This window comes from Arachis hypogaea, chromosome 15, assembly GCF_003086295.3.
Source record: "Arachis hypogaea cultivar Tifrunner chromosome 15, arahy.Tifrunner.gnm2.J5K5, whole genome shotgun sequence".
In the NCBI taxonomy this organism is placed as follows: Eukaryota; Viridiplantae; Streptophyta; class Magnoliopsida; order Fabales; family Fabaceae; genus Arachis; species Arachis hypogaea.
Genome location: NC_092050.1, coordinates 139,982,065 through 140,126,243, shown reverse-complemented (window position 1 = coordinate 140,126,243; position 144,179 = coordinate 139,982,065). Strand labels below are relative to the sequence as shown.

Below are 144,179 nucleotides of genomic sequence, written 5' to 3'. Positions count from 1 at the left end.
ACACATCTAAGATTAAAATACTTAGAATGTAAATATATTCATTGTACTTCTCTTGCGATGGTACTATAATGTATATATATAACAAAAATATTATTCGCGCATTAAGATTAATTACTAATATATTTATATATAAAATATGTGTAGTTTAATTTATTTTTAATATGTATTTATATTTTAATATATATTTTATACTGTGGCTAATTTTGATAACTAATTTTAGTGTATACATAATATAATCATATATAATTATAATTTCATTAGTAAAAATGAATCTTTTAATTTTTTTCTTTTATATAATATTATAAAATGTAGTTTCTTATTATACATATTTTAAATAAGAAAATATATATAATATATAATAAAAAGAGTTTAAATAATCTAATAAGATTTATATATTTAGATCATTTTAAAATAAATAAATTTTAAAATTAATTATTTTTATTAATATAACAATTCTAACAAAAAAATCACACTTAATACTATCACTTAAAAAATGAGGAGATTTAATTCTTAAATAACGACAACCTAAAACCAAAAGTATAGACTTAGCTATTCAAATATTTTCTCTCAATCATGGTTTCTTGTATGGTCCCAATGAATCATTTCAAAGCTAGAGAAAAGTTTGACGTTGACACAACTGATTTATATGATTCTCTGATTCTGCGATTCTGACTTTGTGATTATGTGATTTTGAATTGATTTTTAGTTTTCTGTATTTATTTTGCTTATTTTGAAATTTTGTTAATAATACTGATGAGTTACTGTGCTTGTTTACTGATTTTGTTAATTTGAGTTATTTGTTTTGAGTTGATTTTATGATTTAATTTATTAATAATTTTGATTCTGTGATTCTGAGCTGCTGGGTTTAATTTATTTTTGTTTATTTTTAGTTAATTTTGTGATTTATTTGTATTCAATTTCTATTTAATCTATTTGTTTATTATTGCTGATTGTTGTTCATTGTTGTTCATTATTTGTTCATTGTTGTTGATTGTTATTCATTGTTCATTGTTGCTGAATGCTAGTAATTTTATTTTGTTGTGTTTCTGCTTCTGTTTTTTTAATTATTTGTTCATTGTTCATTGTTGTTGATTCCTAGTATTTGTGAGAAAATACTATGAAAGATGTCTTCAACATTCTAAATATACTGATATAATGGTATTCAAAATAGAAAGGAAGAGTTTTATTATTTGTAATATACTTTTAGATGTGTTATTTTCTTGCATAAATTATGTTAGTCTTGTGTTATTTTGTGTCATTTAATAGAGTTAGTTCATTTGTTTTACTATAATAAATAAGAAGTGATGGATAGATTATGTGGAGAATAGCATTCTACTCCAAGTTATATGTGTTGTTCAGTTAAATATATAAATCATATATCTTGTCGCTACAATAGATTGAAAATGCTGGACTTTATAAAAATTGGAACTCTTAACTCAACCCTTTCCATTTATTGTTAGAGTTTTTCTAATAATATATCTATTTTTTCAACCTGGTGATGAGCAAGCTTTCCATGAATCAAGTCATGTTGTTGCAGGTTGGTTCTTAAAATATTTTATATAAGTGTGTGTTTTATACAGGGTAAAAAGTCAATGCAGATGTTAAGATTTACATGTGTATATGAGAGATTTGATTCTTTATTTGTGCATGTCCTTAATGTGATCTTTGATTTACACCAGCAATGTCAACTTTGATTTATGTAGTTTATTATTAATTCTGACAATATTGTAGCTTCAGATGCTTGTGGATCTTAAGGAGGAAGGTCCCGACACAGTTGACAGAGTGAAGAAATAACTAATAAGCACCTTGATTTCATTGCCATGTCTTATGTATGTTAAGTAATTTCTTTTACAACAGCACTAGGTATTGAAGTTAAAGTAGAAGCCAGGTATATTTGTTCTACAATTGTCTGTGTACTAGCGTCGTTACTTTTAGAACAATAACAATTCCCTAATCCAGTCTTATTTTCTCATTTGGGGTCCTATCCTACAAATCGTTTTTCCATTGAAGCAATGAAATTGGACCAACGCTGTAACGCATAGTTATATAATTTAAGGAAACTGGTAAATTTTTTTTTTTTTTGAATTGATTGAAAAACCGAACAAACCGAATCAAACCAAACCGAATTTAATTGGTTTGGTTTGGTTCGGATGGTCTCGGTAAAAAATCGAACCAAACCGAACCGCAGTTTAATTAAACGATTGGATCGGATGATTTTTTTCTAAAAAACCGAACCAAACCGCACCGCAAACACCCCTAACTAATGCTATGGAATGTCAAATATAATATAATATAAAAAAATCAGATATTTTAAAAATATTGATATTTTATTAATTTTAATCGTTAATTTTAATTATATATAAAAAAATTATATAATATATTAATTAAAATAATTAATAATCAAAATTATTAAAATATTAATATTTTTAGTATATTACATTTATTTATTTATTATTATTTATAATATTTACCATGATAAGACTCGTAATATTTGTCATCTTTTTAAATAAAAAAAGTTTTTATTTCTTAAAGCTTTAATAAAACTATACAAATTTTGATTTATTACATTTTAATATTTAAGATCCATTTTAATAAAATTCTATTCATAATTCTATTCAGAAAAAACTATTAGTAGTTAAGCTTTCCTACACTCTTGTTATCATCTTTAAATTTTTTATTTTACCATGCAGTAACTACGGACTGATGTAGCCATCTAATGTATTTTGTATCAAATTTGTAGAGTTGTTTTGCAAACATCTTCACATTTTTTGTGTTCATGCAATTGCCAAGGCTCTAACTGAGACACATTTCACAAATGCAATAAACTTTGACAAAACAAAGTCATTGATTTTCTTCGTCATACAGAGCAAGTGAATGTTTCTTTAGTCCAAAGTCCAAATATCCATGGGTAACAAAAAATCAAGCGTTGATTGAACTAGTATTGATTTGCATATATGAAACATTTTGCTTTTCTGTATTTAAAGTATGTGTCAACTTCATATGAAGTTTCATCTAACTTGTTCACATTTCCTGTTATTCTATATTCATTTGGATTTGATATGTGTGCATCTCATCATTTATAAATAGAAAATATGGAATTTGAGACAAGAACCTGATATGCATGTTTATCTCTAAATTCTAGCTTTTTAATCTTGCAATTGCATCTGAGGTATCTTTCTTATTCCGTTTTGCTTCTATCTTAAAAGTTTTTTAATACTGCTAGTGCTAAACCAGTTTTTTATTGTGCTTCTGATAATATGGTTGCAATTGCAGTTGCAAACAACAGTTTAAAATTAAATTCAAATCAATTAAACAACATAAATTAACTTGATAATGTATTCAATGTTAAAAAGTCTTTCATTTAGAATTGGGATCTTCAGTGTAATAAAAGGACAAAGATGTGAAAGTATAGTTTAAAAGCTAATCAAGTTAAAAATACTTAACTAAAAAATAAGATCAACATTGGAGAAATAATTCGATTGGTCCTGATAGCTAATTATATACTATTAAAGTTACAGGAAGATTTGGTGAACAAAATTTTAGAGCTTAGTTTATGTATATGCTTTAAATCTTTTTCGATGTGTATTTGTTTTATAGTTTGAATTTTGAGGTTTAAGACTAATGTAATTGAAGGTTGTAGAAGGCTTAGAGAAGGGGGTTGAATCTATAGCCTTCTTTTACTTTAATTGAAATAAGTCTTTGCTTACAATCTTTTACTTAGGATCTGTTTGAACTGTGCAGTGAAAATTTATGAGACAATTTGATTTTGTCTCATAAATTGCAGAGAGACAAAATAGTGCAGAGAAGAAGAAAATGGCACCAGCATGTATCTTAGTTCAGTTGCCTTGTGCAATGCAACCTACATCCAGTCTCCACCACAACAGTGGTGGAATTTCCACTATAGTTAAAGTATTACATACACCAATTCCACAGGATTGACACAATCCTTTTCCTCTAAAGTTCTAACCTAACTTGACTTAGCTTGGCTATGCTAATACCTAACTATTCACTCTTAGTGCTTACCCAACTAAAAAAGGGGTACCTCACTGGTACAAGATACAAGCCACAAGAAACAACCTAAAGAAATCTGAAATTACTCTAGGCTTTTCACTCAAGTGTATCACTCAGCCTTTTAACACTCATTGGCCTTTTCTTGATCTTTCTCTTATGCCTTTTTCCACTCAAGAAATCACAGAAAGATATATATTAAAAATAAAAATTACAATCTGTAAAACATGAAGGAGATTGATGCTTTAACAGCCTCTGTTGTTATACGATGAACGAACCAGATTTACTTAACTCTGGTTGAGTTTCTCATTCTGGCGGAATGCTACTTTAATTTAACTAGAAAGCACTGTCCAAGTTGATGAACTCTCCACAGAGAAAACTTCTTATAACAAAATCTCAAACCCTGGTTCTCTCTCCTTACCTTCAGACTGAAGTGATTTTCCTCTTTGTATGAGCTTTGTCTCAACACCTAGGACTTACTTCACAAGGTCAGTTTCTTGAACCTAGGGCTAGCTGAAGTCTTTCTTCTTCTTTCTTCCATCAGCCCCAAATATTAGGGATTTTGAAGTCTCAGACAAGTGATACAGCTTCCTTGAAAACAGATTTTCAATGGATTTGATAAATCTAAGCCCTCAGATTTATGCTTTGTCTCCAAAAAACAATTATAGCCATTGATTCACAACATAGGTAAACAGCCACCACTTTCTTTAGTTTTTCCAGAAATGGTATGTGTAGAAGAAGGTAGGTTTCAATCAAGCTATCAACATGCATATAAGTGGAAACAATCTACCTTTATCTTTTGATCAAGCTAGAGGAGCCCTTTGCTTTTGGCTTCATTTATTTGACATTTTCTTCAAGAAGCTTCTTCCTCTTTTCTTCATTGTATATTATCTGAAAGACAAAGTTTGCAATGAAAAACTCTCTTTTTCTTCTCTGTGTTATACCCAAAGGACATCTAGCATTCCAGCTATTGATTTCTTGCTTTTGAGAAACCACGTGGGTGATGTGAAAGAGAGAAGAGAGAAAAGATAGAATTTTGGTTTGATGGTGGTAGAAAAGTTCATAAGCAAATCGGACTTGAAATACTTAGTTAGTAACTAAGTTGAATGAATAGATATGGATGTGGACCACCACTTTTGGGTAGGGGTGTTCGCGGTGCGGTTTGGTTCAGTTATTTGAGAAAAAGTCATCCGATCCAATTTTATATTTATTTTTTGGTTCGGTTTGGTTCGGTTTTTTTATCAACACCAACCAAACCAAACCAAACCAATTAAAACTGGTTTGGTTCGGTTCGGTTTTTTCGGTTTTCTAAATAATTCAAAAAAAAGATGATCAGTAAAAAACCAAAGAAGAACAAACACCGGAGCAGAACTATCCATCCATACCCTAAAATCAAACACCGGAGCAGAACTCAAATCAAGAACAAATAATAAAAAACCAAAATAACAAATGATCAGTAATCACAACCAAAGAAGAAGTAATCAGATCCAAAATCCTAAACAAAACTCAAAACAGAACATGCCATCAAAATAAAAAAGTAATCAGATCCAAAACCCTAAACAAAACTCACAACCAAGAACAAATAACCAGTAATCAAAGCTAAAAAAGTAATCAAAGCTAAAAATCAAAGTAACAAATCAGAACGTATACAAGATCAGAATCCAAAAACAAAACAACAACAAATAGCCAGATCCAACAAATTTAGAACTGCGAATCAGAGATGCGAAGCGCAACTATGAAGACCACGACTCTGCGAACTGCAGAGAAGAAAACGACGGCGTGGAGGAGGACGCTAGGAGGAAGACGATGGGAGGAGATGCCGGCTTCTATACGTGGAGGAGACGCCGGCTTCCGTGTGTGGAGGAGATGCCGGCTTCTGTGCGTGGAGAAGACGGCGGCTTCTGTGCGTGGAGGAAGGGCGGCGCCGAGGAGAGGGAATCGCGATGAGGAAGGGAAGGAGAGAAAGGGCCGCGCCGAGAAGAGGGAAGCACGAGGAGGAAGGCCACCGCGAGGGTGCTGTCCGGCACGTCAGGGGCTTAGAGGACGACAGCGTGTGAGGGTGGGATGTGGAATTTTCTACGGTGTGGAAAAAGAGAGTGGAGAGTGGGGGAGAGGAGAGAGCTAGGGTTGAGTGGCGGCTGTATCTTCCTGGAAGGGGGTGGGGTTTGGTTTTTATATAGGATTTTTCAGTATAACCGGTTCGGTTCGGTTTGGTTAGGGCTTTTCAAATTAAAACTGAAAATCGAACCGAACCGCAAAAACTGCAAAATATCATTTTTTTCGGTTTTCGGTTTGTTCGGTTATCGGTTTTTTCGGCTCGGTTGGTCGATTTTGTTCGGATTGGATCGGTTTTGAACACCCCTACTTTTGGGCTTGGCTATCCTTGGGCCTATTTTCTTTTCCTCCTTATTATTGCTATATCCAAAACAATATAGATTCCCAGCTGAACAAGGCTTTCCTTTGTTTCAATTTGCATTAGGCTTGGTTGAGGATTTCATATACTTCAACATATTTGATTTCTTTGTTTCATTGGTTTGGGCTGCTGCATAATTATTTTGGGCCTACATCACTAAATGAAATAATTAAACCCAGTTAGATATTTAACTCAATAAATCAATGTTTGTCATCATCATTAAATTAATTGTATTTTTAACTCAACAGTCCCCCCTTGATGACAAACATTATATATGAGATAATAATCAAAGGAATTGAAATAGAAAAGATTTAGAGACTTCGCTTTGATGATACCAATTTAACTTGATGTGCTCCCCCTCTTTTTCATAAGGGTTGCTCCCCCGATTTGTTTTCTATTCATCCCAGTTGATTCCTTTGCATTATTTCCTTAGGCTTTGAGAGTTAGAGAGCCCACCGAAAATTCTTGTTTCTTTACTCTATTCCTTTGAGATGCTGCTTCTTTAGTTTTGGCCTGTAACACTAATCAAGACAATCAAAACTGATTGGGTGTTTAACCTAATAAATCAATGTTTGTCATCATCATTAAATTAATTGTATTTTTAACTCAACAATCTCTCCCTTAATGACAAACATTATATATGAGGTAATAATCAAAGGAATTGAAATAGAAAAGATTCAGAGACTTCCCTTTGATGATACCAATTTAACTTGATGTGCTCCCCTTCTTTTTCATAAGGGTTGCTCCCCCTTAATGTATGCTTATCGCTTAACCTGAGGATACAATCAATAATGGCAACTAAATAATCCAATGTATATACATGCTTATCTAGGATTCAGCAGCACAAGTATAAGCACACCAACAAAAAACATAAGTATCCATGAACTTCAAATGGCTTAAAGTCAAACAAGTTCAGTTCACAAACACAGTTCAATTCACAAACATAAGACTAATTATAAATAATATCCAATAATCCCAATAAGCCTTATGTAATCAAGCCTCATATATAATTTTTTTTCTCCTCCTTTTGTCATCAAAGTGAAAAAAATAAAACAAAAATAGAACCTGCAAAATAATGTGTTAGAGGCATGTAAAAGCTAGATGTTGTGTCTTGAAATACTAAGAAAAATTCAGGAGAAAAATGAAGATCATATTTCAACCAGAAACACCATAGTTATCAAATAAAGAGAAAGCTTACAATATGCAAAGACCAATTCTGGGTAAAAACTTATATGGACAAAAAAAATATCAGAAAACAAAAGGAACAACATGTGTTATAAGATTCAAACATGGTCTATGTCCATTTCTATATTACAAAATTCATATCATTCATTTCCTATCCAGCAAATGTCTCTTTGACCTGTGAAACAAAATTCTCAAACAAGACATTAGCACAATTAAAATAGAAGTTGTAGTTTTTCAAAAATTGAAATGATGATAATATGAAGTGTAAAAATTTAAGTACAGTAAAGACAAAAGTTTGAAAACAATTTTTCATTTTATGACAAAATCAGTGATGCCCACTTGAAATTAATTCAGAACTAAAAACCAGATGCAACGTTCCAAGATGAAAGCTCTTCCTCTGCCCAAAAAATATCTATTCCCAACCTGAAACAGCAAAGCCTCAAACAACACCTTAGCAAAGTTAAAACAATAAATCAGAACTAAGAATGCCTAAGCAAGTTCTTAATTTGTAAAATATGTCCTCAGCCAGAGGTTTGGTGAAAATATCAGCAAGTTGTTCCTCTAATTTAACAAATTGAATGCTAAAATTTTCATTTTGAACATGTTCTCTTATTGAGTAAAATCTCACTTCAGTATGTTTATTTCTTGAGTGCAAAACTGGATTTTTGGAAATATTTATAGCACTCATGTTGTCACACAACAAAGGAATATTTTCGGCATTCAATTTATAATCAGCAAATTGAGTTTTCAACCAAAGCAACTGAGAACAACAAGAGGCAGTGATGTATTCAGCTTTAGCAGTGGAAAGAGCCACTATGGACTGCTTTTTGCTCGACCAGACATTTAAGGATCTACCCAGAAAACAACAAATGCCAGATGTACTTCTTCTATAAATTCTGTCTCCAGCAAAGTTTGCATCACAATAACCAACTGTAGAAAATTTATCAGACCTAGGATACCATAACCTATAGTTAGATGTGCCATGTATATATCTAATGATCCTTTTAACTACTGAAAGATGTGATTCTTTTGGTTTTGATTGGAATCATGAACACATTCCAACACTTTGCACAATGTCAGGTCTAGAGAAAGTTAGGTACATAAGAGATCCAGTCATTCCTCTATACCTAGTCTCATCAACATTTTTCTCAGTTTCTCTCTTTTCTAATTTAGAGTTAGGGTGCATGGGAGTTCCCATGGGTTTGGCATTTTCCATACCAAATTTCTTAACTAGTTTCTTGGCATACTTTACTTGATGAATAAAAATACCATTTTCAGTTTGCTTAATTTGAAGCCCAAGGAAAAAATTAAGTTCACCCATCATACTCATGTCAAATTCACTTGTCATGAGTTTTTCAAATTCAGTACAAAGAGATTCATTGGCTGATTCAAAAATAATGTCATCAACATAAATTTGGACTAGAATAAAAGAATCATTAGAATTCTTAATAAATAGAGTGGTGTCTGTGGTTCCTCTTTGAAAACCATTTTTCAAAAGAAAAGAGCTAAGTCTCTCATACCAAGCTCTAAGAGCTTATCTTAAACCATGGAGAGCTTTTGATAGTTTGAAAACATGGTTAAGAAATTCCTTATTTTCAAAACCAGGTGGCTGTGCCACATACACTTCTCTATCTATCACATCATTCAAGAATGCACATTTCACATCCATTTGATACAATTTGAAATCATAAAAAGCAGCATAAGCTAGAAAAAGTCTTATGGCTTCCATTCGGGCAATAGGGACAAAGGATTTATCAAAGTCTATTTCCTCTTCTTAGTCATATCCTTGTGCCACCAATCTTGCTTTATTTCTAGCAATGCTTCCATCTTCACTTGTTCCAAGCCGGTCACTTTCTTTCCACTAGGCTTAAGAACTAATGTCCATACTTGGTTCTTTTCAAACTCATAAAACTCATCCTCCATTGCCTTTACCTAAGAGGGGTCATCAAGGGCTTCCTTGACGTTTTGAGGCTCCATTTGAGAGAGAAAAGCAATGTTTGTTTCTTTATTTCCTTTTCTAGTGGAGGAACGAGTTTTAACACCATGTGAGACATCCCCAATGACAAATTCCTCAGGATAATTCTTTAAGAATCTTCATTTACGAGGTCTAGTGGACTTGGAGGTAGATTCAGTAACTAAGGGATTCAAGGAACTGGTGGTTTCAGGATTTCTTCCAGATTCATGAGACAAAACAGAATTGTCTCTTGCTAAATCTACAGCAGCTGCAGTTTCTGATTCAATCGGCTTAGAATTCTCATTTTCATGATTTTGTGCCTTTTCATCATCCTTTTGAACTTGATTTCCTGCATCACAACCTTCCAAGATACTTTGAACCAAGTTAGTGTCACAAAATGTAACATGTATGGACTCCTCAATTATTCTAGCATCTTGATAATAAACTTTATATGCTTTACTATTTGTGGAGTATCCTACAAATAAACACTCATATGCCTTTGGATCAAATTTTTCCAAATTATCTTTGTTATTTAGAACAAAATATTTACATCTAAAGATATGCAAGTAGTTTAAATTTGGTGGGTAACCTTTTCAAAGTTCATAGAGAGTTTTCTTTAAAAATTTTCTTATGACGGGTCTATTCAAAATGTGGCAAGTAGTGTTAACCGCTTCAGCCCAAAGGAATTTTGGAACATTGCTCTCACAAAGCATAACTCTTGTCATTTCTTGAATGCTTCTATTTCTTCTTTCCATAAAATCATTTTGTTGCGGTGTTCTAGGTCAAGAGAAGTTGTGAGATATTCCAAATTCCTCACAAAAGGATTCAAATAATTGGTTTTCAAATTTAGTTCTATGATCACTTCTTATAGAAGAGATCTTTAAATCCTTTTCATTTTGAACCTTCTTGCTAAAAAATTCAAAGGCCGAAAAGGCTTCTTTTTTGTGTGCAAGAAATAAAACCCAACCAAACCTAGAGTAGTCATCCACAATTACTAAACCATCATGTTTAACACCTAAACTTTGAGTTCTTGTTGGACCAAATAAATTAATATGTAGCAATTCAAGTGGTCTTTTAGTAGAGACGTCTTCCTTTGATTTAAATGAACTCTTTGTTTATTTTCCCATTTGACACGCATCACAAATGATGTCTTTGTCAAATTTTATCAAAGGAAGGTTTCTTACTAATTCTTTCTTTACAAGCTTGTTTATTTGAAACATGCTAGCATGGCCTAATCTCTTGCGCCATAGCCACTTTTCAGATTCTTTAGAATGAAAACAAGCTACATTTTGATTCTTTAGTTCATCAAGGGTAAGTTCATACACATTATCACAACGCTTAGCAATAAACAACACATCATTGGTCTTTTCATTTATAACACAGCATTCCAATCTTTTAAAAATCACCAAATAACCCAAATCACACAACTGACTTATACTTAAAAGATTATGCCTCAAACCATTTACCAAAAAGACATCATCAATAAAAGTAAAATGATCATTACCTACTTTTCCAGCAGCCACAATTTTACCTTTTCCATCATCTCCAAAGGTCACAAAACCTCCATCATACTTGTTTAGTTTGATGAAGAAAGTTGACCTTCCAGTCATGTGCCTTGAGCATTCACTATCCAAGTACCATATATCCTTTTTGTTCTTGGATGCTAGGCAAATCTGCATTAAGACTTCAAGTAACTTTAGGTATCCAAATTAATTTGGATCCTTTGAAGTTAATCCACCTTGGTTGTCCAAGTGCATTGAAATCACATACAACATTGTAAATTTGGTTTCCTACCATTCTTTTTTCAATGAAACATTGTGAATGTGAGTGACCAAATTTCTTACAATTAAAACAATGATTTTCTTATGCATGTTGCTGAAATTGAGGTGAATTATGATGCTGAAAATGATTAAATGACTGAAATTTTTTGGTTTTTGGAAGAGGTGCATTTCTTTTGACAAAATGATTTTTGTTATGATTTTTCTTTTTTGCAGAAGTATTCCAACCAGAGTTTTTGAAAGTGTTTTGGCTTTTTGAAGATGAGGTTCTATAGTTAAAAGTTAGTTTTTTTAATGTAACCTCATTGGTCGTAACATAGCCTAGACCCGACTTGGTGGAAACAGTTTCGATTCTTGAAGACAAAGCATTTTCATCTGAAAAGGAACTTCCAGATTTCTCTTCATATATGGGAACATGTCCCAAAACAGATTTGTTCATGTTGGAGTCAGTTTTTGATGAAAAAGGCCAAAAAAATTGTAGGAGATCTATCAAAAATAGCATCATCATTTGTCATATATCCTAAACCAGATTTTTCATACAATGGTCTTTGACTTGCAAGTAATTTGTCCAAGTTACTAGAACTTTGAGCAAATCTTGCTAAGTCACCATTCAATCTTTTAATCATTTCATTTAATCTTTCATTTTTAGTAATAAGCTCTTGAGAAGGATCCATAATGTGATTTCCTTTTAATTTTTCAAGTTTAGATTTTAAAAATCTGTTTTCTTCAATAATATCCAAGGTACATTCAATTTTCTTCACCTTTTCTCTCAAAAAATAATTTTCAACTTTCAAAATTTCTTTTTCAGATTTACATTTACTATATTTTTCTAGCAGTTTTGTAGAATTTTTTGTGAGATCATCAATTATAATATGTAAATCATCTATAGACAAATCATAGTAATTTACCTCATCAAGTTGATCATCACCAGCCATGAAGCAGATATGTGCTTCGCATTTGGAGTCTTCTTCCTCATACGAGTCATTCTCAAGATCTTCCCAAGATGTCATGAGCACTCTCTTCTTTTCTTTCTTCCCTTTGTCCTCATTCTTGAGTTTTGGACAGTTGGATTTAAAATGTCCAGCTTCCTTGTAATGGTGACAGATCACTTTGCTCAAGTCCTTCTTGTACTCCTTTTCCTTTAAGCTTGAACCCTTGTACTTGTCTTTGTTCCTCATTAGCCTTCTTAGTCTCCTAGCAAAAAACACAAGTTCATCATCTGAAAAACCATCACTAGACTCACTCTCTTTTGATTCTATTTTTGACTTAAGAGCTATTCCTTTTTTCTTTGAGTCTGGGTTTGTGTGTGTGGTTTCATAGGCAAGGAGTTTTCCTCTCAGCTCATCATAGGTTATGGGACTTAGGTTATTACTCTCGACTAGGACAGTGGCAATTGTTTCCCACTCCTTTGTGAGGCTTCTGAGGAGTTTTCTCACTAGGATTTGTTCTGAGTAGGTTGTACCCATAGTATCAAGGTTGTTGATTATGATTGAGAATCTCTCAAACACTTCATCAATGCTTTTTCCATCCTTCATATTAAACATCTCGTACTCTTTTCGCAGCATATCAATCCTCGTTTCTTTGACCCGTTTAGTGCCTTTGTGTGTAACTTGGAGTTTCTCCCAAATTTCTTTGGTTGTCTTGCATCTAGACACCTTTCGGTACTCTTCAAAGCTGATAGCACATTGAAGAAGGTTGATGGCTTTAGCATTCAGCCCCACTTTCTTCTTGTCGTCGTCATTCCATTCAATTTCTTCTTTTGGAGTCACCACTTCATCAGCACTTGTCTTTGTTGTAATCTTGGGGCCGCTCACAACAATCTTTTATGTGTTGTAATCAATGGATTGGATGAAGATCCGCATCCTCTCTTTCCAGTAGGCATAGTTCTTCCCGTTGAAGAAGGGAGACCTGTTGTTTGACTGGCCTTCTGTTAGAGTGTAGGCAACTGTGGTTGTGCCCAAGTTGTTCGCCATTGGACCTTTGCTCCATGCTGTGAAGCTTGATTCTTGAGACATTGGCTCTGATGAAGGTTGTAGAAGGCTTAGAGAAGGGGATTGAATCTATGGCCTTCTTTTACTTTAATAGAAATAAGCCTTTGCTTACAATCTTTTACTTAGGATCTGTTTGAACTGTGCAGCAAAAACTTTATGAGATAATTTGGTTTTGTCTCATAAATTGCAGAGAGACAAAACAGTGCAGAGAAGAAGAAAATGGCACCAGCATGTATCCTGGTTCAGTTGCCTTGTGCAATGCAACTTACATCAAGTCTTCACCACAACAGGGGTGAAATTTCCACTATAGTTAAAGTATTACATACACCAATTCCACAAGATTGACACAATCCTTTTCCTCTCAAGTTCTAATCTAACTTAACTTAGCTTAGCTCTGCTAATACCTAACTCTTCACTCTTAGTGCTTACCCAACTAAGAAAGGGGTACCTCAATGGTACAAGATACAAGACACAAGAAACAACCTAAAGAAATCTGAAATCACTCTAGGCTTTTCACTCAACTGTATCACTCAGCCTTTTAACACTCATTGGCTTTTTCTTGATCTTTCTCTTATGCCTTTTTTCACTCAAGAAATTACAAAAAGATATACATTAAAAACAAAAATTACAATCTGTAAAATATGAAGGAGATTGATGCTTCAACAACCTCTGTTGCTATACGATAAACCAGATTTACTTGACTCTGGTTGAGTTCCTCATTCTGGCGGAATGCTTCTTTAACTAGAAAGCACTGTCCAAGTTGATGAACTCTCCACAGAGAAAACTTCTCAGAACAAAATCTCAAATCCTGGTTCTCTCTCCTTACCTTCAGACTGAAGTGATTTTCCTATTTGTATGAGCTCTGGCTCAACATCTAGGGCTTACTTCACAAGGTCAGTTTCTTGAACCTATGGCTAGCTGAAGTCTTTCTTCTTCTTTCTTCTATCAGCCCCAAAAATCAGGGATTTTGAAGTCACAGACAAGTGATACAACTTCCTTGAAAATAGATTTTCAATAGATTTGATAAATCCAAGCCCTTAGATTTGTTTTGCCTCCAAGAAATAATTGTAGCCATTGATTCACAACATAGGTAAACAGCCACCACTTTCTTCAATTTTTCCCGAAATGGTATGTGTAGAAGGTAGGTTTCAATCAAGCTATGAACATGCATATAAGTGGAAACAATCTACCTTTATCTTCTGATCAAGCTAGAAGAGCCCTTTGCTTTTGCCTTCATTTATTTGACATTTTCTTCAAGAAGCTTCTTCCTCTTTTTTTCATTGTGTATCATCTGAAAGACAAAGCTTGCAATGAAGAACTCTCTTTTTCTTCTCTGTGTTATACCCAAAAGACATCTAGCATTCCAACTGTTGATTTCTTGCTTTTGAGAAACCACGTGGGTGATGTGAAAGAGATAAGAGAAAAAAGATAAAATTTTGGTTCAATGGTGGTGGAAAGATTCAGAAGCAATTGGGACTTGAAATACTTAGTTAGTAACTAAGTTGAATGAATAGATATGGATGTGGACCACCACTTTTGGGCTTGGCTATTCTTGGGCCTATTTTCTTTTTCTCTTTATTGCTATATCCAAAACAATATAGATTGTCAGCTCAACAAGGCTTTCCTTTGTTTCAATTTGCATTAGGCTTGGTTGAGGATTTCATATACTTCAGCATATTTGATTTCTTTGTTTCGTTGGTTTGGGCTGCTACATAATTATTTTGGGCCTACATCACTAAATGAAATAATTAAACCCAGTTAGATATTTAACCCAATAAATCAATGTTTATAATCATTATTAAATTAATTGTATAATATACAGTAAATACGGAGGATAACAACAGTTAATTGGCAGCTGTTTATCAACTCGCCACAATTTAGCACGATAGCAGTGGTTATGGTAGCAGTTTGAACTTCTGCTACAAAAGGAACTAAGATAGTGGCGGTTAGCTTTCTTACTGCTGCAAATCAAACCAAGAAGAGAGCCAACGGCCTTAAGTGCCCCGTCACTCACTCGACCAGATGTCCAAAGTTCTAAATCACTCCCCCTTCTCCAGCCCTAGCTAGGGCTGACAATGGGTAGGGTAGGGTAGGGTTTGGACTTACCCTTACCCTACCTGCGAGTTAAAAACTTTCTTAAAATTCTACCATACCCTATCCGCGAGTTGAGAATCTCTCAACCCTAACCCTACCCGCATCCTAAAGTTCTAAACCCTACCCTACCCGATCCTACCCGCAGAAAAATAAAAATTTTTTAAGTAAATATAAAATTCAACCATTCTAAATTTCATACATATTAATAAAATAGAAAATAAAAAACTAAGTTTAAGTTAAAATTAAAAACAATAAAATTAGGGATGTTCGCGGATCGGATCGGATATGGCCGAAAATTCGATCCGATCCGCACAATTTCCATCGGATCGGATATGATATCCGCACTTTTTAGTGTCGGATCCGATCCGATCCGATTGGATCGGATATCGGATATATCCGCATAATTAAACATTCTATTTTTAATTATATTTCTATGTAAAAAAATTCGATAAAAATATTTCTGTCATACTTTTAAACTTATTTATTCCTAAAATATTTTTAATCAAACTCTCTAAATAACAAAAATAAAATAATACAATATAGGAATAATAATTACTAACTAAAACATACAAATAAGTAAATATAATACCAAACATATATATTTATTTATTTTTTAATTATTATAGTGCGGATCTGCAGATCCGCGGATCGGATATGCGGATGTAGAGCAGATATCCGCGATCCGATCCGATCAATTTACGGATCGGATCGTATCCGCAATTTTCGGATGGCATGCGGATATTTACCGCGAATCTGCGGATACGATCCGATCCATGGACATCCCTAAATAAAATCTTAAAAAAATTCAACATAAAATTACAAATAATATAATCATCAATTAGCTTAATGGTTATTTCAAGTTTTTATAAGAGAAAGATTATGAATTCAATAATCACTTTTTTCACTACATACATAACTTTTACATATATATTATATAATATATTAGGAGTGTGGGTAAGGTAGGATAGAGTACGGTATACCCTAAACCCGTGCCCTATCCTACCCACAAGCAAATTCGCACTTTATCCTAGACGATCCTACCGAATGGGTTAGTCCCCGTTGGATACCTGCGCGTAGGGTATATATTGTCAGCCCTAACCCTAGCCTAGCTTCTCTTCGACCACCCACGCAGCGCCACCATCGATCATCACCCCCCCCTCTCCGTCAGAACCACAGAACCACCACGAACAACCACCGCGAAAACCTTTTCTCTCTTTCTTTTCCCCTATCTCCTGCCTTCTCTGTCTCACCACCGGCTACCATCCAGTGCCGCCGCGACCATCTTCTTCCCCTCCTCACAACCTCGCACTGTGGCTCTCTAGCTCGCCCCTGCCTTCCTCATTCCTAGTCGCAGAATCAGAACAGAGCCACTCTAGTTCCAGCGAGTTCAGACGCAGCAGCGGCTAGTCACTGCCACTGCATCCCTTTCTCCTGAGTTCTTGCTCTGTCCTTCGACTCAGGTTCTCAGATCACATTTTCTTCTTTGTTTTAGTTAATTTAGGATTAGTTATATGTTGATTCTAGTGTTAATTTGATTTGGTTAGCATCGTTTGCTGCTGTTAGTTGAGTTTAGGTTAGAATTAGGATTTTCTTATTAGAATTAGTGTTAGTTTATACATAGTTAAACATGCTGTTAAGAGCTTCTTGAGTTTGAATTTCAATTTGTTTGGATTGATTGACTGATACTTTGCTGAGTCACTGCGAATGCTGCTGATTTTTCATGTCATGGTGCTGAATTTTGAATTGGTGTTGCAAAGAATGCTTGTTAGTGCTATTTTGTAGTGTTTATGCTTTTGCATGCCAAGTGTTTTGAATATAGTTCACAATATTGATCGGAACAATATTCAAAACACTTGGAAGTCTGTAGCAATGTAGGCAAGTGTATCGGGGAAGAATTTTGTTTTTCCTCCATAGAACCATCATGTTATTAGAAAAATGTGTCTGCATTTGGAAAATCTGCCAGGAGTTCTTTGAGCAAAATATTGTTTTTAAGACTAAGCCATTTGAATGCATGCGGCATGCCTGTATATATTGAATAGAAGTTGAATTTAGTCAAAGATGTGAAGAAAAAGATTTAATTTCTGTTTCCAAGATTTAGTCGTATTTAGGCTTGGGGATATGGCAGTGGGTAATTAAGTTCTTATGACTACAATCTTTATAATTGCTTGGTAGTTCACTCTTTTGAGTTAATTTTTAAACTCAGTAATTTTTCACTTAAATCTCTAGTTTATATATGGTTTTTCTTTTGGCCCACCATGGACATGAAAGGTTTGTATTAATATTTCTCCTAAATTGTATAGGGATTTCATCCTCAGTATCTACTAAAATTGTAAGAGATTGTTATTTTTTAGTGAAATAAAATCTTACTCTCAAATTAAACTAAATTCTTTTGACATAAAAATACAGTTTTTCTGGATATCCATGTTTTATTTAAACTGTTGAAAGTTATATAACTTTAATTTGAATGATGCAGACAATGCTTGCAAAGGCTGTTGCAACAGAGTGCCAGACTACATTTTTAAATATTTCAGCATCATCTGTTGTGTGCAAATGGCGAGGCATGTTACTCATAACTCTTTCCCCCTTTTTTCCAAAGTTCATATTTTTCTTTTGTATTGTAGTTTATGTATAATACTTATAAGTCTGCAGTGTTCATTTTCTCAAGAAGTGATTTAAATATCTTGGTTGCAAAGAATAACACTGCAATTCTGTTTCCCCGAACAAGAAGATAGACTAATCTTTTCTACAAGGTGATACAACTAACTATTGTTGATGAAATAGTATGATGCAACAAGTGGCCTGGATCTTGTTAATTAATCTCATATCCTATTTGGTTCAGAAAAGACATGGTACTGTTGTCATCCTCTGTTACTTAGCCAAATATGTACACACAGGCACTCACATCATATATTATATTCAGAGTGCCAGGAGCTCAAAATGGCCACTTGGTATATTAGGGATGATTTGGATTGAAAGAAAGAGTGTGTATATATTTGTTATGAGCTTTGCAATGTCCTCCAAATAATCCTTCTAAAACAAGCAAAGTGTTTTTTTTAAACATACTTTTTTTTTAAGTTACTAAATACATTTTCAGAGCATTCAAATATTTTTCCTTGTTTGACAATTATGAAGACTGTTAGGAGAATTCCTTAGGAGGATATAGAATTATTCTTGTATTTTAGATGACATTGCTTCATTTGAATGCCTAGATTCCTCCTTCGTTTGGATTAAATTGCCTCTATCTTGTAAGGAAGAGAAAGATCTTTCAAATTGCTCCTTGTTCTTCTCTGTTTAGTTTATAAATAGTGGGCAACTGGGCATGCACATTTACAAAATTTATTTTAGATTGCAGGTGATTCTGAGAAGTTGATAAATGTGTTATTTGAGCTTGCAAGACGCCATGCCCCCTCAACCATATTTCTTGATGAAATTGATGCAATCATTACTCATTAGTCAACGCGGTGAAGCACGCAGCGAACATGAAGCAAGTAGACGGCTAAGAACTGAACTGCTCATACAGGTGATGCTTTATTCTTAAACTCAATATAATTTCATAATCACTAGCTTAATGATAATAACATAATTAGTATTGAAAACACTTTATATGTTAGCTGTCCTTGGATAAAATCAACTATGATAGAATTCAAAGTTCTCGCATATATTGGACTTGTGCCTGCTGTTTTTGCAATGGCTACAAGCTTGAGGATGTACACAGCTTGTCAGCATCTTCAAGCTCAGAGAATATATATATATATATATATATATACATATATAGTATAAAATAAGATAAGAAGCTAAGCTATAGCTAGTATTAGTTTAGATTTTTACAATCTTCCAAACATTTTTTTTATGACAAGCTAAGTGATGAGGACTGTGGTTAATGCCCCACTTTCTCATGTAGTTTTGAAGTTTTATATCAAATCTATCTAATAGAACTACCAACTTTGTAAGTGGAAGGAAAAAAATAAAAAGAAAATGGCTTGGTTTGTGGCTGAGAGCACATAATAAAAAAAAATTCAATATTGTCAGCTTTCAATTTAGAATCATTTCCTTGTCTGCCGCAGGGATTTTCTTCAAGAAGAAGCATTAATTCATTCATTCGCAGCTATTGGTCGTTATATATAATTTATAACTTATAAGCATATTAAATTGAATAAGAATGCATGCATAGTTAGGAGAAAAGCTTAGTTGGCACGTCTGACATACATGATACATACATGTTATTATATATATGATTTAATCTAAATAAAGTGCCAATTAATACCAATTCTCTGGCTTTTCTTACCATAGGTAATCTAATTACTGTTGTAGCTAATGCTTTGCTGCTTAGTCATTGTAGTTTTTAAACCTGTATTTGATTTGTCATTCAGTTATTATGCTATTCATGCTGCTGAACTCTCCTCAGATGACACATTATTTTATTGTAAGTAAGAATTTAGCTATTGTGGGTAATCAAAAGGTTTCTGTAGCATTTTGATTTGGTATCGATTAGTATCATAACTATGTGTAAGTATGCTTGAAGTTACGGCTTGCATTGTGCTTGCTGTTTTTGCAATGGCTACAAGCCTCAGGATGTACACAGCTTGTCAGCATCTTCAAGCTCAGGCCAGGGCTCATGCAGCAGCAACAACTGGATTGCGTAGCCATACCGAATTATGGCTTCATGTGCCACCATCCATAGAGTTTGTTCTATATGAATTTTCCAAATATATGAAGAGATTACAAGCATAAAGGATTTTTCTATACACACTAAGTTTAATGGTAATAATTATACTTGATTCTTAAAGTTGAACTATACGCTATGAGTTCTTATTTTTTTATGTAGATTTCTTATGAAGAGAGAAGAATAGTAGTTGATTTTGATTTTATTTTTTTCTTTTTGTTTTACCATTTTATTTTTTCGCCTTTGTTTTACCATTTTTGTATTGCAAGAGCATTCAGGGGATATTATACACTTTTTTGTATTGTTCAATATTTTTTGAGTAAATAATTTATAAATAAGTATTTTTTAATATTTATATTTTCAATAAAACTTGAATATTTATATTTTCAATAAAACTTTTCACTAATAACAAGCTTATCACATACCCTTAAAAATTAGGACACATGTTAACTAACCCATAATTTATTTTAGATAAGGAGACTAAATATATAATAACCTAAGTTTATTATGTTAATAAAGTCATATATTATTAAATTTAAAAATATTGTTTGAAAAATATTAAAATAATTTTGGTGGTTATCTTTATTATTTTCAAATAATATTTATATTTATTAAGTTTTAGGGTATTTCTATTAGTATCGTAAAAATTGTTGTCTTTTAAAATTTGTATTATTAATTAAGATTTTGATTATTATCCGAGTTGATAAACTAAATTAGTTAAACATTTTGTATAAGGATATTCTATTTTCACAAGCCTAATAAAAATAAAATTTCTACAATCTCTATATATTATAATAATTAAACAGTGAATATAAAAAATAAAATTGCCTTTAACAACAAAATCTATGTTTGTAATTATTTTTTTTTTAATTATTATTAGTTAGTGGTATTGTTCATATTGTTATCGATTGATATTGTGAAAAAAAAAAAGACATCAAAATTATACATATAATTTCTATACACAAATGGGCATTTCAATTTGATATTATGAAATGTAAATATTAAAAAAAATGAACTTATTTATGGAAATAGAGTATGTGATCCAATGCCTCAGCGCTTGGACTAGTAAAATAATAAAAGTTGAAACAAATCAAACAATTAAACAAATAACCTCGAACAAGCTTGATACTACCCTCACTCTCTCAGGTGGAAAGCACTCTTCCTTTTTACCCTACTCTCCTTCATTGCAAGAATGTTATCATTGTTCTCATTCTCACCAATAATGTTAAGGTGTGCTCTTCAAATCCCAAATTCTGTTTCCCACTCTGCTCTCCGTCTTTGCTTCCCTTCAACTTCATCCCTACACTCTCACTCTCAGCCCCAATCGCTTGATGAAGCTGTTGATTCCTTCACTCGCATGCTCTCTATGCGTCGTACTCCTCCCATCATCCAATTTAACAAGATTTTGGGATCCCTTTCCAAGACGAACCATTTCCACGCCGCCGTTTCCCTTTTTCAGCAATTGCAAATCAGGGGAATCGCGCCCAGCGTAGTTACTTTGAGCATCGTAATTAATTGTTGTTGCGGCATGGGTCGTATGACGCTTGCTTTCTCTGTATTGGCCAAGATTTTCAGAATGGATTATCAACCTGATACGGTAACATTGAATACACTCGTTAAAGGCCTCTTTCTCTGTGGCAGTGTTGAAAAAGCAGTGCGCTTTCATGACAGAGTGCTGGCTCATGGATTTCACTTTAATCAAGTCACTTATGGGACCTTGATCAATGGCCTCTGTAAGACCGGACACACATCAGCTGCTATTCAAGTGTTGAGAAACATCCCACGGTATGGCATTGCTCCTGATGTCTTCATGTACAGCGCAATTATTGATAGCCTCTGCAAGGATACACTTGTAAGTCAGGCTTTTCATTTATTCTCTGAAATGCTTGCTAAGGGAATTTCTCCCGATGTTATCACATACAGTTCTCTCATTTTCGGATTGTGTCTTGAAGGTCAATATAAGGAAGCCATTGATTTGTTAAGTGATATGGTGCTTAGAAACATTACTCCAGATGTTCGTACCTATAGTATTTTGATCGATGGGCTATGCAAGGAAGGAAAGATCAAAGATGCTAAGAGTGTATTGGCTGTAATGGCAAAACATGGTGTGAAACCAGATGTGGTTACTTATACCAGCTTAATGGATGGATATTGTTTGGTGAATCAGGTAAATAAGGCAAAATATATATTCAACACAATGGCCCAAAGTAGAGTGTCACCCAATGTTCAAAGTTACAATACCATGATTAATGGCTTGTGCAAAAGTAAAAGGGTCGATGAAGCCTTGAATCTCTTTGAAGAAATGCGTCGTAAGTACTTGGTTCCAAACACAGTAACTTACAACACTCTTATTGATGGCTTGAGCAAATCGAAGAGAATCTCTTGTGCTTTAGAGCTTCTTGTCGAGATGCATGAAAGAGGTCAACCCACAGATGTAGTCACTTACAATTCCTTGTTGGATGGGATGTTCAATATCAAACAAGTTGACAAGGCACTTATGTTATTCAAGCAAATGAAAGAGAGTGGCATTGATCCAGATATATGCACGTTCAATATACTTATTGATGGCCTATGCAAAGGTGGAAGACTTACAGATGCAACAGCGATTTTTCAAGATCTTTCCGTTAAAGACTATCCTCCAAATGTGAGGACATACAATATTATGATCAATGGGCTCTGCAAAGAGGGCTTGTTTGAAGAAGCATTGGCACTCTTGTCAAAAATGGAAGGCAATGGTTGCTTACCAGATGCTGTGACTTTTGAAACTATTATTGGTGCTTTGTTTGAAAAAGATGAGAATGACATGGCAGAGAAACTTCTTCGGGAAATGGTTGCTAGAGGCTTATTGAATTGATAAAAAAAAAGGTAATATACATGAATTCAAATTGAAATTACATCTCATTGTTGCTGAATATGTATCATAGTTCTGTGAATTCTGTGTCTGTTGGGTCAGAGGACTTTGGCAATGCCATAACATCAATTAATTTTGCACTTTCGATTTTTGCAATTGCTATTATCCTTTTTAATTCCATTATTTTATTGATTCTTTAGATGATATTCCTAGATATAGCTTATAGATTTAGTGTTTAAGATCTCTTTATTGCAATGGAGTGTTCTTTACTGTTATTCTATGAGATCATATATTTATCACGCTACAAACTAAGCAAAACTAAAAAGATTGAATATTTTGTTTTGTTGTTTGTTCTCTGCTATTCTGTTGTGCAAGTTATTTTTCCGTATCTTTGTAGGTACTGTATATATATATATATATATAGATATATATATATATCAAAATAATTCCTATCACTGTTTTTATCATAAGCAACCATGAGCTATTGTTTATTTGATTAAATCCTCCGGGAATTGTTGTAAAAGGAAATTTAAGTAGGTATTAAGTATTTATTCTTAGGCTATATAGTTTTCACTTCCATCTTAAAAAGAAACCCACCTTCTCGAATGCATGTCCCCTCTTTTCATCAACCTAAGCAACATTGAGTCAAGGTTAATATGGTTCAGTTATCTCAAAATTTGTGGCCATTTTCTTAATTAATACTACTCAATTGTATTGCTTGGAAATTGCTTCTGCTGAAAATATGTACATTATGAAATACTTTTTCGGAGAATGTTTTTCTGTTAATTCTTAGATAAATTACCTCATTATTTCTTGTTTAGACAATACTCCAGTGTCTCTTAAGTCTCTGTTTATTAGCATTTTAAACGAAGTTACTGGCTTGGAGTTTTGTTATGTGGTGTTGTGATGGGGGTGTTAAAAGTGAAACAATATAGAATTCTTTGGAATTGCAGTTGATTTTATTTAGTGAATTTCTTTGCATAATTGTTGTATTTATTTACTTTCAATCAGATGGGTAAATACCAATCCACCGTGTTATATGTATAAATTTAATTGGCTTTATATTAATCCAAACTATGTTGAAGCTCTCTAGTGTGAATTTTCCTTTATACTTTGATTTCGGAATCAATTGCGAGACACTAGAATTCTTCAGAATCATACTCACTGGATTTTAAACTTCAAAAATCACTTTTTTCATGAAACCCAAACAAAAATCACTTCATCTCAAACGGATAAAATATTGATGTTGCTATAAACTTTGCAAAGTCAATCTTTGCATTATAATTAGGTTCTTCATTTATATACTTCCATGCTAACTTGTGTGGTTCGTGCTGCGTAAAACAGTTTTAGACTTAAGCAAACAGTACTCCAAATAAACATTTATTACTGCAAAGGGCATAATTTTGCTGTATGGTAAGAGTATATGAATATACAATGTGTTTCGGATATTGCATGTTCATCAACAAGAAGATGGCTCTGTCATCAAGAGTTGTTTCAGACTCTACAGAAAGGGAAAATTTTAATATAGTTAACCAATTCTTTGTTCATTTTCACTGATATACAAAATGGGAGCACAAGTTGAATAGTATTATTTATTTATTTATTTATTTTTTCAGTTTTCGTTATGCAATCTGCAATGGAGTTCTTTTCAGGTTCTACCATTTGTAGGCACAGGTAATTTAACTTTTATGTCATTGAGAAGTTGTGGTTCTACCTTGGAGCAGAAGAAAAAATTGAAATGGAAGACAATGGTTGCTCTCCGGATACTGTAATTTAAACAAATATTCGTGCTCTGTTGAAAAAAGGTTGAAAATGATCAAGTGCTGAAATATCTTCATGAAATGATTATTAGAGGCTTATTGAAAAGACAATAGGAGAAATAAATCAATTAAAATTAATAAACTTTTCGTTGTCAAAATTTGTACAGTACTTGGTAAATTTTATATCTATTGTGTTGGAGGATTTGGGAAATGCCATGAACTCACTATCACCTTGATTTTGGTTATTTCTATGTTTTTGAATTAATTTTGAACTTGTGTTATTGGCTCATTTTTGAGTCTGTTACCATGGCTATCATGCATTCTGTTTCGGCGGATATTCATAGTTGTAACTGTGCTTAAGATTTCTTGATAGTAATTAAGAGCTCATGATTGGTCTGATGAGCAACTATGCTTTATTTGACTAAATCTTCCTAGAATTCTTCTAAAAGATATGCTGTGGCAATATTAATGACATAGATATATGATTTTCACTGCCGTCTTTAAAACAAATACATCTACTAAATGCATGACCCCACTTTTTTTGGTTGACAATTTCAACATTTTGTTATTTTTCAAAATCTGATCACAGCTGAAGAAACCTGTATACAAAGTATGTGATTACACTTGATTTTTCAAGAAAAAAAAAGGGGCTGTGCAAGAAGGAATTTCTAGGAATTTGTCTACTATGGTTCAAATATGAATTATCTTAAAGCCTTTGTTCATTTTCATAATTAATATTACTCAGCTGTAATTCTTAGAAATCAATTGAAAATATGTACATTATGTTGATTTTCATAATTAATCTTACTTGTAATTAATGTTTTCTTAAAACCTTTGTTCATTTTCATAATTAATGTTACTCAGCAGTTAATGCTTGGTTGAATTATTTCATTATTTCTCATTGAAAAATCCTATATAGGGATTATTATATTGTTCTTGTTTAAAATCATGTTGAAAATCTTTTATTATTAAAACATGGTTCGGAGTTTTGTTGTCTGTTATTAGCTACACCTGTCACAAAAGATTTGGGGATTCTAAGTCCAAGTACAATTGTTTCTACACCTGTTTCTTTGGGTTTTCTAAATCTTCTTTGCAGTGATGATTGGGGTTAGAATAAAGAATTAAAAGTGAAACAATGTTGTACAGTTTGAAATTGCATTTCTTCTTGAAGAATATCTTTGAATATCAAAAGTTGAACTCTGCTTAAGTGCTGATTAACTTATTTCATGAAACTGATATTGACCTTGCATTGGTGGTTGAATATTTTGGATTCTTGACATTTTCATCTTTGTTCCATGGTTACTGATTGCTAGGTGCATGCAAGCATGTTAAGTTGCAGCATGGCAAAGACAACATTGAAGTTCTCTAGTATGAATTTTCCTTTATACTTGGATTTCAGCTTGTCCATTTGAAATAATTGCGAGACAGTTGATTTAATATTTTCTCAGCATATTTGATTTCTAGTTGAACCCACCATTGGATGATTGGATGTTAAGCTTCAAAATCAGTTTTGGATGGAAGTGAATAATAGCTACTTTCACAAAAATCACTCTTCAGACTGCACTAATAAACATAAAATGAATTGATCTCAAACAAGATAGAATATGGTTGATAGCATGCTGAATGCTACCTGCAGATATGGTTTAATTTTTTTTTTTCACCCTTTCTTTTTTCTTTTGAATAGGTATGTGATTTTGGCTTATCAAGAATGAAGCACAGTACATTCCTTTCTTCCAGAGCAACTGCAGGAACAGTAAGCTGTCATAATCCTCATTTCTAAGCTCAAATACTGTGTCATACCCTCTGCCTTCCGAATTATTCGTTCTTTCATGTTCTTGCTCTACATTTTGCTGCATATTTTTTTCCATTGTGCTTTATATTCTTTTGAAGATATATAAACATACACAAATGGAGGCATTTGCTATTATCTTTTAACAAAAAATTTGGAAAACCAGGAGCTTCTTGCCGTTTAAAATTCATTATGTTTGGGATGTTATATTAATTCTTTTGTGATGATGAATACCTATCTTTAGCCTCGGCTTTTGTTATGTTCAATTTATAATACAATTACTAGTTCTATAGGCCAAGAAAATGTCGATTAAATAAGGTTTGGGAGAATGAGAGAAGGAGGAAAACACAGAGTGAGAAAGAAAAGAAAATTCAGAGAGAAAGATAAGACATTTATGATCTGCATTACTAGTGAGCTTATCACTAATCTGTGCTTATGTATAGAGAAGAGTAGCTTGCTGTGCAAGATAGTACAAAAGGTACAACAGTCCGTTCATTCTTAAGTTAGTTATGAAAGCTGTAACTAACAGCTGTCCTATCGTAGCTGGCACTGTTCTCACAGCCAACAGTTCTTTCATAACTAACTTGTAACTCTTCTCTAGACTTTACCAATTCACTCTACTACGATGAATGGTTTTTGGTAACAAATGAGGAAATCTTTCTTAATTTTGTTGAGGCCTAAACATGAAACTGTTGAATTTTGCTTGTTATAATTAAATTTACTAAAGTTGTTGTTTGGTACGAGTTTCTGCCTTTCTGAAAAAATAAATATAAAGACAGGTAGATAGAGATAATTGCACAAATTTTGTCTTAGAGAAGAGAAACTTTGTGCATTTCTCTATGTCTCCTTTTCAAATAGGTCTGTGTCCTCTGATAATTGCCAAATGGGGCCTTAGTTAACTACATGCTTTTCATCTCTACCTCAAACTCCTGTCTTTCATATGTATGATCAGCTCCGGTATTCTGCACGTATTTAGTTTTGCTGCTAAGCCTTTGTTTGGCATTGCAATACATTCATTTTTTATAACATGTTGCAGGCCGAGTGGATGGCGCCTGAAGTGTTAAGAAATGAACCTTCAAATGAAAAGTAAGCTCAGTTATCATTGGTTTTCATCATTAATTTTTTTCTTTATTTTGCTTGTGGAGGAGAATTTCATAGTCTGTGTTCCTCTCTAACCTGAATCATCTAGCATAGAGAAAAATAAATTGGAATTTTTATTACATATAACTATTGTTCTTTGGCTTTGTTGTCTCGTGGTTCTTCTCATTGATGTTGCCACCCTTTTAAGCTGTTCATAATTTTATGATTATAACAAGTGGTGATTGGATATCCAGGTGCGATGTTTATAGCTTTGGAGTCATATTATGGGAGCTCTCTACTTTGCAACAGCCCTGGGGTGGAATGAATCCGATGCAAGTTGTGGGTGCTGTCGGTTTCCAGCATTGTCGCCTTGTCATTCCAGATGATATGGAGCCTGCTATCATGGATATTATCAAGCAATGCTGGAAGACGTGAGTGTACTCTTCAATCATTTTATCCTTGTTCTAAGATATCAGAACTCTTGCTTATAGCATTCTGAAAACCACTTGTTCTATCGAATATGAATAATCACATGAAAGGAAATACACATTTGATCTTGCCAAGGTACAATTTTGTTTCAATATAACCATTCTTGTAATAAAAAATCCTTACAATGTGCAAGCCAGTTTCAACAAATCCCTGTAATGACGACTCGTTGTTTCCTCTAAAGATTATGCATAATAGGGGTTTGATTACACAATTTTTAAACTAGAAGACTTGGTTGAAAAATATTTGTACAGTATATGGACTTAATTAAAAACTTCTAGACTATAGGGATTTGTTGAAAATATTTCGGCATATATAGGGATGCCCTTGCAAATGTTTAAGCTTTAGGAACCTTTCGAATAGTCTAAGTGTCTAACTTCTTCACCCAGTCACCCTTCACCCTTCACCCTTCTTGCTGTAAAAAATAATATTGTTTATATTTTTATCAAATTCGTAAAATTATTATCTTTTGGTTTTAAATTTGATGAAAAAAGAAAGTATAAAAGTGCTTTAGTATTTAATTATATACAAATATTTAATTACGTGTTGTTATATCTATAAAAATAATGATTTTGTATAATTATTATATGAATAGTTATTTAAGAGAATTATATAATTAAACAAAAATACATAATTTATATTTTTTGTATATTAAAGTTAAATTCTTTTTATCTTTTAAAATTACTTTTTTGGTGGATTAATTATGAATTTTTCGATAGTTTAGTCAACCTTTCTTTTTTTTAAGAAAAGTGATTAAGAAGCCAATTCCAACACATTAATTGTAGTAACAGAGAAAAACCTTTCTTTTTTTTAAGAAAAGTGATTAAGAAGCCAATTCCAACACATTAATTGTAGTAACAGAGAAAAATATATCTTTTTAATAGTGAATTATATGATAAAAATGTAAGTTTATAAATTTTTTTTTATGGGATGAAAGAGAGATTGAGAAAGTTAGGACTTATATTTTGAACAATAATAAAATAATAAAAAATAACTATAAAAAGAATTTATACTCTCTATATATAATTTTAATTTGTATAGTAGAGTGTCTCTTTTTAATTTGTTTTTCTTAATTCATGTTATAAAATAGATTTACATGGAGTTGGTTTTATATGAAATTAATAAATAAAAATATTAGATGATGATTTAATTAAATTTGTTAACTTATCTAATAATTTTTAAATATCTATTTCATATAAAAATAACTACATATAATTATTTACATACAGTTATTTTCATACAAAATTAATAATTAAAAATTATAAAATAATAATTTAATCAAATGTATTAAATTATCTAAAAAATTTTTACTAACAAATTTACATCAATTTTATCAGTGAGTTTTAAGTGAAAAAAAAGAAGTAAAGAAAATGTGATATAATAAAAAGTCAGATATATTTAAAATGAGTACAACAACTTTGTACACATTAGATGTGCCATATTTATATAAACCATCAAATTTCATTAAATAAAAATCAAAGACTAATATAAAAGAGGAACATTTATGGATTCTAATAAATACACAATATCATAGTACATAAATAAATATCTTTAAATTACAATATTTTAAATAATAATATAATATTTTATTTTTAAATAAATAAAAATATAAGTATTTTTTATTCATTAAGATTAATTTATTATGCAATAAAATTTTTATAATATTAAAAAATTATATTAAAATAATATTTTAAATTCTAATATAAAAATATAAAATAATTAAATTTTATTTTATATTACTTGACAAATAATTAGATTATTATATTTAAACTTATTTACTAACTACTTTTGTTAAAAATATTATTATATAATATAATTTTTTTTAAAATATTTGTAAAATTTAATTTTTTGATTTATTTAATATGTATAACGTAGGTTACACATAGCAAGTTCATTTTTATAAATTTGTTTTATTAGTTGACTTTTCCTATATATTAGTTTATTGTAAGAAAAAAAAACTTTATGCATGAATAATATTATAATGTGGCGGCTAATGCAATTATAGAAACTGATATTTGTATTGAAAAAAGTTTTGGGATCTAACCCTGTTTTCGTCGATAAATTAACTAACAATAATTAAATAAAAAGTTAGATTATATAAAATTGAGAAATTAAATTTCACAAATATTTTGATAAAAATTTAGATTATATAATAATATTTTTAACAAAAATACTTAATTAATAAATTTTGAATATAATAATTTAATTATTTATCGAGTAATATAAAATAAAAAAGGTTAAATTATACAGTTAGTCTCTACAGTTTCAGTGAAATTGCAAATTGGTCCTTACAGTTTAAAAATTTGTAATTGGGTCCCCACTAACGTTTAGCATGAATGAAAACGTTAAATATTGTTATTTTACTAGAATGTCCTTATGAATCAATGTTCTAAAGAGTCAATTTGAAAGAGAAGATAACGATTTCTCATAACGTATTTCCAGTATCTGTGTCCAGTATCCTTGTTAGGGTTGAAGGAGTTTTTCGAGTTGTAATGGACCCAAACCAGTTGTCCGAAGGAAGCTCAACATCCAGGAGTATGAACAAGAGAAGACATCAATGCTTCTGTGGGGGAAGAGGTGGTGGTGCTCTCGTCGTCATCGTGTATGAATAGCCTAGGTAGGAGATTTGTTGCTTGTTGTAAATTACCAAAGTGTAATTTTTTTGAGTGGATTGATGGAGAGTAAGAGGTGATGGAAAAGGGGAGAAGGACTCATTGCTTTTGTAGAGATCTGCTGATACTTCGAACCTCCAGTACTGTGATGAATCCTAATAGAAGATTTATATCCTATCCCAGTAGAGGATGCAAGTTTTTTGAATGGATTGATGAAAAAGACAAGGCTGGGGCTCAATCTGAATGCACCCAACAAAGAAATAAAACGCAGGGGAGCTCAAAACATGCTAGAGATTTTGTAAGGTTGGATGAATCTATGAATGCTGCACTAATAAAGGCACAAGAAAGAAAGATAGATAGATTAAATATAGAGATAGGACGCATGGAAGCAAGTGTAGGAAGATTATATTCTTATTTTACATTGCTCCAACAACAAATTGGAAGAATGGAGAGTGACATGAAGAAGCAAAAATAATTACAGAAAATGATATTGACTTGTGTGTTGGTGGTAATATTTGCAGTGTATTGGTTTAACTGAGTTTGATGAGTTAGGAAAAAAAGTGTATCTGCAGTGTATTTGTGTAGTGTTTAATGCTGAATGTAATAATCTTTTTTTATCAATTACAAGTGATTATGAAAAATTGTTTGCATTCATATCATCCCTTTGCAAAAAGTTCTAGTAAACAAAATACAGAGTAAAGTAGTTAACATTCATATTAAATAATAGTCAAAGTGGCCTCTCCAAGATAGCAAGCCACACGCTAAACATAACAAAAGCAGTAAAACAAAACAAGCATCCTAAATAGTGTTCGACAAAAGTGGTTCATAAGCCACTGAACTTGCATGGACATAGGGTATAATAAAGTTCATAGCCACAGCCAAAAAACTAATACAACTTAGTCCTAAACCTTAAAAAAAAAACTAATCTTCTGTGAGGTCTATGGTTTCATTTGGTCCAGCTTTTGGCTTTCTCACACCTATCTTAAGTCTTCCACTGCGCCTTACACCAAAATTTTTTGTCTTAGGCAGTGGTGGAGCTGTGGACCTTGTTGGAGCATTTCATGAAATACTTGAAGCAGCCCCTGCCAAGAGATCAATGGTCTCCTGAAGTAAGAATGAAATTCATAGAAAATTAAAAAAATAAATTCATAGAAAACTAAACTTAGCTATCTTGTCTTTTGCTGGTCTGACATAAAGACTCATTTTTTATTTGTGAAGTCTCCAATGTCCTGAAGTAGCAACTCCAAGAACCAGGCCCATGAATCTTTAGTCTTTGTCTCTATTGTTGCAACTGCCAGGGAAAAGTAGTTATCATTAGGGTCTCTGCCTACAGCAACCAATAATTGTTGTCCATGATCATCCTTCAGATGGCAACCATCCAATCCTATAATAGGCCTACAAGCAGCCAGGAACCCTTTCTTCACAGCATCGAGACACATGTACATTCGCACAAACCTTGGTTGGATTATTGGACAGGGTCTATCCAACTTCAGCTTCAATGTCGATCTAGGATTTGCTCTCAGTACCTTTACACTGTAATCTCTGATCCTACCATATTGCTGCACTACCTTCCCTTGCACAACTTCCCTTCCCTTTCTTCTTGCCCAACAAGCCTTCTACACAGATATATTTGTCATATATTTATCTTGAATTGTTTGAATTACAGTACCCAACTTCATATCTTCTCCTCTACTTAAGTTATTGGTGATTTTCTTTGCAATCCAATTGCTGGACGCAAGACGGCCACTGTAATTCCTCCCACAAGTGTGCTTGCTCTTCAATGTCTTCATCTAACACAACCAGATTTTTCTACTTTACTTGCAAATACATCCATGGATACTCTCCTCTTAAATCTTTGCATTTGACTCTACATCTAACCTGATCGTTCTTGACATATCTAATGTCCCTCCCATTCAACAATGCATATTTCTTAATAGCCTCCTTAAACTCAGCAATAGACTTAAACTCAGTCCCCAACCAAAACTCATAATCAACACTCATGTCAGCTTCTCTAGGATACCTCTTTCTTCTTACAGGCTCATCAGAATTTTCATCATAGTTGTCCAATGACTTTGTATCATAACCCAAAGAAATATCTCCAACATCAATTTCTGCTCCATCTTCACCCACCCCTCCTGTGTTATTTTTCACACCAACTCTCACACCAATATTATTATCATCTGTTCCTAATGAGCCACTGTTACCTCCAAAGGCATTTGGATGCTGACCTTGTTGGTTTTCTTCTTCAACGTCAAAGTCAAAATGATCCTCATGATCACCATCGTCAGCACTGTCATCAAACCTGTTATCTTCACTTGAAGACTCTGATTGACTTACCACTTCTATTTCAACTAAATTATTACCACTGTACTCACCATCAGAAGATATATAGTCCTCATCATTTGAGATTATCTCAACCCCATTTTCTTGTCTACATCCATTAACCGTATACACATGGCAGTGTTTAGTCTCTTGTTCCACTACAAACTTACTCATTCTCATTGCATCTCCATCAGGCTTCAACTCCCTAAAACTATCCTTCAATGCAACTCCAGGTTTATTCCACCAAATTTTAGCATTGTCTGTGTATCCAATTTCTTTCAGCGCTGCAACAATTTCTTGTAATAACCACTCATCTAACTCAAACTGCAACCCTTCCACTACCATTCCACCAAGGTATTCTTTCCCTCCTTTCCTACTAACCATCTGACCACCATGGTGGAGATCATTAGTAAACACAGAATCTCCCATCACTACCAAAAAAAAAAAGATTTATCAGAAAAATCCTAAATACAGTAAATACTCTAACCTCTACTGGAAAAATAAAAATAAAAAAAGGAGTCAAATCATAACATTCAATTCACAGCCTTAGGGGTTAGGAACTCTTACCTGTTTTAATGTTGCTCTCTTGCAAATTTTACTCTTCAACTGTCAATAATGTCAATCAGTCAGCAACTCCACACAGTTCGAACCACACTCGACGATTAATTCCAACGATGGAAGGGAAGCATGAGCAGAGACATATTCTACTGGAGATGAAGCGCGAAGATAACGAAGGGTCTCAATGGAATTTTTTGTCATTACAAAATTTGGAAGAAAGAAATAAGGAGTCATTTGTAATTCTAGCTATTGCACATGCAACTCACATGTTCAAGGGGTGAATATGCTATCGAATATTCTGTTAAATCAAATAGTGTTTGAACAGTAGGAACCCAATTATAAATTTTAATTTTTTTCAGGCACTTAATTACAAATTTTTAAACTGTAAAAACCAATTTACAATTTCACTAAAATTGTAGGGAGTAACTGTAATTTAACCAAAAATTTTAATTATTTATATTTTTATGTTATAATTTAAAATTGAGAGAAGTATTTCCGCAGAGACAACAAGTTGTCTACGTCTTGGAGCAGAGAGCAGAGAGCACAACCTCAAACTTAACGAATGTGCGAATCACTCAAATGTTGTCATCCTCAACCTCAAAGATCACTTTGATTTTTAGGTATTCTCTTCTCAAAATCCCTAATCTTGTTTCCTTCGCTTCCTCTTCATTTTCAATCTCATCCCTTCACTCTCATTCTGTGCCCGCATCCACTCGCCAAGTTGATGAAGCTGTTGATTCCTTCACTCGCATGCTCTCTATGCGTCGTACTCCTCCCATCATCCAATTTAACAAGATTTTGGGATCCCTTTCCAAGACGAAGCATTTCCACGCCGCCGTTTCCCTTTTTCAGCAATTGCAAATCAGGGGAATCGCGCCCAGCGTAGTTACTTTGAGCATCGTAATTAATTGTTGTTGCGGCATGGGTCGTATGACGCTTGCTTTCTCTGTATTGGCCAAGATTTTCAGGATGGGTTTTCAGCCTGATACCATAACATTGACAACAATCCTGAAAGGTCTCTGTCTCTGTGGTAGTGTTGAAAAAGCAGTGCGCTTTCATGACAGAGTGCTGGCTCATGGATTTCAGTTTAATCAAGTCACTTATGGGACCTTGATCAATGGGCTCTGTAAGACCGGACACACATCAGCTGCTATTCAAGTGTTGAGAAAGATCCCACGGCATGGCATTGCTCCTGATGTCTTCATGTACAGCGCAATTATTGATAGCCTCTGCAAGGATACACTTGTAAGTCATGCGTTTCATTTATTCTCTGAAATGCTTGCTTAGCGAATTTCTCCCGATGTTATCACCTACAACGCTCTAATTTATGGATTGTGTCTTGTGGGTCAATATAAGGAAGTCATTGATTTGTTAAGTGATATGGTGCTTAGAAACATTACTCCAGATGTTCATACCTATAGTATTTTGATCGATGGGCTATGCAAGGAAGGAAAGATCAAAGATGCTAAGAATGTGTTGGCTGTGATGACAAAACATGGTGTGAAACCAGATGTCGTTACTTATAACTGCTTAATGGACGGATATTGTTTGGTTAGGCAAAATATGTATTCAACACAATGGCCGAGAGTAGAGCGTTTCCTAATGTTCGGAGTTACAATATCATGATTAATGGCTTTTGTAAGAGTAAAATGATCGATGACGCCTTGGATCTCTTCGAAGAGATGCGTCGCAAGAACTTGGTTCCTAACACGGTAACTTACAGTACTCTAATTGATGGCTTGGGAAAATCAAGGAGAATCCTTTGTGCCTTGGAGCTTCTTGAAAAGATGCATGATCGAGGTCAACCTGCTAATATAGTCACTTACAGTTCTTTGATGGATGCTTTGTTCAATATCAAACAACATGACAAGGCACTTATGTTATTCAATCAAATGAAAGAGAGTGGCATTGATCCGAATATATATACATACAACATACTTATAGATGGCTTGTGCAAAAGTGGAAGAATTAAAAAGGCAAAAGAGATATTTCAAGATCTTTCCATTAAAGGCTATCGTCCAAATGTGCGGACATACACCATTATGATCAATGGGCTTCGCAAAGAGGGTCTGCTTCATGAAGCATTGGCACTCATGGCAAAAATGGAAGACGATGGTTGCTTACCAAATGCTGTGACTTATGAAACAATCATTCGTGCTCTGTTTGAAAAAGGTGAAAATGATAAAGCGGAGAAACTTCTTCGTGAAATGATATCCAGAGGCCTATTGCAAGGATAAAAGTTGGTGAGATTCTTCTTGTTAGACATCACAAAATGTTGTTTGTATCTCTTTCTTTTTAACTTGTGTTTTGTTCTCGATCATCGTTCGATTCCATATTAATGCTTGTAGATCTTCACACGATTGTGATTCTTTATTCTGCTTCACCCACACCTAAGTGTTTTCTTTGTAGTTGCTTATTTTATGGCATTTTCGGTGACTAGATGGCTGTTATATGTGGCTTGTCGGATCTATCATTATTTCCCTTTTTGTTTTCGTAATTATATATGTGCATTGATGTTAATTTATTCCTAAGCTGAAATGGTTGTGATTTTCATCATTCAAAGGGAATCCTTGTTAGTTGTGAAGCTTCCCTGCACTCTTATTGTCTTTCGATCTTTTCATTTCCCCCATATTTAAAGTAAACTCCCATGCAGCAGCATACTGTCTGATGTAGCCTTAGATGAAATCTAATGTTATTTTGTAAACATCTTCTCATTTTTCTGTGTTCATGCAGTTATACCCGAAGCATGTTGTACCAAAGCAATCAACTTGATAAAAAAAGTTACTGATTCAAACTTCAAAGCCAAATGATTTTGATCAAACACTAGCCTCTTGCGCAATCTACAAGCACCCCAAAGAGTAGCAAGAAACATTTGCACAGGTTAATGCTCAAAAAAGTTGGAATACTCTATCATGAATTGTATGTTCCCATATAATCATGTTAAGAAAAATAATAAACCTATAAACTTTACAATTAAAATGAGAAACTTTGGTGGTATATTCGGGCTTTTAAGTTGGAATCTCATTAAAGCTAAAATATTGTGTTAAGAAACAATTATGTGATCAAATCTGGTTTTAATGAAACAATTATGGTAATTTTATATGATAGGAATTGTTCAGTAGAGAGTATTTTCATTTGTTAGCTGAGCTAAACTTGTAGGTTGATGGCTTGATAACTTTCATCTTTATGCTGGCTCCACCATAGATCAATTGATTCATTTGAAACGTTCTTGGAGTTATCATGAAAAGCATTGGTCCATTTGTTTGTTTTTTTTTTTTTTTCAGAAAAAAAAATTGACATTAAAAATTTTGAAAAAATGGCATTTATCATTGTCTTTTTGAGTTTTTTTTTTTTTGAAGGTGGAAATATAAAATAACTAGTTTACAAGGGCAAGCAGTAGCAGAAAGCCATTGGATTTTATTCAGATGCCATTAAACTAAGCAGCAAGAATGCAACATACTACAGTAATAGGGCCCAAGCATCTAAGTCTTTATGTACTGGAAAGCATCTAAGTCTAGTAGGTAGACACTGAATATTACTGGCTTAGACTATACGAGATATAGATATTACATTGATCATATTGGATTGAAAATTTGAAATGGCTTGACATTCACAAGTTCATTTCGCTGACATGCACATATGCAGTTGGGCGGTGTTAAGGTAGTTCGAGGCAGGTGTTGTGCAGCTGTTTGTGTAAGATCAAGCTTTGCACTTTTAGTTTTGTTCCATTTATATCTTTGTACCCTTTATTGCTGAGATTGTTAATTTGTTGTTGTTAGGTCTATTGTGTTTCTGCAACGGCTTTGATTGGTTCTTGTAATGCTTTTTCACTTATCTCGATGGCTTATTAGGCGAAATGCTCTCTCTTTTTTTTGGGGAGGTATAAAAGAATTATGCTGGAATCAAGTATGATTTGGTACTGTTTGATTTTTTATTTTTATATATATTTTGTTATCTTAGTTACATTTAAAAATTATATATTTGAAAAAAAATACATTTGATATTTTCAATTAGAAAATGAATGAAGTTAAAAATATTGTTCGAAATAATCTTCATTTCACATAATAGGGGAAAAAGAAATAAAAATGAATTGATTTTAAGAAAAATAAATTATTGAATAAATTGATGAGAAATAATTCAGTAATTTGACTGTAACAGAAAAATAGTAAGGATACCAAAGAGTTTTTTCACTAGCCTACTAATTTGTATGTTATGCTTTTATCTTGTTCTTACCTTTAAAAAAAGGTATGTAGCAAGTTACGATTGAGCCATTAACCTAATAGAATCATAAATACTATTCCTTTTTATTTTTTGAAAGTGACACAATTACTAATACTATTTTTCTGAGTTTTTTAAGGTGAAACATAGTTATTAATCTTTTCGCTACTGTCATCAGCATAAAGACAAATAATGTAACATCTCAAGATATTTTGAAACATTTTACATATACCCTTTAATTTTATCAAAATACCTAAACTACCCTTTACCTCTTTTCTAAACCCTAACCCTCTCCTAACACACACACACACATACCCTGCTGAGAATGAAAGAAAGAAAAATGGCGAGAGAAAACAGAAAGGGAGAAGAAAGGAAGAAGAGGGGGAGAAGGGGGTGACACCGGTGAGGCTGGACGTCGCCGTCGTTGCTGCGGATCAGGTAGGGAGAGGGAGAAGGAGTTCGAAACAGGGAATGGGGGAAGGAGAAAGGAAGATGCGCGAGAGAGGAGGTGCTGTCCCTGGAGACCGTCCCTACCGCTGGAAGGGGAGCTTCGTTGTTGCTGTCGCGGCTGCAGGTATGGGGCTTCGAAGAGAGAGAGAGGAGCTCTCAGAGAGAGAGAAACACAATGGCTAGAGAGAGGAGAGTCTCGCGAGGAGGGGGAGCTGGTACGCCTCCGCCGTTGTCGCAAGCTGCGCCACCGTGCCTCTGGTCACCGGGGATCGCGCTGACGTCGCCGGAAGCCGCTGTTGGAACCTCTGCAAGTTTGCCCTAGCTCAGCTTTGCTTCTGCCTGTTCTGTCCTTGCCGGTGGGGGGTCACCGGAGCTGCTGATACTCCATCCTCTTATTTCCTTTGGTAAGACTAAACTTGTTCTACCTTGTCTTGCCATAAAGCTCTATTATTGACTCTATCCTATCATGTTTGTTGTCCCTTTTATCTTTGCTTAGTTTTAAACCACCGTAGGCTATTAGATTCGCTGCCATTGTTATTGGGGTTGCTCTATGTTATTGATACTAGGGCTGTTGTTGAGGTTGCTGCAGTGAGAAATCGAAGTTGTTGCTACTACCTCGGTCCAAATTTCGTGCTCTTTCATTCCGTTCTACTTCAACCTTCCTTGGCACTCTGGTTTGGTTTCTTCGGTCCCTTGGGACCAATTTGTGAATAGGCTTTACATTTATAACCGTTAATTTTGTTGGTTTATGCTATTCTGAGTTTCTAATTACATTTATAAAACTATTGTTGAAGAACTTTGATTTGATTAAAATAATTAATTTATTATAATTGAAAAAAATATTTTTATGAAGTTCATATCTTAGAAATTTTACATGAGACTATATATATATTTGATGAAGTTTTATATTATTTTAGAACATTTGATTTTACTCGAATATATACTTTTGAAGCATTGAAGTATTTGTTAGTACTTATTGACTTTGAAATTATGAAATATGTTTCTATGATTGAAAAAGTATGATTTGAAAATATTTCTGATAAAAAAGTATTATCTGATTGATTTGATTCGATACCTTATATATTTGAGAGATTAAAGAATTATTGTATTTGAAACTATATGTTTTGAATTAGTTTGGGAGGCTCGTATTAAAAAACCGTAGTTAACGGCGGTTATGACGTTAACTTAGATGCATCTGACTCAGACTCCAGCTAGCAGGGGTGTTGCTAGCCTAACGTGTAGGCCACACGTTAGATCTGATATTCCGTTAGGACACACAAGAGGAAAGGGCTACCCATAGAGGTGGAGCCGCCCAAGTGTGGACTTTTGATTTGATTTCTATATGAAAACTCCCTTATTGATTCATTTATTTATATAAATTATTATCTTCTAACTAAAATTATATTTATATGGTCTCATGTGAATTATAGATGTACTGTCTAGTCACTGGGTTGTAAAACTCACTCCGTTTTTCTAAAAATATTTTTCAGGAATAAATATTTGATTATGTGAGTCTTTCTATTCAAGAGTAATGATCTGCAATGGGTATCTATTCGTTGTTGAGTTCTTAGACGTCATCTGCTCCATATGTCACAGGCAGGATCCACCCATATTTATTTTATTTTTTGTTTGTTAAAAATATGTAATTATTTATTTTAGACATTGTAAATTTATTTAAAATATTTGTAATTTTCTTATTCAACTTATATTTGAGTCGGTTAGGCTTGCTTGGGGATTATTTCCTGAGCACTGATCATGGCTCATTTTGGGCCGTGACAAAGTGGTATCAGAGCTTAGGTTTAATCTGTGTAATATGGAGCAAGTGTCCTATGGTAGGATCACAATTGTATAAATAGAAGCGCGCCTATTTGTACAAATTGTGGCACTATCAGAGGCCTATAGGAATGTCATCCTTGTCTTTCTGTCATTCTTGGCTTCTGGTTCTTGTCATCATGAGTCATCTGTCGATTCTTGACACCTCTTTCCTCTTCTTTGTACCCAACCTTGAGTTATTATTTGGTAGCTTTTCTTGAACTAGCTTTTGCAATGACTTTAGTTTCGGTTTTGGTTCACGATTCCTGCCTTGTAGCTAGTTCCAATCTTCCTCGTTTTTGTGAATATTTGCTTTAATATTCTTCATATTCATGTTGCTTTCAATGGTTTTTGATTTCAAGATTTCATCCATTATCTAGAAGATTCGATATGTTTTTGCTGTGAATTTTTATCTTATTCCTGTTATAGAATTGTATTTAGATTTGTGGATTGTGGATTTACTTAGCTGCTGATTTAGATGCTTTGTTCTGGATTTCAATAAAACAAGTTTGTTCTTCTTATGTTGATAATCTTTGAAGTTAACAGAATTTTGAACCACTCGTGATTCTTTCTTTCGAATCAATAAATTTAAAAACTGTTATTCGGTTGCTCTGGTAGAAGAACTACGTGACAAACATATATATGGAGTGTTATTCTTGTTTGCTAGATTGGAATTATAATTTTTTCTGTTTAGGTGTGGCAAATTTTTTTATGATGTGTTAGCTGATTTGAAGATCTTTTTCTATCTGAAAGTTTGATTGAGCTTTTTGTTTGATAATTTGTTCTGCTATGGTTTTGTTTGTTGAACGTGGCTTTTCTTTCAAGGGTACTATTTCTTCTGGGAACCTTCAAGTTCTTCTCTTTTCAATCTTAGGATTCCTTTAATTCTAAAATTTTTGGATTTCAACTTTGACTCATTTTGCTTCTACTCTATACTGACAACGCTTCATATTTTTCATGGTAAGAAAACTCAAAATAGCGTGCAAATTATGGGGCATGAATTTTGTGTATAGAAATTTCTGTGTAGTAATCACTTCTTTAAAATCCGTGCTTTCTTTTTCTTTTTCTTTTTGTTTTCCTACTGGTTGATGCTGCTTTGGATTAATACTCTTATCTTGCTGTGAAAAATAACTCAAACCAGTTTAGTTTATTGTGTATTGAATATTGTATTGAATTTTGAAGAAGGTCTTTCTTTCCTCCTAAATTTGTTTTTCAATCATGTTCTGAAATCTAAAATTCTTTGTTGTTTTTCAACGCCCGAATTGAGCATTGTGTTCAATACCTTTCAAAAGTTTTGAACTTATACTTGTTGGTTAGTTCTCTCTTTTTATGCATTTTATTTGTTTGATTTTTGAATACTGTAACATTATTTATTTTATGGGAAAGTGCTTTGAATGTTTAAGATTCCTTCCTTTATAGATCTTTGTTTTAAACTTTTAATCAATGCAAGTTTTACTCTCGCACTTCTGCAATGCTTTGCTTGTTTGGATTTTTATTGAAGACCCTTTACTTACAAGTTCCTAATCTGTTTACTGATTTTCAGTTGTTTCTTGTTTTAAATTTATGATCCAAAAAAAAAAAAGCATTTTGCTTCAAGTTACTTTACCTTGTGCAAGTTAATCATGTTCTGGTTTGAACCTTGAATTGTTGCATATGTTGGGAGTTTTATTGTTAAGTGTTATATTAATGGAGTGCATGGGACAATGCTACTTTTTTTATGATTTTTTTTATCACCATGAATTAATTGGTGTAATCTTTTCCAAAAAAAAAAAAAAATTCTTTTCTTCTTATTAATTCTTACAACAAAGACATTGACACGTACCACACTTGTCATTTCTCTTGCCATTCATGTGATATAGTTGCTTTTTGGTTTTTGTATTTTGTGTATATACTTAAATGCTATTCTTGTGACAGAAAATACAAGAACGTTTGACCTAAAGTAGAGAGTTGCCAATAAATCTCTTATACTTTCTAATACACTGAAATTGCATCCTTTCCAGTTTGTCTTGCCAGATCTTGTACTTTGATTTTGATAATCTAACTGATATTTTACATTAATTTTATTATAGTATACTAAATATTAATTTTGTAATTTTGATTGATTTTTCTTATATTTTGATAATAAGATAATAAAATATAACATGAGCTAAATGTTTCTTAGAAAGCTACAAGCTTACAATTTGTATACATGTGCACTCAAGACAATAATATATATGAAGAAAAAAGTGATAAATGGATTTCTACTATGATTGAACCCAAAATGTGGTTATATGACTAATATTAATAGAGATCATTGAGATTTTCTAAGTAACAAGCAAGTCAATTTCTTTGGTGATTGGACTGTTGAGTTTCTTAATTTGTATGTAATGGTTATTTTTGGGTTTCTTAGTCTCACTTCTGGGTTGGAAATTTGTGAAAGGCTCCGTATATACCAAAAAAAAAATTTTTTTTTCTTTATATATTTTCCAAGATACGACAAGGATTTGGGAGATATATTTTCAAATATTTAGATTTAATATATGTATTTGAGTTTGTCCTAAGTTTATGAGTTTTAAGTTCACTTGACTATCTATGAAGGTGAATTTTTTTTTTGGTGTTTTATCTTTATAAAAAATATGACCTCATACCAATTTTCTAAAATTCTTTTACTATGTGTTGGATTATATTTAAAAAAAATAGTTATTTTAACTGATTTTAGTATATTAATTGGCAGTACTTCAAAGTTTAGTTTTATTATTATCAGTATTTTATTTGTGAATTTATTTAGAACTTCATACTAAGTCTAGCTGCATGATTATAAGAAATCACATGACTGTATTTTACCAACAGCGACCATAAGGAGTTAAATACCTAAATGTATATGTAAATTCTTGTTTAAGGGACAACAAGGAGATCAATTACATTTCTTGCCATGTATTACATAACTTTCTACTATTTTGAGTTAGGAGATATCAAATTTTATATTGATGTAATTATTTAAGGTCCAAAGTCATGGTAATAAACTAATAATCCCAAAGGTACTTAGTCGAAGATTTCTATAGAAAGGGAAAAGAAGCATGCCGACTTTGTGATAGTTACTATTTTTTTATTTTATGACTGTTAAGTTGTCTATTCCAGAATGTGTTATCTTATTTTAATTTATGTTTTGCTTGCTTTCTCTGTTGTTGATTTTGTCTTTTTACTAATGCATATCCTCGCTTGATTGTGCATCTAGTATCCCCCAAGGTTCTTGAAAAAAAAAAAACCTTTGCCCTTGATTGCTATTAATCTTAAATTCATAAACCTTGAATCTTTTTGTTTCAACTTGAATTTGTGTGACGTGATAACTTTATGCTTTTATTATTTCTTTTGAAATGTTTGTCTCATATTTTTCCTTGAGGATGTGAAATAATTCTCTTAGTTTTATTCATTATTGATGGATGTCTTATTTGATTGTGTTTCTAATCTTTCTTTTAAATCCTTGTGAACATTGTCATCGACTTTAGTGGCCATCTCTTGTGAGCTTTGTACTTCTTTTATTCATTTTGAACTTGTTCCGACCTAATACTCCATCTTCCCTTTTATTGCTTCCATCGAAGTCCCTCGATTCAAATTTCCTTGTTAATATGTGGCTTAACTCTCTTTTGGCACATTTCATTGTTTCTGTACATCCTTGTTTAATTATTGCGATCTTACACATCCTTTCGAATTCCTGCGAACAGCATCTGAGATGCTTGTTCTTCTCTTCCTAAGTTTTGTATTCCTTTGAGTAAATTCGAGATTCTATTGGTTAACGTGTAATCTCTAGATACAGCGAGCAATACGTTAGTTTTAAGACATGGCGACGTCAAGAAGATTATGAATTAAGAGTATTTCGAGGAGGAAGTTAAGGAGATTTTGGTACAAGTTGAAAAGTTAGTGTTGACGTTTGACTTTAGAATGTACTTTGGGAGTGATGGACAAAGTGAAAAGCGCCATGTGTGTTTGACTTATCAAGAGAACAAGAGGGTGTAAATGTCAACCGCATCATTTTAACACACACCTATGCTGTAATTTTTGCACCCGATTATACTTCTTTCTCATGTTTGGAAAAAGGGCTAAAACCATTTAACATTTTTCATACAGTATCAATTTTCGAGGGCGAAAATTTTTTTTTAGGGGGGTAGAATGTAACATCTCAAGATATTTTGAAACATTTTACATATACCCTTTAATTTTATCAAAATACCTAAACTACCCTTTACCCCTTTACCCCTTTTCTAAACCCTAACCCTCTCCTAACACACACACACACACACACATACCCTGCTGAGAATGAAAGAAAGAAAAATAGCGAGAGAAAACAGAGAGGGAGAAGAAAGGAAGAAGAGGGGGAGAAGGGGGTGACACCGGTGAGGCTGGACGTCGCCGTCGTTGCTGCGGATCAGGTAGGGAGAGGGAGAAGGAGTTCGAAACAGGGAATGGGGGAAGGAGAAAGGAAGATGCGCGAGAGAGGAGGTGCTGTCCCTGGAGACCGTCCCTACCGCTGGAAGGGGAGCTTCGTTGTTGCTGTCGCGGCTGCAGGTATGGGGCTTCGAAGAGAGAGAGAGGAGCTCTCAGAGAGAGAGAAACACAATGGCTAGAGAGAGGAGAGTCTCGCGAGGAGGGGGAGCTGGTACGCCTCCGCCGTTGTCGCAAGCTGCGCCACCGTGCCTCTGGTCACCGGGGATCGCGCTGACGTCGCCGGAAGCCGCTGTTGGAACCTCTGCAAGTTTGCCCTAGCTCAGCTTTGCTTCTGCCTGTTCTGTCCTTGCCGGTGGGGGGTCACCGGAGCTGCTGATGCTCCATCCTCTTATTTCCTTTGGTAAGACTAAACTTGTTCTACCTTGTCTTGCCATAAAGCTCTATTATTGACTCTATCCTATCATGTTTGCTGTCCCTTTTATCTTTGCTTAGTTTTAAACCACCGTAGGCTATTAGATTCGCTGCCATTGTTATTGGGGTTGCTCTATGTTATTGATACTAGGGCTGTTGTTGAGGTTGCTGCAGTGAGAAATCGAAGTTGTTGCTACTACCTCGGTCCAAATTTCGTGCTCTTTCATTCCGTTCTACTTCAACCTTCCTTGGCACTCTGGTTTGGTTTCTTCGGTCCCTTGGGACCAATTTGTGAGTAGGCTTTACATTTATAACTGTTAATTTTGTTGGTTTATGCTATTCTGAGTTTCTAATTACATTTATAAAACTATTGTTGAAGAACTTTGATTTGATTAAAATAATTAATTTATTATAATTGAAAAAAATATTTTTATGAAGTTCATATCTTAGAAATTTTACATGAGACTATATATATATTTGATGAAGTTTTATATTATTTTAGAACATTTGATTTTACTCGAATATATACTTTTGAAGCATTGAAGTATTTGTTAGTACTTATTGACTTTGAAATTATGAAATATGTTTCTATGATTGAAAAAGTATGATTTGAAAATATTTCTGATAAAAAAGTATTATCTGATTGATTTGATTCGATACCTTATATATTTGAGAGATTAAAGAATTATTGTATTTGAAATTATATGTTTTGAATTGGTTTGGGAGGCTCGTATTAAAAAACCGTAGTTAACGGCGGTTATGACGTTAACTTAGATGCATCTGACTCAGACTCCAGCTAGCAGGGGTGTTGCTAGCCTAACGTGTAGGCCACACGTTAGATCTGATATTCCGTTAGAACACACAAGAGGAAAGGGCTACCCATAGAGGTGAAGCCGCCCAAGTGTGGACTTTTGATTTGATTTCTGTATGAGAACTCCCTTATTGATTCACTTATTTATATAAATTATTATCTTCTAACTAAAATTATATTTATATGGTCTCATGTGAATTATAGATGTATTGTCTAGTCACTGGGTTGCAAAACTCACTCCGTTTTTCTAAAAATATTTTTCAGGAATAAATATTTGATTATGTGAGTCTTTCTATTCAAGAGTAATGATCTGCAATGGGTATCTATTCGTTGTTGAGTTCTTAGACGTCATCTGCTCCATATGTCACAGACAGGATCCACCTATATTTATTTTATTTTTTGTTTGTTAAAAATATGTAATTATTTATTTTAAACATTGTAAATTTATTTAAAATATTTGTAATTTTCTTATTCAACTTATATTTGAGTCGATTAGGCTTGCTTGGGGATTATTTCCTGAGCGCCGATCATGGCTCATTTTGGGCTGTGACAAATAATTTGGTCACAAAATATTTTTCATGTCTAAGGTAGAATTTAAAGTTAAATTACTTATAGTCAAGCAATCAAATGATGAAATATTGACTTTATAGTCAAGGAATCAAATGATAAAATACGAAACGGTACCAACGTAATAGATCTAATTAAATCACAAATAGTATAATTACGCCTAAGACGCTTAACAATGTGATGCACAAACGCTACTTTTGTATCGCTTATAATAAGTGAAGTAGTTGTCCATATAATTGTCTTGTGAATTGCGACTTGTAATAATGTTTGGGTTAAAATCTAAATTTCAACACCCACTTAGTTGAAACATTCTTTTTTAACTCGTGTTTGTTACCTCCACGTATTTTTTGCTTCATAAATATGTAACATAAAATTATATTAATAAATTTTTGTGCTGAATTTCAATATCACATATAGGCCTTGGATTCTGAATTATTTGAGAGTACTTGCAAGGATCAATTTCACTTCAACCTGATTTTTTTTATTTAATTAATAAATCCTAAGTCATGGTCAAAAGTCAAAACAGAATAAACCGTTCTTTATTTGTATTGCTAAAAATATTTTTTCTTTCATGGATGTTGGCCCTCAATCACGAATTGGTAAAATACATTAAGTATTTGGTACTAACATCTTCATGAACCACATAGCGTCATTTTTCTCAATAATTTTGATAAATTTTCAAACACTTTCCTCTTCTTCAGCCGTTATACAATGCTCTCTAGAAGAAACTGCACCCCTACAGTTTTAAAGAACTCAAACTTTGACATAGAATCACCATTTAATAAAGGCACCTACTCCAATAAAAATGTCAAAAACATCTCATAAAGATATTTGATTAACTTTTAATTTATTTCTTTAGTCATATTTTAAATAAAGATAACTCTTTCATAACATGTTAAAATCAAACCTTACAATCCACTATCCAATGGCTAAACCAAAGCATTCTCACATGAAGATAATTTAAAATTTTCGTTAGAGTATCCACCTTTAATAAATAATCCCTTCAACACCATAGTAAAAATTTTTTATTTGTATATTCACCCTTTCAAACATCATGTTTTTAATTATGAGTTATTTTAATATGTGCACTCTTGAATGTTTCTTGAATTTAAGCAAAAGAATGATGAATTTTTTTCTGATTTGATCAAAATAAATTCCCACAAAAGGAATAAGAATGTTACCTGCATTTATTTTTAATGAATTTCTATTACGTGTTATACATTGTTATGGATTATTGGGACTTGGGATGTATTGTATTGATATGAAGTTAATTTTTTTTTTAAACAATAATACACAAATTGGAAGATTGGTATTGCGAGGGAGAGAAAATCTAACCTCTCATTTGTGCTCAAACTTAATTGATGAACAAATCGGACCTTAGGTATTTTGTGTGCGAAATTTTTTGCACATAAACCAAAAAATCATGTAAGATTTTTAAATAGTACAATTCAAAGAAAGGAGTGTATTTTTAACCTTTTGTTTCAACTTTCAATACATCTATCACTCAAAATTTAAATTATAAAAGTAAAAAAAAATGTGGGAAATGAACCTTATAGAATAGAATTTATGATTATTTGCAAAAGAACAGAAAATTCCTCATCTAAGCAAACATATAGACTCGTTAGTGCTAAGATAGCAAATGCTACTAACACATTGTTTGGTTTGAAGGAATATGAGGGAAAAGAAAAGGGTTAAGTAAGATTTTGGTCCCTAACGTAGAGGTTGAAAATTTATTTCGTCCTCGACATTTTTTTCGCTACAAAATGGTCCTAAAAGTTTCAATTTGTTTTAAAATCGTCATTTTTATCAAATTTTTTATTTTTATTCCAAAGATACCCCTAACTATAAAAGAAACAAAAACGTTGAATAAGGGAGAACAGGGAAGGCGGGAAAGGGGGAAGCGATTCGCGAGGGGAAGGGGGAAGGATCTCGCCGCTCCAATCCGCCGCCGCTGCTCGTCGTCGTTCGGTGGCTGGATCTCGCTGCTGTTCCTCTGGGTTCGGCGGAGGTGCTCGATGGCAGATTGTTCTAGTTCGAGGCAAGAATAGGGGAAGGCTTCGGTGGTGAGCTAAGGTAGCGCGAAGAGAGAAGAAGAAAAGGGTTGCGGAGCTATGATGGCAGATCGGCGCTGTGATGCCGGTTTTGGGTGTCTCACTGGCAGGGACGAACCTAGAGGAGGACGAATAGTGGTCTCGGCCCCCAAAATTTTAAGAAACTATACTTATATATGAGACATGTGTTTAAAAAATAAAAAATATTATGTAATTTAATAATTTTATATGTATTATTTTTCATTTTGTGATAGATTTATGTTTTAATTGTTTAATTCACTAATATTTTTTACTTAACTAATTTAATATCATACCCTCAAATCGTCTTTGTACCTTTCAAATTAGTTTTTATATAATAATCTCTATATTTATTTTTAAAAAATTATTTATTTTTTTATATTAATATATTTAACATTTATATTATTATATTAATAATGACTTACGTAATTATATTTTGGTAATTATATTATGTAATTTAGATATTATTTTTTTGTAAAAAATACTCATTTTTTTTCTAAATTTACGTTGTTAAAAGAAAAAATTTTATAAAGATATCTTATATATTGTATTCTATAAGGGTACTATGTCTTTCAAATAATTAATAATTTATAATTTATTTTCAAATTTTTTAAAATTTTTGAAAGAATTAATTTTAATTAATAAGATATGTGATAATTTTTAACTAAACATACTATAAATTATTGGTATTTTATAATTTTATAATGTACTATTGATATTATTATATTTCTTTTATATAATTATCATATTAAAAATAAAATTGTGAAAAAATTATAATTATATATATATTGATAAATCTTTTAAAAAACTAACTCTAATAACTATATATTAATTATTTTTATGAAATAAAAAAAATTATCTAAAATTCGGCCAAATTATCTAAAATTCGGCCCCTCCTTATTAAAATTTTTGGATCCGTCCCTGCTCGCTGGCTTCTGCTTCTGCTTCTATTCTTCTTCTACTTCTGCTTCTATTCTTCTTCTACTTCTGCTTCTATTCTGCTTTTGCTTCTATTATGTTGTTGATTTTTTTATTATTGTTGCTTCTGGTTGCTTCTGCTTCTGCTTCTGATTGATTATATTGTTTTATTGTTGTTGTTGTTATTCTACTCATACTTCTGTTTCTGCTTCTGCTCCTGCTTCTGCTTGATTCCATTGCTGATTCATTGTTGTTGTTGTCCTGCTCCTGCTTCTACTTGATTACATTGTTGATTCATTGTTGTTGTTGCTTCTAATTCTGTTTCTGCTTGTGTTTGTGCTTGATTTTAGGAAAGGAGAAGGGGGATTTTAGTCCAAAGGATAGTTTTAAACTAAGTTAAACCTTCGGGACTATTTTGTAATGAACAAAAGGCCGGGACGAAATAAATTTTACGCCTTTACGTTAGGACCAAAGTTATATTTAACCCAAAAGAAAATGTAGGAAAAGAAAATTTTATTAAAAAATATTTAAAATTAAAAATAATAAAAATATTCAAAAATCAAATAAAAAAATTTAAAAATAAAATAAAATAAAAACAATTTAAGATATAGAATTTAAAATTTAAAATTTAAAACTTAAGATTGTCGAAAATAATGAATAGTCAGTGTAAACAGCTAATATTAGTTGGTGATTGATTGAAATTGTAATGTTAGAAAAATAATGCAAAAGAATAAAAAATAAATTTAAAAAAAATGTGAATATTTTAAATTTCACAAATATTTTGATAAAAAATTAGATTATATAATAATATTTGTAACAAAAGTAATTAGCTAATAAATTTTAAATATAATAATTTAATTATTTATCGAATAATATAAAATTTAATTATTTTATATTTTTATGTTATAGTTTAAAATATTACAAAAATTTTATTGCATAATAATTAATTTTAATAAAAAAAATTACTCATATTTTTTATATTTCTGTATTTTATATTTATTTATTTAAAAAATAAAAATTATATTATTATTTAAAATATTATATATAAAAAAATATTTTTTTATATATTAAAATATTTTATATTTATCAAAATTCATCGATACTTTATTTTTATATTAATTTTTAATTTTTTAATAAAATCTAATAATTTATATAAAGGTGCGCTGCATAAAGTTGTTGTCGTTGTCTTAGACATACCCATACCCAGAAACAATTGAGAAAACTATTTCCGCAGAGATAGCAACGTCTAGTCGTCTATGTCTTCGACCAGAGAGCAGAGAGCTCTCCCTCAAACTTAACAGCGAAAGTGGGAATCACTAAAATGTTGTCATCCTCAACCTCAACGATCACTTTCATTTTTAGGTATTCTCTTCTCCAAATCCCTAATTTTGTTTCCTTCCCTTCCTCTTCATCCCTTCACTCTCATTCTGAGCCCCCATCCACTCGCCAAGTTGATGAAGCTGTTGATTCTTTCACTCGCATGCTCTCTATGCGTCGCCCTCCATCCATCATCCAATTCACCAAGATTTTGGGATCTCTTGCCAAGACCAACCATTTCCCCACCGCCATTTCCCTTTTTCAGCAATTGCAAGCCAGAGGAATCGCTCCCAACTTATTTACTTTGAGCATCGTAATTAATTGTTGTTGCAGCATGGGTCGTATGACGCTTGCTTTCTCTGTATTGGCCAAGATTTTTAGAATGGATTATCAACCTGATACGGTAACATTGACAACAATCCTGAAAGGTCTCTATCTCTGTGGTAGTATTGGAAAAGCAGTGCGCTTTCATGACAGAGTGCTGGCTCATGGATTTCAGTTTAATCAAGTCACTTATGGGACGTTGATCAATGGGATCTGTAAGACCGGACACACATCAGCTGCTATTCAAGTGTTGAGAAAGATCCCACGGTATGGCATTGCTCCTAATGTCTTCGTGTACAGCGCAATTATTGATAGCCTCTGCAAGGATACACTTGTAAGTCAGGCTTTTCATTTATTCTCTGAAATGCTTGCTAAGGGAATTTCTCCCGATGTTATCACATACAGTTCTCTCATTTTTGGATTGTGTCTTGAGGGTCAATATAAGGAAGCCATTGATTTGTTAAGTGATATGGTGCTTAGAAACATTACTCCAAATGTTCATACCTATAGTATTTTGATCGATGGGCTATGCAAGGAAGGAAAGATCAAAGATGCTAAGAATGTGTTGGCTGTGATGACAAAACATGGTGTGAAACCAAATGTGGTTACTTATAGCAGCATAATGGATGGATATTGTTTGGTTAATCAGGTAAATAAGGCAAAATATATATTCAACACAATGGCCGAGAATAGAGTGTTTCCTAATGTTCGGAGTTACAATATCATGATTAATGGCTTTTGCAAAAGTAAAATGATCGATGATGCCTTGAATCTCTTCGAAGAGATGCATCACAAGAACTTGGTTCCTGACACCGTAACTTACAGTACTCTAATTGATGGCTTGGGAAAATCAAAGAGAATCCTTTGCGCCTTGGAACTTCTTGAAAAGATGCATGATTGAGGTCAACCTGCCGATATAATCACTTACAATTCTTTGATGGATGCTTTGTTCAATATCAAACAACATGACAAGGCACTTATGTTATTCAATCAAATGAAAGAGTGGCATTGATCCAGATATAGTTACATACACCATACTTATAGATGGCCTGTGCAAAAGTGGAAGACTTGAAAATGCAAAAGAGATTTTTCAAGATCTTTCCATTAAAGGCTATCACCTAAACACAAGGATATACAATGTTATGATCAATGGGCTCTGCAAAGAGGGCCTACTTCATGAAGCATTGGCCTTAAAGTTGGAAATGGAAGACAATGGTTGCTCTCTGGATGCTGTAACTTACGAAACAACTATTCGTGCTCTGTTGGAAAAAGGTGAAAATGATCAAGCGCTGAAACATCTTCATGAAATGATTGCTAGAGGCTTATTGAAAAGACACTAAGGAGAAATAAATCAACTCAAATTAATGAATTTTCTGTTGTCAAAATTTGTACAGAACTTGGTAAATTTTATATCTATTGGGGTGGAGGATTTGGGAAATGCCATGAACTCACTATCACCTTGATTTTGGTTATCTCACTGTTATTGAATTAATTTTGAAAATGTGTTATTGGCTGATTTTTGAGTCTTTGTTACCATGGCTATCATGCATCCTGTTTCGGCGGATATTCCTTGTTGTAACTGGTGGGTTAGTGCTTAAGATTTCTTGATAGTAATTAAGAGCTCATGATTGGTCTGATGAGCAACTGTGCTTTATTTGACTGAATCTTCTTAGAATTCTTCTAAAAGACATGCGGTGGCAAGATTAATGACATATATGCATGATTTTCACTGCCATCTTTGAAACAAATACATCTACTAAATGCATGACCCCACTTTTTTTGTTGACAATTTCAACATTTTTGTTATTTTTCAAAATCTGATCATAGGTGAAGAAACCTGTATACTAAGTCTGTGATTACGCTTGATGTTTCAAATAAAAAAGGCTGTGCAAGAAGGAATTTCTAGGAATTTGGCTAATTTGGTTCAAATATGAATTATCTTAAAAGCTTTGTTCATTTTCATAATTAATGTTACTCGGCTTTAATTCTTAAAAATCAATTGAAAATATGTACATTATGTTCATTTCCATAATTAATGTACAGTTGTAACTTGTAATTAATGTTATCTTAAAACCCTTGTTCATTTTCATAACTAATGTTACTCAGCAATTAATGATTAATTGAATTATTTCATTATTTCTTGTTGAAAAATCCTATATAGGGATTATTACATTGTTCTTGTTTAAAATCATGTTGAAAAGCTTTTATTATTAAAACATGGTTTGGAGTTTTGTTGTCTGTTATCAGCTACACCTGTCATGAAAGATTTGGTGATTCTAATGCCTAGTACAACTACTTCTACACCTATTTCTTTGGTATTTTCTAAATCTTCTCTGTATTGTGATAACTGGGGTTAGAATAAAGAATTAAAAGTGAAACAATGTTGTACAGATTGAAATTGCATTTGTTCTTGTAGAATATTTTTGAATGCTAATACAATTTCTAGTATGAATTTTCCTTTGTACTTGGATTTCAGTTTGTCCCTTTGAAATAATTGCGAGACACTTGATTTAATATTTTGTCAGCTTATTTGGTTTCTAGTTGAACCCACCATTCGATTATAAGCTTCAGATTCAGTTTTAGATGGAAGTGAAAAATAGCTACTTTCACAAAAATCACTCTTCAGATTAGACTAATAAACATAAAATGAATTGATCTCAAACAAGATAGAATATGGTTGATTCTGCTATAAACTTTGAGGAATCAATCTTAGCATCATAATGAAATTAGGTTGTTCATGTACTATTTATTGTGTGATGTGTACTGCATAAATCAATTTATGGATTTAATTTCTTTAAAATATCCCTTTTCACAAATAATTGCAGGAGATATACATTTGATCTTTCGATGGGTATAATCATGCTCTTTTTTTTTTATTATTATTGTGGATATATGATTATAGAATGAATCTTAGATTCTTAATGTTATAAAATTTATTACTGCATTTTTTGTGTGTTTTGGTTGGTGGGGGGTTGTGACTGGATGATAGATCCAAATTTGCTGAAATAATAGCGGTGTTAAAAGGCGTTGCAGAAGCAGATCAGTGGTTCTCAAGTGTCGAGAACCAGAGACCAGGTAGGCATTGTGATTATGAATAGAATATGTACCAATAACCAAGGCAAGACCATTGGAGTTACCAACAACTATGAATGCATTGTTGATCTTGAAAAGATGTGAACTTCAAAGTCTTGGAAAGAGTTGCACCAAAAAGATGTAATGTAGTCAGTTTAATCTGATAAATGTATAGTTATAAATAAAATAAAAAAAATTTTAACCATTAACTATTATTTTCTTCTTTCTTTTACTCTTAAACCAAACTCTAGTGAGAAAAATTGTTCAAAACAAAAATGCATTTCTATTATTCTATGGAAAGTTATATACAAGTGCTGATTCAAGTTCTAACCAGAATGAATCAAAACTATCCATAATTTACACAAACTATCATTTTTCTTTCAAGAACCTCTTTCAATGGATCTATTCTAACCCTGACAGGTTTTGGAAGGAATAGCTCTTTGCAATTGAATGCTATAGAAGGTAGCATTTCAAGGGCCAATACCAAATTGTTGTTCTTCTTTGCATGCTCTGCTACTTCATTGTCTAGGCAGGCTTTAGCAATTTTAGTGATGAAAATCAATAGAATCACTCAAAAAAAGGGTTTAGTTTTGAGTTATGTGAGAGAAAAAAAAACTTCACAACAATAAAGGATGAATATTTAATATGGTTACGTAACTACTTACTGGTAGATATGTGCATGAAGAAGAGAAAAAACAAAATAATATAGGTGAATATAATCAACTGATATTTCAATTTCTTATCGTCTCAAGAAGTTACACTATGAATATTGAAGGAGAAATGTTATGTTTCTTTAGCTGTGTTTCTTTATTTTATAGGATAAAGTATATTTTTTATTTCTGAAGTTTGTCAAAAGTTTTAAAAATATTCTTAAGTTTTATTTTGTTTTAATTTTGTTTCAAAAGTTTTCGATTTGCATCAAATATACTACTAGCAACTAAATTTTAAAAAATTTAAGATTAATCCAACAATAATGCATGATAAATATGTTTAATTTGCTTGTGTTAAAGATTGTTCTTGTGAAATTATTTCTGAATTAGTCATAATTTTTTTTGAAAAATTAGTCGTTAAGAGTAAATTTGATGTAAATCGAAAACTTGTAGGACAAAATTAAAACAAAATAAAATTTAAGGGTATTTTTAAAATTTTAACAAACTTCAAGGACAAAAAATATATTTTATCCTATTTTATATTTTTTTTACTCTGACTTCCATTGCATGCCAATATTTCAATATTTCAAGGTCTTATTTTTATTAATGTAACAAAAGAACGGTTGTTACCAGTTGAGAAAAAGAAATAGCAACTTGAGCGTAGTGGGTTAATTTAACCCTTTATTTTTTTTTTTTAAATGATCAATTACGTTTCTTCATCACTTTTAGAAATGCGATTCCCATTATTTATGACTTAAATTTATAATTAGTTATTGATAATGATATATAAAAGAAATAGAGTGGGTATAACTATATAAGAACAAGAGAAATAAAGTAAGTGAAGAAATGAGAGAGATAAAGAAAAAGAGATGGGAAGGTGGAGACTGAAGAGAACTCTTTAATTTTGGTGAAAAAATTTTGATTTCAATTGCAATGAAAAAGAGACATGTGACACATTTGATTGTAAAATTAATAATATATAATAGATATTTTTTAATTATTATTGACACAAGCATCAACATATTTTGAATATATGTGGTGCTTTTATGTTTCAATTTAATTTACCATAATCTTTTTGGTCTTGTGCCATTAATTATGCTGTTTATTTGCTTAATAAATTTTATCTTTAGCGATAAATTCTAAAACACCATTTGAGGTTTTTTTTAATCATCCACCAAATTATCATGATCTTAAAGTTTTTAGATGCTTATATTTTGTTTCTACCCTAATGGCAAATAGATCAAAATTTGATCCAAGAGCAAAAAAGGTTGTGTTTATTAGTTTTCAACATGGTTTTAAAGGATATATTATTTATGTTTTAGAAGATAAAAGAATTGAAATTTGTAGAAATGTGATTTTTTATGAAATAATCTTATCCTTAGTCACTAAAACGGTCCAATTCCATACACCCACTCCAACATCATCAAACATACCTCAAAAACAAAATTTAGGTAGTCTTCTTTTTGAGTAAGAACTTATTCCTATTGACAGCAACACTCATTCCACCTTTGAGTTCAAATATAAAAAAATAGGTATTTTTTATTTATATAATTTAATATTATTTTATATTTTAATATTTATTTAATTTAATTTTTTATATGATAAAAAATATTAAAATATTTAATAAGTATTGATATTATTGTATTTGTATAAATTGATAAAAAAATTCAATAAATATTATAAATTTTAATATTTATCCTTCTAACTTCTTTTTTACATATTTTACAAGATACATATTTAAATTTTTATATAAAATAATCATAAAAAATCAAAGAATTGATGCAGTTTTTAAGAGGAAGGCTAATATTTAAGAAGCAGAACATATAACTTTTACAATATTAACACCTGTAAATAATTCTTCTACTTTAATGAATCACGAAAAAATTGAGATACAACCTTCAAAAGTTTAAAGAGTTGCATCTAATGAATTTGACCTTAATTCTTTGGAACGAGACTCTAGAAAACGGCTTTAAATTTGGCAATATCACCCAAATCAGAGAGATGAGGTTAGACAAACCTATCTTAAATGAGTCCATATCAAAAGCATCTTGACAATTATTCTATCTGCCCTCCCCCCCTCCAAATTTTATTTCAAGTTCCGCCACTATATTGACCCACACCTCATTTCCACTAACCCATCCATTCTAATATTTCAACTTCACCTACATCACCAGTATCTCCCATTCTTTCTTTTCACCGAAGCCTCACTAAGCCAAGACATCTCAATCTTCTACATTCAATATAACACCATCATCTCCCTTCAAAACCATTTCTCTATCAGGCCCATCATCACCGAGCTCGCCAATCATCAATTTACCTTTTCGATTATGTTTGTAATTCTTCTCTCACATGCGCAAATTTCTCTTTCTCAATGTGTCTTTATCCAATTTCTTCTATTATGTATTTTTCTTATATTTTTCCTGCTTATAAAACCTATCTTTTGTCTTTGTAATCTGAGATTGAGTCAAAGTCTTTCAAAGACGCCAACAATCATTCTAGTTGGTGTAGTGCCATGAAAGATGAACTGGATGCTCTTGAATTGAACAAAATTTGGTATCTTATTGATTGTCCTGCAAATATCAAGTCGATTGACTGTATGTGAGTTTACCGAATCAAACGTAAGCCAAATTGTTTGATTGATAGATATAAAACACGTCTTGTGGCTAAGGAATTCACTCAGACTGAAGGTGTTGATTTTTTAGAGACATTTTCTCTTGTTGTCAAGCCTGCCACTATCAGATTAGTCTTGGCTTTGGCAACCATGAAACACTGACTCATACACCAACTAGATGTCAATAATTCTTTCTTACACAGTGATCTCTCGGAAGATGTTTATATGTCTCTGCCCCCTGAAATTGTGGCAACTCTCCGAAATCAATGTTGCAAATTGTTGAAATCTCTATACGATTTATGACAATTTAGTTACATGTGGTATGAGAAACTGTCCAGTCTTTTACTATCTCATGGATACGAACAGATTATTTCTGATTATAGTTTGTTTGTTAAATTTATTAGTGCTGAAATCTCTAGTCTTCTAGTTTATGTTGATGATATTGTTATAACTGGAAATTCTATTTCTAAACCTGTTGTTGTTAAAACAATTTTGAACCAGCATTTCAAAATTAAAGATTTGGATTCTTTGAAATATTTTTTGGGTATTGAAGTTGTTCAATCAGAAAAAAAAATTTTCTCTCTCAAAGAAAATTTTGGCATGATCTTTTAGAAGATTCTGGCTTGTTAGGCGCCAAACCAGCTTCTATTCCCATGAATAGTGCTACAAAACTTCATCAGGATGACAACCCCCTTCTCTCGGATCCCTTTGTCTATCAACGTTTGGTTGGTCACCTCATATATCTTACCACTACGAGACTAGACATCATGTATGCAACACAACAATTAAGTCAATTTATTGGCGTTTCCTACTCAGTATCATCTTCAAGCCGCAAAGTGAGTGTTGAGTTGCTTAAAGAGTAGCCGCGGAAAAGGAATTTTCTTCCCCAAAAGTTCAGATTCTTGTCTTTAGTGACTCTGATTGGTTCGGATGTCCTGACACTCAGCGATCTTTAAGAGGCTATTGTTTCTTCTTGGGCAGATCTTTTGTAATACCCTACCACACAGAGCCTTACGCTTAAGTCGTAAAGTAGAGATGGCGATGTTTTACGACCTCTAAAAGAAAAAGACATATATAAATATAGTTGAAAGAAATTATAACTAGGAGCCTTGAAGAAGTAGCTAAGCAAAAGCGTAACAGAAAAAAAATCGCATCGCACTCGTACGGATACACATAATATGAACACCTGTTTCTCCATTGTCAACTTCTAGGAGGGACTTACACAAAATATACAGGGCGGAGAATACATATACATATAAATACAACTAGCAGCAAAATACTAAGTCCCAAGAGTATAGTTCTTCGCTTCCAGAAGGTCTCCAAAATACTTAGTGAGGTGCCTCTCAGTATGGTAAATGTTCCCACGTAGATAATATATAAGGTCTCGAAAAAGGCAGAGGTATTTCTAGAACTCCAACACTTAGATTTAACTTAAAATTTATGCTAAGCTAGAAAGTTTGGTAGTCTATCTAAGAGAATTATAGCTTTTAAACTAACTCTTCACTTTCTGTCTGCTTTAAACTTCCTAATCACCGGGTGGAATAACCCTCATCACACCTCCACCATATGAGGGGTCTCTCAGATACAAACACATACAAATCAAACAAAAAAAATACAGATAAGGGTACAGATACAGCAAGTAGAGCAAGTAGCAGATATAGTTAAGTAGTTAGGCAAACTAAAACAATGCACACTCAAGCAAAACATACAAATGCATATGATGTATGCTTGTCCTATGGCTAATGAGTCTCATCTGTCGGTTATATAGCCAAACCCGACATGTCCGGTAGCTAATTTTGGAAGTTCCTCTGTGCGCGTATCCCCAAGATAAAAAATATCCACGGGGAGAACCCCAAGCTCAAATTAATATATATATATAAGTTAAAGTGGCCGGTCACATTTTGCGACAGATGATTAACAGAGTATCGAGTCTAAACCTGGAGCAAGTGGTGGAAGCCACTGCATCTACCCAGAAAAACTCGTATATCAAATAATAGAAGTGCATATGCCATATAATTCAATCAATCATCAATCATCAATCATCAATCATCATCGATACAGCCATCATTAACATCACATTCAATATTTCAGCACTTCATCAGTTACAATTCTTCACTTTACAACCTTAATATTAACTTGACTTATTCAACATGTTTACCCTTACTCCACAGCCTAAAAACAAATTATCGGGTCTTAAAAGGTTGTTACAGAAGTTTGAAAAGGTAGAGGAATGATTTAAAATTCAAAAATACACTTTTTGAAAAACAGGGAATTCTCGCGTATGCATGTATGTGTCCGTGTACGCATGGCGTCAAGCTTTGGCAAACTCTCGTACGCAACCACCTAATGCGTACGCGAGTGTGTTGACAGAACGAAATCTTCGTGTATGCATGCATGTTTTCGCGTACACAGGATGTGAAAATGCCAAAGTCGCGTACGCATGCACTGTTCGCGTACGCAAGGGTGTTGTGCAGAACCCAATCCTCGCGTACACATAGGGTCTTTTGGGTACGCATACATCAAAATTTCAGCAAAAGCTATTAAGTTACATAAATCAGTTTTTACACACCCTTCTTATATTCATCCTAGTCCTACATCAGTGCTAGTCACACCTGTCTTTCTGGAAGCAATTATCATTTATGGTGTCGATCCTTCACCATGCCTATAATTTTCAAAAATAAACAAGGTTTTCTAAATGATTCTATACCTTATCCCTTACCTGATGATCCTTTTTTTTCAAGGGAGCACGACAATAACTTGGTTCTGTCCTGACTCTTCTATTTTTTGTCCCTTTCTATTACATAGAGCGTCATCTACTTGTCCATTGCCTTCTCTGTTTGGACAGAATTACAAAAAAAAAAGATTTTATCAAAGTGACCTCCTCAGTATTACATAATTGCAAGAAGAAATCTATGTGCTAAAATAAGGCACTCCCTTTGTCACCAAATTTCATATCTCATTGAAGACTTTTTGGGAGGATTTTGAAAATTCACTCCCTCTTCCTACCTGCAGCTGTCCAACAAAAACATATAGAACTCAAGATTTCATTATGCGCTTCCTTAAGGGGCTTGACGAACGGATCTCTATGGTTAGGTTTCAGCTCCTTCTTCTTGACCCATTGCCGGCGGTAACTCGTGTTTTTGTTCTTGTGATCCAACATGAATGACAATTACAAGTTGCTGCTGGATTTCTCGATGATCCATGCTCCATTGCTGCTGCTGTTGACTCTCAGCGCCCTCTATTCGGCCACGGTTGTGGCTTCTCTTCCACCAACACGGGACGTGGCGGCGGCTCTTCCTCAAAGTTATGCTCGTATTGTGGCTCTTTTACCAAAAACAAATTTCTCCTATTATTGTTTATATCAAATGACTTTCAAATTACTACTTTTTATAAAAACATTGTTCAATTTTCACCATTCTTAATTTTTCATTATGTTCTTTATTTACCTTATTTCAATTTTAATATTATCTCCATCTCAAAAATTACTTCCGTACTTAAATGTGTACTTACTTTTTTTTATCTTTTTTTTTTTTGCACTTTACATGCCAACAATTTGAGGACGATTAGTTTGGGTAGAATGAGAGAAGAATTATATGTGTAAACCCCGTGAAATTAATAAATAATTAGCCAACATATTAATTATTATTCAAAGAGATTAGAAAATCAATTTTTTTATAATTTAGAGGAGCAGAAATATTAAAAATATAAATTTTGACACTAATTTTAAAGATTTTGGCCCAAAAATAGGCCAACGGACCGAACCGATTGGACTGGACCTAAACCGACCCAAAGTCTAACCTATAAAACACCTAAAATGGATCTTCATCTTCTTCATTACTGCAAACCCCTTGAGAAGAGAAGATTAGTGTAACAAAATCCCTAACTCTCCCTTCCAAAAATTCTAACGTCCATAACGTTCAATCCAGAGTTCTATCCAGAGTTCTGATTGACGAGTTGTCAGCGGCCACGCGTTCGTCTCGGAACTCTCTTCAATTCTATCCGAAAAAAATGGTAAAAAATTTGCATTTCTCGCCCAGTTCTTTCTTCCTCAATTTCGAGATTTTAGAGTTTAGGTATTAAGGAATCGAATGATTTTGATGGTTTAGGTGAACTCTAGCAGTAGAACATCATTGGGTTTGGTCCAATTAATCTGTGGGTAAGGTAAAAAACGGTTAAACCCTTATGAATCATTGAGTTAGTGAATCCTATGATTATTATAGTGATATTGTGTGAAATAGATTGTGTTCTGGTTGATTTGAAGTTCAATCGGGCAGTTCGGAACGAAATCCGGATAATTAGGCTTGAGGAATTGACGTTTGGAAGGTTGGAACTTGTGAAAGGAGAGATTTTTGAGGTGTTCCAAGTTTAGGGAGGAATCGACCAAGGTATGTTTTTGGTTTTTCGTAGTTAATATTTAATGTCACGTGAAAACTTAGGCTAGAAGACATTAAGATAAGAATGAACTGAATGAATTATTAATGAATTGTGTATATGGTATATGATGTGTGGTTCGGTTTTTATAAATAATTTGCTATTGGATTTGGTTGGTTTTGGGAAAAATTTTAATATTGGAATTTATTTGATTTTGTAATAATTTGATACTAGAAATAATTTGAATGATTGAGAGGTGTTTGTTTTAGTGGTTGGGACCCTTGAAGGATGGCATAAGTTTGAGTTTTAGGGAGATACACTGCCGAAATTTCTATAAAAATTAGAGTTTTGATTTGAAGTGTTATTTTAAAAAGAAAAAGATTATTATGTGGCTTGTATATTTGAGACTATTTGAGCTTGGAGTTTGACTCCATGAATATTATCAAGGTTCAGAAAATCGGACCGGTCATCAAACTGTTCTAGTCACTGGTTCACTAGTTTATTGGTCTAATCGGTCCAACCGGTGGTTCAACCGGATAAACCGTTTTAAAATAGAAAAATAAATAAATAATAAGGTGCTTTATACAAGTAAGCTTATTAGAAATATGCAAAACTCTAAAAACATGAGAAAGTACCATTTGAAAGCTTCCAATTACAATTGTTACCAAATATATATGTCCTTTTGATAAGGTTAAATTTGAATGGAAAAGCATCTTATGTGCAATACATTATAGAGGTCACATTCAATAATTTTATTGACTTGAAGCTCATTAAAAAAACAAATAAAAATTAAAACTCCTTGATTCTTTGGCAACCAAATGATTGAAAAGATAAGTGAATATAGACCAAATATGCAGGGGTTGAGCACTAACATTTCAGAAATTAGCAATACTCAACATCTAAAACAGAGAGAAAAATAATTGTACAAAAATAGATATTAACAGTTTATAATTTGTAGAAGCATTGACATTTGCTTATGCTATTGCTATGAAACATGATCATTAATAAACTTCAATACATGGAATTCATGTAAGTTGTTTATGCTACTGGTTATTAACAGTCTATATATTTTGCATAACTCATTATGTTTTTTGTGGGAATTAACTTAATATTCTATAGTTTCTTTCTTCTCCTTTTAGTTTCTTTTTTTTCAATGGAAACAAGATTTAACAACAAAAATTCAACAATAAAAATTCCTTCATTCATTTTAATCAGTTCAAAACAAGATACAACTTAGTGAAATTTAACTAAAAAATTTAATAAATAAATTCAGTTCAATACAATGGAGAAGACTTAATCATTTAGATAAAAGCTTGCTTTAGTATCATTTTAACAAAGTGATTACATTGAACAAATAAAAGCTCACACCTTACCATAATTTTAACAAAGATTAGTAACATTTTCAGCAGACAGCAGATTGATCAAAATTTTAACATAAATTAACAAAGAATTATCAAAGTTTAAGCATAATTTTTTTCAATACAGCATAAAAAAACAATCAAATAGAGTACAGCCCAGCAGTAGCAGCAGAGTTAATCATTCAACAATAGCATTAACAGTAGTAAAATCCTAAACCCTTTGTTCTCACTTCTGAACAGAGCATAAAAAAAGAAGAACAAGCACTAGCAATGTGCACCGACCTTCGATCTGAGCAGTTGAGCGCGACAGCGAGTAGACAACGGCGAGCAGGACGCCCACCAGACGACAACCACTATTATTCTTTCTTCTCCACTTCACCACTTCCTTAGAAACTAAAAATAGCAGCAGAAGAGTAACAAATCCATTTTTAACAACACAAAATCAATAATTTAATTTCAATCCACATTCAGAAATCAGTAAATCACTAAACAGAGCATAAAAGCAAGACTCGAAGAAGTGAAAAAACCTGTAAGCCTGTAAGCAGTGCCACTAACCTCCGACGAAGAGTAGAGCGACGAACAGACGACGGCGACGAACAGACGGCAAGTAGCTCCAACCCTCAACCAGAGACGTGCCGAGCTACAAGAGAGTGGCTGGGTTCGAGACAGGGGGAAGGAGGAGGCCACGGAGGCGCCGAGAACAACGGACGGCGCGGCAGGACCCAGAACCCTAATTTTTGAACTTGCAAGCTTTGCTTTTCAATTTTGAGTTTCACTTAGGGGGTATTGGGGGAAGGGGGGTGGGTGAGGGTAAGCGTTTATGCTTTGGTTTCCTTTTTTTTAAAAAAAGAAAAAGCTGAAAACGATGCTTTTAAAAGAACCGGTCGGTTTCCGGTCCGGTCCAACTGGCCGGTTACCGGCTGGTTCAACGGTTTAGTAACGGTTTTGGATCGAACGGTTTTACACACTGGACCGGATCGTTTTCTTTGTCGGTTCTCAGTTGAACCGGTTCGACCGGCCGGTCCGGTCCGATTTTCAGAACATTGAATATTATTTTTGAGCTTGAGGATGCGTGCACAAATGGACTGTCCAATGGTTAACTACGAGGGCGGGTTGGCTATATAACCGACAGATGAGATTCATCAACCATAGGACAGACATACATCATATGCATTTGTATATTTTGCTTGAGTATACATTGCTTTGGTTTGTTTAATTGCTTAACTCTGCTTATTTGCTACTTGTTCTATTTGCTGTAATTGCACCTCTATCTGTGTTTTCCTTGCTTAAATTGTATGTGTATGTTTTCTGAGAGACCCCTTTTAGCGGATGTGTGAGGGGGGTGTTCCACTGGTGATTCGGAGAATTGGAGGAGACAGAAAGTGAAGTGTTAAGTTAAAGTTATATTTAGAACTTGAACACCTTAGATAACTTACTTAATTTCTAGTTTAGTTGGATCTTTAAGTTGAAATCAGAGTGTCGGAGTTCTAGGAATGCCTTTGGCTTTTCCAGGACTTTTTATATTAACTATGTGGGTACCTTTACCATGCTGAGAACCTCCGGTTCTCATTCTATATATATTATATTGTTTTTCAGATGCAGGTCGAGAGACACCTTGTTGAGTGTCTGGAGACCCTCCTTACAAGCGAAGAATTGTCTTTTGGGCTGTTATATTTTGTTTTAGGCTATGTATATATGTATATAGAATTTCCGCATGTATATTTTGTATTTTGTCCTCTTAGAGGTTACAAGCGAAGAACTGTCTTTTGGGCTCTACAGGTGTTTTATTTATGTTTTGGAAAAAACTTTGGGTTATATATATATATATATATATATATATATATATATATATATATATATATACTCTTGTTGGCCTTAGCTTCGCAGGTCGAGTCTGGAGTTTGATATCTGTGTTTTGAAATTCTAATATGTATAATATATTTTTAGCCTTTTTTTATCCCACCTATCCGTTTTATGATTAATCTTGCGAGTGTGACACGATTTTCTGTTTTCGTTTTTGTTTAACTTATTCTTCAAGGTTCCTAGATATGAACTCTTTCAACTATTTTTATGTACGTATTTTACTTTTAGAGGTCGTAATATCTCGTCACATCTGCTTTACGACTTAAGCGTAAGACTCTGTGTGGTAAGGTGTTACAATATGTCCTTGAACGCAACTTCATCAATAATCCATCAACTACATATTCTTTAAATTCCATCCAATTCTCATTCATTACACTTTTAAATATATGGCATTTTTGTTTAGGACATCTTTTTAGATAAAGACTCAATCATTTACATAGACATTTTTCTTTTATTTTTATGCATCACGATGAGGTTTATGACATTTGTCATCTTTTTAAACGAAAGAAACTTTTATTTTCTCAAAATTTTAATAAAGCTAATACAAATTTTAATTTATTATATTTTGATATTTGGGATCCATTTCAATAAAATTATATTCATAATTCTATTCCGAGGGAATTACTTGTTAAGCTTCCCTGCACTGTTATTATCATCTTTAATTTTCATTTTACTATGCAGTAACTACGGCCTAATGTAGCCATCTAATGTATTTTGTATCAAATATCTAGAGTTATTTTGCAAACATCTTCACGTTTTTTTGTGTTCATGCAGTTGCCTGCAAGGCTCTAACTGAGGCGCATTTTACAAATGCGATTAACTTTGACAAAACAAAGTCATTGATTTTCTTCGTCATATAGAGCAAGTGAATGTTTCTTTAATCTAAGGTCCAAATTTCCATGGGTAACAAAAAACCAAGCGTTGATTGAACTAATATTGATTTGCATATATGAAACAATTTGCTTTCCTGTATTTAAAGTATGTGTCAACTTCATATGAAGCTTCATCTAACTTGTTCACATTCTCGGTTATTCTATATCCATTTGGATTTGATAAGTGTGCATCTCATCATTTATAAATAGAAAACATGAAGTTTGAGACAAGAACCTGATATAGCATATTTATCTTTGAATTCTAGCTTTTTAATCTTGCAACTGCACCTGGGATAACTTCCTTTTTCTGTTTTGGTTCCATCTTAAAAGCTTTTTAATGCTGCTAGTGCTAAACCAATTTTTATTGTGCTTCTCAAAATATGGCTGCAATTGCAATTCCAGACCATAGTTTCAAATTATATTCAAATCAATTAAAGCAACATAAATTAACTTGATAACGTTCAATATTAAAAGGTCTTTCATTCAGGATTGGAACTTTAGTGTAATAGATTGACAAAGACATGAAAGTACAGTTTAGAAACTAATCAAGTTAAAAATACCTAAATAAAAATAAGATCAATAATGGAGAAATAATTCGGTTGGTGCTGATAGCTAATTAAATACTATTAAAGTTGCAGAAAAATTTGGTGAACAAAATTTTGGAGCTTAGTTTGTGTGTATGCTTTAAATCTTTTTCTTGATGTGGATTTGTTTTATAATTTGGATTTTGAGGTTTAACCCTAATGTAATAGTAGTTGGTTTGCTTGGACTATCAAATTTTTATTAATATTGTCATTTATAGCTTCTGTAGTTGTTATGCCTTAAATGCAATTTTCTAATGTCATATTGTTCAATTGATAATTTATAGATTTAGCTAACATGTGTCTTAGGTATATGATAAATTTATTCTTAATGAAAAATTTTTATTTAATGAAGTCAAAACAAATACATTAAAAATTTGAATATTTATATTTTCAATAAAATCTTTCCACTAATAACAAATTTATCATGTGCACTTAGAAATTAGAACACATATTAATTAAACTCAATTTATTCTAGATAAGAAGACTAAATATATAATACCCTAAGTTTATTATGTTAATAAAGTCATGTATTATTAAACTTAAAACATTATGTTTGGGAAATATTAAAATAGTTTTGGTGGTTATCTTTATTATTTTTAAATAATATTCATATTTATTAAATTTTAGGGTATTTCTATTAGTATCGTAAAAATTGTTCTCTTTTAAAATTTGTGTTATTAATTAAGTTTCTGATTATTATCTAAGTTGATAAACTAATTTAGTTAAAAATTTTGTATAAGGATATTCTATTTTCACAAGCCTAATAAAAATAAAATTTCTACAATTGCTATATATTTATATATTATAATAATTATACAGTAAATATAAAAAATAAAATTGCCTTTAACAACAGAATCTGTGTTTGTAATTATTTTGTTTTTTTAATTATTATTAGTGTTAGTGGTATTGTTCATATTGTTATCGATTGATATTGTGCAAGAAAAAAAAATGACATCAAAATTATACATATAATTTCTATACACAAATGGGCATTTCAAATTGATATTATTAGAGATCTGAATCTAGTTAACTGGAAAGTGTTGGTCACTCCTAAAAAGTTTGGAGGTCTGGGAATTAGAGATTCTTTTTGTGCCAATATTGCTCTTTTTGAAAAACTAGTTTGGCAACTTTTTCACTATCCCAACAAGCTATGGGTTCAACTGTTGACGGAGAAATATCATTCTTCTAAGGATGATTGTTTTAGTCGGTCTCGAGGAAGGGGATCTTATGTTTGGAAGAGTATATGTCGAGCTTGGGATATCCTAAAGGAAGGTTTTAGTTGGTGCATTGGGGATTTGGAACAGAACTTTTGGTTTTCTAAATGGAGAAGAGAGGGGCGACTGTGTCAGGAGATGGATTATGTTCACATTTCTGATTCGGATCTCAAGATCTTGGACCTTTGGTAATCTGGACAGTGGAACCTTGAGAATATCTATTCTCCTCTGAATCAGTCTCTGCAGAGCAACATTAATTCTTACAACCTAGATGTTCAAGCTGGTTCAGAGGTCGGTTGGTGTTGGACTGGTGCGGCTTCAAAGGTTTATGATGCTCATAGTGGTTATTTATGGCTCAGTAAGAAGATGTTTAGTTGGGAGGATAGGGGTAATTGGCTTTGGTTTTGGCGTCAACATGTTCCGAAAAAGCACAAATTTTTGGCCTAGCTATGTCTTCGGGAGGCTCTTCCTAGCATTTCATTTTAGAAGGGGCATTTCGCACACGTATAGCTGTCCACGATGTTTCTCAAGTCAGGAGTCGGTTTTACATTGTATTCGGGATTGTCCAAAAGTCCAACTTGTTTGGCAAGCTTTAGGGATCTCCGATCAACCAATGGATTTGATGAGTTGGTTCTTACATAATAGCAAACAGTGCCCCTTTAGATTCTTTTCTGGTCTCTGGTGGATTTGGTGTTCGAGAAATAACGAGATCTTTCATCCTCACGAGCATTGGACCTCAGACAAGGTGATTGGTATGGATTTGTCCTTAGAAAAAGAGCTCCGAAATATTTTTGAGTTGCAACGACTATCTATCCCCTCAACCATTAGTGGCTCTTGGATTCCCCCCTCAGTGGGTACCTTTAAGATTAATTGTGATGCTAGCTATCCTGGCAGTGGTGCTCGAGTTGGTTTTACTTGTGTTAGCAGAGATTGGAAGGGAAGGTGGCAACGAGGCTGTCTGGGAACAATTAAGAGTCGTAGCATTTTGCAAGGAGAGTTGTTTGCTATTTGGAGAGGCTTTCTTTTAGCATGGGACTCGGGACAAAGAGACATTATATGTGAGACAGACTGTGTGGAGGCTTTTACTATTGTCAATAATTTACAAGATTGCTCTGGGTTTATTGATCCTTTGGTGTTAAAAATCCGAGATATCATGTCTTGGAAATGGCGTGCTGATCTTCGGTTGATCTTGAGAGATGCAAATACAGTAGCAGACATCATGGCAAAGACTGCAATGAGGCCTATTTCTCCCCAAGTGGAGCTTCCATTGCCTTGGAAGGAGTTTGAGAGTAGTATTCAGCGGGACTGTCTTTCTTAAGCAGTTTCTTGTTTTTTTTCTTTCTTAATTTTTGTTTATTTTCTTTTAAGTCACAAAAAAAAAAATTGATATTATTAAATGTAAATATTAAAAAAAGAAAAAACTTATTTATGGAAATAGAGTATGTGATCCAATGCATCAGGGCTTAGACTAGTAAGATAATAAAAGTAGAAACAAATCACCTCGAACAAGCTTGATGCTACGCTGACTCGTTGAAGCACTCTTCAACTCAACGCATTCCATTTTACCACCATACTTCTCTTTGATTGCTATAATGTTGTCATTCTCACGAATCTTGTTAAGGTGTGCTTTTCAAATCCCAAAGCTCTCTCCTTATTCTGTTCCCCACTCCGCTCTCCGTCTTTGCTTCCCTTCCACTTCATCCCTACACTCTCACTCTCATCCCCAATCGCTTGATGAAGCTGTTGATTCCTTCACTCGCATGCTCTCTATGCGTCCTCCTCCATCCATCATCCAATTTAACAAGATTTTGGGATCTCTTGCCAAGACCAACCATTTCCTCACCACCATTTCCCTTTTCCAACAATTGCAAGCCAGGGGAATCGCTCCCGACTTGTTTACTTTGAACATCCTAATCAATTGTTGTTGCGGCATGGGTCGTATGACGCTTGCTTTCTCTGTGTTGGCCAGGATTTTCAGGACGGGTTTTCAGCCTGATACCATAACATTGAATACACTCATTAAAGGTCTCTCTCTCTCTCTGGTAAGGTTGAAAAAGCACTGCACTTTCATGACAGAGTGCTGCTGGCTCATGGATTTCACTTCGACCAAGTTACTTATGGGACGTTGATCAATGGGTTCTGTAAGACCGGGCATACATCAGCTGCTATTCAAGCGTTGAGAAAGATCCCACGGTATGGCATTGCTCCTGATGTCTTCATGTACAACGCAATTATTGATAGCTTGTGCAAGGTTACGCTTGTAAGTGATGCTTTTCATTTATACTCTGAAATGCTTGCTAAGGGAATCTCTCCCGATGTTATCACGTACAACACTCTAACTTATGGATTGTGCCTTGCGGGCCAACTTAAGGAAGCCATTGATTTACTAAATCATATGATTCTCATCAACATTACTCCAGATGTTCATACCTATAGTACTTTGATGGATGGGCTATGCAAGGAAGGAAAGATCAAAGATGCTAAGAATGTGTTGGCTATGATGATTAAAGATGGTGTGAAACCAGATGTGGTTACTTATAATTGTTTAATGGATGGGTATTGCTTGGTTAATGAGGTCAATAAGGCAAAATTTGTATTCAACACAATGGCCCAAAGTAGAGTGTCACTTGATGTTCAAAGTTACAGTATCATGATTAATGGCTTGTGCAAGAGTAAAATGGTCGATGAAGCCTTGAATCTCTTTGAAGAAATGCGTTGTAAATACTTGGTTCCAAACACGGTAACATACAACACTCTTATTGATGGCTTGAGCAAATCGAAGAGAATCTCTTGTGCTTTGGGGATTCTTGTCGAGATGTATGATAGAGGTCAACCTGCTACTGTAGTCACTTACAGTTCCTTGTTGGATGCGATGTTCAAAAACCAACAACTTGACAAGGCACTTATGTTATTCAATCAAATGAAAGAGTGTGGCATCGATCCAGATATACGTACAAACAACATACTTATAGATGGCCTGTGCAAAAGTGGAAGATTCGAAAATGCAAAAGAGATTTTTCAAGATCTTTCAATTAAAGGCTGTTCTCCAAATGTGAGGACTTACAATATTATGATCCATGGGCTCTGCAAAGAGGGCTTGTTTGAAGAAGCATTGGCCCTGCTGTTGGAAATGGAACACAATGGTTGCTTACCAGATGCTGTGACTTTTGAAACTGTTATTCGTGCTTTGTTTGAAAAAGATGAGAATGACATGGCAGAGAAACTTCTTCGGGAAATGGTTGCTAGAGGCTTATTGAATTGATAAAAAAAAGGGTAATATACATCAACTCAATTTGAAATTACGTCTCATTGTTGCTGAATATGTATCATGGTTCTGTAAATTCTGTGTCTGTTGGGTCAGAGGACTTTGGCAATGCCATAACATCAATCAATTTTCCACTTTCGATTTTTGCAATTGCTATTAACCTTTTTAATTCCACTACTTTATTGATTCTTTAGATGATATTCTTAGATATAGCTTATAGATTTAGTGTTTAAGGTCTCTTTATAGCAATGGAGTGTTCTTTACTGTTATTCTATGAGATCATATATTTATCATGCTAGAAACTAAGCAAAACTAAAAAGATTGAAAATTTTGTTTTGTTGTTTGTTTTCTGCTATTCTGTTGTGCAACTTATTTTTCCGTATCTTTGTAGGTACTGCATATATATATATATCGAAATAATTCCTATCACTGTTTTATCATAAGCAACCATGAGCTATTGTTTATTTGATTAAATCCTCCGGGAATTGTTGTAAAAGGAAATTTAAGTAGGTACTAAGTATTTATTCTTAGGCTATATAGTTTTCACTTCCATCTTAAAAATAAAACCCACTTCTAGAATGCATGTCCTCTCTTTTCATCAACCTAAGCAACATTGAGTCAAGGTTAATATGGTTCAGTTATCTCAAATCTTGTGGCCATTTTCTTAATTAATGATACTCAATTGTATTGCTTGGAAATTGCTTCTGCTGAAAATTTGTACATTATGAAATACTTTTTAGGAGAATGTTTTTCTGTTAATTCTTAGATAAATGACCTCATTATTTCTTGTTCAGACATTACTCCATTGTCTCTTAAGTCTCTGTTTATTAGCATTTTAAAAGAAGTTACTGGCTTGGAGTTTTGTTATGTGGTGTTGTGATGGGGGTGTTAAAAGTGAAACAATATAGAATTCTTTGGAATTGCAGTTGATTTTATTTGGTGAATTTCTTTGCATAATTATTGTATTTATTTACTTTCAATCAGATGGGTAAATACCAATCCACCGTGTTATATGTATAAATTTAATTGGCTTTATATTAGTCCAAACTATGTTGAAGGTCCCTATCTAGTGTGAATTTTCCTTTATACTTTGATTTCTATTCGGCCTATTCGGAATAAATTGTGAGACACTAGAATTCTTCAGAATCATACTCACTGGATTTTAAACTTTAAACTTCACTTTTCTCATGAAACTCAAACAAAAATCACTTCATCTCAAACGGATAAAATATTGATGTTGCTATAAACTTTGCAAAGTCAATCTTTGCATTATAATTAGGTTCTTCATTTATATACTTCCATGCTAACTTGTGTGGTTCGTGCTGCATAAAACAGTACTCCAAATAAACATTTGTTACTGCAAAGGGCATAATTTTGCTGTATGGTTAGAGTGTATGAATATACAATGTGTTTCGGATATTGCAAGTTTATCAACAAGAAGATATCTCTGTCATCAAGAGTTGTTTCAGACTCTACAGAAAGGGAAAATTTTAATATAGTTAACCAATTCTTTGTTCATTTTCACTGAATAGTATTATTTATTTATTTATTTATTTTTTCAGTTTTTGTTATGCAATCTGCAATGGAGTTCTTTTCTGGTTCTACCATTTGTAGGCACAGGTAATTTAACTTTTATGTCATTGAGAAGTTGCGGTTCTACCTTGGAGCAGAAGAAAAAATTGATGGTGTTGGTAATTATTGGCGCTATAAATAGTGACCGCTAGTATATTTAATATTTAATATTTATTATGAAATGTAAATATAAAATTTACTAATATTATATGATAATTTTTGTGTAAATATTATATGATAATTTGTTATTTATTGTTAATTTTCTAGTATTAGTTCCTGCAAAATTTCATAGGTTAAGTTTCAACTAATCAATTTATAAGAAGTTATTATATTGTACATGTAACTAATTTTTATTTTATTGAATTTGAATTATATTGTTAATTGTTGTCTTATATATTATTGAATTTGAATTAAATAGTAATGTCAGGTGACTTCTAGTCTAGTTAATACAATATATAATACAGTAGAAATAGATACTACAGTAAAAACATAAATGACTAATATATTTCTAGTTATGCAAGAAAGAACACGATACTTGAGTGTCTTTCGTCTCCACTACCTCAATATATCAAATCTATTAAAATCTTTTGTTACATGATCTTTCAGATACCTATCAATCTCATTCTTATTGAGTTCACTTGGTTTTATTTTCTGTGTTTGCTTCCATTTTCTCAAAGGATCTTCAATCATAATGCTATTATTGTCACTTATCTCTAAATTAGAATTTGGTTTGATATCTAAAAAACAGTTAGCATTTTGAGTGTTCGCTAATTTTGCCTCCAAATACTAATTTTTCCATCACATATTCTTCTAATTCCTAATTTTCAATAATCATCATTCAATCATAATTTTTCTCTCCAAATAATTTTTTTTATCACCATCATTCAACAATGGCGAACACTTTCAGGACTCCAATAATAGTACTACACCTCCAGCATCTTTGTACTTTAGGCTATCACCTAAACTCAAGAATATACAATGTTATGATAAAGGTGAAAATGAACAAGCACTGAAATATCTTCATGAAATGATTGTTAGAGGCTTATTGAAAAGACAATAGGAGAAATAAATCAACTCAAATTAATAAATTTTCTGTTGTCAAAATTTGTACAGAACTTGGTGAATTTTATATCTATTGGAGGATTTGGGAAATGCCATGAACTCACTATCACCTTGATTTTGGTTATCTCACTGTTATTGAATTAATTTTGAACTTGTGTTATTGGCTGATTTTTTACTCTTTGTTACCATGGCTATCATGGATCCTGTTTCGGTGGATATTCCTAGTTGTAACTGTGCTTAAGATTTCTTGATAGTAGTTAAGAGCTCATGATTGGTTTGATGAGCAACTGTGCTTTATTTGAGTAAATCTTCCTAGTATTCTTCTAAAAGATATGCGGTGGCAAGATTAATGACATGGATATATGATTTTCACTGCCAGTCTTTAAAACAAATACATCTACTAAATGCATGACCCCACTTTTTTTGGTTGACAATTTCAACATTTTGTTATTTTTCAAAATCTGATCACAGCTGAAGAAACCTGTATACAAAGTATGTGATTACACTTGATTTTTCAAGGAAAAAAAAAGGGCTGTGCAAGAAGGAATTTCTAGGAATTTGTCTACTATGGTTCAAATATGAATTATCTTAAAACCTTTGTGCTTTTCATAATTAATATTACTCAGCTGTAATTCTTAGAATCAATTGAAAATTTGTACATTATGTTTATTTTCATAATTAATGTTACTTAGTTGTAATTAATGTTTTCCTAAAACCTTGGTTCATTTTCATAATTAATGTTACTCAGCAGTTAATGCTTGGTTGAATTATTTCATTATTTCTCGTTAAAAAATCCTATATAGGGATTATTATATTGTTCTTGTTTAAAATCATGTTGAAAAGCTTTTATTATTAAAACATGTTTGGAGATTTGTTGTCTGTTATTAGCTACACCTGTCACAAAAGATTTGGGGATTCTAATTCCAAGTACAATTGTTTCTACACCTGTTTCTTTGGGTTTTCTAAATTTTCTCTGCAGTGATGATTGGGGTTAGAATAAAGAATTAAAAGTGAAACAATGTTGTAGAGTTTGAAATTGCATTTCTTTTTGAAGAATATCTTTGAATATCAAAAGTTGAACTCTGCTTAAGTGCTGATTAACTTATTTCATGAAACTGATATGAACTTGAATTGGTGGTTGAATATATTGGATTCTTGACATTTTCATCTTTGTTCCATGCTTACTGATTGCTAGGTGCACGCAAGCATGTTAAGTTGCAGCATGGCAAAGACAATATTGAAGTTCTCTAGTATGAATTTTCCTTTATACTTGATTTCAGTTTGTCCATTTGAAATAATTGCGAGACAGTTGATTTAATATTTTCTCAGCATATTTGATTTCTAGTTGAACCCACCATTGGATTTTAAGCTTCAAAATCAGTTTTGGATGGAAGTGAATAATAGCTACTTACTTTCACAAAAATCACTCTTCAGACTGCACTAATAAACATAAAATGAATTGATCTCAAACAAGATAGAATATGGTTGATAGCATGCTGAATGCTTCCTGTAGATATGGTTTAATTTTTTTTCCACCCTTTCTTTTTTCTTTCAAATAGGTATGTGATTTTGGCTTATCATGAATGAAGCACAGTACATTCCTTTCTTCCAGATCAACTGCAGGAACAGTAAGCTGTCATAATCCTCATTTCTAAGCTCAAATACTGTGTCATACCCTCTGCCTTCTGAATATTTGTTCTTTCATGTTGTTGTTCTATATTTTGCTGCATATATTTTATGTTCGTTGTGCTTTATATTCTTCTGAAGATATACAAACATACACAAATGAAGGCATTTGCTATTATCTTTTAACAAAAAATTTGGAAAACCAGGAGCTTCTTGCCGTTTAAAATTCATTATGTTTGGGATGTTATACTAATTCTTTTGTGATGATGAATACCTATCTTTAGCATCGGCTTTTGTTATGTTCAATTTATAATACAATTACTAGTTCTATAGGCCAAGAAAATGTCGATTAAATAAGGTTTGGGAGAATGAGAGAAGGAGGAAAACAGAGTGAGAAAGAAAAGAGAATTCAGAGAGAAAGATAAGACATTTATCACTAATCTGTGCTTATGTATAGAGAAGAGTAGCTTCCTGTGCAAGCTAGTACAAAAGGTACAACAGTCCGTTCATTCTTAAGTTAGTTATGATAGCTGTAACTAACAGCTGTCCTATCGTAGCTGGCACTGTTCTCACAGCCAACAGTTCTTTCATAACTAACTTGTAACTCTTCTCTAGACTTTACCAATTCACTCTACTACGATGAATGGTTTCTGGTAACAAATGAGGAAATCTTTCTTAATTTTGTTGAGGCCTAAACATGAAACTTGAATTTTGCTTGTTATAATTAAATTTACTAAAGTTGTTGTTTGGTAAGAGTTTCTGCCTTTCTGGAAAAAAAATATAAAGACAGGGGAGATAGAGATAATTGCACAAATTTTTTCGTAGGGAAGACCAACTTTGTGCATTTCTCTGTGTCTCCTTTTCAAATAGGTCTGTGTCCTCTGATAATTGCCAAATGGGGCCTTAGTTAACTACATGCTTTTCATCTCTACCTCAAACTCCTGTCTTTCATATGTGTGATCAGCTCCGGTATTCTGCACGTATTTAGTTTTGCTGCTAAGCCTTTGTTTGGCATTGCAGTACATTCATTTTTTATAACATGTTCAGGCCGAATGGATGGCGCCTGAAGTGTTAAGAAATGAACCTTCAAATGAAAAGTAAGCTCAGTTATCATTGGTTTTGATCATTAATTTTTTTAGTCTTTTAAAATTAATACTAAAAATATATTTTGATTTTTTAATTTTTTTAACTTTTTATTTTTGTTTTAATTATAACGTTATAATAGTTTTTTTTAATATTATAATAATCTAATATGAGTAATATTAATTAAAAAGTATAATAAATCTAAACTGATCTAGAATAAAATATTAATCTTAATCTAAACAAATTTAAATAAAAAATATAAAATAATCATAAATGCTAATTTTTTTTTTCTAACTCTCTAAAAGGAGTTTTAACATTCCAAAGTTTCAAGAGTAAGAAATCGCGTACATACCGGATAAAAATTGAGAAAACTATTTCCGCAGAGATAGCAACGTCTAGTTCTAGTCGTCTATGTCTTGGAGCAGAGAGCAGAGAGCTCTCCCTCAAACTTATGGATTTCAGTTGAAAAAGCAGTGCGCTTTCATGACAGAGTGCTGGCTCATGGATTTCAGTTTAATCAAGTCACTTATGGTCTCTGTAAGACCGGACACACATCAGCTGCTATTCAAGTGTTGAGAAAGATCCCACGGTATGGCATTGCTCCTGATGTCTTCATGTACAGCGCAATTATTGATAGCCTCTGCAAGGATACACTTGTAAGTCAGGCTTTTCATTTATTTTCTGAAATGCTTGCTAAGGGAATTTCTCCTAATGTTATCACATACAGTTCTCTCATTTTTGGATTGTGTCTTGTGGGTCAATATAAGGAAGCCATTGATTTGTTAAGTGATATGGTGCTTAGAAACATTACTCCTAATGTTTATACCTATAATACTTTGGTTGATGGGCTATGCAAGGAAGGAAAGATCAAAGATGCTAAGAGTGTATTGGCTGTAATGGCAAAACATGGTGTGAAACTAGATGTGGTTACTTATAACAGCTTAATGGATGGATATTGTTTGGTTAATCAGGTAAATAAGGCAAAATATGTATTCAACACAATGGCTAAGAGTAGACCGTTTCCTAATGTTCGGAGTTACAATATCATGATTAATGGCTTTTGTAAGAGTAAAATGATCGATGATGCCTTGAATCTCTTCGAAGAGATGTGTCGCAAGAACTTGGTTCCTGACACGGTAACTTACAATACTCTAGTTGATGGCTTGGGAAAGTCAAGGAGAATCCTTTGTGCCTTGGAGCTTCTTGAAAAGATGCATAATCGAGGTCAACCTAATATAGTCACTTACAGTTCTTTGCTGGATGCTTTGTTCAATATCAAACAACATGACAAGGCACTTATGTTATTCAATCAAATGAAAGAGTGTGGCGTTGATCCAGATATATATGCATACAACATACTTATAGATGGTCTGTGCAAAAGTGGAAGACTTAAAAATGCAAAAGAGATTTTTCAAGATCTTTCCATTAAAGGCTATCGGCCAGACATGAGGACATACACTATTATGATAAATGGGCTTTGCAAAGAGGGCCTACTTCATGAAGCATTGGCTTTCTTGTCAAAAATGGAAGACAATGGCTGCTTACCAAATGCTGTGACTTATGAAATAATCATTCGTGCTCTGTTTGAAAAAGGTGAAAATGATAACGCGGAGAAACTTTTTCGTGAAATGATATCTAGAGGCCTATTGCAAGGATAGAAGTTGGTGAGATTCTTCTTGTTAGACATCACAAAATGTTGTTTGTATCTCTTTCTTTTTAACTTGTGTTTTGTTCTCGATCATCTTTCGAGTCCATATTAACGCTTTTAGATCTTCACATGATTGTGATTCTTTATTCTGCTTTACCCACACCTAAGTGTTTTCTTTGTCGTTGCTTATTTTATGGCATTTTTGGCGACTAGATGGCTGTTATATGTGGCTTGTCGGATATATCATTGTTTCCTTTTTTGTTTTTGTAATTATATGTGCATTGATGTTAATTTATTCCTAAGCTGAAATGGTTGTGATTTAATCATTCAAGGGGAATCCTTGTTAGTTGTGAAGCTTCCCTGCACTCTTATTGTCTTTCGATGTTTTCATTTCCCCCATATTTAAAGTAAACTCCATGCAGCAGCATACTGTCTGATGTAGCCTTAGATGAAATCTCAAATGTTATTTTGCAAACATCTTCTCATTTTTCTGTGTTCATGCAGTTATACCTGAAGCATATTGTACCAAAGCAATCAACTTGATAAAAATAGTTACTGATTCAAACTTCAAAGCCAAAGGATTTTGATCAAACACTAGCCTCTTGCGCAATCTCCAAGCACCCCAAAGAGTAGCAAGAAACATTTGCACAGGTTAATGCTCAAAAAAGTTGGAATACTCTATCATGAATTGCATGTTCCCATATAATCATGTTAAGAAAAATAATAAACCTATAAACTTTACAATTAAAATGAGAAACTTTGGTGGTATATTCAGGCTTTTAAGCTCGAATCTCATTAAAGCTAAAATATTGTGTTAAGAAACAATTATGTGATCAAATCTGGTTTTAATGAAACAATTATGGTATTTTTATATGATATGAATTGTTCAGGAGAGAGTATTTTAATTTGTTAACTGAGCTAAACTTGTAGGTTGATGGCTTGATAACTTTCATCTTTATGCTGGCTCTACCATAGATCAATTGATTCATTTGAAACGTTCTTGGAGTTATCATGAAAAACATTGGTCCATTTGTTTGTTGTTTTTTTTTTTTCAGAAAAAAAAATGACATTAAAAATTTTGAAAAAATGGCATTTATCATTGTCTTTTGAGGTTTTTTTTTTTTTTTGAAGGTGGAAATAGAAAATAACTAGTTTACAAGGGCAAGCAGTAGCAGAAAGCCATTGGATTTTATTCAGATGCCATTAAACTAAGCAGCAAGAATGCAACATACTACAGTAATAGGACCCAAGCATCTAAGTCTTTATGTATTAGAAAGCATCTAAGTCTAGTAGGTAGATACTGAATATTACTAGCTTAGACTATACAAGATGTGGATATTACGTTGATCATATTGGATTGAAAATTTGAAATGGCTTGACATTCACAAGTTCATTTCCCTCACATGCACATATGCAGCTGAGCGGTGTTAAGGCAGTTCGAGGCAGGTGTTGTGCAGCTGTTTGTGTAAGATCAAGCTTTGCACTTTTAGTTTTGTTCCATTTATATATTTGTACCCTTTATTGCTGAGATTGTTAATTTGTTGTTGTTAGGTCTATTGTGTTTCTGCAACGGCTTTGATTGGTTCTTGTAATGCTTTTTCACTTATCTCGATGGCTTATTAGGCGAAATGCTCTCTCTTTCTTTTGGGGAGGTATAAAAGAATTATGCTCGAACCAAGTATGATTTGGTACTGTTTGATTTTTTATTTTGATATATGTTTTGTTATCTTAGTTACATTTAAAAATTATATATTTGAAAAAAATACATTTGATATTTTCAATTAGAAAATGAATGAAGTTAAAAATATTGTTCGAAATAATCTTCATTTCACATAATAGGGGAAAAAGAAATAAAAATGAATTGATTTTAAGAAAAATAAATTATTGAATAAATTGATGAGAAATAATTCAGTAATTTGACTGTAACAGAAAAATAGTAAGGATACCAAAGAGTTTTTTCACTAGCCTACTAATTTGTATGTTATGCTTTTATCTTGTTCTTACCTTTTTAATTTGTATGTTATGCTTTTATCTTGTTCTTACCTTTAAAAAAAGGTATGTAGCAAGTTACGTTTGAGCCATTAACCTAATAGAATCATAAATACTATTTTTTTTTTTTTTTTGAAAGTGACACAATTACTAATACTATTTTTCTGAGTTTTTTAAGGTGAAACATAGTTATTAATCTTTTCGCTCCAGTCATCAGCATAAAGACAAACAATTTGGTCACAATATTTTTCATGTCTAAGGTAGAATTTACAGTTAAACTACTGACTTTATAGTCAAGCAATCAAATGATGAAATATTGACTTTATAGTCAAGGAATCAGATGATAAAATACGAAACGATACCAACGTAATAGATCTAATTAGATCACAAATAGTATAATCACGCCTAAGAGTCTAAGACGCTTAACAATGTAATGCACAAACAGCTACTTTTGTATCGTTTATAATAAGTGGAGTACTTGTCCATATAATTGTCTTGTGAATTGCGATTTGTAATAATGTTTTGGTTAAAATCTAAATTTCATTATTTCAACACCCACTTAGTTGAAACATTCTTTTTTAACTCATGTTTGTTACCTCCACGTATTTTTTGCTTCATAAATATGTAACACAAAATTATATTAATAAATTTTTGTGCTGAATTTCAATATCACATATAGGCCTTGGATTCTGAATTATTTGAGAGTACTTGTAAGTAGAGGTGTGCATGGGTCGGGTGAAACTGGGTTTGATGTGACCCAGATTCGGCCCGAAATATATACCGGGTCTATTTGTTAGACCCGAATCGACCCTAGACCCGATGAAACCTATACACTTTCGGGCCACGATTATACCGGGTAAAAACCGGGCCGTTAACATTATATTACCTTGATACTTTCTTGTAAGTTAGCATGTAAAAATATCCAAATTTCCAAGACTCCAACCATTATTTGACATGGTAAAATTTACTTAGAAAAATATAATAAGAAGTAACTCTTCTCTAAAATTAAAGTATAACCATAATCAATACTAATATTACCTAATAACACCAAATATTTAAATCAATACAAATAACACAAAATTATGCATTAGTCTAAAGTCTTATGCATTTTAAACATAAAACATTAACTTATAGTCTTATATATAATGACTAATAACACAAAATATTAAGATTTACAATACTTAAATTTCACATAATAATAACCATCATCCATCACTAATAACACAAAATATTAATTGTGTATGATGACCGGGCCACCGGGCCGATTTCGGGTGACACGAGCTATGGCCCGGACCCGATCCGAAATAATGACCGGGTCTACTTTTGAGACCCATACCCGGCCCTAGACCTGATGAAATCACATCAAATTAGTCCCTAAAGTGCTCGGGACTGGGCCGGATCTTCGGGCCGGGCCGGGCCATGCACACCCCTACTTGTAAGGATCAATTTCACTTCAACCTGAGTTTTTTTTATTTAATTAATAAATCCTAAGTCATAGTTAAAAGTCAAAACAGAATAAATCGTTCTTTATTTGTATTGCTAAAAATGTTTTTCCTTTCATGGATGTTGGGCCTCAAACACGAATTGTTAAAATACATTAAGCATTCGGTACTAACATCTTCATGAACCACATAGCGTCATTTTTCTCAATGATTTTGATAAATTTTCAAACACTTTCCTCTTCTTCAGCTGTTATACAATGCTCTCTGGAAGAAACTGCAATTTTAAAGAACTCAAACTTTGGCATAGAATCACCATTTAATAAAGGTACTTACTCCAATAAAAATGTCAAAAATATCTCATAAAGATATTTGATTAAATTTTAACTTATTTTTTTAGTCATATTTTAAATAAAGATAACTCTTTCATAACATACTAAAATCCAACCTTACAATCTACTATCCAATGGCTCAACAAAAGCATTCTCGCATGAAGATAATTTAAATTTTTTATTAGAGTATCCACCTTTAATAAAAGCATGAACAATCAAAATAATCCCTTCAACACCATAGTAAAAATTCTTTATTTGTATATTCACCCTTTCAAACATCATGTTCTTAATTCTGAATTATTTTAATATGTGCACTCTTGAATGTTTCCTAAATTTAAGCAAAAGAATGATGAATTTTTTTCTGATTTGATCAAAATAAATTCCCACAAAAGGAATAGGAATGTTACCTGCATTTATTTTTAATGAATTTTTATCACGTGTTATGCGTTGTTATGGGTTGTTGGGGACTTGAGATGTATCGTATTGATATGGAGTTAAATTTTTTTTAAACAATAGTACACAAATCGAAGGGTGGGTATTGTGAAGGAAAGAAAACCTAACCTTTGATTTGTGCTCAAATTTGATTGATGAACAAATTGGACCCTAGGTATTGTGTGTGCGAAATTTTTTGCACATAAACCAAGAAATCATGTGAGATTTTTAAATAGTACAATTAAAAAAAAAGAGTGTACTTTTAACCTTTTGTTTCAATACATCTGTCACTCGAAATTTAAATTATAAAAAATAAAAAAATATGGGAAATGCAATTTATAAAGTGATACTTGATAGAATAGAATTGATGATTATTTGCAAAAGAACAGAAAATTCCTCATCTAAGCAAACATATAGACTCGTCAGTGCTAAGATAGCAAATGCTACTAACACATTGTTTGGTTTGAAGGAATATGAGGGAAAAGAAAAGGGTTAAGTATGATTTTGGTCTCTAATGTAGAAGCCGAAAATTTATTTCGTCCTCGGTCTTTTTTTCGCTACAAAATGGTCTCGAAGATTTCAGTTTGTTTTAAAATCGACATTTTTATCAAATTTTTAATTTTTATTCCAAAAATACCCCTAACTATATAAAAAAACGTTGAATAAAAGAAAAACGGGGAAGGCGGGAAAGGGGGAAGGGATTCGCGGGGGGAAGGGGGAAGGATCTCGCCGCTCCAATCCGCCGTCGTTGCTCCAATCCGCCGTCGCTGCTCGTCGTCGTTCGGTGGCTGGATCTCGCCGCTGCTCCTCTAGGATCGCGGAGGTGCTCGATGGCGGATTGTTCTGGTTCGAGGCAAGAACAAGGGAAGGCTTTGGTGGTGAGCCGAGGTAGCGCGAAGAGAGAAGAAGAAAAGGATTGCGGAGCTGTGATAGCGGATCAGCGCTGTGATGGTGGTTTTGGGTGATTCGCCGGCTTCTGCTTTTGCTTCTATTCTTCTTCTACTTCTGTTATGTTGTTGATTTTTTTATTATTGTTGCCTCTGGTTGCTTCTGCTTCTAATTGATAATATTGTTTCATTGTTGTTGTTGTTGTTCTGCTCCTGCTTCTGCTTCTGCTTCTGCTCCTGCTCCTACTTCTACTTGATTCCATTGTTAATTCATTGTTGTTGTTGTTGTTGTTGTCCTGCTCTTGTTTCTGCTTGATTACATTGTTGATTCATTGTTGTTGTTGCATTTGGTTCTGTTTCTGCTTGTGCTTGTGCTTGTGCTTGGGGAAGGGGAAGGGGGCATTTTGGTCCGAATGACAGTTTTAAAACTAAATTAAACCTTCGGGACCATTTTGTAGCGAAAAAAAGGTAAGGGACAAAATAAATTTTCGGCCTCTACGTTTGGGACCAGAATCATACTTAACCCAAAAGAAAATGTAGGGAAAAAAAATGCATAAAAAATTAAATTTTTTGTTGTTTGGTTTAGAAAATGTAGGAAAAGAAAATTTTATTAAAAATATTTAAAATTAAAAATAATAAAAATATTCAAAAATCAAGTAAAAAAATTTGAAAATAAAATAAAATAAGATATAGAATTTAAAATTTAAAATTTAAAACTTAAGATTATCGAAAACAATGAACAGTCGATGTAAAAAGTTAATACTAGTTGGTAATTGGTTGAAATTGTAACGTTGAAAAATAATGCAAAAGAATAAAAAATAAATTTAAAAAAATTGTGAATATTTTAAATTTTACAAATATTTTAATAAAAAGTTAGATTATATAATAATATTTTTAATAAAAATAATTAATTAATAAATTTTGAATATAATAATTTAATTATTTATCGAATAATATAAAATTTAATTATATTATATTTTTATGATGTAGTTTAAAATATTATTTTAATATAATTTTTAAATATTATAAAAAATTTATTATATAATAATTAATTTTAATAAACAAAAATTACTCAATTTTTTATATTTCTGTATTTTATATTTATTTATTTAAAAAATTAAAAATTATATTATTATTTAAAATATTATATATAAAAAATATTTATTTATATATTAAAATATTTTATATTAATCAAAATTCATCAATACTTTATTTTTATATTAATTTTAATTTTTTAATAAAATCTAATAATTTATATAAAAGTAACGCATGTAATGCGCTGCATAAAGTTTGTTGTCCTTGTCTTAGACGTACCCATAGTCCCATACCCAGAAACAATTGAGAAAACTATTTCCGCAGAGATAGCAACGTCTAGTCGTCTATGTCTTCGACCAGAGAGCAGAGAGCTCTCCCTCAAACTTAACAGCGAAAGTGGGAATCACTAAAATGTTGTCATCCTCAACCTCAACGATCACTTTCATTTTTAGGTATTCTCTTCTCCAAATCCCTAATTTTGTTTCCTTCCCTTCCTCTTCATCTTCATTCTCATCCCTTCACTCTCATTCTGTGCCCCCATCCACTCGCCAAGTTGATGAAGCTGTTGATTCCTTCACTCGCATGCTCTCTATGCGTCGTACTCCTCCCATCATCCAATTTAACCAGATTTTGGGGTCTCTTGCCAAGACCAACCATTTCCACGCCGCCGCTTCCCTTTTTCAGCAATTGCAAGCCAGGGGAATTGCGCCCAGCATAGTCACTTTGAATATCTTAATCAATTGTTGCTGCGGCATGGGTCGTATGACGCTTGCTTTCTCTGTATTGGCCAAGATTTTCAGAATGGATTATCAACCTAATACGGTAACATTGAATACACTCGTTAAAGGTCTCTGTCTCTGTGGTAATGTTGAAAAAGCACTGCACTTTCATGACGGAGTGCTGGCTCATGGATTTCACTTCAACCAAGTCACTTATGGGACCTTGATCAATGGCCTCTGTAAGGCCGGACACACATCAGCTGCTATTCAAGTGTTGAGAAACATCCCACGGTATGGCATTGCTCCTGATGTCTTCATGTACAGCGCAATTATTGATAGCCTCTGCAAGGATACACTTGTAAGTGATGCTTTTCATTTATACTCTGAAATGCTTGCTAAGGGAATCACTCCCGATGTTATCACATACAGTTCTCTCATTTTTGGATTGTGTCTTGTGGGTCAATATAAGGAAGCCATTGATTTGTTAAGTGATATGGTGCTTAGAAACATTACTCCTAATGTTTATACCTATAATACTTTGGTTGATGGGCTATGCAAGGAAGGAAAGATCAAAGATGCTAAGAGTGTATTGGCTGTAATGGCAAAACATGGTGTGAAACCAGATGTGGTTACTTATACCAGCTTAATGGATGGATATTGTTTGGTTAATCAGGTAAATAAGGCAAAATATATATTCAACACAATGGCCGAGAATAGAGTGTTTCCTAATGTTCGGAGTTACAATATCATGATTAATGGCTTCTGCAAAAGTAAAATGATGGATGATGCCTTGAATCTCTTCGAAGAGATGCGTCACAAGAACTTGGTTCCTGACACGGTAACTTACAATACTCTAATTGATGGCTTGGGAAAATCAAGGAGAATCCTTTGCGCCTTGGAGCTTCTTGAAAAGATGCATGATCGAGGTCAACCCGCTGATATAGTCACTTACAGTTCTTTGATGGATGCTTTGTTCAATAACAAACAACATGACAAGGCACTTATGTTATTCAATCAAATGAAAGAGAGTGGCATTGATCCAGATATATTTACATACACCATACTTATAGAAGGCCTGTGCAAAAATGGAAGACTTGAAAATGCAAAAGAGATTTTTCAAGATCTTTCCATTAAAAGCTATCACCTAAACACAAGGATATACACTGTTATGATAAAGGGGCTCTGCAAAGAGAGCCTACTTGATGAAGCATTGGCCTTAAAGTTGGAAATGGAAGATAATGGTTGCTCTCCGGATGCTGTAACTTACGAAACAACTATTCGTGCTCTGTTGGAAAAAGGTGAAAATGATCAAGCGCTGAAACATTTTCATGAAATGATTGCTAGAGGCTTATTGAAAAGACACTAAGGAGAAATAAATCAACTCAAATTAATAAATTTTCTGTTGTCAAAATTTGTACAGAACTTGGTAAATTTTATATCTATTGGGTTGGAGGATTTGGGAAATGCCATGAACTCACTATCACCTTGATTTTGGTTATCTCATTGTTATTGAATTAATTGTGAACTTGTGTTATTGGCTGATTTTTGAGTCTTTGTTACCATGGCTATCATGCATCCTGTTTCGGCGGATTTTCCTAGTTGTAACTGGTGGCTTAGTGCTTAAGATTTCTTGATAGTAATTAAGAGCTCATGATTTGTCTGCTGAGCAACTGTGCTTTATTTGACTGAATCTTCTTAGAATTCTTCTAAAAGACTGCGGTGGCAAGATTAATGACATGGATTTATGATTTTCACTGCCATCTTTGAAACAAATACATATACTAAATGCATGACCCCACTTTTTTTGTTGACAATTTCAACATTTTTGCTATTTTTCAAAATGTGATCATAGGTGAAGAAACCTGTATACTAAGTCTGTGATTACACTTGATGTTTCAAATAAAAAAGGTTGTGCAAGAAGGAATTTCTAGGAATTTGGCTAATTTAGTTCAAATATGAATTATCTTAAAAGCTTTGTTCATGTTCATAATTAATGTTACTCGGCTTTAATTCTTAGAAATCAATTGAAAATATGTACATTATGTTCATTTCCATAATTAATGTACAGTTGTAATTAATGTTATCTTAAAACCCTTGTTCATTTTCATAACTAATGTTACTCAGCAGTTAATGCTTAATTGAGTTATTTCATTATTTCTTGGTTAAAAATCCTATATAGGGATTATTACATTGTTCTTCTTTAAAATCATGTTGAAAATCTTATTATTAAAACATGGTTTGGAGTTTTGTTGTCTGTTATCAGCTACACCTGTCATGAAAGATTTGGTGATTCTAATGCCAAGCACAACTATTTCTACACCTATTTCTTTGGTATTTTCTAAATCTTCTCTGCATTGTGATGAGTGGGGTTAGAATAAAGAATTAAAAGTGAAACAATGTTGTACAGATTGAAATTGCATTTGTTCTTGTAGAATATTTTTGAATGCTAATACAATTTCTTTTGGCACAGACAATATTGAAGATCTCTAGTATGAATTTTCCTTTATACTTGGATTTCAGTTTGTCCCTTTGAAATAATTGCGAGACACTTGATTTAATATTTTGTCAGCGTATTTGGTTTCTAGTTGAACCCACCATTCGATTATAAGCTTCAGATTCAGTTTTAGATGGAAGTGAATAATAGCTACTTTCACAAAAATCACTCTTCAGATTAGACCAATAAACATAAAATGAATTGATCTCAAACAAGATAGAATATGGTTGATGCTGCTATAAACTTTGAGGAATCAATCTTAGCATCATAATGAAATTAGGTTGTTCATGTACTATTTATTAGGATGGGTTGTGACTGGATGATAGTGTTAAGTACTGCAGAGATCCAAATTTGCTGAAATAATGGCGGTGTTGAAGGCATTGCAGAAGCAGATCGGTGGTTCTCAAGTGTCGAGAACCAGAGACCTGGTAGGAGATTTGGTTGTGCATTGTGATTATGAATAGAATATCTATCAATAACCAAGGCAAAAGACCATTGGAGTTACCTAAGAACTATGAACGCATTGTTGATGTTAAAAAGATATGAGTTTCAAAATTAATCATTAACTAGTATTTTTGCTCGTAATGTTATTATGGGAATATAAATCTTTTGAAACTACGTCGACTTTATCTTAATTTATAGATTATGACAAAAAAAATTAATATTTATTGAATCAAACTATTTTTACAAAAAGATCATATGAGAAAAAGTCCCTAACAGCTAAATTATATGTAATAAATATTTAAAAAAATAGAAGTGAAAATATAAATTAAAAAAATAAACGATACAAATTTAAAACTAAAAAAATATGCATACAATAATAAAGTATTTATGTAAATAATATTACGGAATTATTTTTAATTATATTTAATTATAAATTTAATATATATTTTATAATTTTGTGAATCTATTTGAATTATGTTATTTTATTAATTTTATTTCTTGTAGAATAGAAATATAAAAAGAGATAGAGAATAAGAGAAAAAGATAAAGAAAAAGGAGAGAGTGAGTTTGTTAATTTTGGAGGGAAAGATTTTATTATAATTGTAATGAAAGAATACCACGTGATACATTTTAGTTTATCAAATTAGTAATATCAAATATAAATTATAAATTATATATAGAGTGGAAAGGGTAGAGAGAAATAATAGAGAAGGAGAGAGAGGTAGATAAGACTATGGAGGAAGGGAATTTATTAATTTTGGAGAAAATATTTCATCTTAATTTTAATGAGAGTATCATGTGACATTTTGGTTGTTAAATTAGTAATATAATATAGTTATATTTTAATTTCAATATTTCAATTTTTATTTAATTTTAATTGCAATTAGAGAATATAATATTATACATTTTTGTTGTTAAATTTATAATTAGTTATTTATAATGTATATAAAAGAGATAGAGTGGATATAGGAATAAGAAAAATAGAGTAGGTGAAGGAGGAGAAAGAGAGAGGGGAAGGAGGAGAGAACTCTCTAATTTTGGAAGAAAATTTTTTTATTTCAATTATAATAAGAGAGTGACATGTGGCACATTTTGGTTATAAAATTAGTAATATATAATGGCTAATAGATATAATAGATATTTTTTAACTATTGTTAATGATTTTAGTCACTTTACATGGATTATTTTATTAAAATAAAAAAGAGAAGTGCAAAATTATGTAAATAATTTTATTAATTTAGTTGAAACACAATTCAACTTTAAAGTAAAAAATATCCGTTCCGATAATAGATCAAAATTCATTTTACATGATTTTTATGCTTTAAAGGACATTATTCATCAACGAAGTTGTATTGAAACCTTTCAACAAAATGAAAAGATAGAACACAAGTATCAACATATTTTAAATATAGCTCATGCTCTTATGTTTTAATCTAATTAACCATCATATTTTTTATCTTATGTCGTTAATCATGCTGTTTATTTACTTAATCGATTTTATCATCTGCAATTAATTCTAAAATGCCATTTGAGGTTTTTTTTAATCATCCACCAAATTATTATGACCTGCTTATGTTTTGTTTCTACCCTAATGGCAAATAGATCAAAATTTGATCTAAGAGCCAAAAAAAACTGTATATTAATTTTTAACATAGTTTTAAACGATATATTATTTATATTTTAGAAGCTAAAAAAATTGAGATTTTTAAAAAAGTAATTTTTTATGAAATGTTCTTGTCCTTAATCACAAAAAATGTCCAATTTTATACGCCCACCCCAACATCATCAAACATACCTCAAAAACAAAATTCAGTTAGTCTTTCTTTTGGGTCAGAACCTATTCGGCTATTCCTATTGACCCACACCTCATTTCCACTAACCTATCTATTTTGATATTTCATCTTCACCTACACCACTAACATCTCTCGTTCTTCCTTTAGTCTCGACCGAAGTCTCACCAAACCAAGACACATCTCAATTCTCTATATCCAACACAACACCATCATCTCCTTCCAGATCCTTTTCTCTATCAGGCCCATCATCACCGTCTCCTTCATTAGAGAAGCCCCTTCTTTTCTGTCACAGCCACCGAGCTCGTTAACCACCAACTTACCTTTAAGATTATGTTTGTAATTTTTCTCTCACATGCACAAATTTCTCTTCCTCAATGTGTCTTTATCTAATCTGAATAGTTAAATCAAAGTCTTTCAAGAACGCCAACAATCATTCTAGTTGGCGTAGTGCCATGAAAGATGAACTGGATGCTCTTGAGTTGAATAAAATTTGATATCTTATTAATTGTCATGCAAGTATCAAGTTGATTGACTGTAAGTGGGTTTACCAAATCAAACTAACGTAAGTCAGATGGTTCTATTGATAGATATAAAATGCGTTTTGTGGCTAAGGAATTCACTCAGATTAAAAGTGTTGATTTTTTAGAGACATTTTCTCCTGTTGTCAAGGCTACTACTATCAAATTAGTCCTGGTTTTGGCATTCATGAAGCATTGGTTTATACACCAACTAGATGTCAATAATGCTTTCTTGAACAGTAACTTCTCGGAAGATGTTTATATATCTCTGCCCCTTGAAATTGTGCCAACTCTCCCAAATCAATGTTGTAAATTGTTGAAATCTTTATACATTTTACGACAATCTAGTCACATGTGGTATGAAAAACTCTCCAGTCTTTTACTATCTCATGGATACCAGTAGACTATTTCTGATTATAGTTTGTTTGTTAAATTTATTGGTGCTAAAATCTCTATTCTTCTAGTTTACGTTGATGATATTATTATAATTGAAAATTTTATTTCTGAATTTGCTGCTTTTAAAATAATTTGGAACCAACATTTCAAAATTAAAGATTTGGATCCTTTGAAATATTTTTTGGGTATCAAAGTTGTTCAAACCGAAAAAAAAAATTCTCTCAAAAATTTTTGTCTTGATCTTTTAGAAGACTCTGGTTTGTTAAGTGTCAAACCAGCTTCAATTCCCATGGATAGTGATACAAAACTTCATCAGGATGACAACCCCCTTCTCTCGGATCCCTTTGTCTATCGACGTTTGGTTGGTCGCCTCATATATCTTACCACCACGAGACTAGACATCTTGTGTGTAACACAACAATTAAGTCAATTTATGGCGTTTCCTACTCAGTCTCATCTTCAAGCCGCAAAGCGAGTATTGAGTTACTTTAAGGGTAGCCGCAGAAAAGGAATTTTTCTCTCTAGAAGTTCAAAAATTCAGATTCTTAGCTTTAGTGACTCTGATTGTTCTGGATGTCCTAACACTCGGTGATCTTTAACAGGCTATTGTTTCTTTTTGGACAGTTCTTTAGTCTCTTGGAAGACTAAGAAATAAATCACATTTGTCCGCTCATCCACCGAAGTAGAATATCGTACACTTGCCAACACAACTTGTGAACTTCAATGGATACTCAATGTGTTATAATTTTTACGCATCTCTCCAATCCGACCACTAGTTTTATATTATGATATGATACGGAATTTTTACAATCTCGCATAAATACCGGTAAGTGTACCGGGTCGTACCAAGTAATAAACTCAAGGTGAGTTAGTGTCGATCCCACGAGGATTAAGGAATTAAGCAAGCAATGGTTGATTGAGTATTCTAGTCAGATAATTCATAGTTTGATTAGGAACAATTGACAATAGAAACATGAAATGTAAATGACTTAAACAATAAGTAAATGGAAGTAATAAATGACTTGAAAATAAAGAACATAAATATAAATTGTTGGGAATTTAAATTGCTAGAATGTAAATACTGTGAAAGTAAATTGGAAGAAAAATAAATTGCAAGAATGTAAATGAAGCAATGAAAATAAGCATTAATTGAAAGCAATTAATAAAGAAAGAGAATAATAGAATAAGAGAAGATCATTGGGGTACAGAGATATTGAATTCTCTGGATTAAATAATTTTTCATCTCATCTTCAATCATACAATCATTGATCTCTTAGTAAATCATAAGTGATTAAATTTCAATGTCTTGGTAATTTAATCTCTCTTAACTTGATCAATTGCCAATGTCTTGATCTAATTGCTCATGAGAAGAGATGAAAATTGGTCTCTGATTTAGAGCCACACAATTTCATAAATCAAGTCATGGGTTATGTCATATATCAATCCTAAACCCAAATTCACAAGAATTGGGAGAAAGATAAGTTCAAGTTTTTATAGAATTCAAGTGAGATTTAAACTATCTTTCAATAGACTTGTATTCTTTTAGTGAAGAACGAAGATGAATTGAAGATAAAAAATAAATCACAATTGATCCATTAAATTCAATAGAGCTCTTTTCTCCCATAAAAAGAAAATTAGCCACTCATGGCTTACAAAATATAAAAGATAAGAAAATGGAGAAGAGTGGAGCAGAAGAAGTCTGAATCCTCCCTCCAAATGTCCCTTTCATCCTCTATTTATAACTTATCTAAATCACAAATTCAAATTACATTAAATTCAAATTGAAATCGAATTCTTGGGCTTAATCCACTATTTTAATCCTTGGAGAATTTGAGAAATGAATGAAAAAATTGAAGCCTGAAAATTGAGGTTAAAAGACACATTTTTGCTTCTCAAAGACTAGCCCAAATTGGCCTCTATTACTTGCTGTGGCATGCCAAGTGGTTAACGTGGGACGCCTGCAACATTAATTCAATTTATGGCACAAATTATGCTTCTATTTTGCTTCAGCGTGGGATGTCACAAAATTAGTGTAGGACGTAAAACGGGGGTCTTGGTACACATGACATTGTTGAAATAACCACTTGTGCGTATGCATAGGGCATGCGTACGCATGAGTTCACTTATTTTAACAATTGTGCATACGCATGGGGCATGCGTATACACAAATGCCGTTGGATGCCAGCATCTTTACGTTGAACGGTATAAGACTCAGAACTTTTGAAAAAGGACTATCATGAGCTAATTTCAAATTCAGTATTTCTGTAACTTTAATTTCAGAAATTTCCTTATTAAAGAAAATTAAAGCAAGTTTCGATTGACCGAATTTGAAATAAATTAAGATTATTATCCAATTTTACAATTATTGAATTATTTTCTATATTCAAATTATAAAGTTGGTAGTTGTGAAATAATAAGGATTTTATATGACTTGGACTAAATAATTGATATTTTAAAATATTGATATTGCTGTTTTGGGAAGATAAAGGATTTAATTATATTATTTCTAATTATTTGATTTGGACATTTTATTGAAAATAATTTGTAAAATTGATGAGCAAATAGTATTTTCTATATACAATTAGTGTTGGATTTAATTTGGGTTTCAATTATTATATTATTCCCAATTTATTTGAAATTACCAAATTACCCCTAATCCTAATTTTCAAAATAATGAAACCCCAACCCAGTGACCCGTTACCCGACCCGGTTCCCTTCACCCACACTCAGCAGCAGCAGCTAGGGGTGTTCAAATCCAAACCGATCCAAATTAAACCGCTCATCTAATCCAATCCAAACCAAAAACCGATTAAAACCGCACTAATTCGGATTTGATTGGATTCTATTTTTTGCAAACCGCTGGATTGGATCGGATTTCGGATCTACTTTTCATAACCGATCCAATCCAATCCAAACCGCACAATGTGCTATAATATTATTATTTTATTATTATATTTACAATTATATTTATAACATGTTCAATTTGTTATACATTTTTCTATTATTCATGTATTATTATTATTTAATAAATATTTTATGTTTAAAATATTATTTATTTATTTATTTTAACTAACCTATAATTTTATTTTTATTGTTATGTTATCGTTGGCTTTTTAACATATGTAAAGACTTGTTATGTCATTGTTGATTATTTAAAATTTGATGTTAAGACTTGTTATATGTATTTATTTTTTTTATTTAAAAAACCGCAAATCCAAACCGATCCAAACCGCACCGCGAACACCCCTAGCAGCAGCAGACCTTTATCTCTTTCTCCAATTCGATGCGCAGCAACAGTAGAAGGAACGAAGAGAAACGGACTAGAGAGAGAGATGGAACGGAGCTGCGACCAGGGAGATGGGTGAGCCGCGCTGCTGCCCGTGTTGCCGCTGGTCCACCTTGGAGCCACCGTCGAGCTCGCAAGTGTGGGGGAAACACAGCGCCCCGACTTCATCAGAGTTCCGCCGTCAAACCCTCATTGCCGCCGCCGTTCGAATCGCAATCAGGAGAGGGAGAAGGTGCGAGCTATGGCCGGAGGGGAGAAGGCAATGTGTCTGGAAGCTGCACTGCCGTCACCATTGCCGAGCCTCAGTGTTGTCGTTGAGCTGCTCTGCCTCACCGTGGCTGAGCTCCGTCACTCCCTGTTTCTCGGGCTGGTGGTGTTGCTGCTACTGCCATCAAGAGAGACGCACAAGGAGGAGCCCGACGTGCATGAAGAAAAAGGCTGAGATGGTTCCTGTCACTGCCGCCTACCTCCACCACTGCCGAACTGCTGCTCTGAGGTGCTTAGCTGAAGCTTCAGCACTGTTGCCGGAGATCTATAGTTGCCGGAAGACACCGCTACTGTTGCTGCTGGAGGAAGAGGAAGCCTTGCCACTGTTCTGGTCACCGGGAGCAGTCCCGTGGCCATCGGAACCGCCGCCGGGGATGCCGCTAATTGGCTCAGTCACTTCTTCTTAGTCACGGTAAGGGTCTTGTGATTAGCTTTGGTCCTTTTTGAATTCCGAGAATACTATAGTCTCTGCATGTTGGTTTCGGTTGTCGTGATCGGAATTTGTCGCCGCTGCCGCTTGAGGTAGGTGGCTGCCGAGCTGCCGCCGAACCGGCTCGGAGACCGCCACTATTTCGGTTCAGCAGTCCTTTCTTAGTTTCAGTAAGTATTATTGTTTCGAAAGCCCTGCGTTAGTGTTCTATTCCGTGTAATAAAGTGTTTACGATGTTGATGGTTCTAGGAGTTAGAATCCAAGTTTACCTGTGGCGTTGAAGTTGTTTCTGCTCTTGAGAGAGAGCGAATGGAGCCGAGGTTTTGGTTGTCGGTGATTTCGGGTTGAGAGAGAAGGTCCCTGTGACGCGTTCGGGTCATGGTTTTGCGTTTTGAGGTTGGGGCTTTTTCTGAAAATTATATTTTATATATTGGAATTATTACATATGGATACTGATGTGAGGCAATGCATATTGGTGATTGTATCAGTCTTATGTATTGTTTGGTTGTCTTGAATTATTATGAATGTTTGTTTGACTGGATTGTTGTGCGGCTTTGTGAAACGGAATGCTTTTGAAGTTGATTCTTTTTAAAGATTTGAGATCAAGTCTAATCCGTTGGGAATTGATTTGAGTTGAGTCTATTTTCTTGAAAATGCGAAAAATAGAATACACTTTTGGGTTTAGCTTGGTTTGCTTTAATTGATTCGGTTTTGATATACGAATTGTTGCTGAACAGTTTCCTTAAAGTTTGGAAATGAGTTAATCGGTTGATAATGATTTGATTTTGAAACGGGTTCCTTGAAATATGAAAATGAGTTGAATGTTGGATTCAGTTGTTTTTGGACTAATTTTGGGTTTTGAACCGTTGATAAAGATTGTGGATTGGTTTGGATGGGACCCGGAAAGGGTGGCAGAGTCCAAGTTTTAGGGGAGGTGTTGCCGAAATTTCGGTAGAATCCGGGACTTTACTGAAACGTTATTCAGAAACTTACGAGTTAAAGACTTCTACTATTTTATCTGAATTATTAAGAAAGGGATGACTAATGCTTCTGAAATGAATTATTAAAAAGGAAATTGCAATTTAGTCTTGTTTCTTAAGAAAAGTATTATATTTCCCTTGTGAATAAGTTATTTAGATGAAACTTATGCTTTAAGGCTGTTTTAAATGTGAAAAGGGTTTATGCCTTTGAATTTGACTTGAGGGTTTCAATTAGAGAAGTTTCGGTGACTTTGAAATAACCTGAACGTCTATTGACAAGCTTCATTCTAAAATGTTTTGGGAAAAGTTTTAAGTACTCTTTGAGTTCTGAATTTTTGCAAGACAAACAATTTTTGAGCAGTTTGAAACGCTTTAGAATTTCTCATGGGGGTGGAAGCTGGTTTTTGTTTAAGTAAAGGAAACGGCTTTGAAAGAAGTAATTGATTACATGGCTCGGTTTCACTTAGATCCTATTTTATTACTCAAATTAGGAAGCCAAGGTTTTAATGATTTTAAGTGAATTTGAGGAAATGAGTTATGTTATTCTCCCCTAAAGACTTGGGACTCTGCCGAGAAACTTTTGTAATAGAATCCCGTTGTTGGATGGATGATTTTGAATATTTCAAAATAAATCCTTAACTTGCTATGGTTATGGAAGTTTTGGAAAGAGGATGCCGAGAGTGGCATTGTTTTTAAAAGGGGAACTTACTTTGAGTAAAAGTGGCTTATAAGCCTGAGATGATTTGAAAAACGAGATCTTTAAAGCCAAGGCTGAAAAGAGCTGAAATTTGATTTCAGAGTAAATTGAATTGAGAAAAAGTGATTTATGGCTTTGAATAATGATTTTATGAATTTGATGATGTTGGATGGTGGAAGTGCTGTTTTGTTATGAGCCGGAATGACTGTATATGATTATAAATTTTGGCTGGTTCTGGATTGAACTATGAGCCGGATGGCTGACTGTGAGTCATGAATTTAAGCCGGATGGCTGAAATGAATGTTGATTTATGGCTGAGAATAAATGCATAAATGTTGTGATATTGATATTGTGATTTTGCACTTCCACCTATCTGAGATACGAGTTTCCCTGGGTGAAAGCAGTGGCTAGCCACCATGTGCTCCAGGTTGAGACTTGATACTCTGCTGACCCTATGTTGTAAGTGTGGTCGGGCACTGTGAAAGTCCTAGATGAGCTCGCCCCCGTGAATATACACCAGTGAGGTGTTGGATATGGATTATGATTATGATCACGATGATGATCGAGAATAACTCGAGTTGGGGATGCACAACAGTGGGGTAGTCCAATGGTTAGCTACCAGGACTTGTCGGGTTGGCTATATAACCGACAGATGATATCATCAGCCATTAGGACAGGCATGCATCATATGCATCTATGTGACATTATTTGGGTGTGCATATTGTACTTAGTTTGCCTTTGTGACTACTTGTGATTAACTGCTAATTGTTCTACTTGCAATAACTGTTTGTTTGTGCTTGAACATTCCTATTTGTGTTTGCGGCTGAGACTCTGTTAAACTGAGGTGACTGGTTGTTGGTTGGATTGTTTGGGCCTAGGGCCGTGGTTGAAATGAGATGGACCGATGGTTGGTTTCAGTTTTGTGTTTCTGGTTTGGAAAAGTTTGAAAGGCTAATTTGGTTTAGCTTAGATAAACCCTTTTGAAAGGCTTTTGAGTTTTTAAGAATTGAACGGTTCCTCTTTCAGAAAAGATTTTAGATTTCACTTTTATTGTAAACCGTTATTTTTGAAAAGAGGTATAAGATGGTTATTAATCACTGGTACGGCTTACCTTCACGTATTCTATTACTGTAATTCCCAAAAACCCTCTACTGAGAACCCTTTCGAGGATGATGTTCTCACCCCCTACAATTTTCCCCTTTCAGGATATGGACGCAGGAGTCACGAAGAGTTTATTTAATTATTGTTGAGATGATCTGTATTGCTTTAGTTATTATTTATTATTCCCTCGCCTCTATCTTTATACATTCTGTAAGAGGGATAGGAATTGTATTGGTTAATGCTTGTAATATATATATATATATATATATATATATATATATATATATATATATGTACTCTTTGCGAGTTTTGTAAGTTGTATTGTATGTATGGATGTAAGTTACCTAATAAAAGTACCTTGGAGCGGTGTTGCGGTTTAAACTTTTAAACAGGCTCATATTTTAGTATAAAATAGTATAAAAGTTGTCGTAATGTCTGAGCTATCAGAGTAGCGCAGCCGAAAGCGTGAGCTTTGATACATTATGGTATCAGAGCGGTCCTTACTGTAGAGCTTGAGGAATAGACCGACTATGCTTCAATTACATACTCTGAGCGTTTGTCATGTATTAGATCTTGTCGAATGACGAGAATTAGAGCTTTATACACATGACGGTCTATTGATTAACGCTGTTAGTCTTGCATTGCATAATTCTTGGTATTAAGCTTGGCCGGCTTAATACTAGCGAATTATGTATATGAGAGCACTAATGGGTTATCATTGATGATATACGAGTTTTGAGTAAAGCGAATCGCGAGTTTTGGGAACGATAGAAACTATTTCTCGAGGCTATTCAGTGGTGTGTCTTGAATTTTGTTCGAGTCGACCTATTCTTTCATATCCTAACTTGAAGTTCTTGTTTGCTAATCCTTTTGAAAAGTAGTTTGATTTTTCAACTCTATTCCTCTATTCATATGCATTCTTGTTTGATCTTAATTGCATATGCTTGTTTGGAATCCTTGTTGCATCTATCTTCCTCTGTTTGAGTTCTTCTTGAATCACGTATTCTTTGATATACTTTTGAACTGTCTTCATGTGCTGTGCCTTTTTAACTCCGGATTCCGAGTCCATTCTTAGAGAAAATTTTGATTCAGTTTTTCTCTTATTTGACAGTGATTACAGCCAATTTTGAGATTTTTATAAAAATTACTGTTGATTAGATATATACTTATCTATATATGAAACTTTGAAGATTCCTTATCCAATTTAACAACTATTTATTCCTGATGCCTCGCCTGTACTTTTACTGGTTTATGGAACTGCACTTGCTTAAAATACAATTTGACTTTCTAGTAATTTTACTATAGTTCCAATGCACATCTTTATTTGATTATGTATCCTGGTATTTTTTTTTTCGAAATTCTGGAAAAGAAGAGATCCTTCGCTTTTATTCCGATTGACTTTCGTTGATAAACTTTACCCAAATTATTTTTGGCTTGAGTTTGGTTTAGCATACTACATTGTTTATGCCATTGTGATTCTTTTGAAAATGTTGGACTCATAGTTTTCTTCTTATGAGCGGACTAATTCTCCCATAAGCTTTTCATCTTCATGAATGTTATACTTGATTCTATTTTAATTATTCTTCTACCTCTTGTGAACACTACAATCAATCTCAACTTCCCTTCTCTGGTGAATCTCATTCTTATATGAGTCAGTTTGATTCGTTTCAAAATAGTGCATCGTTTATCCTCTCATTGTCTCTACCAGAGTTTTAGTCAAAGATCTATCATTGAAAAATTACTAATAATTGAGTTGTCTTTTCCTATGACTTTTGTATTCTTTTGGATCAATTGAAAGCTTGCTTGATGTCTCATGCCTAGTGGATTTTGTTTGAACTATCTTGATTTAAGATCCTTTTTTGTATGGCTTGACTCTTTTTAAGTACATCCTAATTTTCTGAATATCCTTCTGAGAGGGTGATTTCAAATATAATTTTGGAGTCTTGTTTCGGACTTTTTGAAGTTTTGAATTCTTTTTGAAGAAGTTCTAAACCAAATCTATTTTTCTGTTGCCTGATTGTAATTGAAACCATTGTTCAATTTTGACAAAGTTGATTTAAAGTTGGCATGCGCCATTTTAAATGGAGTTTTGGGAAGCTTCCATAGTTATCGGAAACCTGTCCGTTCGTAATGCACCACTTATTTCCTTTACCAATTTATAAGCAAATTTTTACCTCGAATTTTCTTTTCTAAATAGAGTTTAACTTACTCTTTCGTCCTTGCTATAATTTTTATACACGCTTGTTTGAATATGAACCTTGAAAATTTTTGAACAAGCATTTGGATTTTCTTTCGAGTTTTATGATTTTCTTTGGTTAGAATGTGTGCCTAACAATCTTTCTAAAATATTTGAGGAAATATTTTAGCGCTTAACCAAACCTGTGTACATGTTATTTTTAAAACTCTACATGATCTACATCAACATGAAATTTGTATTAAAGCAAAGCTACGTTTATGCTTTTGTTACTCTCTTGAAGGATGTTTGTTGTTTAACTTCCCTTTCAGACTGCGAAGTGATTTTTTTTGCAAGTTTTCGATTCTTTTATGAAAAATGTATCCGGAAGTATTTTAATCATGCTCTTAAGTTCTGTGAGCTTTGTCTTGGGTTTGAGATATTCTTTTCTATATACCTCATACTTGTTTGACTCAGCATGAATTTGTTCAAACTAATGCGCTGATTTTCTTCTTATTGATCCTATTGAATTTCTCTGATCCAAGGGTTATCTTTGAAGTTGTCAATTGAATTATTCTAGCAAACTTCATTGCTTGAGCATCCTTGTTTATCTGGAATTGGATACAATCTCTCAAATCTACGAGCATTACCCTTGACAATTGTCTCTCCGTTCTAAATCTTGTATCCTTCTGAGTAGACTCGAGAATTGTTTAGATGTCATGTGCGCGATCTGTAGATGTAGTAGCACGATGCGTTAGTTCTTTAAGACATGATATGTGTATATGGAAGGTGAAGCGGTAGGTGTGTAACGTTATGAGGAGTTGTGGTAGCTTTGTTTCTTGTGTAACGTTATAAGGTGGGTAGAATGTAAGACCCAGAACTTTTGAAAAAGGGCTATCATGAGCTAATTTCAAATTCAGTATTACTGTAGGTTTAATTTCAGAAATTTTCTTATTAAAGAAAATTAAAGCAAGTTTTGATTGACCGAATTTGAAATAAATTAAGATTATTATCCAATTTTACAATTATTGAATTATTTTCTATATTCAAATTATAAAGTTGATAGTTGTGAAATAATAAGGATTTTATATGACTTGGACTAAATAATTGATATTTTAAAATATTGATACTGCTGTTTTGCGAAGATAAATGATTTAATTATATTATTTCTAATTATTTGATTTGGACATTTTATTGAAAATAATTTGTAAAATTGATGAGAAAATAGTATTTTCTATATACAATTAGTGTTGAATTTAATTTGGGTGTCAATTATTATATTATTCCCAATTTTATTTGAACTTACCAAATTACCCCTAACCCTAATTTTCAAAATAATGAAACCCTAACCGAGTGACCCGTTACCCGACCCGGTTCCCTTCCCCACACTCAGCAGCAGCAGTAGACCTTTATCTCTTTCTCCAATTCGATGCGCACCAACAGTAGAAGGAACCAAGAGAAACGGACCAAAGGGAGAGACGGAACAGAGCTGCGACCAGGGGGAATGGGTGAGCCGCGCTGCTGCCCGGGCCACCGCTGGTCCACCTTGGAGCCACCGTCGAGCTCGCAAGTGTGGGGCAAACACAGCGCCCCGACTTCATTAGAGTTCCGCCGTCAAACCCTGCTTGCCGCCGCCGTGCGAATCGCGATCAGGAGAGGGAGAAGGTGCGAGCTATGGCCGGAGGGGAGAAGGCGCCGTGTCTAGAAGCTACGCCACCGTCACCATTGCCAAGCCTCAGTGTCTTCGTTGAGCTGCTCTGCCTCACCGTGGCTGAGCTCCACCACTCCCTGTTCCTCGGCTGGTGGAGTTGCTGCTACTGCCATCAAGAGAGACGCACAAGGAGGAGCCCGACGTGCGTGAAGAAGAAGGCTGAGATGGTTCCCGTCACTGCCACCTACCTCCGCCACTGCCGAACTGCTGTTCTGCGGTGCTTAGCTAAAGCTTCAGCACTATTGCCGTAGATCTGTAGTTGCCGGAAGACGCCGCTGCTGTTGCTGTTGGAGGAAGAGGAATCCTTGCCGCTGTTCTGGTCACCGGGAGCAGTCCCGAGGCCACCGGAACCGCCGCCGGGAATGCCGCTAATAGGCTCAGTCACTTCTTCTTAGTGGCGGTAAGGGTCTTGTGATTAGCTTTGGTCCTTTTTGAATTCCGAGAATACTATAGCCTCTGCATGTTGGTTTCAGTTGTCGTGATCAGAATTCCTCGCCGCTGCCGCTTGAGGTGGCAGCCAGGCTGTCGCCGAACCGGCTCAGAGACCGCCACTGTTTTGGTTCAGCCATTCTTTCTTAGTTTCAGTAAGTATTTCTATTTCGAAAGCCCTGCGTTAGTGTTCTATTTCGTGTAATAAAGTGTTTACAATGTTGATGGTTCTAAGAGTTAGGATCCGAGTTTACTTGTGGCGTTGAAGCTGTTTCTGCTCTTGAGAGAGAGCGAGTGGAGCCGAGGTTTTGGTTGTCGGTGATTTCGGGTTGAGAGAGAAGGTCTCTGTGACGCGTTCGGGTTATGGTTTTGCGTTTTGAGATAGGGGCTTTTTTTGAAAACTATATTTTATATATTGAAATTATTACATATGGATACTGATGTGAGGCAATGCATATTGGTGATTGTATCAGTCTTATGTATTATTTGGTTGTCTTGAATGATAATGAAGGTTTGTTTGACTGGATTGTTGTGCGGCTTTGTGAAACGAAATGTTTTTGAAGTTGATTCTTTTTAAAGATTTGAGATCGAGTCTAATCCATTGGGAATTGATTTGAGTTGAGTTGATTTTCTTGAAAATGTGAAAAATAGAATACACTTTTGGGTTCAGCCTGGTTTGCTTTAATTGATTCGGTTTTGATATAAGAATTGTTGCTGAACGATTTCCTTAAAGATTGGAAATGAGTTAATCGGTTGATAATGATTTGATTTTTGAAACGGGTTCCTTGAAATATGAAAATAAGTTGAATGTTGGATTCAGTTGTTTTTGGACTGATTTTGGGTTTTGAACCGTTGATAAAGATTGTGGATTGGTTTGAATGGGACCCGAAAAGGGTGGCAGAGTCCAAGTTTTAGGGGAGGTGTTGCCGAAATTTCGGTAGAATCTGGGACTTTACTGAAACATTATTCGAAAACTTATGAGTTAAAGACTTCTACTATTTTATCTGAATTATTAAGAAAGGGATGACTTATGCTTCCGAAATGAATTATTAAAAAAGAAATTGTGATTTAGTCTTGTTTCTTAAGAAACGTATTATATTTCCCTTGTGAACAAGTTATTGAGATGAAATTTATGCTTTAAGGCTGTTTTAAATGTGAAAATGGTTTATACCTTTGAATTTGACTTGAGGGTTTCAATTAGAGAAGTTTCAGTGACTTTGAAAGAACCTAAAAGTCTATTGACAAGCTTCACTCTAAAATATTTTGGGAAAAGTTTTAAGTACTCTTTGAGTTCTGAATTTTTGAGCAGTTTGAAACGCTTTAGAATTTCTCATGGGGGTGGAAGCTGGTTTTTGTTTAAGTAAAGGAAACGACTTTGAAAGAAATAATTGATTATATGACTCGGTTTGGCTTAGATCCTATTTTATTACTCAAATTAGGAAGCCAAGGTTTTAATGATTTTAAGTGAATTTGAGAAAATGAGTTATGTTATTCTCCCCTAAAGACTTGAGACTCTGCCGAGAAACTTTTGTAATAGAATCCCATTGTTGGATGGATGATTTTGAATATTTCAAAATAAATCCTTAACTTGCCATGGTTATGGAAGTTTTGGAAAGAGGATGCCGAGAGTGGCATTGTTTTTAAAAGGGGAACTTACTTTGAGTAAAAGTGGCTTATAAGCCTGAGATGATTTGAGAAATGAGATCTTTAAAGCCAAGGATGAAAAGAGCTGAAATTTGATTTCAGAGTAAATTGAGAAAAAGTGATTTATGGCTTTGAATAATGATTTTATGAATTTGATGATATTGGATGGTCGAAGTGCTGTTTTGTTATGAGCCGGAATGGCTGTGTATGATTATGAATTTTGGCTGGTTCTGGATTGAACCATGAGCCGGATGGCTGACTGTGAGTCATGAATTCAAGCCGAATGGATAAAATGAATGTTGATTTATGGCTGAGAATAAATGCATATATGCTGTGATATTGATATTGTGATTTTGCACTTCCACCTATCTGAGATACGAGTTTTCTTGGGTGAAAGCAGTGGCTAGCCACCACGTGCTCCAGGTTGAGACTTGATACTCTACTGATCCTATGTCGTAAGTGTGGCCGGACACTGTGAAAGTCCCAGATGAGCTCGCCCCCGTGAATATACACCAGTGAGGTGTTGGATATGGATTATGATTATGATCACGATGATGGTCGAGAATAACTCGAGTTGGGGATGCACGACAGAGGGACAGTCCAATGGTTAGCTACCAGGACTTGTCGGGTTGGCTATATAACCGACAGATGATATCATCAACCACTAGGACAGGCATGCATCATATGCATCTATGTGACATTGTTTGGGTGTGCGTATTATACTTGGTTTGCCTTTGTGACTACTTGTGATTAACTGCTAATTGTTCTACTTGCAATAACTGTTTATTTGTGGTTGAACCTTCCTATTTGTGTTTGCGACTGAGACTCTATTGGACTGTGGTGACTGGTTGTTGGTTGTATTGTTTAGGCCTAAGGCCGTGGTTGAAACGAGATGGACCGATGGTTGGTTTCGGTTTTGTGTTTCTGGTTTAGAAAAGTATGAAAGGCTAATTTAGTTTAGCCTAGATAAACCCTTTTGAAAGGCTTTTGAGTTTTTAAGAATTGAACGGTTCCTCTTTCAGAATAGATTTCAGACTTCACTTTTATTGTAAACCGTTATTTTTGAAAAGAGGTATAAGACGGTTATTAATCACTGGTATGGCTTACTTTCATGTATCCTATTACGGTAATTCCCAAAAACCCTCTACTGAGAACCCTTTCGAGAATGATATTCTCACCCCCCTACAATTTTTCCCTTTCAGGATATGGACGCAGGAGTCACGAAGAGTTTATTTAATTATTGTTGAGATGATCTATATTGCTTTAGTTGTTATTTATTGTTCCCTCGCCTCTATCTTTATACATGCTGTAAGAGGGATAGGAATTGTATTGGTTAATGCTTATAATATGTATGTATATACTCTTTGCGAGTTTTGTAAGTTGTATTGTATGTATGGATGTAAGTTACCTAATAAAAGTACCTTGGAGCGATGTTGCAGTTTAAACTTTTAAACAGGCTCATATTTTAGTATAAAATAGTATAAAAGTCGTCGTAATGTCCGAGCTATCAGAGTAGCGCAGCCGAAAGCGTGAGCTTTAATAGTTAGGGTGTTACAAACGGCACAGCTTCCAAGCCCAAATGTATTGCTTTTGGCATTTGGAAAAAGTGTGTCCTTGAATTTCAAAGTGTGTCCTTTATTCCAAAGCGTGTCCTTAGCTTCCTCCTTTGTTCTTTTGATTTTTGTTTCATTTCCTACACTTATAAAAGCATAAAACAACTCCAAAGAACATTGATCAAAGTACCAAAAGTTTCAATTAAAGTAAGGAAAATCTCTAACTTGAATTTATAGAAAGAAATACTAAGTGCATGTTTGGGCGCCATTATTTTGTTAAAAAAAGATCTTTTTTTAATGAAAAAAGATCTTTTTTTATTTTTTAATGTGTTTGGCAAATTTCTAGTAGTAATAGTAAAAGCACTAGTAAAATCAAAAAAAGATCTTTTTTGAGAAGCTGTAATTTACATCTTTTTTTAAAAGATCTTTTTTCCTTAAAAAAAAAGATGTTTTTCGTGTAATAAATGAACAAAAAAGTACTTTTATATTGTTATACCCAAACATAATTGATAGATAAAAAGACCTTTTTACATGAGATATCCAAACATAAAATTACTTTTACTTCTCTATAAGATCTTTTAAAAAAAGATAACTCGAAAAAAGATCTTTTCTCAAAAGCTCACCCAAACAAGCCCTAAGAATATAGATTAAAAGTATGAAATTCCTAACAAAAACACTAAGTTACTACCACTATTTAAAGAAATAACAACTAGAAACTACTAAAGATGCATGCATCATGATAATCAGAGTACCCTTTATATTGTTGCTAATCCGATTTTTTATGAACAGATCAAATATTTGGAGGTTGATTGTTATATGGTCCGACAATAAAAAATTCAAGTTAGAGTGATAAAACTTCTCTACATTTCTTCTTCTGGACAGCTAGCTGACATCTTCACCGAATCTTTGTCTCCTCAACCCTTTCATCTTAATCTCACAAGCTCTTCTTGATATTTTTCATCCTCCAACTTACAGGGACGTATTAAACCACTCTTTCATATTAGCCTATAATAACAACAAAGAAGTCTCACACGAATTTATAAATTCAGCCCAATGAAATACATAAATTTAATCATCATTTTAGCTTTTATTGTTTTATTTGCTATTGTCGTATCCTTATTTGTTTTTTATCTTTCATAGACAATAATAAATATATATTTAACTTTATTTTTATAATTTTTTAATAAAAAACACAAAACACAATATTTTTTATTTTTATTTTTTTTTATTCTTTCAGTGTTTTATTACAAAATACCAAAAGATTAACAAACTTACTCATATTATCTATATATATATATATATATATATATATATAGTATGTTCCCTCACAAATTCAATGTACGTTTCTGAATTTGTTCATCAGATTCATGGGATAATAGTGGCATAAGCTAGTGAATACTATTTTATCCCAAATTACTAAATTTCAAAACTGAATTGGGGGAGGATCAAACAAATAACCTTGCTTAATCCCATGATTGCTCCATCAAGTCAACATGGGAGCTTTATTTTGATTATTAATTATTATATATAGTATTTATTAGAAGCTTTAGATAAATTATATTTACATATTTATTTAATTTTATTGTTTTAGAAACTTTTATATATATAATAAAATAGAGATATCAAACTGATTTAGTTATTTTCTAAAATACCCTTTGTATATCATTTATAAATAAAAAAGTTATTTGGCATTTAAATTCAAGATTTTTTAAAATAATTATAAATATCTAATTTATACAAAATAAATCAATAGACATATTGCTTTTTTTTTTTTTTTGTTTATGGTATTATATATTTCAACAGGCCAAAAGACTAGTTTATCACAGCCGAACTCCATTTAAAAGTCTTTCTCTGGCAATGGCGGAGTTACGTTAATGGAAATTAAATGGGACAACTAAATTAATAATTAAAGAGTGCTATAAGGTTAGTTAGTTTTGTGATTTATAGTTATTATTAGTCATCATTAATATTTTAATAATATGAAATTACATCTAATTATGTGAAATTATTCACTTTTTTTATGTTAGTCAAATTTTAATAAAAATACTGATTTCTTAGACTTTCTCTTAATCTTAATAATTTGTACATATTAATGCATATATAAATTAGAATTTAAACTTCTGACACTTGTTTAAGTAGATAAATAAACTAATCACATTACCAATCCAAGTTGATTAATATGAGTAAGTGAACTAATCAATATCTATTTATACTAATTATATATGAATATTTAATTATGACTAAGTCTACCTATTCATACTCTTATTCCACTTTGAGCAGAGCTTTCTTGATGGACAAACCCATTGAAAATAAGAGTTCCTTACTCGGTAATCAAAAGTCAACGCTTCTTCTATATGCTTTGTAACATTATTACAAGGAAATCCCCTAGAAAAATCTCAAGAAATTACACACCATATTCACGTACAATCATAAGCTAAGGTACCCTCTACAAATATATATCCACTAAAATGTTACACCACATTCATCATTAATTATCAATCATTGTTATTAGCTATCACAAATCACCATCATCAACATGTGTTTGAGATCATTCAGGTGCAGTTTTTGCTGCATCTTCGTCACACTCTACACCCTATTCCTGTGCTTCATTCTATCTATATTCCTATTTTGGATAATCATATCTCCATCAATTGTCAAATTCCAAGTAACCAATGCTTCCCTCACTCAATTCAATCTCACCAACAACAACACCACATTGAACTACAAATTCAAAGTCAACATCACAGCAAGAAACCCTAACAACAACGTGGTGGTGTACTATAGGAGGATCACCGCATACGCGTGGTACAAAGACAGGAATTTCGCTGCCGTAAACTTGGCGCCATTTGATCAAGGTCACAAGAACACGACCCTCCTTCAAGAAGCCGTGTTCGAAGGACAAAACTCGATTCGACTCGGCTCAAAGCAAATCGCTGAGTACAACATGGAGAGGAGTGTGGGCATTTTCAATGACTTGGCCGTCGATTTGGATGTTAGAATAAGGGCTAAGTTTGGGAGGTTCAAGAGCAGCCGATTCAATCCACCGGTTGTTCAGTGTCGCCGGCTCAGGGTTCCTTTGATTTCGAATGGTAAACCGCCGGCAGCAACTTTTAGTGTTACAAGGTGCAGAAGTAGTAATTTCTTTCAAGATCGTGATGCCGAAGCCGGATAACCCCCTTAGAAATATAAATATAAGTCTTGAGTATTTGAATTTGCAATTATATATATATAGCATAAACAAATATAAGTATATACTTATAATACCAACAGAAATTCTTTTCTTACATGTATTACTTTGATTTTCTCATCGACTTGTATTCTATTTCATTTTATTACATGAAATTTGTTGTCGAGTTCTTCTAATTTGTCTGTTCCACTATTACTGCTATATAGAAAATGAAATTTACCCTTTTTTTACATGTCTTTTGTATATATTTTTTGTTTTATAATTTAAAAGACAAATTTTTTTTTCGCTTCTTATTTTTAATATAAAAAATAAGAAGTATCTAAGAATGTAAATATATTCATTGTACTATATTTGCGATGGTAACATATATGTAATTATACTTTCATTAGTTAGACATTATTATTAGGATCATAAAAGAAATAAATTCTTTCAAATTTTTTTAAATTACGGTATTGTTTAAAACACAATAACTAAAGTTATTTTATTTAATTTAATATCTATAAGTTTAAACATATAATATATATAATTATATACTTATTATATCTAATATTATATAATTATTCTAGAATAATTATTGAATATTAAATAAAATAATTTTAAATTATTTGAACTATTTTTATCATCTTTCAAATATAATTATTAAATTAATATTGTAAAGTGTATTTTTTATCATATATTTTTAAAATGGGACAAAACAATATAAAAAATATTGTCATAAAAAAATATACTCAACATCATTTGAGAAAATTAAGAAATTCTATTCTCTTAAAAGCCATAACTGATAACACAGCCAAAAATATAGACTAAAGTAAACTATTCCAATATTTTCTTCTGCTCTCAGTCATGGTGTTCCTTATATGGTCTCAATGAATCATTTTCAAAACTTAGATGAAAGTTTGATGTTGACAATTAACGCTGGGGAATGTCAAATAAATATAATATAAGGGTTTATTAGCTAACATGTTAAGAAACAGCAGGTTAATTTAATTATTAAATGATGACATTGCTCCCTCATAGTTTAATTCTCAAATGGGGTTGGAGTTGGCGTAGCGGGATGCGAGCCGGTAAAGCAATGAAAGAAGCAGAAAATTGAAAGAGAGATTGAGGGACGCTGAAAAAGAGAAGAGGACAGGAGATGCTAAAAGAGTTTGAAATTTAAAGGAGAGTAGTTAAAAATTTATTTATAGTTTGTGATGGTTCGAATTTCGAAATATAATACTATTCCAAGAATATGTCATTTTACAACTTAATAATCCGAAATATGTAAGTGATTTTTATTTACCTAATGAGACAGATCAGAGGTAAAGGCATAGAGTCATCAAGGAAGGAATAGGTGGCAGTGATGTTCTTGATGGATAACAAAAGTAGAAAAATATAAGAATAGGATTGGAAATATAAAAAGAAAAAATTGATAAAATTGTAAAAAAAAACAAATAGTATTTTATGCCTAAAATTTATGTCCCAACTTGAATAAAAGACATTGAAAACATATATTGTGTTTTTGTTATCACCGTATAAAATTCATGTTTCTACATACGAACACCATGTGTACAACTCTTTTCATATCTCCTATATACATAGACACCAATCAAATACTAGAAGATAATATTTTAAACAAAAGAAAAAATCTAAATATAATGACAACCAACTTAACGACAAAATAAATTAATCCAATATCAATTAACTAGAAATTAATTTATGGATGGATTAAAAAATGGTGATATGCTGGTATGTTGGTGCATAACGTGTTATGCACAAATGTGAAGCTACCATGATCAGACCTACAAAACGCGAGCTACGTTTTGTGAGAAACAAAAAACAAAATAATTATCCAATGGAAAAACGCAGGCTGCATACGTTTGTCACGGAGAGAGAACCAAATCACAAAACATGTTCTTTGTCCCCTGCATGTATTAGTGTCAATATGCTTGGCTCTATAGGGCTTTAGTCCTACTTTATAGGGCCAAAAGAACAAAAGGCCCTATACTCAATAAGGCCAAATTTTCAAAAAATTTTGCAGGGCCAAAAGCTCTCATGGACCAAATATTATAGGGCTAGTCCATGGATAATCCTCTTTTTTTTGTTGCTTTTTCAATCTCTATTTCAACAATCTCTATCATATTTAAACAATCAAAACTCCATTAACCAGGTCCACAAAATAAACTCTATTTACAAAGTCAAAAAATAAAATAATATTCCAAATCAAATTTTCTAAGTACTCAAACTTTTACTAAATTAGTTTATTCTTGAAAAACTAAAATGATATTCCAAATCAAGTTTTCCAAACAATCAAAATTTTTACTAAACCGGTTTATTCTAATTTTCTATTATATTGACAAAGATGGCCTAAAATATCGGGTACAAAATGCTACTCTAAACTGAACTATATCACCTAAACGATGAAACATACTTAACTAAATCAAGACTTCGATAGCCTCAATGGTTATTTTGAAAAATCAGACTTCAATTCAGAGCCAAGGGTCACCGTTGAGACTTGAGATATATCAAAAGACAACCATGATATAATATAAATAAATAAACTATATACATACATAGCCACATCCTATTACAAGTTTACAACATAATAATAATCCAACTCTGAAGAAAAGGAACGAAGATAGAAACAATAAGTTTAGTAAGCATGCTCTTGGTACTAGGCATGATAGGTGATGACTTTTCAATGGATTACCTAGAAGGTCAGAACACTGCATGAACAAGTGTTAGGGTTGAGCCATTAAAGTGAAACATGCAGCTAGTAGGAGTTGCTCAAAGATTCTTAAGATACCCAGAAGAAGAAGCTAAAAAGAGAGAAACTCAAAAGCTAACAAGTTGGATGAAGAAGACGACGTTAGCGTAAGAAAATTGATGGAATACATGTGGAAATGGCACTGATTCACCAAAATGAATGCTTTTTTTCTTTGCAAAATGAAAACAAGAAGCAATAGAAGAGTAGAAAACTGAAATTGCAGATAAGAAAGAAAGAGAAGGAGAGAAGAAGAAGAAGAAAAAATTTACAGAACGACGAGAACGAGCTACAGAGCAATGATGTTCAATCTGAGAAGCGAGAAGCGAGTTCTGCTCTGCACGGCGGCATCGAGAGGAGAAGAGTAGAAGACAGAGACATGTTTGGGGTTTTTAGAGCTTTTAGGGCCAGCCCTATTTCAATTTTTTTTTTTGGGGCTTCATTAGGGCTAAGGCCTTGTAAGATGTATTTTTGTAATTTTAGAGCTGTGGACTAAAATTAAATTGAAGGGTTTAGGGCCAGCCCTAGGGTCTTGGGTTATATTGACACCGTTACCTGCATGTAGACATGTTTAGCAGGTTGACCACCTTGGAGAGCACCAAACGTAGGTTGCGATTGGCAGGTAAAAGAGACAAATCGCAGGTTGCAATTGTTAGCCACACTTGCTGTATGGATGACACGTGTGCATAAAAAATGGCTGAAGCAGTCTTTATAAACAAAACGCAGACTGGGCTGGGAGTGGAAAAAAACGTTTTCACTTCGTTGAGGGTGGTTTAGAGACTTACAGTGCAGTAGGTTTTGGTGAGGGAGAAAGAAAAAGAAAACGGTGAAGGGTTAGGGTTTGAGAGAGGGAGAATAGAAAAAGGAAAAGTATAGGGAAACAACATAAATCATCCAATTTTTTAAACAACTCTATTTAATAATTACTTTTAAATTTTTTAAATTTAAAATTAAAATAATTAAAACCTAATTAAAAAAACCCTAATTACAAACTGTAGAAACATTTCCTTTCTCTTTTACTCTTGTAGCCGCACAGAAACCTTTCTCCTTCTATCCCTCTCCCACTCCCACTCCCACCCCACAGCCGCATCGTACATACTCTTCTCCGTTGTCATCGTCACCGAACCACCCAGTGCAAATCCCTCTCTGTCCTCCTCAGCCACACCAACCTCTTCTCTCTCCGCAAACCAGACCTTCGCACCAGTTTCTACTTTGTCGCCGCCACAACCCCAGGGCCACCGAACCCTAGCTCCGGCCCCTCTCTCTGTGCCACCCTGTCTCACTCTCCAACATTGAACCAGTAGAACAGCCGAAGCTCCCTGATCTCAGCCAAGCTTCGACGCAACAGAGGACAGCCCCTGTTCCTCCTTCTTCGAGTGAGCTTGAAGACGCACTCTGGCTGTTTCCACCACCGCTGCAACCTCCACCTTTTTCCAAATTTCTTACTCTGTTATTTTGTATAGGTTTTGAACAAACTCAATCTTTTAATTCTTTTATTTCAGTTTAATTTGGTTTAGTTTTTATTAGAATTTCAGTTTTAATTTTCAATAGATTTCATTATTAGTTCAGCTTGGTTTTTTACTTTCTTTTAGTGAAAATAGGGTTTTTGATAGGATTAGCTTAGGTTATTAGGTTTTCAAAAGTGTTTGGATTGAATTTTATTGCTGGAAAAATTACTGTTGAATTCGTTTGAGCTGAAAGCGTTGAAATTGTTGATTTGCTATAACTGTTGCTGGAATTATTTGAAAATAGTTAATTGTATTCATGATTTGCTGTTTTGTGCTGAATTAATGGAGAATTTGCTGTTGAGATTGTGTGAAAATTGTTTGATTGTGTGGAGATTCACTGTTTTACTGTCCATTTTTACGAATATGTTGCTGAAGCTATTGGGTTAATTGTGTTGAGAAATTGCTGACGATTTTGTTGAGAAATTGAAAATATTCTAAGTTTACTGACTGTTTTGTTGAAAAATTGCTGCTGAAAGTGTTTGGAACTATTCTGAGTTTGCTGATTGAATTGATGGAATATGCTGCTGAATTCATTTGAACTGGTTTAATTGACTTTCTATTGAATTAATAGAGGAATTGTTGTTGGCATAGTTTGAATATTGTTGGGTTGTGTAGAGATTTGCTATTTTGCTGGAGTTGTTAAGATTATTTGATCCTGTTAATCCACTATGTTATAGCCGATTTTGCGGAAATATGATTGCTGAATTAATTGGATTATGCTTGAGTATTGCTGTTAATCCACTAGTGATACTCCATCATGCTTTTAGGTTTCTTGGATTTGAATTTCATTTGGTTTGGATTGACTAATTTGTTTGTTGAATTTTGTTTAGGTTCAATTACAATTTCATTTTTGCTGATTCATAGTTGTTGTATATCATTGCTGAAAAGTAATGGGAAGGATGTTGCAGTGAAGATTCTGAAAAGGGACGATGTACAAAGAAAAAATTTCAAATGACTATCAAGCTAGTGAAGAGTCAGATAGATCCATCAGCATAAAAAATATTTAGTGCATCAAAAAGTGTAAAAAATAACGGCCTTGATTCCATTAAATTTGTCATAGCCTCAATGCCAATTCTATTAACAATTTCAAAATGTTTGTTATATTATATTTGGAAGTTGGTATTTCAAATTCCATAAGCAAATCGAATGAAGCTTGTATTCTTGTATGGAATTAATCTTTTCATTATGTTGTTGTTAAAGTAGTTTAGAGAGTTTTTCTTTTTTCACTGTTTTTGTAAGTTACCAAGCTATCATGCAAATAATGATCGCTATTACTTATATGAATACAGGTACATAAACATAATTTTTTCTTCTTCAAAACGATTGGACATTTAAGAAGCAAATACAAATAGATTATATAAGTAATTTTGGATGGTGTATCTTAAACTATTGGACATTTGTATATGAGAACTTCAAAATACAAGATTGATAAAAAAGAATTTTATGATGGAAAACAAGATTGATTATACTACACTCTTAGTGTGATAGCTTCAAAAGTGAAACCAACATGGCATGTTGCTTGGGAAGGTGGTGAAGGAATTTAGAGGTATCCATAACTGTTACACAAGGAAATTTGAAAAATATATAAAGTAACATCTATTTAGTATGAAAAAGGAACATCCTGATGCTTAACAGAAGTAACATCAACTTAGATCTTTGCAAAAATAATCAGGTACCTACATGCAGAAACATGCCGAGTAGGATTTAAAAAGGTCATGTAATTCTTAAAGAAATACAGTCTTCCACATCTACAACACAAGAAAACTCGAAAAATGTATAAAGTAACATCCATTTAGTATGAAAAAGGAACATCCTGATGCTTAACAGAAGTAACATCCACTTAGATCTATACAAAAACAACCAAGTACCTACATGGAGAAACATGCCGAGTAGGATTTAAAAAGAAAAGGCCATACAATTCTTAACAAAATACAAACATCTACAACTACAAAACAAGAAAACTCGAACAATATATAAAGTAACATCCATTTAGTATGCAAAAAGAACATCCTGATGTTTGACAAAAGTAACATCCACTTATCATGAATTTTCTAGGTATCCTTTTTCTTTTGTGGTATGACCTTAAAAACTCCATGTCTTCTGCAATGGATGGCGAAGAAGGAAAAAAGAAAGAGAAGGATAAGTTCCATAGCCGAATCCACATGTGTGTGTGTCTTGATGGTGGCGCGCGATAGTCGGCGGCAAGGCTTTTCAGCAACATAAATCAGGTAATTTTGTAATCTGTGAAGATCTTTGGGTAAGATTTCACACAAGCAGAACTTTCAATACAACTCCACGGAAATATATATAATAACCATACATTGTCGCCATAAAAAATTTACTGAAATCCACCAATTCAAGTAAGGAACAATAGTATTAAAAACAAGAGGCATACACTTTTTGAATGGGATAGAGTTTTAATTTTTTTAGACAAAATCATCCATTATCTAATGACAAGCAATCTCTGTTCGTGCTACAATTTTAAATGCGCATATTCAGAACACCTCTAAATTTAATTAATATTACAACATTCAGCAATTCAGAAAAATTAAACGCCCAAATCACCCTTACAAAACAAAAGGCATGTGAAAAGTGTGCATGCAGAATTCACCAATTTAGAGAACAAACAACAGTACAGAAAACAAACTAAATCATCAATTTTTTGAATCGGAAAGAACAAAATTTTCTTTTAAAAATAAGCTATACAATCTACAATAACAATAACATCCAATCTATAACCGCATCTAATTCAGCATTATTAAACACAAATCAAAGAAAAAAATCTCAATTACTTCTTCCATCCAATATAGGGTTTGAAAAAGAAACAGATATATTCAAACGAGGTAAAAACAGAAACAGGAGACTCACGGTAGGAGGGTGGCGGCGCAGCGGCGGGTAGCACCGCAAGGAGAAAGGTCGGCAACGACGGTGGACACAGATGTCACTCAGAACGCGCGTGGAGGAGCTGACAAAGACGCTGCCCAAAATTGGGTGGAGGCGGCGGGTTGGTCGGCGCGGTGTTGGCGAGGACACAGAGGTCGATCGATGCGGCGGCAGCGACGTTGAACAGAACGGAGCTCGCAAATGGCAGTGGAAGGCTCGGCACTGGTGGCCGTTCCACGTTGGCGGTGACTTCGCCGGCCGATGGCGGCGGCGCAACAGGGATGGCAAGTGAGGGAGGTAGAGAAAAGATTGTGCCGTGAATTTCTGAATGTGAACTTGAAAGGTGAAATATGATGTTAGGGTAACTATTGAGTTTTTTGGGTGTTTCTTTAGTTATTTGGGTTTTTTGTTACTAAGCCCATTTCAGTTGGCTGATAATTGGCAGATATTGAGTTGGTTCCCTAGCAGAATTCATAGAAAAATGGTTCGTGATTTTACTAAACCTGAAAAACACATTATTGAGTATCTGCCTATTTGGATCATCCTCAATGGGTAAGTATATATATATATATATATATATATATATATATATATATATATATATATATATATATATATATATATATATATTATGATGAATAAGTGTATATTTTATGTATTTGTGTTTTAACTAATTATTATTATTATTATTATTATTATTATTATTATTATTATTATTATTATTATTATTGACATTATTGTTATTATTATTGTTATTATCATTTGTGTTTTCGTTATATTTGAGTAATTATTATTATGATTAAGTCTCTGAAAAAAAATTATTATTATAATTAGTATAATGTTAATTTTTTATAATACTATTTAGGATAATAATAATAAATAATTTTATTTTTTAATAATAAATAATACTATTTAATAATGTTTTAATTTTTTATTATTTTGTAATAATTTATTATTTTTTTATGATAAATAATAATAATACTGTTAGTTAAATGAATTATCATTATCTTGTTTTTATTAATTTTTTAATATAATAATAACTGTTATTATTAATATATTATTAACAGAGTATTATTTTTAGAAACTTTGTTATGGTTATTATTATTATTATCATTAGTAACCTTATTATAATTATTATCGTGAGTATTGTTGTTGTTGTTGTTAAAAAAATTATTAATAATTATGAAGTAATATGAATATTTATTATTTTATTTTTTGCAGGCGATTAAAAATTTGTTGTCTAGAAAACTTGATCTGTCGGATACCTTTAACGAGAGAGTTGTGACGACACTAGCATTAATTGGATTTCAACACGTTTCGTAAATAAGCAAAATGAGAGGTCATTCTGCACTCTTAAGTGTCTTGGTGGAACGATGGAGGCCAAAAACCCACATGTTTCACCTTCTATAATCTCACTTTTTTTACCCTTCTAATACCCAAAAAATCTCACAAGTACAAGATACATGAAAGAAAGAAAAATGGAAGTACATGTGAGGGAGCAGAAGCGAGGTACGAGTTACAATTAGTTGCGTTAGCAATTTATATTGCATTTTGCAGAATTTTAAAAAACCTTTCAGCCCAAATAAAACACAACCTACGTTTTACTCCATCCAAAAAAAATTAAATAAGTTCATCTAACAAATGCAACCTGCGTTTTACTTTCAAAAAAAATTTAAAAAATTCCACCTAACAAACGCAACCTGCGTTTTTTGCTTTTATCAAAAACCAAAAGATTTAAAATGCTGTATGCTGAAAAACACAAGTTGCATTTTGTTTACTTTCAAAAACAATAAAATATAAAATGATGAAAAATGAAAAACGTAAGTTGCGCCTCTATTTCATTGCATAACACTATAATCATTTCCATATCAAAAAAAATCAGCCTCAATTAACTCTAACTTAAATCAATCCATGGTACTCTGAATAATATATGACATCATTTTACGGAAATTTGGTTGGAAACTTGATTGAAGAAAAAATTCACCTGACATTATTGTACAAATTAGACTGCTAAAAATGCAATTTTCTTTAGAATTTGACAGGTAACTTGACAGAGAGGCACATTTTCTCATGACAACTAGAATTAGAGACCATGTTATCTATGTTATCTTTTGAATGGATAGACTCTTAAGTCTAAAGTGACGCGTATAATGGACTTGTTTAGTAAAACAACAGAAGACTACGCGAGGGACTTGGAAAGAGTGCTAGTGAGATTCATAGATACACCTTCACATACATGTAGTTCCTCGTAAAGAAATTAATACAGCATAAAAATAAAACGAAATCAAAGGTGTCTCTGGTCTTTACCCTTTAACATGATCATGTCAAATTTTCTACTAGGATACATAGAAAAACTAATAATTGTTGCTTACGTAATACATACGAACGTTACATGGGAATCCCTTATATTTTGTGCTTTCCACTTTTTAGTTCTTCCATTAGTAGATGTGCCACTGATTTGTATCCCATTTCCCGAGCTTTATTTCAGTCAATCAAAGATGAGAAGAAAGACAAACAAGAACAAAAACAAAGATATCATCAACAAAGGAACAGCAATTACAACATAAAGGTAGATTTAAAGATGAAGACAAACCTCTATATATTGCTAAACCGGTTGGAGCTATCTTCCGTTTCCTCAGGCAAATTGAGCTATATACAGTTATAAACCAATTATGGTTAAAAAGAAACAGCATCATAAATCGGATCAAAAGAAAAATGTTACGTGACATTTGATGCGTGAGACACCATACCAACTTGCATATTGATTCAGCATTAGATGGAGTGTAAATCTCATCGAATGTTGAACAATGTGAGTAGGCGAAATCCCCCGCATACCATATATACAAATAACAAAACTTGGATTAAAATATTCTCTTCCATTAGTTATACAAGCTATCCGCATTCTGCATGCATTCAGAAGCTCTACCTGTTGCATACCCAGAAAGGGTTTATTCCTTTTTCTTCTACGCAATGTGGGCACATCCAATCCTTGTTCTTTCTCACTTCCTCCATTTCTAATTCAGAAATATAGTGAACAGTTTCAGACTATCAACAAGAAAGCACTTCATATAAGTTAAAAGCCTATAATGTATCATTTCATTTACCTCCCGATTAAATAGCTTAACATTTAGCAAAGATAGTTCATATTATGACCAAATGATCCAAAAGTTCGATTGTCATTTCATAACATGATACAGGCATGAGACTTCAGAGAAGATGGTGGGTTAATAGTGAAAATGGTCCAGAAAAGTCATGCGTGAATCAATTCCGTCCTCAAAAGATCAGACATTTCAAATTGATCTTTTGAAAGATATAATGGTAAGTTGGATTGGTCCTTCCCTTAAGTAGATAATGACATGTGGCATAAATCATTTTGTGACATATCATTTGTCTATCTAACAGAAAGACCGATTTAATTCACTGTTGTAACTTTCAAGAACCAATTTAAAGTGTCTGACTTTTGAAACCAAATACCCGCACATGATCTTTTAGGAACCATTTTGAACATTAACCTTAAAGATGGTACATAACTACTAGAAGGAAGACCCTAAACTACAATATAGTATTTGAAGCACAATTAAAAGAAATGCAACATTTCTATTAATGCAAGTTTAATTCAAAAAGGCAGTTTTGCTGCCTTATTTTTAGATTAACAACTTGTAACTTACCTTCACCATATCGAACCTTGAGACATGCTCTGCAGAAAACACCATGGCTAGAGTGACAGACAGAACAATCAGTCTTCCCTGAAAGGGAGTACGTTACCAAATTTCTAAGTTAAAAGCATCGTAGAAGAAAAAAAATACAAATTAAAACACCATGCTAAATCTTACCTAGACATGGCTCATCCACATCAAAATTGCCACATCTTTGGCAATCTTCTTCACTGCAGAGTGTCTTTTGCCTGCATTTAAGTCATCATAGAAGATTCTAGAGAAATCAGCAGAAACAAGTAGCTAATGTTTTGTGATTAGGGTTATGCGTTATACATAGTTTGTTTAAAATCCCTAAATTTGATAATCAGAGAATAGTGATCTGGAATTTGAATACCTGCAGAAATGGCAGCATATCCCCAAAGTGGGATTGTAGATACTGCCTCTGCCGTTCCGATTGCAGCGCCTCGGAGAAGCTTCTTCTAGAATCTGAAGCTGTTCAATACTTATTTTAACAAAAGGTGCATTCGCAGGCCTAAACTCCTCCCCCTCCTCTTCTTTCTCTTCCCGATCGATTTCAGTTTCCTCCTTCTCTGTCACAATAATAACAATTGAGTGATTGGAGAAAGAGTAAAGACAGATGCATCAAATAAAACTACCTTGTTTCGGGGAGGGTGGGAGAGTGTTAGTGCGATTGAGTCTTTGAGAGCGGCGCAATGGTGTGAGAGCGAAGAGCTTCTTTTGGTTGGGTTTCTTTGGTTTCGGTTTTGGAGAGTTGTGATGCTTTCTGAGCTCTGAAACGGTTTTGAGAAGCCCAAGAGACTCCAGGCGAGCTTGGTTCTCTAACATGCGAGCGTTTCGAACATTCTCGTACTCGCTTGCTCTTGCTGCCTTCTTCCCCATTATCACCCTTGCTTTTCTTTCTCACTTCCCCAACCTTACTTTTTCACTTTCACCCCACATTTCAAATCTTCTCTGCCATTTCTACTTAGCGGGAAAATCACTACTTTCTCACACCTCCCCCCACTAATCGATTAATTTATTATCATTAATTTTTAATTAACATGTAAGTTGGGGTTTTTTATTTTTATAAATTAAATAAAGGTAATAATTACGAAAATAAATAATTTAAAAAATATTTACCAAAATAAATACCCGTGTATATCTTATTTATAGTGTAAACGAAATATATTATGTACAAGATACATGTATTTTAAAAAAAATAGCAATAATAAAAAAATTAAAAACAATAAAAAATATTAATAATATCAATAATCCAAATTTTTAACATGCAATTAGTATATAAAAAGGTTAGTAGAATAGATTAAAATGAAAATATAGGAAGAGTGAGGTGGATGCACGATAAATAAAACACAAAATTATGAGATAACCGTTTGTCAATTGTTAGGAGATGTTGATGGAGATAGTGGGAAGAAAATTGAAACGGTTATCTTTTACGTTATCTCCTATTATCCACGTATTTCTCACATTATCTCCCACTGTCCATGATAATCTCTTCTACCAACTTTTTTATATACTAATTGCATACTAAAAGTTTGGATTATTGATATTATTAATACTAGAGGCTCAACAGGCACTAACGTGCCTGTTCAGCCGCTTTTCTATTGTTTTTAAGAAATTAATTTTATTTTTCTGTTAATATATTATTTACTTATCAAATTTATTAGATAAATATTTTTTTATTTTAATATTGACGTGATCTTATTTATATCATATTTTGTTGAAATTAAAATTACTATAAAACACTTTAAAATGTTAAATTATAAAACTACACAATAAAGAGGTAATATAAAATCGTCATAGTTTAAAGTTTTAGGTAATATATGAGGTGAAATATTCGATAGAGTAAATTTTTATTCTCAACTATTCTAAAATATACAAAAAGTATTTTCAGAATGATAATGCTTCTATTGTATTTCTTTAAAAATTTTGACTGTCGTCTATTAATTTATAATATTTTTAATTTAATTTTTTAAATTTATTATGACAAAATAACGATATGATGAAGTTTTTATCCGTTAAAATTGCGAAAATATTTAGTGAAAATTAGTTTATTCATTGTACTTTATTTTGTTTTTTTTTTGTGTTTATGTTATATTTCATACATTATTAAATTTTAATTTGATAATTTTTTTATCATCAAGGACTTATTATTTAGTTACTGTAATTTAATTAAGATTTATTTTTCATCACTAAATGATGTTATGTGTATTACGGTTATTGTCATTAAATAATATTAAATAAATATTTGTAGTAACATTTTTTTAGTTTGTACTTAAATTAGTTATTCAATAAAAATTTGTCCGATAACTCATAAAAATATATACAATGTTATCTATATTTTTAATTTGAGGATTTTTAGTTTAGTTACCTATTGACTTATAATATTTAATATAGTATTTTGATATTTTTTAAAAAATTAGAACACATTTTGCCATGACCAAATTTTACTATCTATTAAATTTTTAATTGGATAAAAATTCTATAATAAAAAGGATCCATATAATTTATACAATACATTAATAAATACATGAGATAAAATAAGACATATTTTTGTACTATTTTACAATAGTTGTTATTTTGTGTCTAAGGTAGATCTTTTCTAATTTTACTATTTAATTTTAAAAGATATATGTTGCTACCAAATTTTTTTACAAAGTTATTGTTATTATTAGTCTTATGAATGTATTGCCTATTTAAAATTTATAGTATTTGTTAATTATTTGTTTTATTTTTTTTATTATAGAATTCATAATTTTGTTTAACATTAGGTATTTTATATAGTAGTGCACAATATCAAACCTCTTAATTTATTCAATACAAAAAATATTTTAAATGAATATTATGCGATGAAGATAAAATATTAAAAATATAAGTAGAGTAAGTGAGTACTAACTTCATATTTGCATGGCTTTTAGTATTGTTTGTAACTGGTTCATTATAAGAGATTGATTGAGGCATTGAATTAGTAACAGTGGTGTCTGTCTCGACCTACACTAATACAAAAAAAAAAATACAAACTTAATATGTTTTAGATTATCTTAAAAGAATTAAAAATTAGTTCTCAGAAACCAAATCAAATTGCGTAAATTAAGTTAATTAATTTTGTTAATCTTCTATATTAAGATTTAATGTACAGGCAAAATGACTTAAAACAACGTTATTACATGTTTTGAATATATAGGGTACTAACCAGTTAGGACATCACCACATCTTTTACTTGAACAACTTCATTATAATGTGATTCCAGACCTATATTTTTAAGGAGCAATACAGATAATAAGCATAATTTGAATTCATAAGAGTAAAATTAGTTATCATGATTAAAGTTAACTTTTATATCGCGTATAAAGATGATTTTAATTATTTTAAATTTGTTTAATTTTATTCTGAAACAGAGAATATTTTAAAAATAATATTCTTCTATTATATTTTTTTCAAAGTTTGAATATCGTCCATTAATTTGTGACATTTTTAAATTTATTTTTTTAATTTATTATGATAAATTAACAATATGATGAGTATTTTGTCCGTTAAGATTGCAGAAATATTTTTTAAAAAATAGTTTATTTGTTATACTCTAATTTATCTTTATTTTTTGTGTTTATATTTTAACATTTCACATTAGGAATTTATTGCATATTTAATATTATTAAATTAATATATTTTTTAATAATAAATAATGTTACGTGTCTCATGATTATTATTACTATTGGCTGATATAGTAGCATTTTTTTATAATTGATATTTAAGATAGTTATTCAATAAAAATTGATTCAGTAACTCATAAATATGTAAAGCGTTATCTATGTTTTTAATTTTAGAATTTGAAAATTATTTATCCAATCATTGTTTGTAATATTTAATATAGTATTTAAATTTTTTACAAAATTATGACCCATTTTACTGTGATCAAATTTTGGTATTTGTTAAATTTTTAAATGAAAAATAATTTTATAATGAGAAGGATTAATTTTTATTTATGCCATGTATTTAAATACATGAGATGAAATATCAATATTCTTGTATTCTTCTTCTATCATTATGTTTGTATTTAAGTCAGAATTCTCCTGGTTTTATTTTAAAATTATAAAATATATATATTATTACCAAAATTTTAAAATATGAAAATATATAAATTAAAATAAAAACTAAAAAAATTAAATTAAAGTATATTAAAAATCATTATGTTACATTAATTTAACACAATATATAAATATTATTTTGATAATAAAATTATTATGTTTGACAACTTTTTATAATTATCTTATAACGTAGTATTTTTGTGTTTAAAATGACTTCATTTATTTTTTTAATATGAGAATGCAAATGCATATTTTTTTATTTTTAATATTTTATCCCAAGCATCTATATTAATTTGAAACATAAATATATTTTTTTGTAATAAATTTATAATAAAAGTTTTAGTTAAAGAGTACTCAATACTTCTTTTAATAATTTAGAGCAATAAATTTATTTTCATTTTATAGTTATTACTTTGTAAAATATATTTAATCACTCAAATTAAAAAATACACATGACAAAAAATAAGCGATATGTTAATATTTTTTTCTCTTTATTCTATTTGTTATTATTAGTTTTATGAATACATTGTTTATTTTAATTTTTTAATTATTTATATACTATATGATAAAGATGAAATATTAAAAAATTATTATTTTGTCCACTAAATTTATTTTATGAAATAAATTATGTAAGGATATACGAAGTCTAAAAAAAATTGGACACCAAATTTTAGTAATTTTTTGTATTTTTTATTAAGGAGTGCTCTGTTATATATGTAATTTTTTTTAAGTTAAATAATAAGCATCAGAAATATATAAATAGTGTATATTAATTTAATCAATTTTGTTATAGAATACCAACCAATTATGTTACTATGACGTCTGTTATTTGGACCAACTCCATTATCATGCGCTTTCAATTCTAGATTTTTCAAAGAGTAGAATACAGATATTAAGCAAAAATTGAATTTATAGCCGAAAAAATTAAATTATCATAATACATGTTAAGTTTTATGTTACCTGAAACAAAATGATGATGATGATGATGATGGGTGGCTCTTACCATTTGTCTAATTGTAGTTAATTATGTACTTGACAATGGATTTGGAATAGGAATTATATTAGTTGATATAATATGATTGCTGATTCGTTGAATTTTTCAATTATATTTGTCAGAACATAAGGTAGCAAGACACAAAGAAAAAGAATGATTGCAAGAGCATGATTGAAAGTGAAACAGATATTTAACTCTCTTGAGTAAAGTACGATTGAAGGCGCAGAAGTTTTTGTTATTGAAAGTGAATCGGTATTTAAATTGAGTACGTATTAATAGTTTTTTTTTTATTGAAAGTGAATCAACTTTAAATTCTGTCGTGTCGTGGGTTGAAAGTGAATCAGTTTTAGATCTGTCGTGGGTTAAAGCCAGTTTTTAAAAAAATAAAATAAAATAAAAAGAATTGAGTACGTAGTAGCAGTTTTTTTTATTGAAATCTGTTTTTAAGTCCTGTCATAGGATAAAGCCAATTTTTAATAAAAAGAAAATTGGGATAAAATAAGAAGAAAAGAAAAAATTGGATACCACAATTCCATATCACATCATATATTGGTATAGATAATATTTTTTTTAGTAATTATTCATTAATAAATGTTGCATTAACGATTCTGTTTATTATATTTCAATGTGTTTATTTCAATTAGACTCAATAAATTACCAAAATTTAAACTTGTTATCTTGAACTTCTTCCTTGATCATATAGTTAGAATCGTTTAAGAGAAGATCTTCAGACTATAAAATTTTTAAAGTAAAAGAAAAATACAATAAAACATATTAGAAAACCTAAAAAAATAAAATAATTTTTAAAATAGAATATATATATAAGAAAAATAATAAATTAAAACTTACTTGGCCTATGACATAGAAAAATAAAGAGAACGAAATAATCATGAAAGTTGAAATAACTAAAAATATATAACACAGTTCTTATCTTTAAGACATTTTAATGTAATTAATAAAAAATAATATTATCCAATATAAAATAGATTAAAAATAAGAAAGAGATTAACAAAATCAATTAACATAGTTCTTATCTTAAGTTGACAGATTATTTAAAAAATCAATTAACAAAGTTCGTATCTTACTATATTTATTATATTTATTGTGTTATATGTCAATCTAATAATTAATAAAAAATAATATTTTTTAATATAAAATATATTAAAAATAAAGAAAAAAATTAACAAAATATACGTAGAGATTTTTCATTCTACCATTGGTAAGTATAAATTTTTTTACATCTTTTATATGCCAATCATATGACAATGAATAATATTAAATTAATTAATCTTTTTGCAATAATTTAAAAAATTAGTAAAGGTCAATTTTAGTACTCTTTATAAATAAATGTCAAATTCAATGCTCTACATAATTAATAATTTAGATAGTTTAAGAAATTATAAACATAGACTTTAATAATACGTATCAATTAATAAACATAGACTTTGATAACACGTATCAAACAATGCAAAAAAAATATTGATAAATTTTAATAAATATAGAATATATTTATAGATAAATTTTAGTACTATAGAATATATTTGAGTAGTAGTGCTCGATCTATAATTATACAAAAAAAATACAAACTTTAGATGTAAAAATAGAATAAGATAAAGAGTACTTGTCTTTTGAATTTTGTTTAAAAAATTAAAAATTAGTACTCAAAAATAAAATAAACCGTAAATATAAAATACCAATCACTTGTATTATCATGACGTCTATTATTATTTTTCAAAAAGTACTTGTATTTGGCAATGGAATTGGCATAGAAATTGTATCAACTTCCTTGTCAAATCCTCTCGCGATGATTTGCAGGTATCCCTTTCTTAGTAAATGCATGTCAGAACCAAAAGATAGCAAGATGCAGAAAAAATGATCGACAACAGTGAGAAATATTTATAAGTGGAGCAGTTATTTAATTTCCTCACGATTGCAGCAGTTATTTAATGGGTTAATGACTTTTTTTTAATTATAAACAAAAATATATTATTACTATTTTGTCCATAAATTTAATTTGTAAAATGAATTATTTGAGGACAAATGGTGTCCATAAAAATTGGACACCAAACTCTGGTATTGGCTTTATATAATGGTATAGATTTTTTATTATTTAAAAAAAATTTAAAATACATTGTAAACGAGATATACATGTGTCGCTTCAACCTGTCTTATCTCATTTACAGTGTAAATAAGATAAGAGAGAAGTATTTATTTTGGTAAATATTTTTTAAATTATTTATTTCAGTAATTATTATAATTAATTTATTTATTAAAATAAAAAATTCGTAACTTGGCCGCTCTCTTTCCAAAACAAAAAAAATATATTAATTTACATTAAACAAATTAAACATCCTAAAATCAACCATTTTTATTTATTTGTCTTGTTTCGAAAACTAATTATCAAATTATTATTTTAAAATTTATTATAAGAGAGACGGAATTAGAATAATTATTTAGAAGGACCGTGTTTAATGATTCATTAAAAATATTTTATATTAATATTTTTAATTATAAAATAAAAAAAATAAAATATATAATCTCAATCAAATATACATACAAATAAATAAAAGACATACTACTAACCTTTTATATATAAAATTAAATAAAAGACATACTACTAACCTTATCTTTATTGAGATGTATATACAATATTCATTTATTACATATTTTTTTTTAACAAAATAATTTTATAAGTAAATAAAAATACATATCATAAATAAAGTAAGACAATATCTTTATTGAGATGTATATACAATATTCATTTATTACATATTTTTTTTAACAAAATAATTTTATAAGTAAATAAAAATACATATCATAAATAAAGTAAGACAATAATATATAAAATTTATATATATATATATATATATATATATAATTAAATAAAAGACATACTACTAACCTATCTTTATTGAGATGTATATACAATATTCATTTATTACATATTTTTTTTAACAAAATAATTTTATAAGTAAATAAAAATACATATCATAACTAAAGACAATAATATATAAAGTTGTTATTTACAATTTTGTATCATGAAAAGGTTATTTGACATTTTTTTATTTTTAAAATAATTTATCATTGAACTTGTGTCAAAAATAGCTGCTAATTCCTTTTTTGTATAGATGATTATCTGTAAGAAATTCATCGGTTATCTTATTTCGGAATTTTGTCTTAAAAATTTTCATTACTAAAAAAGCTCTTTTTGTTGTTGTTGTATACACTAATAGAGTCAAAATAAGACATACTAATCTATCAACCATGTGATAAATTCTTGATTTTTTAGTCTCAACTTGTGGCATAATTCAAAAAGTGTGCCAACGTCTTTCAAATAATTTGGTATATCATGATGAAAATATTGCAACTGAGATTTCAAAATATTTAACTCATTAGAAGGAAAGTCAAGAGAATAAACTTCTCTGCTAACTTGCTAATTTCTTCAATGTTAAATGATTTGAAATTGTCTTTAAGATCCAAAGCACAACTCAAAATAAAAAGCTCTACTGTTTACTCATTAAATCTACTATTCAACTCTTGTATCTGAGAGTCAATTGTTGCCAAAAATATATCCATTCAATAATGATGCTCAACTTTCACATTTGGTTGACGAGATCAACCTCTTCCAAAAACATATTGTGCACTCATATTAGGGACTTCAATTTCATGCTTATCACAAAAATAATTAATATTTGCAAGAAAAATGCACTATCCACTATCTCTCAATTGTTGAAGAAGTAATTTCGATGTAGAAATAATATGCATTACATTAAGAATATCTTGAGATTTTTGTTACAGTGCTTGGCAAAAAACATTAGTGATTCCTATAATCTCTTTCGTCAAGTATAAAGTGAAAAAAATTCAAATGACAATAATATTTTACTAACATTATAAGTCTCACCTCGTTGTACATAAGTTGTTCCTTCTTCAATAATAATATTGAAAACAATATTGGTAGCAGTGAACATTTTTACCAAACTGCAAATAGAATTAAAGTGAGAGATTCATCGAGTATCCCCAACTCTTTATAAAGTGTTTACTTGATTCGCATCTTTACCTGTTTCTAATTCATTTTGAGCAACCAAGTCTGCATTTTCAATTGCTTGAACTTCTTATATTTGATTATGTCTTTTTGAAGAAGCACTAACAATAGTGACAATAGAGTTTAATTGAGTAAAAAATTCATGATTCTGAAATACATTTTTTGAAGTTGCAACCAATGCTAATTGTAACCTATGAGCAAAATAATGTACATAATATGCTCGTGGAGAATTTTTAAGAAACAAAACTTGCACCCCGCTTGTTGCTAGCACCATCATACATTTGATTCCTAATATTTTTAACTTGGAGATTATAATGAAAAAGGATAGAAATCAATTCTTTTTTTAAAGTTATTGCACAAGAACATGTAGAATTTTTTTTTTGACATCATTTGAAGTATACTTGCCATATTTTAGAGAATTTTTTAAAATATTCTTTTTCACTCGTTCATTGCAAGATTCCAAAAATTTTAACATTTCCAAAAAATTACCTCTGTTGCTTGAACTTTGGCTTTCATCCTGTCTTTTGTAGATGCAACTTTGAAATGTCAACCACTCAACCATCTAATGCAATCTATAGATACTCCTAGTCGAATTCGATTATTTTCAATCTCTTTTGATGTTTGCTTATAAAAAAGTCTGTCGATATACTGTGATTGTTTCATCAAATCATCACATGATTTTAGCGCCTTATGATAGAATGAGTTGGGACATTTCCAAGATGATTCAAAAGAGCACATTTTTTTCATTATTTATTTTCTTCAAATTTTTGAAATCATTCTCAATAAAAATATTTGAATTTGTGTTGATCGAAAGTTTCTTAGTAAAAAGAAAATAAGGAAAATAATATATGGCATTATCTTCTATAAAATATTCTAACCAAGATGGAAACAATTTAAACCATGAAGTTTGAAAGCGACTGTTTTTTATCATTAGAAAACGGATAGTTATCAAGAATTGGTTGATTTGGCCCAACTTTAACATAAGTCCAACAAATTTCATCTCTTTGATTTGGAGGAAACTTCCAAATCATTGAATCGCATTTCAGGATCTCTTTCCAAATGAAAAATATTCAGTTGATTAGAAAGAAGTCGTGGATGCTTTGAGCTATTCAATGGAGAACTTGAAATAATGAAATTTGATGACCCCTCAAGTATTGAAGTAGTAATAGTAGAAGTATCTTCATTCCCTTGATCTTTTCTTTTAAAAAATGTATCAATGATTTTGAACTTACTCATAATTCAGATGGCCAAATAAGTTCCTATAATTAAAAATAGGATAAAGTATTAAATCGGTCCTCTAAATTTGGACATAATTCTATTTTAGTTCTTAAGATTTAAAGTGTCCTATTTGAATCTAAAAAAGTTTCATTTAACTTCAATATAGTCTCACTATGAGGCCAAAGTTAATAATTAACAGAATGTCTTGTATGACAGTAATACAAGCACAAAATAGATAATTTGGAGAATAAATATAAACTTCAAATGCACAAAATTAACCGTAAATGTATTAACGCTCTTATTTCCGCGAGGAGAATTCTCTTTCTTCTCGCAATTCATTATTTTTGCATCCCTCTAAAAAAATATACTTTCTTTCTAAGATTTTTTCTAAATTCTCTTTTCAGCCACATTTAGGTTTGTGATACATTTATTTATTATTTTATTTTTAATTATGATTATTTATGTTAACTTAATTTATATTTATTAGAATAATTTTATATACTAAATTGAGTAACGCTTATCATGCAAAAAATACTAAATCGACTAGCCCTTTACTAAAAGAAGATACTGACGTAGAACGAATTACGCGTGAAGAAGTTATGGTCGCAATACATGCCTCCAAACAAGAAGTATGTGGTGGCTGACAAATTAGCACTTTCTTCCCTATGCTGGTTAACCTGAGGATAATTTTCTTTATTCTCGCACTTCACATTTTTGTTTCTCTCATATAAAATACATTTTCTTCTTAAGATTTTTTATGAATTCTATCTTCAGCTACATTTTAGTTTATGAGACCTTCATTTATTATTTTATTTTTAATTATGATTAGTTATAGTAACTTAATATATATTTATTAGAATAATTTTATAATTTTATTTTAATAATAATTAATATTTTTTTTTCTATTATCAGCACTTACCATTTCTTTTTCGTACAAGAATTAAGAGTAAACTAGTGTATGAACCCGTGCTCAGCACGAAAAAATTTATAAAAGTAAAAAAAAATTATATGCTTCGGTATTTAAAACAAAAATCTAAAATAATTATTATTTTAAAAAATTTATCAAATTATTATCAAAATCAAAGTTTAACTTAAAAAAAGTGAGTAATGATTATTTTATATTTTTTAAAGTATAAGATATATAATTTAAAATAAAATTAAAATATTTACATTAGAATACTATTTTTTCAAAGACTTCTTTATAAACAACATTGATGGTTGAATTTGCAGACATTCCTACGTGATTCATAAGTAAAACTTTTAAACATCTCTTACTCTTAACTTTTGAAAGTGCCACATATAGTTGGCTATGTGTGTAAAAATTGGTTTGGGCAAGTACAATCCAACATGAGATAAAGTTTGTCTCTGAGACTTATTAATTGTCATGGCAAATGATACTATTATGGAAAACTGTCTTCGTTGGAATCTAACTGGGACGGTTTCATTTGTTGGTACCATATTCATTCTTGGAATCAAAGCAATATGACCAACATTGTTACCCGTTAAGACTTCACATTCTATGACATGATTTCCAAGCTTCCTAACTTGTAGCCTTGTACAATTACAAAGACCACTAGATTATTGGTCAATATTCCTCAGTAACATCACCGGAACACTTTGTGTGTCACCGCTTGGTGGGTGCGTCTTAACAGTCGATAAATTTACATCTTCATAAAGTTGTGCCAAAATAATAGCCACCGAAGCAACAACAGAGAAAGATTGTCCTTTTTGCACCCCAATTATAGTAAAACTTCTTTACAAAAAGTTCAATTTTATTCAATTAAACGTTAGACACTATAGGAAAGAAAAGAATATAATAATGATGATCATCTTTTCTAAATTACCTTTCTGTTAGGCACAATCTGTGGGAACAACAGTGTGATGGAAGCTAATTTTGCGGAACGACTTCAGTTAGATTATTGGTGGGTCCTTGTACACTGGAGTATGCTAGAATTGTAATAAATTTATGTTATATAAATAATTTCCGATGAAGTATACTTTTTGTTAAATATTGGTGTATGAATCATTTGGCAATCATTAATTATACGTACTATTTGTTAACACGGACAGTGGAGTTCTTGTCAATGAGGGATCTGTCTGTAGAGTTAAAGATTTATCTCTGATGTAGAAGGTCTTACATAATTAGGAGGAGTATTTTTCTGTCCAATTCTATGCGAGGCACAGTGTACACCATACATAGATAGTTGCTTCCCTATGAATGAGTAATGAGAAATATATAGAAAATTTTCGTCATTAAACTGATATAAATTAAATTTAGATAAATATGAGTCAATTACAGAGAAAAAAAGTCACCTTTATCCTCACTGAATTGTAAACTGAGAATATTAGATGAGGTACCAGTTTTTCGACACACTGTTCTTTGACTTGTAATAATATGATGCACATTTTTATGTACGTCAAAATTTGTATTATTGTTGTTCTTCGACACCGTTAAGTCAAGAAAAATAAATGAAACACAAATAATAATTATTCAATTAACTAATCTCGTATTTGATTTTATACAATTTTAGTAGTATACTTTCGTAGTTAAAAATTTTTTTTGTATTGACTTAGTTTTATTGAATTATTTTTTAAATTATTAAACTAAATCAATGAGTATTTATATCATATTATTTAAAATATACCCCGTCATGACTTAAAAATAAATACAATTCAATTTAAATAATAAATAAAACTCTAAATTTAAATATAATTTTAAAATTTTAATTTATTTAAATCGAGTTAATAGATCTACACAAAAGTATCAAATTTTATATTTTCCCAATTAGTATAGAATTTTATGTATTAATTTAGATTAAATAGTATATTATTTTAAATTATGATCGAGTATATCTTAAATAATATTAAATAATTAATTAACCTAAATAGTACATGAAGATTTGAAGATTACATAGTTTTTATGTAATTCATAACTTATTAAATATGAATTTAAAAAAAATTATAAAGATGAATAGTTATTTACAGTTTTTCAATCACTAAACTAAAATATTTAAAAAATTATGTATAGTATAAACTACTTCGCTAATATTCTCAACAATAATGATAGTTTAAACTGTATTTCTCATTAAAAAAATAGAAATTAAAAAAATTTCACAAGAACACTTACCAGAAGTACAAAAAAAAGCAGACTCATTACCATTAAATCTTTTTCGTTTCCTTATTAAAATTTTTCTTCGTCTTAACCTTACAACTTTGGATTGTGTGATTGGAGTGGAATATATTATCGTTGTTAAGTCACTTATCTACAATGTACTTCTCCCGCAACAATAAGCTACGAATACAAAATTTCAAATTTTAATACTTATCTTAAAGTTAAATTTTAAATATTCATTAACTTACAATACTGATTATTTATTGATTAATTTATGAGATATCATTTTTTACTTAAAAAGTTAAAAACATAATTTTTAAATAAGTAAAAATATTAACAGTAGACTTTTAATTCACAAAATTAAAAGGAGTATATATATATATATATATATATATATATATATATATATATATGCGCCAAACCAATTTAAATATAGCTATTTTAAGCAAACTAATTTTTATATTATATATTATTAAATAATTAATTGAAAATATACACTCATGCACAACAATTTTTAAATTTGAATTTAGAAGTGATAATAAATCACATTTTTTTAATCAACGTATAACAAAAGAAAATTAGTTAAGGAAAGAATATTCAACATAGAATAATTTTAGTCATTTAAAATTTAAATATTAAAAATTGGATTACATATTAAAAATTAAATACAACATTGTGGTATGTTTCAATAATAATAATAATATACTTTTAAAAGGTAGTACTGCATGTTCTTCGTGACATGTAATTTTTAAATTTATTTTATAAATAATAAAATAATTTTTTTGGATAATTAGATTAAGTGAATAATAAAAACTAGTATCTAAATTAACAAATTTTAATCTATCAGATAAAAGAAAATAAAACTTACATAAAACATATGAAACTTACATAAAACATAGTGTATTGTGTAGTAACAGCACTTTTAGAGAGTCCATAATAGTCCTTTTTTTTCAAATATTTAACAATTATATAAATATTATTTATTTTCAATTACTAAGCTAATAAATTTATAACATGTGAACCGTAAAAAAAAATAAAATTACAAAAAAACTTTGCAGCTTTTCCATCGAACAAAACAAAAGAGGCAGCATCAGTGTGGTCTATCACCCTTATGTGGATGCTGTATCTATTATTCACCAAAGAATTTACAATTCAAGAATAATATACTACATAAATTATACCAATAATCATACTGTCTATACTATGTTATTATTGAATTAAACGCAAATGATTTTTTAATGGCTTATCCAAGAGTCTCCATCTCATACGAGAGAATAGTTTAAAATAATCCTTATTATATATAATTCATAAAAAAAAAATATTATAAAAAAATAAATTAAACCTTACATTAATGTCTCCTAATATATTAATATTGATAATAAATAAATAAATATTTATTTAATGTGAAACATTCTCATGTAATTTAATTCGCACTGAAACTATATAACATGATTCTAATAATATTTCAAATGGTAAACTATAAGTAACAATTATTCAATTATAGATTACCAAAATAAAAATAATTCTATTACATAAATTCATATATAAATTAAAACTGTTGAAAAAGTATACATAAGTAATCGGAATATATACAACGTACAATGAAAAACTATCAATTAAAATAATAATAACTTAGTAGTATCTGAGCAAATAATTGTTAATTTTAAAAAAAATTAAACAATCCACCGCATTGAACATAAAAATGAAAAAACATAAAAGTAAAAATGCATCTCCTTTGTAACATACAGATATGTGAATTTCAATATTCACAATATTTTGCTGTTAGAAAATAAATTTATTCTAATAAAAATATGACAATAAAACAATTAAATTATAACCCCGGTAACTAATTAATTTATTACATATGATTATTAAATGAAAACATAAATGAGAATAGTTTAACAGCACATCACAACCCTAGACAGCACGACCCACAAAAAATACTATGTACACATTGAAGGTTGTGGTAGGCTTAGAGAAGGGGGTTGAATCTATGTCTTCCTTTTAGTTTCTGTTATTACCCTTTTAAACAAATTTGCAATTCTGATTCTGTTTGAACTCAGCAGCAGAAATTTATGAGACATTTTATTTTTGTCTCATGAATATCAGAAAACAGAACACAGCAGAGAAGAGAAAAGCTAACACCAGCATGTATCCTGGTTCAGTTGCCTTGTGCTATACAACCTACATCCAGTCTCCTCCACAACTATAGAAGAATTTCACTATAGTTAACAGTATTACATACACCAATAACACAGGATTGACCCAATTCTTTCACACTCAAGTTCTAACCTAACTTGACATTGGCTATGCTAATACCTAACTATTCCTCTTAGTGCTAACCCAACTAAGAAAGGGATACCTTACAGGTACAAGATACAAGACATAAACATACCTAAAGAAATCTGAAAATAACTCTAGGCTTTTCTCTCAAGTGTATCACTCAGCCTTTTTCCACTCATGGCTTTTACTTGAGCTCTCTCAATATGCCTTTTCACTCAAGAAATTACAGAAAGATATACATTGAAAAGTAAGTTACAATCTGTAAAACATGAAGGAGATTGACTTCATCAACAGCCTCTGTGCTATGCTAAAAACCAGATTAGCAAGCCTCTGATTCAGTTCTTCATACTGGCGGAATGCACCTTTGATTAGGTTACACTGTCCAGTTAGTTGAACTTCTTCAAAGAGCTCTTCACAGAACAAAATCTCTATTCACTGGTTTTCTCCCTTTTTTTTCTGAATAAACAGCAAGCTTCTTTTATCTCCTTGCATGTGGCTGAGTTCTTCTTCCAAGGTCAACACCTTGAGCCTTGAGCTTCACCAACCCACTGTCTCACTTTTTTCATTAAACCTCACAATGGAAACTTTGCTTCTAACTTCTCCAACTTGACCGAAAGCCATATAGGGGTAACCGAAATTTTCTTCCAATGGTCAACCAAATCTGAACCATAGAGATGCAACTTGGTTCCCAAGAATCTCTTGTGACCGTGGATTTGTAGCAGTGAAGAACAGAGATCAACTTTCCCTTGAATGCCATTTTCGGATAGAGCAGAGAGTTGGGAAGAAGGGATGAAGATCTGATGCATGCAAGATGAGATGGATTACCTTTCTTAAGCTTGATTTGGTTTGGATTTTTTGTTTTAGCTTCTGTGCTTCAAGCTTCAACTCTCTCTCTCTTGCTTCTTTGGTTACTAGCTTATGGAGGAAGCTTTTTCTCTCTTTCTCTTTCTTACTTTTCTGAAGTCTTGATGTGACTTGATTAGAGAGGAGAGGAACGTTGCTTTGGTTGGAGCAAGATGGAGGGAATTGAAATCAATTCGGGCTTGGATCGGGTATCCATTCTTTTTGCCCGTTCTGATTTTTTCAGCCTTGTTTCCTCATGGGCTTCATTTATTTATTTAGCCACCAGCCTTGCTATATTATTTTCATATCAATTTGGGCTGCTGAACTAAGTTTTGGCCTGCAACATATAATAAATAATTAGCACACTACAAGAAAAAAGGCCTGTCGGCACCCTTTTTTCTTGCCACGCTTTAAAAGCGTGCCCAAAAGTGGTCTATGGGCACGCTTTTGCGAGGGTGGCCACTTATTTGTGATTTGGCCACGCTTTTTTTTGTCACGCTTGAAAAGCGTGGCCATAGAGAGAAATCGGCACGCTTTTACGAGGGTGCCCACTTACTTGAAATTTGGCCACGCTTTTTTATTGCCACGTTTGAAAAGCGTGGCGATAGAGGGAAATTGGCACGCTTTTACGAGGGTGGCCGCTTATTAAAAATTTGGCCACCTTTTTTTTTGGCACGCTTGAAAAGCGTGCCCATAAAGAGAAACCGGCACGCTTGAAAAGCATGCCCATATTCTATTTATTTTGGCACCCCCAAAAAAATGTACCCATAGAATTCCCTCCCCCCAAATTTAGTTTCCCTCCCACCCAATTTTTTTCAACACTTAACCTTTTTTCCCTTAGTTTTCAATTTTAATTAACCCTCAAACAACAGAACACTAGTTTTAGACCCAGCCACCAAAAAAAACCCTAAGTTGCCCGCGCCTCCATCTTCATTGTTCATCGTTCTTCGCAGCCATGCCTTTCCTCATGTCTTCATCGTCCGAGACCGTTCATCGCCTTCATCTAACCCTGGTACCCATGAACGCAACCCTCTTCCCTCTTCTCATCCACTACTGCCATCGCAAACCCTAGCTCCGCTGCTTCTTCTCGTCCATTCTCTTTTTTATTCGCTTCTTCATCCTCCACCGCAGGAGGAAGCAGCGGCGCCACTACTACCTTCCTCCTCCGCAGCCTGTGCGCCGTCATTTTCCTTTGGTTTTGGGTCCGCGACCGCATCTGCTTGGCTCCTGCTCCAGCTCCGTCTTTGTTCGGATCTGCTTCTTTGGCTTCCACTGCGGCAGCTTCGAGTTCGGGTTCTTCCATTTTCGGTGCCGCGAGTTCAGGCTCCTCCTTGTTCTCCACACCGTCTTTTGGTGGAACTTCATCTGCCACGACGCCGTTTGGGGCAAAACCCTCTGCTGCGACGACACCGTTTGGCGGAGCATCTTCTGCTTCACCCTCGCTATTTCGTGGAGCATCCTCTGCTTCACTCTATCTAACCCTCGTTGGCCCTCCTACTCCCTCAGCGCAGCGTGCGCTCTTTCTCGCAAACCCTCATTGTACGTCTTTCTTCCCTCTGATTTTCTGTTTCTCTGTTCCTCTATTTTGGACCGCTGAGAATTTCAGGTTTATTACCTTCTTAACGTTTTTAACTGCTTTGTGTTTGAAATTGTATTTTGTTTTATGGTATCAGAGTAACTTTGTTTCAATAGCCTGAATGACAATAGTGGATTGCCATAACTATTTGAACTGGTTGCAGTAGAACTTAAAGTATGGTCAATACAAGTGAACTGGTTGCAGTAGAACTTAGAACTGTTTGATAGATGCAGTTTCCTTCATTAGCAATCAATTTGTAGTGTATTCCATTTAATGTAAACTGAGCTCCTCCAATTCTGTTAGCAACCCTGCCAATGGTAACTCCAAAATATGTTATATTGTTCTGCAAATTAAACATATAGTGTAGCAAATTAAACATAAAGTGCAAATTCTGTTAAAATTTAAACATAGAATTTTATTAAAAAGAGTGTTACAACTTGCAACTGATTTGTGTAGCGCACACACTTGATGGCAGGGATAAAAAGTAGTTTCTCTTTGAACTTCAGGTATTGATAGTGGCTACATATATGACTAAAAAGTATATGAACAAAGTTGAATCTGAGTTATTTCATATCCGCACCATATGATGACTATTATCGATGAACACCTTATTCCATCTTGTTCTGGTGTTGAGCCTAGTGTCCTCTTTTATAAGATATGAGGGGATTTTGTTCTCTCTTTTCAACCTCTCTGATGTTTTCTGGTTGAGGAATTTGAATTTCATTGTTTTTGCCTTGTTATTTGCAGAAAGGGTGACCGTAGCTGAAGAGGTCCTCAAGCTCTGCAATGGCAGCGTCATTTCTCCCATTGCCTGCATTGCTTGCCCTAACCTATATGCTTATCTCAAGGTAATTCATTATTCCTCTTGTTATCCTTTTTTTATTTTGAATTTTGGAATTTCAGTTAATTTTTTTTTCTCAATGTTCAATTGGGTTCAAATGTTACTGATTTGTGATAAAAGTGCAAGGTTAATGTTTTTAATCAAATGTTTAATACTTTCGGTGAATATAGATGTTTATTATTATTAGTTACTTTCATTGGGAAATAGTTTGGAAATATGCGATGTGTTAAGCTTCAAGTTCTGCATTGTTTTATCTTCAATATTAATATTAGTTTGGAAATATATATAGAGTACAAGTTATTTCAGTTTTGAAAACCTTGAGCTGGTTGACTGCTGTGACAGCTCCCTTTTCTTAAAACAAAACCATATTTCGAGAGGCATAACTTTTTCTAGAGAAGTGAAAATGCTCTGGGATTTGAACTGGGTAAAAGATGTGTAAGTCTAGTTCAACCACACCAAAATTTAGGAGAATCCAACCAAAGATGGATTTTATATGATTTTTCTAAATTTGTTACTGCTTGCTGTTTTTCTAAAGTGTACTAAATCAGTAGCCGAATGAAGAGAAGGCTGAATGGATTATATATGTCACAGATGTTGGGCAGCAGCAACACTTTGATATGGTATTCAAGGTATGTCACAATTAATGACGTTCATGGTATCTTGTAGTTACTTGATCTTATTGTTATTACCAGAACCCTTTCTACTTGATCTTATTGTTATTCAAGGGGAAAACTCTTAAATGTATTGATATATTTTTTTCCCACCTGCACATTGGATATTCCATAAAGATTGCTGAACATTCCTGTGATTTCCTCTTAAATATATTGATTCTTGTGAATCTGCTACGTGTAATTAAGATTGTACTTTTGTTCTTCTGCTGAAGTATTGATTAATATAGAATAAGATTTGCTTTTGCTATTACTTTGTGTTGTGCATCTTATGTCGTTCGATTTATGCATTTATCTATATATTAAAGTGCTGATCAACTCTTGCAATTGCTGCCGAGAAAAGAAGGCCGCCAAGTCCAGAGACGCCAACTTCGAGGTGAAAGTCGCTTTCTAAATTGTCCTTTAGAAACATGATGGTAGGTGTTAATTTTCATGTCTTGCATGATTGATTTCTCTAATACTAGTTTAGTTTATTACTTATTCCTTCTATTTGTTTGCAGTTAGATACATTGATTTCTCTAAACTAGTTTGGGTTTTGTGTTTTCTTGATTCGGTTAAACAATGACAAATGGCACAGCATTTGGAGCTTCTCAAGACAGTAAACTGAAATGTCTGTTATTAGTAGCTTATTATGTAATCAAATAATAAACTGACAAAAGGCAGAGGACTTTTAATTTTCAGTAACAAACATTTGATTCAATTGCTTAATAACAAGCTAAAACCAAGTCTAGTTTAAAACCATGTTAAATTTACTTAAGAAGAACTTGACAGTGAAGCTTATATTTCTTAGGTAGCAAATAAATGAATTCCATACGTACAATATTTCAATCTTAGTTTTAGGAAATAATTAATTTTAGTTCTTTGTTAATAATTTCTTGTTTTGGGGATGTGATGCATCAGTGCTATTAGATGATACATCAACTTTTACTGGAGAAATGACAGCAGGTCCTAATGCTAATTCTATTAGAGGTTTTGAAGTCATAGATACCATAAAATCCCAAGTAGAGAGCTTGTGCCCTGGTGTTGTGTTTTTGTGCTGATATTCTTGCTGTTGCCGCTAAAGATTTTGTTGTTGCTGTAAGTATATATAACTTCAATTGATTTATGCATTTATCTATATGTTGAAGTGCTGATCAACATGCATTAAGTCACTGGTTACTTTGGCTTTCAATTCAGTTCACATTCTTACTTTTCTCTCTTCAGATTCTTGCCAAGTGCGAAGTTCCTTAGCCCTGGTGTCAGCGTCAAAGATTGCTGAAAAGGCTGGATGTTGTTTAGGAGTTAGATTAGATTTTTTTTTTAGTATAAAGTTGTTAATTCTTTTAAATGTTTATTTTAGAAGTTGAATTTATTTTTTCTTAATTGTTTCATTCATATCTTATTATGTACATAATTCATATAAATCAATGGAAGATTAATTTTTTAGTATTTTTATTCTATTTTCTATTTTTTCTTTTTTTTTATTTGAATAGGATTAGGCCACGCTTTAAAAGTGTAACGATAAGTTTTCATATTTTGGCACGCTTTAAAAGCGTGGCTGTATATCTATTTTTTGGCACGTTTTAAAAGCGTGCCTGTATGTCTACTTTTAGGCACGTTTTAAAAACGTGGATGTATGTTTACTTTTAGGCACGCTTTAAAAGTGTGGCTACAGTGTTATACATACCGCCACGCTTTTAAGCGTGCCAATAAATCAAAGCGTGGCAAAAAACAAAGCGTGCCAGTAGATCAAAAAACGCGTGGCGATAGAGCTATCGGCACGCTCGCAGATGTGACCCTTTTAAAAGCGTGCCGATAGCTCAAAAAGTGTGGCGAAAAGCTATCGGTACGTTTTTTTGCCCTTTTCGGCACGTTTTAAAAGCGTGGCAAAAAGCTTATTTTCTTGTAGTGGCAACATATACTTATTAATTAAACAATTCTAATTATTTATTTTGCCAAAAATAATATTTGTCATCACTAATTAATTTAGTTAATTTCTTAACTCAACAATCTCCCCCTTGATGACAAACATGATTTAAGCAATAAGCAAAAGAAATGAGTTTGAGTAAGGTTTAGAAACTCCCTTTGATTTTTGTCATTTGCTTTTATGTTGCTCCCCCTTTCCTTTTCAAAAATTGCTCCCCCTGGATTTATGCTCTTCTCTTCTTTCCTGTTTACATATGCTTATATGGAACCAAACAGATGCTATGTACCAACCAAAAATATAGCAAACAGTGATAGTTTTAATGGCCAAAATAGAGCTTTAACTCAACAGGGTCAGGGTCAAGATAGCAACATATAAAGCAAGTTTCCAACCTCATTCACAACAATTCACAATATTTGCAAACATTTGCAAATCAAGCTTTTAAAATCTGCTGCAGTCAAACAAAGTCCACAAAAAACAGTAATCAAAGGCAGCTTTAGTCAGAATAGCATGCCAGCATGCATGCTTGCTATTACTCCCCCTTTTGTCATCAAGGGTGGATAATAAGCAAGAACAACAAAAACATCACTATAAATCCTGCACGAAAGGTTAGTGCACAGTCCAAAATACTAACTAAACTCCCATAAGTGCATTAGTGTTCAAAGTTATTACAGTCATCCAAGACAACAAAAGTAGAGCAAACAGTAGCAAAATAAAACAGAGTTTATGAGACAAAAAATGAGTAGCAGCCGCAGTTTTTATGAGACAAATCCTAGGCATCAGAACCATTCCCCTCTGAAGCAGCTTCCTCTTCAACATCAGTGGCAATGTCTTTATCATTGTGAAGGTTATCAATGAAGGTCATGAGTACAGCCACCCTATCCCTTGATTTCTTCAGAAAGTTCTCATGTTTTCTAGCTAATTTCCTTTGTTCCTCGCTCATTTCAATCAAGTGATTTGATTGGGAAACAAATTCTTGAGCAACATCCTTTACCACATTTAGCAAAACAGATTTCTTCCCAGTGGAGATGGAAGTACCTTCGGTGGAAGGAGGAGGAGAGTCATCTGGAATGAACTCTTCATCATCATCATCTAAAACCACTCTCTCAGATCGAGTTGGTCCCTTTTGCTGTTTCACTGAACCACCCCCTTTTAGGTATGAATGTCTGTTTTCATAATCCTCATTTGACAGGTCAACACCAAAATTTTCAAATATGCAAGTTAAAAACATGCCATAAGGTAGTGCTTTATCTTTTATACTTCAGAATCAAACATGTATCTAGCCATCAAGTAGGCAAAAGAGATTTCTGTTTTAGTGATTAGGGCATACAAAACAAGTGTGTCAGTGTAAGAGACCCTTTGATATGAACCACTTTGAGGAATCAAGATGTGATTAACAATTCGGTGCAACTGAGCACGTTCATATCCTAGGGCTTTGTGAGTGGGTGTGATGCCATCAATTAGGGAAACATGTTCACAAATATGAGCCAAAGCATCATGGTAAGAAATAGCAACCCCATCATCCCATTTCACAGAGGTATAAGCACACGGCCCAACATCAGTGTACTTCAAGGAGTCACTGATAGTTTCATTATTCAAGATAATGTCTCTACCCTTAACATATGAGTGCACACTTCCTTCATGGTAAGTCATGTTTGCATAAAATTCTTTGACCAACTGAGGATATACAGGTTTTTTGATTTTGAAAAGGTGATTCCAGTCTAAAAATTCCAAATTTTCAACAAAAGGAAAACTTTTCTTTTTCAAATCAGGTAAATCAGCCAGAAAAGATGGACATAGAGTACGATACTGAATGACTCCCTCATAAAAGTCATGGTTCATGGCAGATTTGAAATGATAGGGGTTGAAGTCTGAGTGAGATGTCATGTAGTGTGATTTGTGAGCAAAAGGATCAATGTCTGGTTCTCTAACAGATGTGAGAGGGCGATGAGGGTTACCTCTTTGTGATCGAACAGGGACAGACCTTGACTTAGGTTTTGCTGTCTCAGGAACAGGTTCTGCAACAGCAGGTCGCTTCCCTTTGGATGAGCCAGGTTTCGAAGAGCTTGGTTTGGAGGGCGTCATCTTAGGTGGTGGCGTCAGCTTGGCAGGAGCGGGGTACCTTGGAGTGGTTTTGGTTCGCGCCATGGGAACAGAGCGAGGAGGAGAGGTAGGAGGAGAAGGTGAAGGTGTGAAGGTTCGGTCTTGGGAGCGAGTGGAAGGTTTGGAAGGAAGTTTGTACACCTTTTCTTGAGGAGGCTTGTGTGCTATGGTTTTCTTCCTCATTTGGTGGTTTGTGATTTAAGATGAATGAGAGTAATGTGGGTAGTGGTGAAAATCGATGGAATAAAGAAGGAGTTATGGAGGGAAGAGATGGAGTGTTGGTAACCGTACCCAAAAGCAGATTTCCAAAACCATGCAACTGCATCACCATTTGAAAAGACTTGAAAAGACATGACCTCATACAAAAAAAGATTTTATTTGAATTAAATTTAAAAAAAGGAAGTTAATTTTAAAATTTTGAAAAACAACAAAATTAACTTGAAACACTTTTTGGGCCAAAATTAAATCCAATTGAAAACCTTTTGGGCCACAAAACATTTAGTGAAAACCTTTTATGAAGCACACAAGTCATCAAAAATAACAAACAAGATTGTAACATTCATGTTAGGGCCTTGAAGTGATATGAAATTAATGAAACACATTTGGACCACTCTTGATCTGAATATTGAGGTTGGCCCAGATTGAGGTTCATCTGAAACAAGCCCAGAACACGCTGACTTGATGGAAGCATTCATCACTTGCCCAGAATTGTCTCATGCCTGTTTATGAGACAAAAAAAGCTCCAGCAAATACATCAGCATTTTTCAAATAAAGAATCATAACTCAAAATTCCTAGACAAGTCCTAAGCATGCAGAATCTATCCTCAGCTAATGGTTTTATAAAAATATCTGCTAATTGCTCCTCTGATTTAACAAATTGAATACTAATATCCCCTTTTTGGACATGTTCTCTTATTGAGTGAAATTTCACTTCAATATGCTTAGTCCTAGAGTGCAAAACTGAATTTTTAGAAATATTAATGGCACTCATATTATCACACATCAGGAGAATATTTTCAGCATTTAATTTGTAATCAGCAAGCTGCGTTTTTAACCATAAAAGTTGAGAACAACAAGAAGAAGCAGCTATATATTCAGCCTCTGCAGCGGAAAGGGCCACTGTTAGTTGCTTCTTACTTGACCATACATTTAAGGACTTCCCAAGGAAGCAACATAAACCAGAAGTGCTCCTTCTATCAACTCTATCACCAGCAAAATCTACATCACAATAACCAACTGCGGAAAAATCATCAATCTTAGGATACCAAAGACCAAAATTGGATGTGCCATGAACATATCTAATGATCCTTTTAACTGCAGAAAGATGTGACTCTTTTGGTTTAGATTGGAACCTAGAACACAATCTAACACTTTGCACAATATCGGGTCTAGAGGAAGTTAAGTACATAAGAGAACCAATCATTCCTCTATACCTAGTCTCATCAACATCTTTCTCATTTTCTCCCTTATCTAATTTAGAATTAGGATGCATGGGAGTTCCCATGGGTTTGGCATTTTTCATACCAAATTTCTTAACTAATTCCTTGGCATACTTCTCTTGATGAATGAAAATACCTTTTTCAGTTTGTTTAATTTGCAGCCCAAGGAAGAAATTAAGTTCACCCATCATACTCATGTCAAATTCACTTGTCATGAGTTTTCCAAATTCAGAACAAAGGGATTCATTTGCTGATCCAAAAATAATGTTATCAACATATATTTGGACTAGAATAAAAGAATCATTAGAATTCTTGATAAATAGAGTTGTATTGGTGGTGCTTCTTTGAAAACCATTTTTCAAAAGAAAAGAGCTAAGTCTCTCATACCAAGCTCTAGGAGCTTGTCTTAAACCATAGAGAGCTTTAGACAATTTAAAAATATGATTAGAATGCTCTTTATTTTCAAAACCAGGAGGCTACTCCACATATACTTCTCTATCTATCACACCATTTAAAAATGCACATTTCACATCCATTTGATATAATTTAAAACCACAAAATGCAGCATAAGCTAAGAGAAGTCTTATGGCTTCCATTCGGGCAACAGGGGCAAA

At 32.3% G+C, this 144,179-nt stretch overlaps 6 protein-coding genes, 2 long non-coding RNA genes, 1 other non-coding gene and 1 pseudogene across 21 annotated transcripts; 9 read left to right on the top strand and 1 right to left on the bottom strand.

The window, feature by feature from the left end:
• Window positions 1-16,440: 16,440 nt before the first annotated feature.
• Window positions 16,441-20,209, top strand: LOC112750907 (uncharacterized). Of its 3 annotated transcripts, XR_011872341.1 has the most exons (5): window positions 16,441-16,883; window positions 17,897-17,981; window positions 18,776-18,943; window positions 19,794-19,846; window positions 19,946-20,209. It is a non-coding gene; the product is annotated as an uncharacterized protein (transcript). The 3 variants fall into 3 exon arrangements; XR_011872343.1 differs by lacking the exon at window positions 19,794-19,846 and having other exon boundaries at window positions 16,475-16,883; XR_011872342.1 differs by lacking the exon at window positions 19,946-20,209 and having other exon boundaries at window positions 16,493-16,883; window positions 19,488-19,907.
• Window positions 20,210-34,026: 13,817 nt separating this feature from the next.
• LOC112750908 (uncharacterized) lies at window positions 34,027-37,456 on the top strand. 9 transcript variants are annotated; one of them, XR_003814413.2, is made up of 5 exons: window positions 34,033-35,787; window positions 36,278-36,424; window positions 36,904-37,065; window positions 37,190-37,237; window positions 37,324-37,456. XR_003814413.2 is itself a non-coding variant. In XM_072216946.1 (3 exons), exon 2 carries the CDS (start codon window positions 35,122-35,124, stop codon window positions 35,779-35,781), a length of 660 nt encoding a protein of 219 aa, XP_072073047.1. In that variant the 5' UTR covers window positions 34,042-34,164; window positions 34,266-35,121; the 3' UTR covers window positions 35,782-35,787; window positions 36,278-37,456. The 9 variants fall into 9 exon arrangements, 1 of the variants encoding a protein (XP_072073047.1); XR_011872338.1 differs by lacking the exon at window positions 36,904-37,065; XR_003814411.2 differs by having other exon boundaries at window positions 37,190-37,456.
• Window positions 37,457-41,792: 4,336 nt separating this feature from the next.
• On the top strand, window positions 41,793-46,238 carry LOC140178990 (uncharacterized). 2 transcript variants are annotated; one of them, XR_011872339.1, is made up of 3 exons: window positions 41,793-44,846; window positions 45,032-45,148; window positions 45,933-46,238. It is a non-coding gene; the product is annotated as an uncharacterized lncRNA (long non-coding RNA). The 2 variants fall into 2 exon arrangements; XR_011872340.1 differs by having other exon boundaries at window positions 42,066-44,846; window positions 44,939-45,148.
• Window positions 46,239-50,397: 4,159 nt separating this feature from the next.
• Window positions 50,398-52,500, top strand: LOC112749053 (uncharacterized). Its single transcript, XM_025797322.3, has one exon. The coding sequence runs from the start codon at window positions 50,544-50,546 to the stop codon at window positions 51,762-51,764; it is 1,221 nt and encodes a 406-aa protein (XP_025653107.1). The 5' UTR covers window positions 50,398-50,543; the 3' UTR covers window positions 51,765-52,500.
• Window positions 52,501-69,050: 16,550 nt separating this feature from the next.
• LOC140172947 (uncharacterized) lies at window positions 69,051-70,873 on the top strand (annotated as a pseudogene).
• Window positions 70,874-72,667: 1,794 nt separating this feature from the next.
• Window positions 72,668-79,377, top strand: LOC112750905 (uncharacterized). Its single transcript, XM_072216945.1, has 5 exons — window positions 72,668-74,607; window positions 74,917-74,985; window positions 76,031-77,730; window positions 78,219-78,365; window positions 78,846-79,377. Exon 3 carries the CDS (start codon window positions 76,681-76,683, stop codon window positions 77,722-77,724), a length of 1,044 nt encoding a protein of 347 aa, XP_072073046.1. The 5' UTR covers window positions 72,668-74,607; window positions 74,917-74,985; window positions 76,031-76,680; the 3' UTR covers window positions 77,725-77,730; window positions 78,219-78,365; window positions 78,846-79,377.
• A 4,711-nt stretch (window positions 79,378-84,088) lies between these two features.
• LOC112750904 (uncharacterized) lies at window positions 84,089-86,011 on the top strand. 2 transcript variants are annotated; one of them, XM_025799823.3, is made up of 2 exons: window positions 84,106-84,280; window positions 84,382-86,011. In XM_025799823.3, the coding sequence occupies exon 2, from the start codon at window positions 84,411-84,413 to the stop codon at window positions 85,911-85,913; it is 1,503 nt and encodes a 500-aa protein (XP_025655608.1). In that variant the 5' UTR covers window positions 84,106-84,280; window positions 84,382-84,410; the 3' UTR covers window positions 85,914-86,011. The 2 variants fall into 2 exon arrangements, with proteins under 2 accessions (XP_025655607.1, XP_025655608.1); XM_025799822.3 differs by having other exon boundaries at window positions 84,089-86,011.
• A 14,485-nt stretch (window positions 86,012-100,496) lies between these two features.
• Window positions 100,497-104,363, top strand: LOC112750903 (uncharacterized). Its single transcript, XR_003176072.3, has 3 exons — window positions 100,497-101,237; window positions 101,311-101,421; window positions 104,113-104,363. It is a non-coding gene; the product is annotated as an uncharacterized lncRNA (long non-coding RNA).
• A 2,531-nt stretch (window positions 104,364-106,894) lies between these two features.
• Window positions 106,895-107,753, top strand: LOC112747193 (NDR1/HIN1-like protein 10). The gene has a single exon (XM_025795177.3). It carries the CDS (start codon window positions 107,000-107,002, stop codon window positions 107,633-107,635), a length of 636 nt encoding a protein of 211 aa, XP_025650962.1. The 5' UTR covers window positions 106,895-106,999; the 3' UTR covers window positions 107,636-107,753.
• A 9,220-nt stretch (window positions 107,754-116,973) lies between these two features.
• LOC112750902 (uncharacterized) lies at window positions 116,974-119,401 on the bottom strand. The gene is made up of 7 exons (XM_025799821.3): window positions 119,097-119,401; window positions 118,835-119,030; window positions 118,618-118,688; window positions 118,453-118,530; window positions 117,711-117,798; window positions 117,378-117,433; window positions 116,974-117,261 (listed from the first exon to the last, which is right to left on the bottom strand). Exons 1-7 carry the CDS (start codon window positions 119,338-119,340, stop codon window positions 117,188-117,190), a joined length of 807 nt encoding a protein of 268 aa, XP_025655606.1. The 5' UTR covers window positions 119,341-119,401; the 3' UTR covers window positions 116,974-117,187.
• Window positions 119,402-144,179: the final 24,778 nt, after the last annotated feature.

Coding starts and splice junctions, on each gene's coding strand:
- LOC112750908 (XM_072216946.1), top strand. CDS start 35,122: ATGGCCGAGAGTAGAGCGTTTCCTAATGTTCGGAGTTACAATATCATG.
- LOC112749053 (XM_025797322.3), top strand. CDS start 50,544: ATGTTGTCATCCTCAACCTCAACGATCACTTTCATTTTTAGGTATTCT.
- LOC112750905 (XM_072216945.1), top strand. CDS start 76,681: ATGTACAGCGCAATTATTGATAGCCTCTGCAAGGATACACTTGTAAGT.
- LOC112750904 (XM_025799822.3), top strand. CDS start 84,240: ATGTTGTCATCCTCAACCTCAACGATCACTTTCATTTTTAGGTATTCT.
- LOC112747193 (XM_025795177.3), top strand. CDS start 107,000: ATGTGTTTGAGATCATTCAGGTGCAGTTTTTGCTGCATCTTCGTCACA.
- LOC112750902 (XM_025799821.3), bottom strand. CDS start 119,340: ATGGGGAAGAAGGCAGCAAGAGCAAGCGAGTACGAGAATGTTCGAAAC. Junction 118,689..118,834: donor ATATGCTGCCATTTCTGCAG/GTATTCAAATTC, acceptor ACTTAAATGCAG/GCAAAAGACACTCTGCAGTG. Junction 118,531..118,617: donor TGTGGATGAGCCATGTCTAG/GTAAGATTTAGC, acceptor ACTCCCTTTCAG/GGAAGACTGATTGTTCTGTC.